Source organism: Lates calcarifer, linkage group LG2, assembly GCF_001640805.2.
Source record: "Lates calcarifer isolate ASB-BC8 linkage group LG2, TLL_Latcal_v3, whole genome shotgun sequence".
In the NCBI taxonomy this organism is placed as follows: Eukaryota; Metazoa; Chordata; class Actinopteri; family Centropomidae; genus Lates; species Lates calcarifer.
Genome location: NC_066834.1, coordinates 11,318,145 through 11,428,709, shown reverse-complemented (window position 1 = coordinate 11,428,709; position 110,565 = coordinate 11,318,145). Strand labels below are relative to the sequence as shown.

The 110,565-nt window shown below is 40.6% G+C and overlaps 3 protein-coding genes across 7 annotated transcripts; all 3 read left to right on the top strand.

The window, feature by feature from the left end:
• The first annotated feature begins 25,691 nt into the window (after nt 1-25,691).
• Nucleotides 25,692-30,456, top strand: htatip2 (HIV-1 Tat interactive protein 2). 2 transcript variants are annotated; one of them, XM_018683317.2, is made up of 7 exons: nt 25,692-26,057; nt 26,636-26,825; nt 26,947-27,054; nt 27,934-28,071; nt 28,193-28,254; nt 29,044-29,283; nt 29,842-30,456. In XM_018683317.2, the coding sequence occupies exons 2-6, from the start codon at nt 26,637-26,639 to the stop codon at nt 29,258-29,260; spliced, it is 714 nt and encodes a 237-aa protein (XP_018538833.1). In that variant the 5' UTR covers nt 25,692-26,057; nt 26,636; the 3' UTR covers nt 29,261-29,283; nt 29,842-30,456. The 2 variants fall into 2 exon arrangements, with proteins under 2 accessions (XP_018538833.1, XP_018538831.1); XM_018683315.2 differs by having other exon boundaries at nt 25,693-26,071.
• Nucleotides 30,457-34,358: 3,902 nt separating this feature from the next.
• Nucleotides 34,359-85,316, top strand: prmt3 (protein arginine methyltransferase 3). 2 transcript variants are annotated; one of them, XM_018683323.1, is made up of 17 exons: nt 34,359-34,425; nt 34,683-34,809; nt 35,384-35,466; nt 35,557-35,606; nt 35,787-35,892; nt 36,895-37,060; nt 37,588-37,729; nt 39,739-39,804; nt 41,192-41,313; nt 44,668-44,767; nt 56,334-56,412; nt 63,087-63,274; nt 66,056-66,142; nt 73,896-73,946; nt 74,526-74,613; nt 83,066-83,176; nt 85,208-85,316. In XM_018683323.1, the coding sequence occupies exons 1-16, from the start codon at nt 34,404-34,406 to the stop codon at nt 83,173-83,175; spliced, it is 1,587 nt and encodes a 528-aa protein (XP_018538839.1). In that variant the 5' UTR covers nt 34,359-34,403; the 3' UTR covers nt 83,176; nt 85,208-85,316. The 2 variants fall into 2 exon arrangements, with proteins under 2 accessions (XP_018538839.1, XP_018538838.1); XM_018683322.1 differs by lacking the exon at nt 85,208-85,316 and having other exon boundaries at nt 83,066-83,335.
• A 146-nt stretch (nt 85,317-85,462) lies between these two features.
• slc6a5 (solute carrier family 6 member 5) lies at nt 85,463-110,106 on the top strand. 3 transcript variants are annotated; one of them, XM_018683319.2, is made up of 16 exons: nt 85,463-87,494; nt 88,445-88,924; nt 90,612-90,759; nt 91,317-91,448; nt 91,584-91,757; nt 93,231-93,381; nt 94,065-94,197; nt 95,128-95,262; nt 95,357-95,460; nt 96,506-96,630; nt 96,806-96,918; nt 100,714-100,845; nt 101,277-101,376; nt 102,354-102,454; nt 103,936-104,103; nt 105,625-110,106. In XM_018683319.2, exons 1-16 carry the CDS (start codon nt 87,492-87,494, stop codon nt 105,778-105,780), a joined length of 2,355 nt encoding a protein of 784 aa, XP_018538835.1. In that variant the 5' UTR covers nt 85,463-87,491; the 3' UTR covers nt 105,781-110,106. The 3 variants fall into 3 exon arrangements, with proteins under 3 accessions (XP_018538835.1, XP_018538834.1, XP_018538837.1); XM_018683318.2 differs by lacking the exon at nt 85,463-87,494 and having other exon boundaries at nt 87,904-88,924; XM_018683321.2 differs by lacking the exons at nt 85,463-87,494; nt 88,445-88,924 and adding an exon at nt 90,278-90,372.
• Nucleotides 110,107-110,565: the final 459 nt, after the last annotated feature.

Below are 110,565 nucleotides of genomic sequence, written 5' to 3'. Positions count from 1 at the left end.
CGGCACTAAAGGTCCCTGCAGCATCTGGCACAGGCGGTGCAAAAGCCCTGCTCAACACTGAGCGAATTAGCAATGCCACAAGATTCAGAAGAGCAGTGACAAGCATTAAATCGATATTAACTTTGTATTAAACATGGGCCCCTCCCTCATCCCCAAATGGACTGGAGCCATATCAGCGCACAAAGCGCTCTATATGAACTCTGGCTGCACCTGTTCCCTCTCACTTGGTCATGGGATTTCAACTTCTTAGTTTCACCCCAGGCTCTTTTTTCATCTGCCTTACCCCACACTGAATTCTTTCAGTTGGGCTTTTGTCATCATTTTGATCTCATCTTCACCCCCCACGTTTACTCATCAACTCACAACATTAAGATTGTGCATTGCACATTTACATTTTCATTAACAGTCTAAACTTAAACATTAAAGTTCCACTTTCAAATGCAGAAAGTTTCAGAGCAGGATTGCTCTTTCTAGTCCAGCCCAGGACACTTGCCTCTCCTTTTAGCTGTTCATTTATTAGCAGTTGTCAGTATGGATGTCGAGTGCTGTCCTAATCCTCTTAAAGCGCATGTTGGTACAGTTTGCATATCATTTTCTCATCTTGGAGAAAGGCCACAACCCTCTCTATTCACAGGGATTCCCTGTCCTCTTTCAGCACAGCTACAGCCAACAGCATTAGCATAATCTGACAACCAATACCATTGTCTGTGACCTTGTATGCAAAGTTAATTGCTCATTAATACCAGACAAAACAGAGGGGTGCAGAGGAAGCACAGTAGTCCTCTAAATCCTTGTTTTAGAGGGGACAGGCAGGCAGGTGGAACATCCTCCACTGGCTCATTAAACTCTACCTGAAATGATTAGAATTTATTCAAATCTCAATATATTAATTCTGCGTTTTGACAAAAAGCATTTGGTGCTCGAAAATACTCAGAATCAGGTGTCATGTGTAAGTAGTTGTTGTTTAACCAACCTCACTGGTAGTGATATTGTAGTCCACACGCACACAAAGACTTGCACACACTCCCTCAAAAGTATATGCAATTTGTCACAGTAGCTCAGCGTTAATCAATTGCAAATGTATCTCTCTGCAAGTTTAATCTCATCTCTACATTAGTTTCACGGATGCAGGGCGATTTGCAAGAGGAGCCTCCACTCCAACCCCCCCTCCCCGAGCACCTGGCAGTCTTATCGGGTAGCGTCATGTAAACACCCATTGCTTTAACGGGTGCCCCGTCTGAGGACCCAAGCGTCACTGCGCAGCACGGAAAAGAAGGCCAGGCTGTGTGGTTGTCAACACCAGTTTAGCTTAGGAGTCCCATTGTGACATTAGCGGCGACTCTCCTGGTCAGGCCGACCTGAAGCACTTGTTTGATATAGATATAGCTGCTAATATCTGATTATTATGGAATGAACAGGCACTAGACAGAGTTCAGAGGGCCACCACATGCAGCTGCCTAATGCTGTCTTTGTGTTCCGCAGAGCAGCACAGCTGGCAATGACAAGCTTGAGATAGATAAAAACTGCAATAAAATGCTTGTTTTCTGGATTTTTTCAGTTATGTACACCATAAGTAATTATGAAATGAACAAATACTGCTTGTTTTAGTCATGCACAGTAAAAGACAATTCCCTTAAAACAAGCAACTTAAAGTTTTACATCATTATTTTTCCATCTTTTCAAGAAAGTTTTGCTTGGGCCATAACTCACTATTTGAGGACTCTCGACTGGAGGTTTGTTGTTTACTAGGACTGGAGGCTTGAAGAAGTGTGTGTGTGTATCTGTGCAAGTGTGTGTGTGGGAGGGGTGGCAGTATGGGGCAGTTGAAGAAGAAGGTATGAATGGGGAAAGAAGGGGCTTGGGTGGAGGAGGGGATGCTTGACGGACTTCACTGCCTGTTGGCCCTGCAGCATTGATGCCGTGTTGGCCATATAATCGGATTGCCAGTGGGTGAAAGTGAGCCCGGGTGCTTATGTCAGTTTGCGTCTCGTCAAGCTGAATAATACGCATGGCCAGGGAGTGAAGCGGACGCTTGCCATTGAGGGCTCTCAGTACTTGTGGCTAAGCATTTCTAAAAGAGAGAAAAAGCCTCATTGGATTCATATATAATTCTCACTCAAGCGTTTTGATGCATTTGCATAACAGGAGGAAACCAGTGATCTTTTCAGTGCTGCTGCTGCTCCTGCTGCACAAGTGTGTGTTTGCATGTGGCACTCTGTGTGTGTGTGTATTTGGAAGGGCCCTAGCGGAGCCCTGCATAAACAAGGCTGGACACGGTTCTTGCACTTGGCCTCTCGTGATTAATCGAAGATCAACAACAAAACGACAGAACATTTAGCTTTTTCCTCTCATCTTCTTTCACATTGGGGAAAAAAAAAACGCCCAGAGTGAGAGTTCAGTGTTTATGTTGTCATGAATGAACAAGACCAAAGAAAACACTGCTGACCTTAATATTCTGTGGATTCCATTTGAAAATTTTCACGGAGAGTCTTTCCTGACGCTGTATTTCAAGCCAGTGTTATTTTGCCACATAAACCAAGGCTCCTGTTGAATTTGATTGATTAAGATGTGTTTAATGTGACAGGATAGACATATAATTCTACCAATATTACCAGTTATGACCAAAAGAAAAGTAATCAACACCAATTTTAATTCATTTTTCAAATGAATTGTGTGGGTAATCTATTGAGCAAAAATACAGTAATAAATCTATTTGTATTTGTGGCTTCTATTTTCATTATCATCATTTCATCGCAAACCAAACATTTGGGTTTTAGATTGCTGGTTGGATAAAACATGGAATTTCAAAATGTTGCGTTACTCTTCAACTGCACTGTATTTCCTTATCTAGATAATTCAGTAATAGTTTTTTAAATATTTGATTTGGAGCTGGTAAATCAAACATGGTAAAGCCATGAAAGCAGTCACATGGTTTGAAAAATCTATGGGCCTCAGTATGAGGAGGCAGTTTGCTGGTGACATGCAGCAGAAACCGACAAGGCCACCGCAGATCTCTTCAACCCGGATGTGGACCATCAGCTGGTCCATTTACCCTGTTGAAACTTTGTGAGGCATGATGACCATCAGGACGGTCAGGGTCTTTAGTCATACAGGCAGCAGTAATGTGGTCTGACTGACTTTCCACACAGCAGACCCCACAGGTCTGATTCCTGGAGCAGTCAAAGTCCTGCATCTCAAAGTCACATTCAACCATTTAGAGCCACTGGCCTGTGCTGATTCTCTGTGCCAGTGTGGCCTGTAACTGATCCCATCAATGCATTATGGGGGATCCAATGAGCTCTAGGTGAGGTGACCTCTGCTCCACCAGGTCTTTAACTCCCCCCTTCTGCTTGTCAGTTCTTGAAACCATCACCAGTCTATCCCTTTCACCATCTCCTGCAGTCCATTTCCCCCTTTCTTCTTCTTCTTCACGCCTCCTCTCTCCTCAGGTTTGGCAGCCATGTTGGACTAGTTTCAGCTTAATGAGCGAGAAATGACACAGTTTATCCAGATCAGAGACACAGTGAGACACAGGAGCACTTTCATGTTTTCTTTCTCCAGCTATCAACTCAGTGAACAAAGTAACTGGTCTCTTATGATGAACTCATGAGCAGGATGTGAGGTTAATCCAGTCCAGCAGAAACTACATGGAAGAGAAACTTTACAGAAGGCTGCTCAAGTCTATAAATCTTGTTCAGAATTCTCTTCAAACCTTTCCGTTCCTCTTCTATTCCCAGTTCTCAAAAGCTCAACTGGGGTTTATCTCAGAGCATTTTGTATATTATCTTTAGCTGGAGAGTCTTCGTAGAGACCTCTCGTACTTGTACAAAAGCAAAATGGAGCGAGCAGGGGGAAGGGTCACCTACTGCAGAGTGACCTCTGCTCTGCAGGGCCAAATGATAAGACACTTAAGGTCAAGGAGAGCACAATGGCTGGAGACAGAGTCCACTCCAAAGACAACAAGCCGCAGAGCAGGAATTTGAAACTTTCACTTGCCTTCAGAAAATCACTTGAGGTAAAGCTTTGAAAAGAGATGTCATCCTTTCATTTGGTAAAATATGAGCCGGGTCAAGGATGGAAGGAGCATGACGACCTCTTACACCTTGCCTTCTGTTTGGGGAATATGGAAGATGTAAAAACTTAAGAGAATGACCTATTGTTTGCCCTGCCACACACAGAGACAGAGTTTTTGGTTCCAGTTGCTTCACTTTCTAGTTTTCATGGGCCAGTGTGTAGTTCCAGCTATTATGGTCATGGTTCTCCTTGAATGTTTTCCCATCGTCTTGCCTTTGTGTCTACAGTCTGATGTATCTTTACAGTCTTTTCTCTGAGGCTGATACAGTGGGACAAGCGGAGACTAATTGATCAAGAGAGAAGCAAATCTCAGTGTCACAGTCTGGGAGTCCAACCCCATTAGCTTTACGACGTGTGTCCAACCACTGCAGCCTGGCCAGATCTCCAACAATCTCAAAGATCCCAGCAGATGGATGGGAAATTATAGCTCCCATTTGTTGTTAGAGTCAGACACATAGCCTTACTCATGCATCTCCTTGAAGTAAATCCACAGCGATCATTCATGCAATCTGAGAAACTGAATTTTCTGCATGTTTGCTGAAAAATACAACATTATTTGCAAATAATTACTGTTATACGGTGGTGATTTCAGCTTGTGAGGGATGGTATGTGAAAGGAGGCTTTGGATAAGATGACAGACGATCATGGTATAATCAAATATTTACAGAATAATGACACATATGTTCCAATTTTACACCATTCATTGAACTGGGACAATATTTCAAGGATTAGAGATGACAGGCCATGATAGGCCGTCTCTTGAGTCCAGGGATCATGGATGCATTCACATGCAAAGAGACTACACACACACACACACACACACACACACACACACACACACACACACACACACACACACACACACACAAACACACACACACACACTTTGAAGTTAATGTTTTTTCTCCTCTTTCATATGAAAATTCATTTTTAATGACTGGCAAGCACAAAAATGTTGATCAAAATCAGCCATTTCCCTCCAAAAACTCACAAGTTAGTGACGATAATGGCATGGACGGCGCGCAAAAATCTAATTAATAAAAGCACTATCAATTCATTCGCTATTGCAACATCTGACAAAGAGATCAGAATGAAGAGTGCATGAGAGCAAGAGACAGTTGGCAAGGGCTGCCAGTTGAGAAAGCTCTATTCAGTCCCCCTGAGGTCCTTCATACTCACAGAGGAGATGACAAAGAGCACCAGTTAATTAGCAAGAAGTAGCATCTCAAGGAGGACTATGAAGAAAACCTCCATTCACTCTCTCTGCTTACCTCTCGCTCATGAGAAAGACTGAAGGGTTGGAAGGAGGGGGGAGCGAGCAGAGAGCAGGCTAAGCTCAGAGAGCCCGGCTGCCTGCATGGGGCTGCCTTGCTTGATTTAATTTGGACAGTCATTCCTTTAATTTGCAAGGTCATTGTATCTAACGGGGAGTTTCCATTGAGGCCAGCGAACAAGTGAAAGCCTAGGAGTGCAAGTCAACGATGCCCCCCTTCTGTCTGCTGGATGAGACGCCGCCATGGAGGAGGAAGGAGGATGAGAAGAGAAGAATAAAGCAGAGAAGGGGGGATTTGGAGAGAGGATGAAGTTTTAATTAAGGCACTTCTCCATTTCTAAGCAGACTAATTTAGCCATAGTTCCTCACAAGTGTATGAAACGATTGAAACAGAGGTGAGGGAGAGGGCTGGAGGGTAGCCTATATTAGATCTATTGTTGAAGAAGAGTTTGAAGTGCCTCAATGTGTCATTAAAAAGAAAATAACAGTTGGAGAAAAAAAAGACAACTAATCAGTTGGCCTACTTTCCCTCACGAAACAAAACTTAACTAAAATCTGTACTGTCTATTTAGAAAAATTCCCAATTAAACTGTGCAAAGTTTGATTTCAAAATTTACAGAAGCAGGTAAACTGGACGATTTTTTTCTGTTGTGAAAGTGTAGATTAGGAAATAATGTAAAGACCGGAGGAATTAGCATTTACAATCGGACCAGGAGCAGAAGGGCAACAGCTTGCAAATAAATCTCTGATGGAGCAAACCTGGTTGGTTTAAATGCTGTTTTTGTTTCACTTGTTTAAATGGGAGTCTGATCAGAGCAAAGAACTCCCCAAGGTCCACAGGCTGAGGTGCAAACAAAGGTAGGCCTGCCTGTGCTGAGGTCCCTGAGGACTGAGGAATATGCAAAGCCCTGCACCTCCACATCGAAGCTGAATTTGAATGGCTTAAACCAGGCTGCACCATAAGGAGGGAACATTCAGCTCCTCTGGCCACTTGGCTTTACATATAAAGGTTGGAAAATGTAAATGTATGACAGTGACTGGGAAGTCAGGGGTTTAAGAATGCAAATGCGAGTTTGTGTAGTGTCACTGTTGAAAAAGGGGAAGACTGATTAACAGTCAAACAAATGAACATTAATGAATAACTGTAAAAATTTAGGTTTAAATTTCCCTCACATGTACCCAGGGAAGGAAAGGAGAGTTTAAAAAAAGAATGAGAGAGTTGAGTTCATTGCCTGTAACAGACAGTGTCAATCAAACCGCTGTGTGGAAAGTCTCACCGCCCAGGTCTTTGAGGGCACATTGACTCTCTGTTCATCTTCGCTGCACAGTTCTGAGAGACTACATGGGAGCTGAGTTGCATTCAAATTAACACTTTGGCTTTTTCCTGTTTTAATCTGCACACACACAGAATAAGAACTTTCTGCTGCTCTTTATTTTCTTATCTCTGGAAGATGTTTTGCTTGGCGGTCAGCAGCAGTAGTGAAAGCTATACAACATCACTATGGAGAGTGACTTCATTACAAATGAGTCCTGCATTTAACATTTTTTCAAAGTAAATTTCAAAAACCAATCACAAATCTTAAAAAATAAACCCCATTCTATCTCCAAATTGGTGTACTGTTCTCTTCTCCAATCAGTTAAAGGATTAAATGCTCATTCAAGTCTGTCCTCCCACAAAAATTGACACCATCAATCATTACAGCGAATCCCAAAAACCAGTAATGTTAATTTTCAAGCAGCAAAGCCCCCTAGCAACCACGGGAATTATGACTCTTTTCCATCGCAGGCAAAGCAGGAAGTAGCGTGATACTGCTACAGAGCTACAAGGTTGGGGTGCATGGATTAGTCAACAGAGCAACAGACTTTAACATGACAGATCACAGATCATTTCCTGTTTCCTACCAACAGTCAACACTGGTTTCTTTTAACCATGACCACAAAGTCCCAAACCATAATCCCATGGTTATTAATGTAATGGCAAAGGTCCCCTAACTTTAAAAAAAATCAATTTTAACCCAAACCATGATCTTTCCCTAAACCTAACCAAATCTTAACCAAAGCATTGTTAGATCATAAAAGATATGTATTTTTCAGACAAACAATGATGATCAAATCTGAATCTGCGAAGTTAGTACCAACTAAAGCTGTTCCATAAAAAGAGAAGAAGCTCAAAACTGTGCTCCTACAGTACTTGGTAACTTAGTAATTGTACTTAGTAACTTCCTACCTCCTATCACTTAGGATGAATTAGTCAGCTCATCCTGTTGTGTCAGTAAGTGTCAAGATGGATTCTTCCTCCAGCCAGGAAACTGCTGACAGGAGCCACAACAGTGCTAACTATGGCCTTTAGAGATGCAGGCTAATGGTTAGCTTGTGAGGATAACATCGCCATTTCAGCATCTGTCTCTTTCATGTGTCAACAGGAAGGAAGACGACTGACAGAAGACAGCACTTCTGTGTCCTGCCACTAACTGTTGTCAAAATATCACTAACCATATATATCCAGTATCTAGTTTGAGAGTACTGATACTGATGTCCTTCATGTAAATTTCTAAAAGGTTTTCAGAGATATATGAACCCTCATGAGGGTCATGATTAGCCAAACAGCAGTGTTGTGCCTACAATCATCAATATGGAAATGTTGACTGTCAATTTAATTTTTGTATGCATGAAAAGTTTGAGAGAAAGGCAAAAGACTTTTTTGGGGAAGTGTGGAGACTTTTGGGAGGGAGGGAAGTTGGATGGGGTTATGCTCAAATCCCCGGAAAATTCAAAGTGAGAGAGTGGAGGGGGTGGATCTGCCAGAGGAGGAGGGTGGATGGGAGGTGGAGGGTGATGTATGGAAGCGTAAGAGTAAGAGTTTATTCACTGGCGTCTGAGGGAGCCTTTCAGAGCCACTGAGTGACTGTCTATAGCGGGGCAATCAACCATAGGACTAGGAGGCTTTATCTCTAAAATACAACCCCACCTCCACCACCCCGCTCCACCCTTCAAACACACACACACACACACACACACACACACTCTCTCTCTCTCTCTCTCTCTTGCGCTCTCTCTCACACACTCTCTCTGGTACCTGTGAGAGCCTCTCATGTGCAACTAAGGGTGCCATTGAGGGAGACAGGAGAGAGAATGGCCCCTGAGGGACAAACAATCCTGAGGAGTCTATCATTCTGTGTGGTGTTGTCTTAGGACCTGAATAGAGCCAGTGTGACCTGCCCACCACCACCACTTCCACCACCTCCTCCTCCTCTCTCCTCCATCTATTCCGACTATCTGCTGCCAACCACTACACCACTAAACACCACCCAACATCCCCAACTGTCCTGGATAAAAGCGTGTTACGAGCGACTATCTCTTTCAGCCAGGTCTCTCATTTTTATGTAATCAAAACAAATAACTATCACATCTATTATTTTCATCATAGCTATATTTTGTTTTTTGATTTTCTGCCAATATAGGTAGATTTGAACCTTTTACTAAAGATATACAGTCTAACAACTGCAGTAGATGGCTTCCTGCAGATACAATCAGTGTTAATTCCTTAAAATAAATTCTACAAAGTGTACAACAGTGCACTAATGGAATAATATACAAATAAATGAACCACAGTTTTGTACAAACAGGAAGTGATGCAAAGGCGTGTCATGAGAGAGGCCAATCAAAGTGCGACTCTAGAATACTGTGGCCAAGTTTTAAAAACTTGGTGGTTAAGGTTAAGGTTAGGAAGGATGATGATTACAGAAAATAAACTATGATTATGATGGCAACTAAAACATTTGGTTTAAGTTATATTCCATATTTACAGAGTGTAAAATCCTGTCTCACACTAGTATAAGTATAAAGGTTTGAAAAGTCATGTAGGTCAGCTTGGTGTTTGTGAAGAACATCCAACTCTCATGGGAGTCCTGTTACAGTTCTGCAAATTATGTTTCTGTTTTTTGTTTTGTACCATAACCAGCATATTTCCTAATCTTAACCAAGCAGCTTTAGTTGCCTTAACTTAACCAGAGCTTAACTGTAGAGGTGGAAGATTTAAAAAAATCTGTTATTTTGGAGGTACTATTGTGTCAAAAATGGAGCATTAGAACTCTAAACATTCTTCAGCCCTCCTTGCCTTAAGTGCATCCATTCAGTTCACAGACTAAATATACCAAATGTACCAAAATTTCAGGCAGACAGACACCCTTCCATCGAGCTCCACTGTGTGGGAAAGGCAGGAGGACCATGACTCATCCAAACATATGGTTCTCTGATTCCTGTCTGCAGCATCTGTTGCCAAGTGCACCACACAGACAGACACTGTGACCAACAGCATTGTGTAGATTGTGTTGGTGTAAATGACACTAGAGGGAAGGCCGGGAGGGGGCACACAGGGTTGGGTGCAGGGGTACAGGGAGGGCATGGAGCTGGTGGCCGCTGAGGTAAGGTGGGGGGTACGGGGGCACCAGAAGGGCGTAAAGAGAAAGGCAGAGAATACAGTCATTACCCACCCAGGGCTATTCCTCTCTGGCCCATTAGCTGCTGGCGGCCGTGACCAATTGGGTTTTGTCGCTCCAAGCAGGGTCATCCAGTGGTGGTCTGGGCCTTTTCTATAATGGACGCTCACTCAGCCGTCCTCACACAAAACTTTTAAGAGGGAAAGAAATTCTCTCCCTGACTCTCTCTCCTCTCCTTCTCAGTTTAAAAAGACCCAGTCAGGCAAGAAAGAGAAAGAGTGAAAAGTGATCATGAAAGGAGATTTGTTGCGATGTGAGGCGCACAGGGAAGTGATCGTTTAGCCACACGTGGGGTGAAGGGACTCCATGGCGGTGGGTCTTGTTAACCCTCTTGACTCGTATGCCAGAAACCAAATCAAATTGTTCCGTGCCTCAAAGTCTGAGGACGTGGTTCCTTGTGGGAAAAGCTCACAACTTCACAACTGGCGGCGTGTGTAATTTTCAAAGTGGAAAGGAGGAATCTGAATAGGCCACAGCAGATTATCCAGTGTGTATGAACACTGATCCTTGAACTCAGATGGTTAAAACGGTGCCGCTGAAACAGGAAAGATGTTTCCCTGCATTTCCAGTTTGATTTCATGTGGTGGCTCAATGGAAACAGGTGTGAGAGAGGCAACAAAGGCTGGAGGTTAATCTTAAAAAGAGGCTGAGAAGTATTCATTTCATTTATCAGATTCCTTGAATGAAATGAAGCTCTCTCTTTCATGTTGATTTTTCGCTACTGAATCATTACCTTGAATAATATGAATCATATTAACTTCTGGTGAAAACAAAATAATTTAATGTTTCCCTAGCAGCTAAAAGATTCTTATCTTAATCTTTTGGGTTTAAAAGATCCACAAAATAAGCTCAAAACACACTACTATTAAAAGGTGTTTGTCTTTGTTCCTGAAAATTTTCAAATTTTGAAGATCTGAAGTTTCAATACAGGGATTTGTACTGTTATGACACAAATGGTTGTGTGTACATAAATGCATATTCCATCCAGTATTAGTTGTGTATGTCTGTGTGTGTGTGTGTGGGTGTGTTTTTCTGTCCAGTCCGAAGCTGAATAAAAGGCCAGTTAGCCACCTAGCGGGCTACTAATTCTCCATGTCAAATACAATGGCTGCAATTATATGGTAATCAGTGTTGGTGGCTCATACCTTTCTGCTGCTTTCTGTGAGTGTGTGTCTGGCCAAGCTGCTCCTCAGGGAGACGGTTAGTCACGGCTTATTATTGACCCATTAGACACCCGTCCCACTGCCAGAAAGAAACCAGTCGGCTCACAGGCCGCGCTGCATTCACTGAACAACAATAACGAGGGGGAGACTGAAAATTAAGTTAATCATTTTGTTATCTACAGACGAAATGAATCAACTCACTAGTGCCAAATTGTGAATCAGATTGTTATCTTTAAAAGGACCATGCCAGTGGTATTGCATATTTCACACTGTAACTAACGACTTTGCAAACCATGTTATTGTATTTGCAAAGTTTGCAATGTTTTTTAAACTGTTCCAGACATCCATTTATTTATCCTACAGACATGAAATCAGTGAGTGAACTCTTAAAACACAATGAGTTGTGCAAACTGTTTGAAATAATCTAAAATGAAAATTAAATTACTTCTTCAAGATAGCAAAGTCCAGACCTTTCCGAACAGTATGCACTTAAAATCCATTACCACCCATTCATAATATAACTTTGACAAAAAATAAATACATAAATAAATAACAGACTTCACTGTAACAAATTATGCAACTGAAAAAAGGCAACTTGGAACTACAGAAAAGTACAATTAAAAATATAAAACTGAATAGTATGTATTAAAAAAAACTGAACAAAATATTAACTAGTGGCACTAGGCTGCAATTGCAAATCAGTAGTTGCTGGATTTTTTTTTTTCCTTCCAATTTTTTATATTGGTGCTTAAAAGTACTTTTTTTGTCACTTTTTACTTAAGGATACAAGTTAAAAAAGATTATCATCCAAAGCACATCCATAAGATGACGCAAGCCTGTGAAGATATTCTTTTTCAAGACATGTCCTGTCTTTGTCGCTTCTTCTCTCCATCATATAATCGACAACTGTGTTGTTTTGATATAATCCCCCAGATCTGTCAACTCTGAAGCTTGCCCTCTGCCCGCCCGTACCCTCCGCCCCCACCCCACCTCACAACACACCCACACAGACCCCTCTGCCACCTCCTCTCCGGTCCCCACCCCTGCAAAGCAAAGCTCTCTTTGTTAACCTAATGTGCTTTTACCAGTTGCTTTCTGCCAGGGAGACATCTGCTGTGTGCAACCAGTCAATATTGTGAGGACAGTTCAAAGCGGCCAGTTCATTATCTGTGTCAGCTTAACAACCCGAAGGTAGCGGTCTAAGGGACACAAGGAGGAGGAGGAGGAGGAGGAGGAGGGGGGGGGGGGGGACAATGTGTGAGGACACAATGGACTCCTCATTAACCAGTGATTTATCATGATGGGATGCCCAGTTCAACCTTTGCTCCCCCCTTTGCGTGCGCACACACACGCACACACACACACACACACCTCTAGAAAAGGATCCTATTGTTGGAAAAAGAAGTGAGGACTGTGAAAGTGGAGTTGAAAGTGAAACGATATAGTTAAAAAGTCAAATGAAAAGTAAAAGTGAAAGAGAATCATCCATAGCTGAAGTGTGTCCTTTCTGAAAGTGTTTGAGAATAAAGGCTGGTGAGGACTCAAACTTCTGTGCTTTTCAGTTTTTTTAATAGTGAAACTTTTAAAAAAGAAACCGGTTGCTTCTCTTAAATGGTTTTTGTCACTGTTATCCCTTTGATTTCACTGAACTTCTGTCTTTTAACATCTTACTGTGAAAGACTTGAATGCAAAATTCACCCTCCTGTGCCAATATCTGAAAAAAGCCAGCGGCTCAAAAAGTCAACTTTATTAAACATTACAGACAATCTGATTCACACCGTAAAAAATCAGCCTTGCAACAGACACACCCTCCCTTTCCCAAGTCAGGCTTTATGAAAGTCAAATCTTTTGGTCATGATGATATCATACGTGTCAGAAAGCTGCTAAAGATGCTCCATGCATGCATATGCAGCAAGATCATAGTCCATCTTTAGCCGCTCTGCCCTCATGGAGATGGAGCCTCCTCTTGCACATAAAGGCTGCATAATGAGCGTTTAATGTATGGCTTCTCAAAATGCAAGAGAAAAGGGAATATTCAACGTGGCCCATGTGGTGGTTTTGTAAAGCTGCTGCACTGAGGGACACACCCCTTTTCACTTTCTCCTTTTCCATCCTTTCCATGCAACCCCCCACCCCCTCCTCTCCATCCCTCCCTCCCTTTCTGAATCCATTTGCTTAAATCAATCTCACAGGAGGCGGTCGTGGATAATGTACCAGCCAGGGTTTGTAAACCGTTTTGTTAACAATGCATTTTGAAAAGAAAAGAAAAGAGGAGGAGAGAGATAAAGCGAGACAGAGAGAGTGAGAGAAGGAGAGAGGGAGAAACGGGCAGAAGGGTGCTGAAAGAGGAACAGTTGGGTGGGTGTGGTGTGCGGCACTGTTTCGGACAGGCCCTGTTGACTGGTGACACCCCTGTCCCATCTCCTCCTCCCTCAGCTAAGGCCTGCATCCGCCCAATTCGGTCCAGTCCTCGCTTTAGTCACACCACCTGCCTTCACCATTCTTCCCCACACACCCACCCATCCCCTGACAGGACGAACAGACGGCATAAACCCCTGTAACTCAGCCCCTCTCACATACACACACATACATGCTACACAAGTATACACACTGACAGGGCTAGTGTTCCCTTTATAGGATTATAGTGATCAATAATGAGCAATGAGAGATCATCATGGTCAATTTCTCCATCATGTCAATATTCAACTCAGTGGTGACAGACACACATGTGACTGAAGACAGACTGCAAGACTATAAAATTATATTTTTAATAATTTGTGATGGTTTAAATTTGTGTATCTTTTGTGCTTTTGTGCTCAGGTGTCTCTTAAAATATCTATCTTCTTCATTCAGTGAATGAATGAATGATGGATGTATTACTTCATGAATAGTTAAATAACTTTAAAAATAATTCACCTTAGTTGCCTTAGTTATCATTTGTTTTGCCTGTGCATGAAAGTACAATGTGAATCCAACTTGGTAGTCACAGATGTTTACTCAATGCCAATTTATGACTAAGGAAAATCTTTAAAAAATCCCAAAATTTTTAAAATGTAAAAACACCAGAATTTTAGATAATAGTAATAATATTTATAGTAATAATAATATAGTATAGTAATACTATAATTATAGTATAGTAATAATTAGGTTAAAGACAATCAATTCATCATATTTAAGCTAAATCCAAACACACAAGTCTTGCAAACAAACAGGCAGATGAGGGAAAATGTGACACATACACATACTCCAAAGTTGTGTCTTTCTCCAAAGGTGTATCAGGTATGAACTGTTACTGCTATTGACTAGCAGTGTTACAGGCTTTAGTGCACTTGTCAAGAGAATTTGGACGACACAATTATAGCTGTTGCGCACGTTTTTGATTCACTTCTGACACAAAAATATTTAAATATGTCTATAAATAAACTGCAGTAAAAGATCATCAATGAGTGCATGGACCAATAACTCAAACATTTAACATTATCACTGAAATATCTGACATACAAGTTTGTCTATTCTGGCCATATAAGAAAGGGGTCAACTGGTTCTGTACAAGTTAGTAGTGACACATCCCATCAGCAGGGACCTGTTCCTCCATGTTCTCTGTGCTGAGCTACTTTGCCTATCAAAGCCCCTTTTAGCCTGAGGAAGCCTGGGCCAGTTTGACACCATATTCCCACGGGGCCCTCTCAGATCTCAACTAAAGCACCCATTACTGGATCATAAGCTCCAGAATCAGGCTACACTGGACAGGAATCCCCAGTAGAGTCCCACGGATCGGGCTGATTTGCAACATAAGTCCCCCTGTGATTGCCCATTAGCCCTTGTCCCCACTGACAGCAGCTAGCAGGGTAGCATGTGTAGCTCTAACCAGTTACTGTGCACTGCCATTGAAGGTTTGCTACCATTACTTTCCCTAATTGGCTATGAGGGGTATTAGAAGAGGTCGTGGCTTCAGGGAATTGATAGTGACATCTGATCTGATGTCCACTTAAAATGAAGACGATGTTGAGTCATAGTGTGCTGACAGAAGAGTATTCTCCCAGGACACGGCTTAGGATTTGATGATTGATGGGTTATTATAATACAAGATCCCTGTGTCAAGACTAATTTTACTTTTGGCTCATTTTCTGTGGTCCACACTAAAGCTGACATTTTCACTATACTGCAGTTTTACATTTGGTTGATTTAGGTTCATTGAAGTTTAAAAAGTGAGCAAGGCTCTGTGACCAAATTCAAAATGAACCTACGTATTTTACCGCATTTCGGGTGACCTGTCATCCTGTCAAAAGAGACACTCACAACAAATATGATTCCAGCTCCTCTAAGATAACACTTGAAAAAACAGCTGAATATGAGAGTTTGTCTGGGCAAAATGAAAAAAAAAAAAAAACCTGAATATTGTGTATCCTCAAAATATTGACAGCAATCATCAATTATACTTTTACATGTATAGAAATACATGACAGACTTTAGAGAGGGTTTGCCATTTGTAAAATCATCATGTCATTCTAAACACTTTGGCAAAAAAGTTAAGTTTAAAGGTAGTCAGGTATAGGGGAGATATCTGATTACTGACATGCTGGGTGCACACAAAGAATTACAACATTCAGCAAAGCCACCCCCTAAAAGTCTATGATTCAATGCATCCACCTGGAAGACCCCAATTCAACTCACAAAACAAAATATATAAAACTGTGATGGAAGTAGAGACGCAATGGGAACAAAGGGCAGAGTTATACATAGGGTCACTTGTTATGGCGAGCCATACCAGCCTGCTGAGAGCTGTGTGCCCATTGTGGGAACATACACAGCTGGAAGCAGAAACCACCGTACTGGTGTTATAGTGAGTTAAAACCCCCTGACAACACTGTCAGCAGCCCAGCAGGAAAGACTCCTTGTGGTGCAATAGGATTTCATAACTGAGCTATGACCAAGACATCAATTTTATGTCTGTATGAAACACATGAATTTGACAACCAAATCTGGCCAAATCAAATATCGAGGTTACTACTGTGCATGTAGACTCATCTGATTTCCTGTGTAACTGGATTACTGTGAGTATCTTGTCTTGTTTCTTGGTCATGCTTTTGATCTGAGACAAGTTGACCACCACTTTCATAAAGTGTTTGGTTTCATCCAAAAAGAGTCATTGAAATTGACATGAAATTGGTCAAGACTCCAGAGACTCCTAGGCAAAGACTCCTGGGCAAAGTTGAATTGATCGAGCACTGTGGAAAACAGTCCAATGTAATTTTCTGCATTCAGGCAAACTATGCTAACTCATCATAACTGTTGCTGGCACTATTGGAACAGCAAGAAACAGCTGATTTATCAGTTAAAAACTTTTTAGATCCACCAGAGACCACAGCAGATCTACTCAAAGCCTTGCCAACCACCCACAATCAGTCAGAACTGAGTGACAAATAAGCCAAGCTGCTCCCAGTTTGTCTGCATGTGGTCTGCAGATCAGAGAGCGCAGACACCGAGTGTGGTCCATCAACAGCTCTTCCTAATCAACCCCGGAGACCCCAGCCTTTTAGCTGCCAGCCCTCAACATGTCTTGCTGTGTTTACACACACTGATTAGTTTGGTAAGTGTACAGAATGTCCCAAGGACGGTGATCTCTGAATCAATGTGCCCCTCAGTCCCATCCTTTATCTTCTCATCCCTCTGACACAAAAGCTAGAGATCCTCTTGGAATCGGTGAGAGAAATTAGAGGATCAGAGTCGGCCTACTCCTGAGCAAACAGACTGAGCTAATAGACCAGCCGCCTTCTCCTCCCCTCAAATTATTAGCAGAGCGAGGGAATGTAGCCAGTCCAGTCATAATGTTAATGCTAAAGCTTGCTAATCCCTTGTACACACACGCTGGCCTCGCACTTGCCTTGATACACACACAGCTACTGGGTAATCTCTCCACCACCCAGGCAGTGGGAGAGGATGGGAGAGAGCAAGAGCAAAGGAATGAGACTGAAAGTGAACACATGCACATGGAAGGGTTCTTAGGAGCTTGGAAAAATGCTGCAGGTTTGTGAGAAAAATGACCAAGATAGAAAGGTTTCAGGACATGGTCGGGAGTTTGAAGTGTGAACATCTCCCCACAGATGTTTCAATGTGACTTATCCGCCCTCAGTTTGTAAAAGAAATTTCTGAAAACTCTGTAAGATGTATGGGATTTTATGGTTCTGTTTTATGGTTGCCTTAAGGTTGTTTTACAGTTCAATTTTGAGATTTTTAAGTGTGTTGTCATGACCTGTTACTTTCAAAGGTATCAACTGACCTCCTGAATTTCACAAAATAAAAGCTTGGAAGTAAGCCAATTAGTCTTTGGACTCTACAAGGGGAACCTGATACATATGGGAACACACAGGTAACCCCAATACAAAAGCATTAAGATCTTCTTCCTCCTCTCCATCTACACATCATTGTAGAAGCCTGTCTCCTCCAGTTTTAGGTTGGCAACAGCTGGCTAAAGCAGAATATGCTAATGCCATTTCTTAGGAGGAGTACTTTGGGCTTATGAGGGATTAGTGCTTGTTGGCCAGCCCTGACTCCCTGCTGAGCGATCACGCTAATACAGGTGTTTGTAAACTGGCATTAGACTCCAGCTAATTAGCTTCCATTCACCGAGTGATTGTCCAGTCAGCTCTGCCATTTGTAGTGGTGTTTGCTCATCGGCAGGGAGGTCTCTGTGCTGTGGTGGGTCTGTCATGATCCGACATGATCTCTCTCCTTCCTTCTTTCACTCTTGCTGTCCCATCCAAGAGACAGACTCAACTGGTTTTAAAAGAGCCAGAAGCCAAAACAGAGGAAAATAAGAGAGCCAGACTCCACTGAGACGGTGTCTATGATAAAGTATACACTAAGCCAACATTTCCAAAATAATCTTATATCTGATCATCATGTGATAAAACTTTCAAATGCCAACTTTCAGTCCCCCAAACTACCTCTGGGATGATCATTTTTGTGTGTCACTACAACCGATCACACAATACAGCTGTTGTCGTCGAAGGATACTGAAATTTCTTTTTGCGGTTTTGGCCATTATTCCTATAAAACACTACAATAACGTCTAACAGTGAGAGCCACAATCAGTTAGACAATCAAACAGGAAGCTGGTCTCTAAACTGTGATGGATGTTTACAGTGGAAAGTTTGGGTAGTCATTTCACCATCTGCCTTTTGTTTTCTTTCCCAAATAAGTTTGGCTAACCTTGATTAAAACACGCATGACTGTCTCACTCCACAAGTTGCCACATCTTATCCCTTTGTTGTTGTCACATTGACAAATATCAAGAGTTAATTTGGCGAGTATGAATGAATGAATATATGAATTCAAGGTGTAATAAACACAATGAACACACTTCTGTTTCTGTTTGATGACTTCAGTGATATAAAGCTGTATGTTGATTGTGAGTCTCAGCATCACAACCAGGAAATACCATTATCTGTGATTAGCTTGCTACATTCATGCCCCTTGATCAAATCTCATTCTGTCATCTAACAACAAACAACAGGAAGATATGTCCATGACAAACACCAAAAGTGACCAAAAAGAGAGCCTTACCCAGATAAAACAAAACCATAAAGCATTTGATAGAGATATGATAAGATATGGCAAATGTATGAAGAATTACATAAAGATAATAAATTGCAATAAATAAATGAAAATAATCAGTTTGCTGTTAAATGCAACCATTTTCCTCTGTTACCAGTGGAGAACAAAAAGATTGGGAGAGATTTGAGTCATATTTCTGTTATCTTGGCACATGATCAAGGACAAATTTGAATTTGAAAATGATCAAAAAAATGCTTGTATTCAATGAGTATTATTTACTATGATAACTGCTCCGCGTTTTCGTACGTGATGGACAAAATGATTAACCGATTATGAATATAGGAGGTGGGCAGGAATTGAAAGATGGGTATTACGTTCCCATTACTGTTGCTGATGTGGGAAAGAGACTGAAGGTTAGTTGGTTGACACTCCCGAAGCCCTTCTGCCAGGGATGTCGGCAGTTCAAAGGAGTAATTAAGCTTCACTCGTCCTACCACAAAAGGGAGATTTAAAACAGCAAATAGATCTGATAGCGAAAACTCAAAGCCAAACACAAATATCTACTAAGAGGCTTTGGTGTATTATGCTATTATTACCCCATACAAGACCATACAGATTTAAGTGTCTCAAGTTTAATCTTCTCCTGGGAAAATCTCATCATAACTGATCATCTCTGTCCTTTTCATGTTCTTCACTGAGAAACTAATAAATCAAAAACAAATACAGATAACAACTAATAAATACTGACATTTCATTAGCCACAAAGGTTTTAAACTCTGAAGTAAGATAAAAGTGAAATCTAAGAACATATCAACTGACTATATTTTTGAAATATGCTTAATACTGAAAAAGACCTAGGAAACCCCATACTAATGCCACCATAACTTCCAACCTTGCACAATAAAGAATATCCTGTCAATTAGTTGATTGACTTTAAGAGAGCCATGCTGATAAAAAGGGCTCTCAGGCCAATACGCATCAATTTCGAGAAAGGTTTGCAGCTTAGCAGTAGAACAAAGACTCACTTGGTGAAGAAGCAACTTTCAGCAAATGTGACACAGAGACACAGAAGAAAAGCTTGATTTTGGTTTCAGAGCTGCTGGTAAAAGTACATGATGGCATGGTTTATAATAAGAGTCAGCAGATGCATACAGACACACTGACAGACATATATAACAATATATTTGTAAATAGATTAAGCCTGAGTTTAGTTTCTGACGTAGTTGCTCAAAGCAGTTGATAATGGTCTACAAATCGTCTAAATTTGAATAGGACTGTCTTGTTGCACTTTGCAGAATTGTCACCTATTTCCCTTTATGGTTCCTTTGTTTTAGTCTCCAAGCTATAACATGTTTGTCACCTCTTAAATGAATAGTTTGGAAGCTCATTTTGTTGAACTTGTTTAATTATTTTTTCTTATTGACAACTAATATTAATCAAACTTCTACAACCTCAGATTTTCTTGGTCATCATCAGTCTTTTCTTCAGCAAAGGTTTTTGTCACTCTTTTGTGAGTGTTTGTATTTCCACTTTCTTATGGAAGTAAGCAAAAATGTGAAGGTGCAGCAGAGTGATCTGACAACAGTTTTTAAAAGTGCTTACAGTTGTTAGATTGAAAAGCTGGCAGTCATAGAAGGGGAGGTACAATATCATTTATAAATCGCTATAACGGCACATTTTTAGATTTTTAGAACACTTAGACATGAAGTGGGTGTGAATCAGTTTCAGAAAGTTACAGATATGGTGGGATATAGATCCCCTTAATTTGTTAATGGAAAGGTGTGGGAGTAGGAGGTTTTAGAGGATGTCCAACCATTCTGCTCTCAACCACAAGTACTCATGCCTCTGGGCTTCTGGACATACTATTGACATACTGGTAGACCTATATTCTTTGGACTGTTTAAATGACATTCACTGCTTTGTTACTGGTTATGGCAAAAATATAACCAGTAAAGTGAGTGTAAAGTAACAATATTTACAAATTACTCTGATCTTTAGGCAGGTTAAACGCCACTACAGGCTGGATATAAAACAGATGCAAGCCTAAACCACAAATGCATGCAGTATGAGTGTTCATTTGTTAACACGGACCCTGGTGGGCACACAGAAGCCACAAATGTAATTTTGGCTTCAGACATCCTTATTGGTTTAAGAAATCAAAAGACTCAAAACATTTTTTCCACTTACCTCAGAATGATGATGTCTGTCAGCATTGGCATCGTACAAACATGTTGTGGCACAGGCAGCACACTCCTTTTCCACCTTCATATATTCTGCACAGCCGGTATAGTTGCAGATTATGTATGTAGACTTCAGTCCCTGTTAAGAAAAAAAATAAACATGTATTCTTGTAGCTCTTGAAAAACAACTTAAACACAGAAAATGTGACGTTTTTATTTCATTTGGGTCAGTGAAGTCACCAGGAGAGAATAACCCTTCAAAAACGTGTCACTTCTGTCACATCCATGCCCACTTATTTATTGCATTTGTTTTATCTTGCAGTCAAGTAGTTGATTTCAAAGTAGATTTTACACTGTTTGTGATTTCTGAATTATGATTTACACTATGTGTTATTTAAATGCACAAATGAGGGAAACATAAACTAAATGCACACTAAATTTAAGACAGAGTAGTTAGCAGCAGGTTGGGCAGATGTGTGAGTGCAGTCTTATCTCTACCTGCTGAGAGCTGCCAGGTCCCCCAGACTCTTTTTAGGACCCTCTATTGAAATACAGTGATAATCTGTTTGCTCCTTTAATGAGCACATTGTTCCTCAGAGGAGGAAAAGCAGGTCTCATTGCTTCTTAGCTGCTGCTCTTTGAGCAGGAAAGCTCCTCTGAGCACAAATGATACTCTGCTTTACCACAAACATATTGTCAAAGTCTGAGCCTCAAGTCTGAGCCTGTAACAAAGCCAAGCCTGGGGAAGAACCTCTGTCCCACTGTGGACTTACTTTATTGAACTGCTTTTTTCCCAGCTGATTGGAGGGTCTGGCAGCTGGTATGGCCTTTTTAACCTATCAAACTTTTCCCTTTCAATTTCTGAGGTTCCTTTAAATTGTGTCCACACCTAATAGCATTGCATTCTATAATATAAACTGCTATTTTTTGGTTTGATATTTAGAAAGGAGCCAGGACTTGTTTTTGTTGTATATAACTGTATAACACACATTAAAAGTATGTTTCCATATACGACATACAACAGGTGAAAGTCAGCTTAAATCAAAATAGTACATACACTGGGTAAAAACCTGATGTCAAAAAAATATTCTACAATTTGCAACATGGCTACTCTAGTTTATCCAGCTCTCTTTTTTTAATGTTTATTTGGGGGGACTATGGTTACTTTCTAACAACTGCAAATTTTTAAAACAGAATTTAACTTAAAAAAAAAAAAAGGGAAAATACTTTTTTTTACTATACAGCAATTACTTGTCTTTTTACAGGAAGAGTGCATGTTAGTGACATGATATCTGGTCTGAATCTGTATTTTTCAGCTAAAATCTGTAAAAATAAACACCTTTCATGTTACACATCACATTATATGCCCTAAAACTCTAACCCTAAAAAATGGTGAAATATATCTTTAACATGGTTCAAACTCAAAACTTGAAGTTAATAATCTTTTTAGGGATAAGATTTGTGTTGTACTTGGCAAAATAAAGAGAATAAAAATGATCAGTAACAAGCTGACTTTATGCATACTGAAAAATTCATGGATCTGTTATTATTTGGACAATAAAACACATTGGAGATTAATTACCATTGAAATGTATGACAACAAATGGATATATGAGCAGAAGGTCACAGAAAAGCAAAAGGCATCATCTTGACTATTGTTCACACCAGCTGCATCAGTAGACACAGCAACAAATAATGGCAACAGTCGGCTCTAATGATGTAGGCTTCTCTCATAACACACACACACACTCACACACACATCATAGGTACCATCAAACCCTGCATGTTGATCAGACAGTGCCTCCTTAATTGAGCTAATCCCCACTTCAGGATCAGTGCTGTCCCCTGAGGTCTGACCCTACACCCTGCCTGTCTCCTGCTCTCACTGTCTCAGCTCTCAGCTTAAACCTCCCGTCCCCTCTGTGGCTCATGTGGACTGTAAAGCTGTTTATTGGGAGACAATGGGCAGCAGATTGTGCTGTCAGGCTCCATTAATTACCATCATTAGCATCACACTCCATAGTCTGTGGGACTGGGGTCCCAAACCTTAAGCTGTGTTTGTGTAGAGCTTGTGTTTGTGTGTGTGTGTGTGTGTGTGTGTGTGTGTGTGTGTGTGTGTGTGTGTGTGTGTGTGTGTGTGTGTGACATGTATACACTTGTGTTTCATTCAGTAATATGCTTAAAATCACACTGACAATGATTGATTGACTGCACCCATCTCAGTAACAGCTAAAAAAAAGTATCAAATCAGTAGACTCCTGAAATATTCTCTTTAAGTGCCAGAGGGCACTGTTAAATGTCATTAATTAATTATTTGAACTGTCAGAGCTCTCAACCGCTGCCAAGAAATACTGACAAGTGTATAGTCTTAAAACAAATGTAGTTTCTGCAGAAAACAAGTTTGATTTGAACACTTGCTCTTTCAGTTTATATAAAAGCTGCTTAATCATCTGCACTCTTCATGAACACTTTTTACAGCAAAAAGTCCTCCTCCTCCAGGCCGGAGTTTATTATTAGCACATTTCAAACTCCACTCCAGGAGTTGCATGTGAGACATTTGACACATGCTGTGAAGAAAAAGTCCTACTGTACATGTGATTTTGGACACCAGTACCAAGATATGCAAGCATCTACTGTCAATTAATACTAGCAAATGCCATAATACATGAGCTTACTAATGGCAATAGCCTGTACCAACTTATAAGAGCATGATCATTTTTGTTCTACCTGTTCTTCACCCGCACCTGTAGTAAAAACACAGTATCAGTTTTTGCACTGCAAATGCGGAAACACTGAATATTGACATCAACTTCTAAGAATTACATCAATGCATTGTTAATTCATATTATATATAGCACCTCTGTGCCCTGTGTGAGTAATTATTTCCCATCCACTGTTCGAAAAGCTAATCCTGTCTGAATAGGACTCCAGGTGAAGTGTGGCAGAACAGCAGTGACGGAGACATCAAACATATTATGCAATTTTGAGGGAATGGTAGGAAGGACTGTGATTGAAGTATAAAGAATGTGAACAAGCCAATGACAACCAACTCTTTATGATCCATATGTCCTTTAGTGCAAGATAATCAATGGTCAAAAGCAATTGACCACTGACCACCATTGGCATTTCCACCTCCAGCAGCGGTGCTCTAAAAGGAAATTGAACCACGTTTCTGCCACGCACCCACTGAGGCATAAGCCTTCTTGCTCCAACTTCCTGTCTGATCAATGTGAGAGACAATGACTCAACAGGTGTGACAGACAGGAGCCCAGCAGCAGCTTTCCTCCCCACCGCTAGGCCCAATTAGCACCCGTGGCTAAGGAACAAAGAGGCGACATTTCATTTCAGCAGAGTGCCAGTTTAAGGCCTCTTCTCTCAACCTCAGCCTCTTTTCTTTCTGTCTCTTACTGCTGACATCTTTAAAGGATCATCCCTGGCTCCATCATATTCTATTAGATTGGATCGATGCCTTGTGTTCAAAGTGGCAGGGGTGTTAAAAACATGGGGTGTTGATGAATTCATTGCATGTGACTGGACTTGCTTTCTTTGTGTGGAGGGTTTGGCTAATGAAAACCCCTGCAGGTCTGACAAAAGGCAAAGACATATTTCGGGCTTGGGCTTGCACTCCAAGTCCAGGCTTGATTTCCTGACCAAATTACAAACAAGTGCTGCCATCCAAGGACAACTTTTCATTTGGAAAGTAAAGCTCTGATTTTAAAATAAGTTAAAGCTTTTAATGATCATCATTATTATACAGTGCCTCATATGTAAATAGCTCTCATAAGTGTAAGAAAACACAATTATCTGAAGAGCCTTTCTCCTCTTCAACATGATAGCCAGACCCTGTTTTTATACAGCTATTACATGTTCCATATTTAACATCAGATGGTATTCTGAGCCATCTTTTCATCCTCTTTATTTGTGATATAAGCAAATTAAAACTATAAAATTTTCTTCAAATCAGGCCATCACACACATATTTTGAAAGTATATTTCTTACATAACAGGAGCTCATATATTTCAGCAAGCATTTTCCAGAGCATGACCTTCTGTTCGGATGGCTAGAAATCACAGAGTTTTGTGACACAAGCAAATTGCAGAGTTAGGCAAGTTTTAAATGTTTCTGGAGGCTAAGAGTTTTCTTTTGAGGTTTAAATGTACTTCATCTGCTTTAAGAGAAATCCATGTAATAAATTCATATTTTAAGCTGGGTTTTATTGGATCAAACACTGTTCTATTAGGGTTGGATCACTCCATTACGGGTAGTACAAATAGTGAAACTTCACAAGATGGCCTTATTGTCAAAAGATGGCCTACTACTACTACTACTACTACTACTACTACTACTACTACAACAACTACAACTACTACTACGTAAGGGTTTGATGTTAGGAAAGACTTGTTAGATTCTCAAATTCCTTTAACTTACAACTTAAGTTGTTGCCCTGTAACTAGAAAAGCTAAGCCCTCTGGAGGGGTAAACCAAGGAGCCGCGATGGTTTAGTGCCACTGCCGTGCCAAGAACTACTGCAATGGAATCAAAACTTTTTTGAATTTTTAGCGACTTGCATCTATGTAAATGAATGAGCAGAAATAAACTTAACTGTGAACAACTTCAATGACTTGGGCAGGATGGAAATGGAGATGGTCTAGAGAGTTAATTTGATCTGTGTGTTGTAAGGTGATTTCAGTGAAGCTGCCACCTCATTAAAATTGCTTAAAAAGCTTACTATTGTAAGTCCTTATATATTATAAACTTTTACATGTACAAGTTTGACTAGCTATTCTTGTACAGATTGACTCTTTTTTAAAACAGCAGTGGGACTATGGTATAGGTATCAGATTGGATGAAAAATGAAAATGAGACATTGTAGATATTCATAGGGACTTCAAAAATCGAAGTGCGCATGCGCCATCCATAAAGCGTTATCTATTTGGGGCAAATGAAGATGGGAACGGGACATGGAGTTTTCAAAGCGTCTCTCCCTTTTCGTGGGGTTTACTATCAAATTATAACAAATAAATAAAATATATCATTAACAGTGTTAACAGTGAACCCGTGCCGTCTATCCAGCCACATACGATAGTGACGATGATTTCAGATTTTTCCTCAGCCTATCAAGGAAGCAGGAAGACAGCACCGTCTGTTTAACCGAAGGAACCAGGAAGTGGTCCTGCAATTTAACCGTTGTTGTTATGGTTGCTTGTGATGAAACTACTGGCCACCACCCTTGGAAAAGCAACCGGGGTCCTAACTCTCGTAGTTGTTGTCATTGCAGCGGTTTTGAATTATTTCGACGACCCCGATCCGGTAAAGTATATCAGGTAAAGGATAGCGGGGGTCTCTGCTAGCTTTCATGAAGGCTGGGCTCGGCACAAACGTTAATTTAGCTGCTATCTAACAACAGTTACCTGTAATGTAAATGCAAATATAAGGGAGCTAATTGTTAATGGTCTCAGACCCGTAGACCACCACTGATAACATCGTAGACAAGCAAAAATCATTTAACCGAGGAACCTTCCTCCCCGAGTCTCCTGGTGTGATTTAATAATGAACGCAGAACCAAACTCCCTTGAGAAATGCGTCAATTTAAATTTCCCTTTCTTTTTGGCAAACGTATTCACCATGTAAAACACAATAAGGACTGCTGTCTGGATTGTTTATATCCTCTAATGAATTCGTCCTATACAGCATCCACTGCGTACTCGTCTAAATATATATTTTTGGCTTTATTATTGCCATCCACTAAGATGGTAAACAATGTTTGCACAGCATGTTTCACATTTGCACATACTACCTGCATAAAGTACATGACAGGTTGTTTGCTGTTGAGCATTACCTGCACTCATGCACAGTGCTAACAGCGAAGTCAATCTGTTGTGACACAGCATGGCGGAGGACGTGAAGACTCTGGAGGAAAACTTCAGGCAGCAGAATAAAAGCTGTTTTATCCTTGGTGCTTCTGGTGAAACGGGCAAAGTGTTGCTTCAAGATCTGCTGGAGCGCAACATCTTCTCCAAAATCACTCTCATTGGAAGGAGACAGCTCACCTTTGAAGGCAAAGCATATGAAAATCTGGTTAGTAGGCTGATCCTCTTTATTGGTTAACAACTTTTTTTCAAACAAAGGACTCAATTATCAATGATTTATCATATTGAGAATTATATTCTGCTTGACACTGTGTTTTCTGTGCCTCTAGGTGCAAGAGGTGGTGGACTTTGAGAAGCTTGATGATTATGCTGCTTCCTTCCAGGGCCACGATGTTGGCTACTGCTGTCTGGGAACAACCAGAGCAAAAGCAGGGGCTGTGAGTTTAACTTAATAAATCCAGTATGGGCACTTCACAAGTTAATTAAGATTTTACCATTGCACTGTATGTCTCTTGGGGTTTAATGGGTTCATTTGTCAATGGCAATGACTCAGCAGTTTTGTCTGTGGCAATGGCTAAGCAATTTCTTTATATGCTGGCCAATAAGTAATATAAAATTGCAGAACATAATTCTACAGATATGTTTGAGGTAATTTAGAAGCAACAGTGCTATTGCCTAGCTAATTCATGAGAGTACTGACAAGTACTGTCAACTGTAAAATGTTCTGCTCTGGACATATCTTAGTCATACCTTTAAAACCCTGATTTAGGGGATCTTAATCAAAAGTGTCTATCTAGCTTATAATACATATTACCCTACAAAATTCAGTATTGATCATGCTATAATCTCCAGTTTACTTGTTTTGTTAAAACTGCTGTATGAATTTTACTCTCAATCCATAAATCAATTCAAAGCAACAGCATTATTCCAGTGTTTGGCATTGCACTTATGGATAAACAGCATGGAGAAGAAAATACTGGAACAATAGTCACACTGTTGCTTCAAGACTGATATTAAATCAAGCTGTTCAAAAATCACAAGGAAAATATGATGAACTAATGTTTATCCTATTAAGTCAAATATGTGATAGACTCCAGCAAATGTTTACTTCTTGTCACTTATTTAGATTTAATGATAAAACAAGATATTGCAATTTGATCAGCTTGTCACAATATTATTATATGGAATGACAATAATTTTGAAATAAACATGATTTAATTGACACGTTCTAATTAGCTGCTTTACTACTAGAGGTAAACTGTCATCACAGTCCTACCAAATAAGATTTTCTATTAAATCTCTCTCTATTATTTCAGGAAGGATTCGTCCGCGTTGATCATGACTATGTTCTAAAATCAGCTGAGCTCGCCAAGGCAGGAGGCTGCACGCAGTTCCACCTGGAGTCCTCCAGAGGTGCTGATAAAACTAGCAACTTTCTCTACCTCAAAGTCAAGGTATTTCATTTCCTTTCTCGAGTGCGCTCCACATACTTAAGTCTTCCTCTTTTTCCTCAGTTAAAGCTTTTCTGTATAAGACAGTTACTGAAAGATAAACATGAATGGATTTTTCTTCCAGGGACAAGTGGAAGCTGATATTGAGGCACTGGGTTTTGACAGATACGCCATTTACAGACCAGGGTGAGTCATCTCATTAACATAATTAAGTACATTTATGAAAAAAATGTATTATTTGCCATATGAGGTAAGCAAAATTGTACTCAAGCCAAAAAGAAGACTTTACGTTAAACAGAAGAATTGGTAAACAGAAAGAATGACATCTTGTCAACTGGTCTGATACAAATATTTGCTCAGGCTTCTTCTTACAGTTTGACTGTAATATGTTTTGTTAGGCAGGTGAATATAATGTCTCCCAGTAGTTTCTGTGCTGGTTGTGCATAATGCACAGTGGAGTTTAACAAAATAAAATCTGGGCTATTGCTCATTCTTCTCAGTTCATACAGAGGGAAGAGCAAAAAGTTTTTCCAACACCTTAGCAACTGTGATGAGGTTTGTTTTGACCCCCTGCTGTGGGGATTTGGCATTTTGACAGGTTACCAAACCATCATCCAATAAACACAGCACTCGTGACACCATGTGACCTTTGTTTAAAATCATGGATTGACCCTAATAATCTGGTATGAAATTTTAATGTACCTCATTCAAAATGGTAACAAAGCAGACTTTTTTCAATGTGGGACTGACCATAAAAAACATGTGATCGCACCCTTTTACATGATACAAAGTGTTAATTGTACCATTCTGCCCAAGATCCTCATTCTAGAGTGATACATTGCATATCAATGTTTTTAATCACCCCAGTGGAGGAAAAAAAAGGTTTTCAAGTCTGATCTGTGGACTGGTTGTTTACAACTAACCAACTCGATATAATCTCAAAATCATCAATACCTTTGTGTTTTTCTCCAACAGGGTTTTGCTGGTGGACAGGCAGGAGAGTCGGCCTGCTGAGTGGATGACCAGGAAATTCTTTGCTGCCTTCTCCTCGGTGTGTCAGTCGTCCATGTCCATCCCGATCGAATTGGTGGCAAAGGCAATGGTGACAAACACTCTACTTCAGCCGGATCAGAAAACTGAGATCCTGGAGAACAAAGCCATCGCCGCTCTGGGAAAGAGTGCAGGGAAATAAGAGAGAGCAGGGAATGCACTGAGGTGAGGAACAGTATTACCCATTTATACTGATAAATTGTGTTCGAGCAATGTTTTCATGGGAAACGCTGACATGACATTGACATAAGACTGACCCATGTTGGACCTCCTTGACAACAAATCTGATAACTATGTGGATGTTGTTTACATTACACATAGGACACTAGCAAGGCAATGCATTATACAAATGGGTGGTTGCTGTCTACATTTCACCTCTGTACACCAGCATGTTACACTTTTTTTTACTGCAAAGGAATATTTTTTTGTCTCCATCAAAGCATTAATGCCTTAGCCATATAAACTTAAAAAAAACAGATGGCAGATTGTTCTCTAAGATTACACACAAACAAAAAAATAAATATCATTAATAAACAGTAAGTAAATGTATTTTGTTTCCATGACAAAGCTTTTTTTTTTTTTTTTTTTTTTTTTTAACAGTGCTGGTTGGTAAATACTGGTGCTCCAATTAAAGGAGTTTAAAAAAAATCAATGCCACAACCAACACTTTAAGCTTTCATCTCACAATAGCAATTCATGTTTTGGCATTTTCTCTTTTCCCAGAGGCAGCAGATATACAGAGAAGACTACCTACTGCAATCACTCATCATTTCATCAGGGTTTTCACAGTAATTTAATTTATCTATTAATTTTGCAACTGTCAGAAAACCAAAGGGTGCTTCTGTGGAAGTAGCTGACTGTTATATGTCTATTAAATTCTTTATGGGGGAAACATGTGAAGCTATCAAAATATTTCATTTTGAAATTGTGTACGGGTTTCTTTTTTTCCTTTTCTTTTTTGTCTCTAATAACATTGTATATTTTCATCAGGGAACTGTTGCCAGGCTTTTTGATGTTCACCATTTGTGCTCTGAGACAAGAGATTGCACCACTGCCTTAACATAAATCCTCATGTTTATTCTACACTAGATTAAAATATCAGGACATGGTTTCCATAAAAGCTACATCAATATTTAAAGTCTGTATCTATGCTATACTATACCTGTATGATTATATATTGCACGAATATGAAACAATATCTGTGCTTTGTTATATTATAGGTAATACATTTGTTCATTTTTGGTTAGACAGTATCTTTAACATGCAGATGCCATCCTTTGACAATATGAGTTTGAATGATACCAGCAACAACTTTGAATAAACCTTGTTGATACTGAATTTTGTCTACATGTTTCTGATGCTAAATGGTGGTCTCAGTACACTTTAAGTTACAAATTTAAGTTCTTAACTGGTATATAGCAAGTTTGCATGTGACTTTGGACAATGATTCCTTATTTCCTTATTTTGTATTTATTTATTTTCAAAACATAAAATCAACTTGGAACCAAACTATACATTTGATAGCAAAGTCAAATATCCAGAATACAATGTAAACACTTAAGTCACTGATGCTGATGCTTAATAAATGCAGACAGACCAGAATCATTACAAAGTAATGTTACGCTACCAACTTGTGTTCCTGCTGAATTCTAAATGACACTGTATGTTCTACAGAAAACACTTTGCATTCCCTTTGTGTTTGAGGGATTCAAATAAACTACTCAAATAAACTTGCCTATTCTCTCCTTGATCTAGTAGCCCCCCCTTGTGACTAAATGTGGTTACACACATTGTGCTGTGAAGGCTTACATGACACTAGGCAATAATTTAACAGGATATTTTGACATTTCATAGTATGAAAAGAACAAGTGTAAATGATATAATTAGTAAATGGTAACACCTGTACTTTTCCAACTACAATTAAGTGTTCTAATAGAACTCAGATTATCATTAATTCCCTTACAAAAGTATACACAAATACACAATTCAGCTAGGGGATAGTCCCACATTTTAAAAGTGTTCTTTTTTCTTTTGATCCAACAAAAAAAAAAAAAAAAGCACATTTTTGCATCACATCTGGAACATGCCTCCCCTACATAGCCAGTGTACAATTGTACAGAAACAACAAAAGTATCCATAAAGTTGAGCAGGATAATTTACCTCTGTGTGACATTATGTTTGGGAAACCTTCAGCATCTGCTTCCTCCCACTGATTTGGGTTCTGCCATCATGGCCATCCAACAATCAGTCCAAAATGTGGAACAGCTGAGTTGACCTGCCACTCACTGCTTAGAGTTTCTAAATGGGGGTCTGGGTGATGATACCTGTTTTAACAGGTTAGTTGTAGCCTGATTTACTATTGGGCATGGTGCTGCTAAGAAAAGTTAAACAATGAGCCCTACAGATTGTTTGAGATAGACTGTCCTGATCAATGCTCCCGTTACTTGAATGCTTACTTACTTTGGAAACTTATGATCTTAATCTATTTTGCTTTTTACTCTGCAGGCTGTTTGTGCTTTGTTTTTGGCTACTGGCTTATGATGTAAATTGGTACTGAATAAAGTTTTAACATTACTGAAGATGAGTTGTCTGTTATAAAGAAAATCTGTACAGTATCTGTGAATATGCTTTCTTTCAATAGGTTATGTCCTATGTACCCAGCCAGGACATTCCCTGATGTTTCTCCACAATGACATCAGAGACTATGAAAGATGGAGTGAACCCCCCATTTTCATAATCCCCAAAACTGGTTGCAAGACAACAAGTGTGGGCAGAGGGCAAAGTAGCAAAATTTACCCTGCTCAAGAGGATCACACCACTGACTCAAAATCAGCACAAATTCAAAGCCACTATCCTTATCCTGAAACACAAAATAGCAATGTTGCAAAAAGCAAAAAATCAACTCTAACTCAGGACCAGTTACACAAGGATGAAGTACTGTGGTGTACAACACCTCTGGAAAGAAAGCAGTCATTTTTCCTGATGGCAAGAGGATTAATCAAGTAAGCTCTGATACTGTATTCTCCACTGGCTCAGTTCAGCTTCCAACCCATATCTATTGTGCCAGAAGTAAGTCAAAAAGAACTTCAACCGAAAGGGCCTCATTTATTCACACAGCAGTGCAGCAAGTCCAAATATTCAGGCCATCAAGTCTAGTCTGAAGTCTCAATCTCAGACCCGAAAGATTCACGTAAAACCCTCTAGGCCTACCATTGTTCCTCTACACCCACAGATGTTGCACTTCTCGATAAGGCCTGAGGTGAGTGGGTATCACCCTACTTATATTTTCCCAAACAGCTTCAGTCACAACAGAATAAACTCTTTAGTTTTAAAACCCGTCAACAACAAGACAGACAAAGAAGGGCATTCTCCTGGAAGAAATTCAGCGGTAAAAGTTCACAAAAAGATGTCTTATCTACTGTGGAGTCCCAGGATCTAGGATAGTGATGTGATGTGATGTCTGAAGCAAGGGGATATACCCATGTCTGGTACCTCAAGCCTGGTTTTGACAAAACACAGCCCCAGGCCATCTGTATATCAGAATCAAGGCAGTTACAGCCACGATTTCACAAAACTGGGATTTGGTATCAATATTACAACATCAAGTGAAAGCAATTATAACTTCAGAGAAGGGCAACCCAGCAGCTGGCATCCTCCACCACCAGGTAGAGCTTTATCAGTTTGGAGGTTAAGAAAGTCTGATCTAGTGCAGAGCATATTTTAGAATGTCACTTATTGTAATGAACTTATCTGAACTGGAAAATATGCAAAACAGTCAGTGTGAATACACATTAATGGGATTTTTCCATATCTTAATGTTGTGGTAAAGCTGCCACCATAGCACCTGATAAAACAGTTATGTGCCTTTTACATTTTGACATTTGAGACATGTACACACATACTACTGGCCCTTATTTAGAACACCTCCACTTTCTAGTTGTTACTGAAATATACATGGTGAATGTCACAGTGTGCTATGAAATAAAGGCATAGAACAAATACATTACATATTTAGTTTGTTGATCTAAATTCTATCTAAATTCTAGCTGTTTAAAAAAAAAAAAACTCATTCAGCACCCAGAAACATCGTCTTTCTACAACAGAAATGAAACATTGTTTGAAAAGTTGCACTAGTGTACTGCTTTGCTTTCACCCTCACCAGCTTCATGGGATTTAAGTCTGAACACTGTGCTGGTCTTCAATCATGTAAAGCCACAACTCCAGGTCTTTTCTTCTTATATGTCTACATCTTCCTGTATAGGATGAAACCCTGACCACTCTATCTTCCTTTGTTACTGGCCTTTTCCTCATGAGCAATATCCAGCACTACTTCAAGTAATTAACAAAAGCCGTGACAAGGCTCATTTTACTTCCACTAGTGTGGATAAAACTGTAAGTTAATCAATTTCTTAATTCCCCGAAAATGTAGTCTATGCAATTTACACTGGAAAAGTGGGGGTATTCCAAAACTTTTCGGTAATGTACTATCGCGGTACTTGATAACATTACATTGGCTAACGTGTTAGCAAACAATTAGCTACCTGTGTAGCCCCAGTAGACACTGAGAATTCACCTAGAGTTATGTCTCGGGTGTCAATGTAACTGTGTTCCCGCACTCTCCCTTTACCTCGGGTTTATTTCCGCCAACTCCCGGAGGAAATGTCTGGTGGTTGAGGTGAAACGTGCTAATATTATCTGCCACGTGTCGGCCCTGGTTTTGGACCAAGGGTAATGTTCGCTTCCGATTTCAATTCGGCAGGTGAGGGGGAAGGTAAGGTGACCGCCTCTTTTTTTTTTTCTTTTTTTTTTTTTTCCTTTTTTTTTCCGACCACTTTTTGTCATGAAATTTAGACATTCTAGTAAAAGCTTTTACACAGTTAAATAAAATCACGTTCGGATTTCTGGCAGTTTTATTTTATTTATGAAACCAAAAAATAATTAGTTAATTGATTAATTTAAAAAAATAAAAAATGTCACTATGCTATCTCTATCCAGACAATAGGCGTCTGTAACTGTTGAAAACAGCTGCAGATTCACCAAATCTTTATTCCCATCGTGAAACCACAGGAAAAAAGCTGTAACACTATGTTTTTTTTTTTGTTTGTTTGTTTGTTTGTTTAATAAGACACAAATACAAATAAATAAATAAAAGGAAATTTAAAAATATATATATACTTTGGCGACATCTTGTGGTGTACATGCGGAACTGCCTGCTCTGACTCTGTCCCGCCTTTCTTTACGTCACCGAACGTCACCAGGAAATCCACTGCAACCGAGGCGACAACATGGCAGAGTACACAGACCCACGTGAGTGTTGTATATAGCAAATTTAAACCCCAAAACTGTAGCTGTTAAACATACAAGCGCTTATTTCTGTTTTGCGATGATTTGTTTTGCGTGTAAAGTCCATTCAACTTTTGTTTTGTAGCGTTACACGATGCGTTAGCAGCCTGTTGCCCGGCTGTAATTCATATGAGGAAAGTAGTTAGCTTAAGGGACGAAGTAATTGTTTAGCTTCGTGGCTCTTACATGCAACTATAATAATGAGGTTTTTACTTTGACAGACGGTGATGCAGCTGTTGAGGACATGCCCGAGCTCTCAGACGGTGATGACGACGCTGATGAAGATGAGGAGCAGTGGCAGTGGATGGAGGAGGACAATCAGCCAGTCACCTGTTTGTTCTGTGACAGGTGAGATGGTGTTGCACAGACGGAGGAAACGTTTTAAAACATACAGTCATATCCAAAACCTTGGCCACCCCTTGGCAAATGACATTCTGTTGATTTTTGAAAAGCAGTTTGTATTTATGCAAACTCTCCAGCTAACAGACACCAAAACTTAATGCACCGTTACTTTGTATTCATGAACTTAGAAGTTTAAGCACTCTACTAAGTCACTTCTCATTAACTTCCCTTTTGGCAGATATCACAGCCTGCAAATGCTTTATTAGAAGTTTCTGCAGATCACTTCAAGTTATCCCATCTTTTTAGGCTGTCTTGCACATGCAGCATGTTTAAGACCCACTGATTTTTCATTGATGTTAAAGTCAGGAGTCTGTGGAGGCTGGTCCAAAAGCCTTAGCAGTACCCTAACTGAGAACCACCACAAGTGTTTTATAGGGTTGGAATTATTCACCAAACACAGGGTTTGATTCTATACGTTGGCTTTTGTGATCCAGGATACTGAACATGTATAGTTACACAAATAAGTATAATGTTTTAGACTTTGTAATTAAACTGATTCTTCTGTGTTTTTGTTTTTTAGGTTGCTGAGCTCTGTACCTGCCACCTTGCAACACTGCACAGCTGAGCATCAGGTCAACCTTGTAGATGTGATAAGAAAACACAGTAAGTAGACAGTGATGTTGTGTGCTTCACTCATGAATCTGAAGGTTATTTGGTTTTGTAGAAATGGCTCTCCCTTTTTGTCCCCCTTAGCTTTAGATGACTACGGATACATAAAGATGATCAATTTCATACGATCAACAGTAAGTGCATCCATCTTTCTGTTTAGCGCCTGGTCTCATGTAATGCTTGAGTCAAGAACTCTGTTTTCCACCCATCACATTAAAATGTGATAGTTTAAGGTTTTAAAAAGCTTGCACAAGGATAGTCAAGTTAGTAGTCAGTGCAACCAATAATTTCTTCCTATCTAAAACTGTTTATAGAAGTGTGATGCATCCTGTCTGACGGGGCTGCCAGATGCTCCCTTACCCTGGGAGAGCGAAGACTTCCTGCGGCCGGTCCTACAGGATGACCCCTTGCTGCAGACAGGTGCAGTTACTTTTTATATGTTTTAAACACCTCAAGGAATTAGCTCATAAGCACAGAGTCACGCACTCACATTTACAGGCTGGTTCTTGCCAGTTCTTCTCTGCAGTTTGTCGCAGGTCTCAGCTCTGACCCAAATGAAAGAGGCCCAAGGGTTCAGTATGCTTCAAAAAACGGTCTGCACAAAGTGTCATTGAACACATCTTAAGGCAAAAGTGCTTATATTTGTTTCAAATAGCCACACTCTGGGGCAGGGAGAAAAGCTTTTCATCAGGGTCTCTAGAGGGGGTATACATGGTGTTGCACTTTTTTTTTCACTCAAAAAGCCACCAGCCTATTGTTTGACTGCATAGTTCTGGCTGTATAAATTTGGTCTCTGGGTTGAATGACTGTGCAAAATGGCAGCTGTAGAGTTAAACCCTTGTTCTCCGATGATGTTTATAATTGATATTCAAGCTTGTGCTCCATTTGGAGCAGCTAAAAAATTGTGGCTGTAACATCAGTTCATGTTTTGTCATATCTTAACAGGACACCAAACAAAAGCAACACACTCGTTTTGGATAGAGTTATGATCAGTTACAAGGTCAATTACTATTACTGTTATTGATTACACTAAAACCCACACTAAAACCCAACTTGTGGGTAAGTACTTTGAAAATTTTATTGTGCAGTTAATTTAGTTTTTTTTATATAAGAGGTCTTTAGAAGGTTTGAAAATCTGACATTAGGCAGATGTTTTTACATGTGCTCTGGATAAATGAAGGCTGATCCACTTCATTTCAGTTCACTACACTTGACTTCATTGTCCCCCTCAAGGAAAACTTTCTGTGCAGCAGCCATTTAAAATACAACAGAAAACATGCACTAGTTAAATGCAAAAAATATATACCCTCAAACACAACCCAGAAAACTAATAATTCGAGGATCAGAGACATGAGATGAAAATTGTGTGTGTGCACAAGTGTGTGCGTTTGTATGTTTAATTTTTGTATGTGTCTCTGGCAGACCCTGAGGAGCTCTGTGGCAATGAGGGGTCAAGTGGGTCAGGTTGCCCATTGCCTGGGGCTGGACCCCACAATGCACTGCTGCAGAGGGCACAGGCTGCTGAGGAGAGAGCCCGTCGGTCAGAGGAGGCGCTGTCCAGAGCTATGGATGACCTACACAAACTCAAGTCAGTGATGCCTCTGCATTTTCATTAATTTTGTAAAGCCATTGTGTGTCATAAGGTTGTCCTTTATGTTTATTTCTTGTCAGTGTTGGGTAGCTTTTTTTCATTTTCTATTCTTGAGAGCTTGCAACATTCTTAGCCATGTTGCTTTTCTTCTGCACTACCTTCCTGGGGCCAGCAGGGGGCCACAGTGAACCCAGTATTGCAGACACAGCAACCAGACTACCTTGTGGAAGAAGTTTGGAGGAAGGGGAAAGATAAAAAAGGGAAGGGAAAATTCCACTGCAGCATGGAGGTGAAAGTGAGGAGGGGAGGTAGGAAGGGGGGCAATGAGGGAAAATTACAGAAAGAGTGAGGCTTGGGGGGTTGGAGGTTTGGAAGACAGTTAGAAAGATGAATGCCTCCCATCTCCTCCATTTACTGCTACGTCCTGCATGAAGGTTGTGTGTGCTTTCTACTTTCTGGTCACTGCTTTTGTCCCATGTCCTAATATGAGAAGTTAAACACAAATCTATCCCCTGTTCTTTCAGGCTGCTGGCTCAGGGTTTGGTACTGAATACAGAAACCAGCAGATCTGGTAACCTGGGTGCTGTGGCTGAGCTCCGAGAAGATGAGGACGAGGCCTACTTCAGCTCTTATGGCCATTATGGCATCCACGAGGAGATGCTGAAGGTCTGAGTTCTGCAAACACACATATACACACACACACATACATGTAACACACACACTGACCAGGCCTGCAGGTCTTCTCACAGTTTTGTGAGTCACTTCTCCCCGGATGCAGCAGCTTCTGCAGAGCAAAAGTGGGCCCATCAGCGTACGTCTTGGCTGAAAGATTTCGATGTAGCACATTAATGAAAGTGATCATCTTTATGCAGACATTGATACTGAGGACAAGACATTTTCTCAAAAGTGAAACATCAGCAAAAAGTGCTGAGCTCTCATGTGAGACACCGGCATTGCCACTGCACGGCAAGTACTCGACATGTGGAAATTAATTTTTACACTCCTTAAGCGCTGAAACCTGAAAGTGTCAGCAAGCTGAGAGGGTTGTGCATGTGTGTATGTGTGTGTATGTGCGGGGGGTGGGTCTGTCTCCTCCCATCCTGTTCTACTTACCGCAGTGCTTAGACATATTCCTGTTGGCTGTCCTGATTGGTGCTAAGCACTGTTAAGTTTTGCGTCGTGTGTGTGCGTCAGGCTGTAAACTCCATCATAACCTCAGGAGGTGCCGAGAACACGTGACAGGGGGGCTTTGCAGTAGAATGTGGTCAACTAAAGTTGGCACGAGGTGCATCACCTATGACGCACTCTGTGTGATTGTGAATGAGAAAGTGTATGAAACAGGGTATCATGTTCTCTGAGGTAAATGTATGTCACTTCCATTTAAAATTAATCAACTTTTAATTTTCCACTGACAATATCAGACTAATTAGATTAATAAATTAATTAAAAATAGATACCAACTAATCAGTGTGACATGAAGGAGGTGATAATCTCCTCAAAATAAAAGTGCCTCACTTTGTTTCATGAAAATAACCCACATGAATTTCATGTGTGTGAAGTGTCACATCGTGATCCAAATTTTTTTATACTGAAATTGGGATTTGATAGAAACCTTTGTTTTACACAACTGGACAGGTTCTAATATATATATATTTTTTCAAATCTGTCTGGAAACAGTACACACCTGCAAGTCTGAGTCAGTCAAATCAAATGGATATCTAGTATTTAGAATAAATTTTACACTTTGATTTATTGTCACAAGGAGTCACTGTCTGGTGAATCACAAAGAGTGAATGGACAGAGAAAGCAATCGTAGCAACCAATAACTTAAATGTACAGTATATGTGGACATGTTAGTATTAAAAACGTCACCTATTGTTTAAATAGTCTTCAGAGAGAAAATACAAGTGAGAACTGTCTGTAGACAAGTCAGAAGGTCCTCATCTGTGGTTTGTATCACATCATAACACTGTCACGTTCAGAAGCTAAACTCATTAAACCCACAGTCTAAATGTTGTTTGACATTTTTCTGCAATAGAAAAATTCAGGCAACTATAGCTTAACGATGTATTGATTTTGATGTTTTTTTTAATGATTATGGACATATCAGCATGGACTTTGGTTATTATAAATTGTGATATAGCATAAAGGTGCTTTAAGTCTAACTAATGTCACTGTATAGTTGATTAATACAAATATTGTAGCTTATTCATTCTGAGTGACATTGCTAATATTTTTCTTATTGAATTACGTTATTTAAAAAAAAAACAAAAAACAAAATTGGTTGAAGCTGTGTATTGAATAGCACTTCCTCTCGTTCACTGTATCTCTGCACGAATGCATGTTACTGATTCAGTAGCTTTCCCCCAAGAGAGGAGGTGCTGGGGTTTGTGGGCAGGTTTGATTGGCAGGTTAATTAGCAAGTCCTGACCTGACCTCCACCAGGAAAATACCTTCCAGTTGAATTTATCTGATAAATTTGCTCTTAAATTTCCAAAAATCCCACACCGTCTGTTATGATCTGCAGTTATCTGAACCTGTGTATAAAAAAACAAGCAGCTGTACAACTGGTGGAAAGCAAATGATCTAAAAAAGGTTAGATTTATAGCCCTTCCTTTTATTCGACCAGAGTTGCTTTTGTGCATTGTTTTTATTTTTGGATGTTCTCTCAACAGGATAAAGTGCGCACAGAGAGTTACCGTGACTTCATGTACCGCAACCCTGAGGTGTTCAGAGACAAGGTGAGCTGGTTAAACAAATGCAAAAAAACAATTGTGTGTGCGTGTGTGTGCGTGCGTGCGTGTGTGTCTGCATCTGCATTAACATAAGTGTACGTGCAAGTTAGCAGGTTGAATATACAGCAAAGCCTATTAACAGGAATAGCTGTGTGCATTTTGCAGGAAAGACATTAATACGGTGATGGCGTCTGATTTAAAACACAGTGTGACTTTATTAGCACCTCGAATGTCAACTGCAGACCACTGATAACAGAAGCACGCAATCCACCACCAAACCCATAACACCCCCCTTCCAGCTCACCCAACACCCCTCTCTTTTCCATTGCCTTTAGTTGCAGGAAGCAGTGGCCTGTATCATGACCATCCATTATATGGGCGGCTGCTGGTTAGTGCTGGGATGAGGCTGTAGAAGAGCGAGGCAGGTTGTGTTGATGGGAACGTACATTTTCCCTGTCAGAGCCAAACAGTCGGCAGAGAGGGAAGTGTCACCTTCTACAGGAAGCGGTAGATGAGGAACAAAGCAGGATATTGTTGTTTCAGTACTGTTAAGATGGGGGGAGTGCATAAGATGGAGAAGGGAGTGAGGAGTTGTGTTGTGTCAGCAGTGTGTTGGTGAACCTCTGTGAAACCATAAAGGCAGCGGGATGTTTACAGAGAAGTTAACGCTGCCTTAAATGGAGACCCAGTGTTACATATAGATGGGCGTATAGTCATTTAACACCAGTCGGGGGCAAGAAAAACAAATTAACTGTAGCCTATGGGAACCTGAAATAGAGATGATTAAAAACTCAGTCAACAATAACAGTGGCTAAAGTGAAAAAGTTACTTGGGGAACATGAGAATTTAGTTGCAGTTTAATTGGTAAAGGTGCTGAGGTCACTTGGTAATTGAAGTACAATCCTTCAGAAAAATCTCCAACATGCCACACCTCTGAGACAGTTTTTTCTTCTTCAATTTTTATTACTTTTCTTCTTTTTTTTGATTTTACAGCAGTAACATCTGAATGTTATGCCATTTATCTGTCATTAGAGTCCTACTTTATACAACAACTTTCCAAACAGTGCATGAAAACAGTCCACTGTTAAAACACTAGAATTTGAAGATGTAATAAGGAAGTTCAATAAAGCACAGTTTAGCTCTTCAGATCTGATGAAGGCCCACCTGGATGGATGGATGCCATGTCATGTTCTTCATAAATTTATAAAAGCATATACAGTATACTGTGTATGTATTTATTTTCTACAGACCAAGAGTTGCGGCTCATCCTAGAAGTATAAACTTCAGGTTGTGTGTCATTTTGGATGGAATTGGTTCTGAACTTTCCATATTTGCAAGCCCTGTGATAATTTCCTACCTCTCCCACCCTCCCATCTCCCCTCCCATGCTGCAGGTGGTGCTCGACGTGGGCTGTGGGACTGGCATACTGTCCATGTTTGCTGCCAGAGCTGGGGCCAAGAAGGTTATAGCTGTCGACCAATCGGAAATCATCTATCAAGCCATGGACATAGTCAGGTGAGACGCACGCTACAGTCAGTTTCTTAGATACATACAGTATATACTGTAAACATGTCTGTTTGCCTGCACTGAAATACATTAGAGTTTAATACAGTTTCGTTTGTGGTGTTATGAAAAATTACCGTTTTATGACAGTTGGCAGTTAAAATGTTTGCAGATTTATTTTTTAGCATTAGTGCTAGTCTGGCTACACCTGTCAGTCATGTGACCCTTGTTGCGATTGTCATAGTGGGGGTGGACAGGTCTTCTGTGTGCAGCAGAGGATTGTGGGAGTAGAGGTCCCCATGACCTCGAGCCACCTTATATTTGCTGCAGCTGGTTGACTTCAATAGAGCTGCTGTCAGTCGCATGGCCGTAATGCACATAATTTACACCTGCAGTCTGACTCATTCACCCCTCGCCTCTTCTCCCCTGCAGTAGCTACAGTCCAAGGCCTGCATTTCACACACACATACACACACTCACTTTCACTCACTCGGTCATTCACTCGTAAACAAATAGATGACCCCCTGTTGGTACATTTTAATACAGTCCTCAGTCCAATTTCAGGTGCTGTGTGTTTCCAGTTTTCCAGCATCTGGTTCTCCACAGTGGCGTCCATTTACCTCCACCAGAGTCTCCACTGTCCCTACGTTTACCTGCAGCCACTTCCTCCATCGCTCCCCTGCCTCTAAAATGCATTTTTGAGTTAGGGGCCATTATGACTGCTATTATTACTGTTATGTAAGAGAGTGTCGTATAAGCAAACCAACAGGGTTTGCTGAAGGAAAAGGACGTTTTAATTTTACAGCCCAGTGGCTCGCTGTTGGAGTGTGTGTGTTGGCATGCAGGCTGCGTCGCAGGTTCGCCAACGGTGAAGATTCAGCTAAAGAAAGATGTTGTAACCCCCACTTTCCTCCTACACACTCACACACACGTGTACATACTCAAAGACAGACATGCACAGAGAAACTCCACTCTTGGGTCCCTTTTAAATCTACTGTTGTCTTCGGTCGTGACTTTAAGTTCTTATTTTTGTGTGTGTGTGTGGGCACGCAGCTTGCCTGTGTGTGTCCGTCACTTCGTCTTGATGTTAATATCAGGATTGTAATTAAAGTGGCTCCTGTTGGTTAGGCAGGAGCATCCATCTCCTGTCTCCACTCTGTCGCCGAAGTTTAAATGAAAAGCTGGATGTGACTTCCTTCCTTCACAGTCACTTCCTTAATGGATAATGTCTAAATACTTTTTTTAAATGACTGGGATTGATGGATTATCCAATAGAATGCTATGAATTGTGACAACAAAGTGGAAAAAAACTAGACAATATTTTATGTAGATGACTGAAATTCAACTTTAGTCGTGATATGAACTAATGATAGACAAATTATCAGTTTGAGGATGTTCATCAACCAATACTGGACTTTGTCAGCGAATGCTGATTAATGTCTTCTAGCCAGTCACACACAATATAAATACATGTAATCTAGGACTGTCTGCTAAAAGTATGTTTTAAATCTTTGTGTTGAACTTTTTATCATTACATTAACAGCAACAGTTCTTTTTCTCTTAACCAAAGAGAGTGTACAAAAATAAACCAAGTCCTGAGAGAAACATTTATGTGTTTATTTATTTATTAATTCTGGCATGTAAATCACAAAATTATTATTCTTTTTGATGTTAGGGAAAGATGTGTATTTGTAAGTTGTACACAAAACACCTATTTTATTGTCTTCCAACTGCATGTGTCAAGTGACTATTTTGGTCCAATAATGATCAAGTGATCATACCTGCAGTAGAAGTTAGGCCCAAATGAACCTTGTATTTGGAAAATTGTTGTTAAAATCTTAGTGATACTGGAAACTTTGTATTAAGTTTAGCTTCATTAACCTTTGTAAGAAGACAAATATCCAAATAATGCCTAATGTGTATGACAAAAAACCTAAATTGAACCAATGTTTTGCAAAGACTTGTTTCCTATGATGAAATGTATAACCTCTCTCCTCCCACATCGTTCTCTCTCTCTCTCTCTCTCTTTCACACACACATACACACACACCCATCCATACAAAGCCACACAGATACTGACTCTCTCCCCAGAGTCCTGACATTGTCCTCTAAATTACCCCAATAATGAGATTACAGTGTTTCCCTCTTGTGAAAGGTGGAGGAGGTGGAGGGTTGTGAGTGAGGGGTGTGGGTGGGTGGGGGGGTTGGATTCTGGGAGGAGGTGATAGCAGCAGTAGCAGTGCAGCAGAGAGAGGGGAGAGACAGTTCAAGATAAGGATCGCTGCTACAGAAATGCACTCTGGGCCACTGTGAGTAATTGTTCTGTCCCCAGTAACATTAGCTGTCATGATAATGGAATATTCACAGAGATTGATACTCAGACTGGCCGGTGTGAAAGGAAGGATCATTTAAACCAGCAGCACTGATCTTACAGTTCCTACCTGCAGGCCATACAGTTACAGTTTCCATCCTTTCACACTCCCTACACGGCCCAGCAAAGACTGGAAATATACAGAGCATACAGTATGCTGATTTACAAATCTTGACAAGTTCGGAAATTGCTCAACAAACAGAGAGAAATTGATTGTTGCACAGTTCGGATACATATCTACATATATACTGTACACCACCCATTATGTAAAGTTGTTTGTAGTTGATGTGACTCTCATGTTCTTGTCAGTTGACCTGTCATCCTGTCTTGAGTGACTTGACAATGAACTCCGTGAGACTTAAAGCTGCGCTTCTCACTATTTTTTGTATTAAAAGGGGCTGTGTGTAATGTGAATATGGTTGCTTGTTGTGATGAACCCACAGAGAATTATCATACAACTCTAAAGTTCCTCTCACCTGTATGGAGTATTTTCAGCCTAATGTTTCTGTTTTTACTGCTTCTTTATTGTTTTGGTTCACTGCCATTGCTCCTGCCAACCCCATTTGAATCAGTAAGCAACTGGGAAGCTGTTGTCAGTGAAAAAGCTCTGATAAACCCAGTGTATTGCAACACCAAATGGCAGACTGATAAAGCTGACAGCCAGTCAGTAAACACTGTGGAGTGTTTAGCAGCTAAACAATCATATATTTTCCTTAAGAGTCGGTAGCACCCAGACCTGAGCTAAAATTAGAGTAAGTATTGGACTTAAAATCAGCTGGTGACTTGAAGCATGACTCCAAACGTGATAATGTTGCTCTGTGTGTGCTGTATGGGTATAGGCTATATCAACCTTATAAGATGATAATATGTCAGTGTTGTGTTTACACATTGTTCCTGTGCCACCAAGTCTTCAAAGTCAGTTAATTATATAACAGAATCTAATTGTGATTGGTTTGATATGTTTTTAAATCCTCTGACTTGCCCTTTTCCAACAGGTCCAACCAGTTAGAGGACAAGATCACTCTGATCAAAGGCCGCATAGAAGACATCAATCTTCCTGTGGAGAAGGTGGACATCATCATCTCAGAATGGATGGTCAGTACATTTACAGATGTTCACACTTATACATAATGTATTAGTTTGTGGGAATGCAAGAGTGCCAATCAGGTCAAAGCCTACTCTTAAAGCGTCATTTAAAAAAATGATGCAACTTCAGTTCCAGCTCAAACGTGTTAATTTATATTGATAGCTGAGAATGTGAATCAGTACATGCAAGTTTAAATTTCAGCAATCCGTCTCTTTTACCAAAATGCCCCTGCATGATTTCCACGAATTAATACAAAAGAAGTTAATATATACTCACTCTGTAGAATTCAATTTAGGAAAAGGAAAACAAAATCAGTTCAGTCAGAATCACTTGTTTAAATGCATTTCTGGCGTGACTGGGGTGGACAGCTCAGGTCAAACTCAAACCACCTCCACACTGTTTATCACCTTATGGCTTTTTATGACATTTTTTGATCATTAAGTAGGCACTGAAAACAGCACAGGTAGATAAGTGGATATGACTGCTTTGAAAGAAGGGGTTTGCATAAAAGGTGTCTGAATCAAGTTTTACGTAATGGTGAGTCAGTAATACTACTCTTCAAAAGTCAAGGGTCCTCACTTGAAATGGCTTCTGAATAGAGTTCAAGTATACTTTATACTGTGTCATTGTCAGCTTTGAACAACTCAGTCTTCAAATCCAGTTTCATTAGGTGTCTCTTTCTCTCTACAAATATGTGGCAGTTTAGTATGCTTAACCAAAGCTCAAAGCCCTTTTGACTTCGAGCCCTTTTCATATGCATTTACTACATTGAGGATCCTCAATGTAGACATTGATGAGCAGGCACTTTGGTTAAGTTTGGTTAGTTTATTTGCACTATTATTGGCAAATACCCTTTTTTCCTGGATCTTAAAATATATTTATATGTGCATCTACTTTTTGGCCTGTTCTGAGGCCAATGCCACAGTGTACAGTAGTGTGAAAATATCTTGGAAGCTTATTTTCCATCCAGCAATACAACTCTTCAAACACATATGCGTATATACTCAAAATGTAGAAGCTCAATTTAACCTCAGATTGGTCCCAGTGAACGAGCAGGATCCAAGGTGCCAGCCGCAGCAGTGATGCATGTTTTAAACATGGCTTAAACAGGGCTAAACTCGACCATGAGCTCCTCTGAATACCAAACCAGGAAGAGCAGTCTTCCTTCCCCTTGATGCCCATTTATCAGGGAGATTCTCTGTGGCGATACAGGCGGGACGGCCAAAGTTGAACGCACCGCTGAAGTCATCCTTAATTCATGAGCATCCCATATCTGTCCCCCCTCCACCTCCCCCATCTATCGTGAAACCCCAGGGTCATGAGCAGGGGTCGCCAGCCAGAGACTTCCCATCCTCTCACCAGGGAAATTGAAATTCGGTCGGTGACGTGCCAGTGGAACGGTGAAGGATAGGGGGCGTAATCTCTGATGACACCAGCTCACAGAGTGCTAATAAATCTAAGAATCCTCCAGTCACTTCTCATCACAGCAGAGATGGCAGACATTTCTCAGAGTGGCCAGGGCTTCAAAAGCTGCCCTCCAATCTGCCTGTATAAAATGGAAAAATGACAGTTGTCACAGGAGTAGACTTTCTAGCCGGTGTAAATGACTTTAGACCGTATGAAACTTTAATGGCTTTGTCTTATAGCCAGGTAGGATCTTATTATCCCAGAGAGATTCTGGAGATGTCATCACTCCAGTATGTGATTCTTTAAGTTTTTATTTTTTGCTTCAGATGCCTTTTCTGAAGAGTATGAGAAAATATATATCAGCAGTGACGAATAATTTACCATCTTTGTGAATTTTCCACATTATGAATTTATTCATGTTAAAAATAAATACTCAAAATATTTCATAGAATGTTAATTTGCTAATTACAGTTAATGCAGGATGTGCATGCCAACAGAGCCCTCATTAACCACTGAGTATTTAAGATAACAATTTAATTACAAGTTAAAAACCCTCTAATGTGATTGCAAATGAGTTTTATAAAAATGTCTCATGTTGGTGCTTAGAAAACTCCCTCTTGTCCAAACATTCACAAAACCCATTTGAATTTTCAGATTTGACAATTATACCTTTAAAAACATCCATGAAATTTTTTAAATGAAGTGAAAAACATATTTCTTACTTACTTTTCTGTATGCTAGTTTTCCCATTTCTCATGCTGGAGTCAGGAAACGATGCTTGCATATAATCCAGTTACTGCTGACTTTCTTACAGCCTCATCAGACTTGTTGTATGGATCATAACTTTAAAGTCACTTTGATTATTCTTGGCCTAGTTGGTGTAGTTCCTCTCTGCATATGCCCACACAATCTGGCAATGTGGCAAATGATGGAAGCAAAACAACATCAAAATGCTGCGTCTTTGTGAGTCTGATCAAGGTTTAATACCTTGGTCTGACATGGCTTTAATGCGTGCCTCTGGTCTTGTCTGACCCTTCTTAAAATACACTCACACATACTTGCACAGGTTGGAGGCTTGCTAAGGCCACCAGAGAATGGCCTAATTGGGTCAAAGCAATGGCAGGGATGCACAGGGGGAATTCTGTAACTAAGAATAGATTAACATCCAGCATTTCTTCTGTGCATCAAAGCTGCATGCTTTTTAGTCTCTAGGAATAAAGGATTGAGGAGATAAAAAGGAAAGGCATAAAAGGGGAAAAATCTTTCACATAGCTACACTCATGTTAGTTAGTACGTAGAAAGTGTAGTAAAACAGTCTAGTGAGTCTGTCGTCACTGAACAGGGTAATTAATATGAAATTTGTAGAATTAATAGGCCTACAAATCTATGCTCTGTGGATCAAGAGAGAGAGAGCCTTGGGCTTACTGGCAAGGAAAAGCATCACTCCTTAAAAAAGCAAAACAAGAACTACATTGATCTATCATCACATGTGTAGTGATTGAAAATGTTGTTCTGTGGCCCGGAAAGTAGTCTGTATTGAGTGGAAGGCACTCAGTGAAAAATGTTAAGGACTTTGAAAAGGTATTAATTCCAGAGAGACCAAACTAATGCTGTATATAATTTCAAAAGCAGAAAGTAACAGAGGAACAGAATGGCCGCTTGTCACTGCAAATTTGAAATGTTTACATTAGGGATGTACGCAATTAATGTACCAACATTGCTCCACAGTGCTACTAATGGTGAAAAGGGGAACTGCTAGCTTTAAGACCCATTATAGGACGACTCCAACGATCTCCAAAGCTGTCTAATTTACACTTGTATGTGTGTATTTAACATGTATTAAACTGGAAAACCTGATACTGTGTGTTTTACCAAGCAGCTGGTTTACACATTGGAGCCATTTTGCAACAGTGAGAACCAGGCTCAGTGACAGCACACAGCAAGTCTTGCAGGCATGTCTGTAACCCCAAAGAAAACCAAAAAAGACACTCTTAAAGTTCGAGGTTTTATTTCTTTACTTTTAAACAAGGATGATACCAGAGCTGTAACTATCCATACACCAGCATATTGTAGCTTTACAGAGATAACTTTGAATGTATTTTGATTAATTAATAAGTTACTTACCTGACAATTAAAGGCTTTTATTGAAGAGAAACAAAGGATTATATCACTGATGTTCAGCTGTCAAAGTTGTTGGATCAAGCAGACGAACAGTGGTTACAGGGCTAATAGACAGAGATGGGTGATGAATGTGGTGTATCTGTGGTGGTGGTGGAGGAGGAGGAGAAGGGGGTGGGGGCAAATGAGTGTCTGCTGTGGCAGTGTTTGAGAGACTGCCTTTAGCAGAACCACTGTCATTTCATAACTCACAACATTGATCGGTCCTCTCTCTCAGCACGCCGAAAAACAAACAGTCCAGAGCAGATAAGAGACGGCGAGGGCAAGGAGGGGGAGAGCTGAGTCCCCCAAAGGCTAAATAAAGATTGTCACTCCAAGATCAATCACAGGTGATGGGCCTGCTAGCCTGATAGTGGTCAATGGCACTGTCATACAAATGTGGACATAAGAGTTGACTGTCACGGGAGAGTCGACTTTAACAAACTTTTGTTACATAATACTAGAATCAGCATTAAGAACTGAAGCCTTAAAATGAGCTCTGAGAATCTCATGTTTACTTGTTATCTCGTTCAGTGGAAAAATCCACCCTGAAAACATTAACATGGATACGATCAGCTAACACTGACATAATCTGTATTCTGACTCTGTTTATAGAATTTATTTCCAAATGTAGATGACTATGATAATATAGTTGACATGACATCAAATAGATATATCCAGCAGCTATAACAATGTTTAGATAGAAAATAATGTTTCAGCTGTTTTTCCTATGTAAGTCTGCACATTGGTCTTGACAGGTGCCATAGTGAGCTGATTACTGGTAATTCATTGCCATATATCACCATACTGTATCCAAACTTTGCCTTTCAACTTTTCAGCAAAACAGAAATGTTATTGCATTCACTCCCTGGCATGTTCCAGGTGTTGTACCTTGACTGCCACTTCTGTCTGTAGAGTGAATCTGGTGTGTGTTATGAGCCTAAATTGACATGCATCAAATAACAGTCGAACAAGACACAGGTCAATTTTAGTTGCACTTAAATGTCTGATGTTGACACCAGTCCCTCACACTTCCAGTTCCTTAGTTTTCACAAGTTCAGAAATCATCTGGGGAGAGGAGGGAAAATCCAATTTCTACATCAGTAGGAGCCAAACAAAACCCTGTAAATGCAGCCACCTATAAAAAGTTCACCCAACCTTTCTCTTTGTCCATTTTGTTATGAAATGTCTTGTTATATTGGGCTGAGGCAGCTCTGGCTGTTTGTAGGAGCTTGTTGTCTCATTGTAGTTGCCATTTTAAAAGTCCTGTCATTTCCTGCTTCAAAAATATTGAAATACTGAGGTGGATCTTATTAGACTGCTCTGTAGACTTCTCACATTAGTCAATATGTACCAACACAGGGTACCCATTAGGTTCTTGAATCTTTCTGATGAGTTCAGAATATAATGGTTTGATTCTACTCTAATTCTAAAGGGTTATATAGTCAAAGTATAATGAAATAACTCATGAGTCATTCACTGTGAATTCTGAACTTGCATTACATATTGTGTTTTTGTTAGCAGTTTAGGTGGAGAGGCAAAGGCCAGTGTCCTTGAATAGTGTACATTCAAGTATGTGGTAACTCACCTTGAAGAAACTCTCTCTGCATGTCAAATTGGTCTTCAGCAACAGCAGGTGTTCAGTCTGTGTCATTAAAATGTGAAAGGAACCCTGAACAAGAAAAGTGTCAAAGAGCTGTGTTCAACTTCTCTGCTGCAGAGGATTTTCTTTGTGCCCACATCCTGGATATTTTACCTTGAGGTGAACATAGTTTGACTACAAAACAAGTGTCACTGGCACACACAGCAACACACACACACACAGTCTGAATCGCTGTGTGTGGTAGCATTGTGAAGTCAAATTAATGGCAGCCCTTCCTCTTTAGCCTCATTATCAGTGCTGGGAGTTTCACCTGCCCAAGAAGAAGGTGGTAGTCATCAGTCATCCTGTCCTTCAGTCTGACTGACTGTCAGTCACACAAACACTTTAAGATCGACACACGCACACACACAGATAGACACACAGAGAGATACACAGATAGAGACCCAAGTGAAGCAAAATAGATGCACACATACACACACACACAGACAGTGATAGTGCCACAGGTGTGTCCATGTTCTAATGAGGATTTATTGGTTGTACTTACTTCCCTAAGACCTTCAAACACTCCAGGAAATGGTTTTCAGCCAGCTGCCTGTGTAACTAAACTTCTGATGCATGTAACTCATCCCATTCGTTGGTATTTGGTAGGTTTCTGGTGTTGTGATTTGTATTCCAGGTAATTTGATACTGCATGTTTTTTAACCTTTATTTAACCCTTGAGATTAAATCTCTTTTTTGAGGGAAATCTGGCTAAAATAGCAGATAATCCAAAAATACCATACACCCCTAAAAATGATCACTTCCCACGCTGAAAACATTATAATTACTGTTGTTGAGCACAGCTTAGAACATCCTCTGGTTAGGTTTAACAAGGCAGGCACACTGTAAAAATTGCAAATAAGCTGTTGATAATGCATGTTTAGTAAATGAAATATACAAGAAATAGTTAAAGTACAGACTTCTTAATTTGCGGAGTGAGTCCCAAAGTATTTCTGTTCATTCATCAGTCATCCATAACTCATATCACATAGGCTTATATTTTCATAAATGTGTCAATCCACTATTCGTCTATGTCTCTCCCACCCCAATGCCTAGTGAAGTATAAATGTGACCATATACGCAGCCATTTACTATGAGCATGGCGGTGTATAAAGACCAACAGTGTATATATCCAAAATGCAGTGTTGCATTTCTCTCATCTGGTCTAAACTACAGTCATCTGGTTTGAACAATGCTGCTACATGCAGAACGTGAACCTGATGATCTGATGTATCCCTCAAACAGACATCCTCATAAACCCAAACCCATAATCCTGCATCACTCAGTTGACATTGCTTTTGTGGAGAGAAATGGCCTCCTTGTTCCCTCAAAATGATGAATTTAATAACAGCCTGTGAATGCTTGGACAAGTACACCACTGAATACAAGTTTATTAGGATTTTTATAGTGTATGTGTGAATTCACAGCTATAACTTTTTATTTCACAAAGGCAAAGGCACACAAAGGCAAACATTGTTCCATTTTTATGCTGCTGACTTAGACTTTGACCTTAAAGGTGCCTTTCCCAAAATCCAAACAGTAAATTCAAACATTGGGAAATGTTGTGTGCCTGTATTAAATATCAGATTATCTGGTCATGACATCTGCTGCTGACATGATGAAGGTTCCTTCCTCATTACAGCTACCAACAGCATGCTGTCAAACCTAAAGGGTAACTTTACAGTGATTCATTGTCATCCCTTATTGAAGGTTTCCAGTCTGTTTCACCTCAGACCAGATACCCAGTTTGTTGGGTGTGGTCAGAAGCGTACATTGATGCACGTGCAAACACTCAATGTGTTTGTTAACAGGGTGCTCACACAAACCAGCTAATGGGGAAGAAGCTCAAGCACAGTTTCAGGTTCACAGGCGAGTGTTGAGTCTTACAATGTCAGAGTCTACAATGAGTTTTGGTGTCCCATGATGATCTATCTATCTACTGAAGATGCATTCAGACTGAGCCATTTTTAGATGGAACGTGTTTGTGCATAAAGCCATTGCAATGATAGGAGTGTATGGGAATATACACAAATTCCTAGCTGTTGCAAATTGAAGTACAATTGCATGTGCTGAATTTTTTCCTAATCAAAAACTCAGTAACTCCAGTTCAAGAATATATAAACACATAACTAATAAGGAGAGCGACTGGAAGAAAATAACTTAATAGTCAAATTCTGAGAACAGTAAGAGGCTGAGCCATTACAGAAACACAGACATACACGTCACACACATTGCTACATATGTTGCAGCTGTAGCTTACAGCTAATGTCTGAACATCTGTGATGTCTGTGCAGCCTGTTTTGTGATAGTAAAGAAGTAATTTACCATTTTCGGTAAAATGCTTCATGTCCTAAAATCATTTTCATTCAATCTTTAAATGTATTGTATTTTGCAAAACATGGAAATCATCGTAACATCTACTGATAAAAGCACATGATGTTCTTACCATTGATTTCAGAGGAGCCACTGCTTCTAATAACCTTGTAGCTATACTGCAAATTACTTATCTTTCCCTTTCATCTCTCATTTGCATGGCTTTAAATGGAAATGAGGCTGATATTGAAACCTGCACAATATACACTCACCAAGCATTAACACAGTAAAAATCTATTGCAGGGACGTGTGTGATATGTTTATGCTAATTTGGTGTAATCTGACCATAGACTAGTATAGACTAGGCTTGTTGACGTAGAGGTGCTGCCTTCAGGGTTCAGTGAAGCATGGAGGCACTCCCACACACACACACACACACACCCAGTAACGAACACATTCATTCATGCACACCATCTCCTTTATTTTGCCTTGGCCCTCCCGGGACTGGAAGTGATGATGATCTGCAGTAATTGAGGAAGACGTGTGTTGAATGCAGAAGCAGAGAAGAGGTATTGGAGGATGGAGGAAAGTGTAAACTGCTGATGCAGATTTTGTACCAAAATGCCTCTTGGTACCTGTAATTGACAGCCACTCAGTCTCCCGAGGCTTGATGGACATGGAATCTGTAAAATATAGAACACCAATCTTTTTCTCCTATTTGCCTCTGGCAACCAGGAGATAAGAAAACATTGTGACACTAATTATAAGAATTCTCAATGTAGATTTTATGCAGTAATACACATACTTAACAGCTTTTTGTGTAAAGTTAAAGGCACTGATAACTCAATCAAACAGGCAGTTTTTGACAAAAGTAACATAGTTGTAAAAGTGTGTTTGCTATTTTTCTGTGAGTGTGTGTGGTAGCCCACTCAGGGAAATGTGTTTTATATGCTAATTTTGTTAATGTGTATAAGCTGCTCCAGCCCATTCTCATTAGGTTTTCATTAGTCTCTTTTATGGAAATGCACAGTGACTATACCGCAGAGCAGCCCCTGCTCCAGCCTGGCTGCCTGACACTAAACAGAGCTGTTCCCTCTCACTAACTCCTCCACCTGTCTGTGTCGCTAAGCCCGCAGACGGACGGATCGATTGGTGGAAATGGTATCAAAAAAATTAGTAAATAAGTCTGGTGTTGAGATCTAATCTAGTTTCTTTTAACACAAGTCAATAAAGATAAGGTGGAATGAGATAAAAGAGAAAGTGAGGCAGATAAAGTCTTTCTTTTTCTATGTGCTATTTTCACCTGATTATCTTCAACAACTAACTAATTTCTTAAACTAGGTGGATCACTAGTCTTTAATTCACTGGTATCGATCAGCTAACATGTCAGCGATAGCAGATACATCAAGATCGTTATACGATACAGGACAGTAAAACGGCCTTGCCCTTAACCTTTAGAGGAATACTTCAGTATTTTGACAATGCCACTTACTGTGTTTTTTCACTGAAACATTTGATTTCACTTTAATCTCTGTGCATTCAGTACAGAGGTAATGACCTGTTTAGCTTCGTCTAGAAAATTAACTAGGAAAACTGGTGAGAAAATAGCTAGCATAGCTTGCTTTCAAACAAATCCAAAGGTGTGTATGTATGCATTTGAAATCTGTACAAATCTGAATTATTGTGGTTTAATGGGTAGTTAGCTTACACATTGGATTCTTCTGTTCTCATGATGATGTTGCTGCCTTTTCACAGTTGAACAAATCCTAAAGGACTGTTTTTTTAATATAAGTAGTTAGCTTGTTAGGTAACACATCATAAATAAGACAGTTTTGAAGTTAATTGCTTGAAGGTGTGAAGGTTTTTTTTCTGTTTCCACCTGCTCCTACTGTTTGTGCTAAGCTAGGCAAAGGATGTAGTTTATGGTGTAACAGGCTCAGTTTACACTCAGTTAATACTTCTCCTAAATGATCGACCCCACTTGTAAACCTGCAAACTCACCCAACTTCCACCAAACTGATCCTTGCTTGAGAGATTGTACTGGCCACCATTACATACAGCATGTTATGCTTTACTATCTTGCTGTTCGTCACGCAGGTTATAGGCATGGTGATGGATCTTCTTATATTGGCTTTTTAATTAAAAGTTTAAGCTCATTCCTGACTCACTGTTGGTCAGCGTTTGATGAAACTGTCAGGGATACATTTGAATACTTTATTCTCATAATTAAAATATCAACACTGATGCCCTGAGGGATTCCTGTGTATCATTAAAAGTCCAGCCTTGTAACACCTTTATTGTTATAAAAGACAGTTGATGTGACTGAAACAACACGTAGACATTTAGCTGTCTGTGTACTCGTTGTTTAAAGTTAAACTAATCATTATATCATCCTCGGTCAAACTTTAGCAGTTTTGCTCCAGGCCTGGTCCTCCTCACATACCAGTCTAATGGCACAGAAATGGATCTGTGTTTTTGGTAATTAATATTGCAGATGCATCAATTAGGGAGGTGTGTTACATGCTGCAGGCAGGACATGGGGGTGGCAGGAATCCTGGAGCATTGTTGATGATGAAAGTAAAGTGTGACTCTGCTTTCAGGCATCTCTCTTTCTCATATCCTCTTTCCTTCAAGTGAATCAGTGTCCTGTGAAATTGGGCTCTAAATTACGAGGCCAGTGTACTCTGTGTGAGGGTTTTTTAAAAATGACCTGCTCTGCCGCTAAGGACATCGACTGGACCTCAACAGTCAGCAGCAGACGATCTGCCAGTCTGACTTTGGTTTGAGACCAGTCCACCGTCGATAAACGGAGAATGTTTCCCCTTATCGCTCCACGGAGAATGACTCGGTTATATCGGCTTCATCGCTGTCATCATTATCAGCTCAGGCGTATGACAGAGATGGTGACGATTCTGGAGTTAGAGTTATAAATCAGGGCTGTTTCCCCCATCTGTCTGCCGCTCGCTGTCCTCTCTTCTCTCCAATAAAATGTTGTCTTTATTTGAATAATAAGGCCCTTATCTCACTGAATTACTATTCAGCTGGCCACTGCATTCTCTCTATATCACACTGTCCTCTCTCTCTCCACTTTCTCTTCATCATACAAACACACACACACACTCTCCTCATTCACTCTTTATCTTCTTTCCTGGCCCTAACCTCTCCTTGTCCCTCTTTCTCTCTACTGAAGAGAAATCAGGCATATTAGATTCTTAAACAAATGTATTTTTTCTATTGTATTGATGAGTTCACACTACAGATTATAAAATATGTGAGTAAAGCTCTTTGTCACCACATTGATTTCTCATTGTTCTCATCATACTTTTATGAGTCATGCTGTGATAAAAGCATTCATTGTGATGGAAAACAATATTCAAATTGAAAACTGAATGATCCAGAAGAATTGATGAGTGCTTTTGCTCCTGACAGAGCCACTCACTGAAAGGAATTTGGGTCAGAAGTTACAATAAAATGTTCATGTACTGATTTTGCTCCACCTCTTTGTCCCTGATAGAGGTGCACCCTCCCATATGTTTAAACTGGCCCCAAATGCTGTGCTTACAAATAACACACTGAAAGGGCCAGTGTCATAGCTTGAGCTTGTTTGATTGGCTGATCTACTGGTTGGAGGGGTAGCAGGTAGAAAAAGCCATTTGTCAGCAGTATCTGCCACTCAGGTCAAAGCCAACAAGATGTGGACAAAACTCAATTTCAGCATTAATGAAATAATACCACGGTTAATGTGCAGACTACTGGAGCAGAACATGAGGTCAGCCCAGGGTCAAACCTTCAGGATGCTGGGTGGCAGACCACATGGGCACGTCACTCGATTCACAGTCACTGCTAATTCAGATTTTCACCGTAGTGATGTAGGATTAAAAAAATAATTGAATTGTCCAGCAGTTCTGTAGCCTTCTCCTGACCATGGGTTTATTACATGCCTTTGAACTGTCAAAGATACCAGATGATACTGAATGAAAAGCTGCTTTTGTTTTTTGTTCAGTAAACTTTTTGCAGAAGATCCTGGATAGTAATGTGTATTTCCTCTCTTCCAGGGTTATTTCTTGCTGTTTGAGTCAATGTTAGACTCTGTCCTGCATGCCAGAGACCTCTACTTGGCTGATGGTGGCTCAGGTAGGTCACATATTCTTTCTCCTGTTAAGTCCTTACCACAGAATTGAGGAAGCACAAAGGATGGTTATAATCAATGTGTTGGTGATCGTCAAAATTTGTTCCAAAGTGATACTTTAGTTATTTTAATTTAATTTTTAAATATCAGCTCTCAGGTATATGTCATATGCCCTGTGAAAACTCAACTCTTCAGGGATTAAGTTTTTGGTAATGTTTTGTGAATACATTTTTCATTTTAAGAGTGAGGAAACACTGGTTGTCGACCAAAGTGGCATGGGTGGAGTTGGGGGAGCGTCAATAGGCGTGGCTCTGCTATAGTGTCATATCGGGCATGGTTTCCACTCCATTTCATGCAGCAGTGACACAAAATGTCACATGTAACAGCAGCATCATAAACAATACAGACAAATAAATACGTATTAGATATGGCATATAATTAAATGTTTCAAATGGAAAAAGGTACTTTACTGTCTCTTCCAGGGTTAAACAGCAGTGATAGACTAAACTAAGGTTTACCACAGCATCTCCACTACCTGCTGCTGTTTAATTATCAGCTGATAGCTATTCAACCTCAGACCTGCAGCGCTTGCTTCAATTTATACAGTACAATCCAAGAAAAAAATGAAATGTGTGCGGGAATTTCTGTATTTCTGACTTAAAGGTGGGAAGGAGGATTCCGCCTTCTAATCAGAGCAATAGGGGTGGTGTAGCAAACAGCTGAGTGGGAATGGTTCAGTCAGTGGGGAGGCTCAGCAGTTCACCTCAAACTGACACACAGCTGTTTTAAAGACAACTTGTCTCCTGTATGGCTGGCATGAAGGATGGGCGGAGAGGAGAGATGTGTGTACAGTGGTTGAGTTTGGCTTCTGTACTTTCTCATTTTGCCTCAGTGGCAACTTGGCAATGTTGGTTTGACCTCATATTTTGCTAGACATGCTATTGTACTTTTGGCTTACTTTATTTCATTTGATATGTCACATATACATAAAAGAAAAAGATAAAAGAGATGGAAAGTAAGAGATAAAAAGATAGATATTTTAAATGGGGTATTTGAGTCAATATAATGAAACCCTGTATTTCCCTGACATGTATGAAAAGACTTTTTCCTTGGGGATTTGCCTCTGTGTGTGTGTGTGTGTGTGTGTGTGTGTCTGTGTGTGTCTGTGTGTGTGTCTGTGTGTCTGTGTGTCTGTGTGCGACTATGACCTCCCTCTCATGTCCCAAGGAGCCACTAAAGGCAGTGTGGTGGAACCGTTCCTTAGTTGGGTCACATTTGGCACAAGCCATTAAATCTGGTCAGTGGCAGGGATTGGAATGACCCCAGACACACACACATGCACGCACGCACACACACGCGCGTGTGTACACACACACACACACACACATACATACATACATACATACATACATAGAGAGGGACAGCCAGAATGACAGCACCTACAGAGACAGATCTGTTAGCAAGGGAGTTTGGACAGGAGAAGGTGTGACCCGAGTGAGGCAGAAAGTGACAGGTCAGATGACACCGTATGGTTCGTCATGAGCCTTTAACCCCAACACCCCCAACACAGGCTGCTCTCACCGGACCTACTGCCAGCAACCATTGTAGGAAGTGATGTGAAAACACAAACAAGCACTGTGTGCCTTCTCTGATGCCACTGTAATATGGAAACTGTTTTTTCTAAGCTTTACAGCTCTCAGTACATATTCCCAGAACAAATAATATATCCCTCCATGGCTGTTTGTTGTTTATATTATGTTATATCACATCCAAAGGGAATCTTAAACTTTAAGTGAGTGGTTGTCATATGCGTTATTTTCAGTTAACCAAACACCTCCAAGGGAGTAGTCTTGTTGCATCAACCATTATCAGTTGTTTCCTGACTATGTCTTCCTCTATTTATTGTAGTAGTAAAGGAACGTTTTTCACTTTGATGACCATAGTCTCCACACAATTTCTATTTGAATAGAGTGCGTAGTCTTAACTGATATGTGGATGATGGTTATATTTTGATGACTTGCATGTAACAGTGGTGTAAACAAATGACTATGGTTAGGGTTATTACTTGGAGCCGGGACAGTCAAGTTGTTTCATGTTGTTTCTGATGCAGTAATAGCAACAGGTTACTCCTCTCTGATTGGTTGATTGGACTTCTGGTTTTCATGTTATTGGCTGTTACAGCTATTCTCTGTGAAATTACACAAAACTGAATTAAATTAGTAATTCATTGAAAATTGCCAATTGTCAGGAATTGTATGCTTTTTTGATGAATACAGTTTATTTATTATTCCTGCTTCAGCATATATGGTGCCAGGCATTAAAAAGAGATTAGTTACCTGTGTCAGTGCTGTGAGTGGAGGCTCCTCCATATTGTTATTTTTGTTCAGCGATAAACATGCCCCAGGCAGTATTTATGTGCAAATCTGTGAAGCAAATATCCCTGAATTTCAGCACAGCGAGACTGTGCCTTAATGTAATAACCAAAACAAAGGTACATACCATAACTTTTTAATTTATTAGCTGTTGATCCTAATACAGTAATCATGTCACATTACACTTATTAACTTCTATTCTTAAGTATATTTCAGAATTTGAGTGTGTGTGTCCATGGCTGTGCTGAGTTATTAGTTCAGTCCTGCAGCACTGCTGCTGTATGTGTGTTTAAGCTACATTAGAAGAGAGTTACAGCGGCTCCCTCATTCTCCCCACTACATTAACCTCCCCTTCATCCTTAAATGTGTCCCTGCATGCCTGGCACAGCACAGCGTCCAGGGAAAAGGGATCTGTTTTGTCCCATGCCCCCTCCCACACCGTCTTTCCCTCTTTCACAGTCAGCCAATGGGGGAGATGGAGAGAGCAAGAGAAGATGGTGGAGAAGGGGGGGCATGACAAACGGGCTGTGAGCAGCGAGTCGAGAAGGACGCAGATGTCAAAGCCATGAATCTGGGGACGCCCATGTACTCCCCCCCCGTCTTTCTCCCTCTCCATCCACACCACAGCACCCCCTCCCTCACCTATTCGTCTCTCTGTCTCTATTTCTTTTTCAGTGTGTCTCACAGACGGGCTTGTCCCGATTCTGCCCAATCAGCAGCTCTCCCCCCTCCTCTCACCTGGCCCTCATAATTACTCACTTGGTTCAGTAATCAGAGTAAAATGAAGTGACAAATCTGCTGTTTGCGTGCATATGCGTGTGTAAATATGTGTGTGCACAGTCATTAGGTATTGTGACACTCACAGGGTCATAGGCAGGCTTCAGCTAATAATGAGAGGCCATGAGTTGCCCATCACTGAGCCTGTCACCATCCATTCACACATTTTATGGTCTGACATGTCGAAGGTTATGTGAGACTGCGCATTAACACACGTGCCAGGCAAAATAAATAAAACATGCTCATCGGAGGATTGTATTTTTTAAAGAATATAAAATAGCTGTACAAATGTTTGTGGTTTGCTCCTTTATGGAGCTTGTTGTCTGGGGCCGGGTTAGTTTCACAGCAGTTAGAGCAGATTCCATTTCTCTGGATGATTTTTTGCTTCCTCTATCCACCTCTCTACCTTTTCTTCTTCCTTTGAAATTTTATTTTGAAAAGTGCTACTTACAGTGATGTTTGTTTTAATGGCTGAAAAAATATCAAAAAGTTTATAGAAACTTCTCAAACCATTCCTGTTTTATAATCAGTTTCTCTGCTATCCATAGGATATTTAAACAATTTCTCGAAAATATGGATAACTATAACTAAAATATGGATAAACTGGCCCTATTTCAAAGCTCATGTTAATGTCAGTGCTGTGTTTGGGAGGACATTGATCAGTTTGTCACCTATAGCTAAACTTAGTATGTGGTAAGCTAAGGAGTCTCAGGGGCTTGTGTTCCCCAGCTGTGCATAGCACATAATAGGAAACTGAAAAAAGATGTTTGCAGCCCTATATTTCCATAATATGACATGGGCTATTGTGGGAACCCATCAAAGGAGTTTTCTGTTCCCCGTACGGTTCTCAATATATTTGGCCTACAATGGAAGGAAGTTAGAAGCTATTAGGGTTATGGGGTTGTCAAATTTAACACAAACACAATAGGAGAGTATATGTGTGTAAACGCTATATTGAACTGGGGGGACATAAGACCTTGGGACCATAGGAACTTGACAACATAGATACGCTCCCATAAGCTAACAAACAGAGCTCAGAGAGGAATCTGGGGTCTTTGCATCCCAGCTAAGTGCATATTTAAATGACTGAACTGCTAACTGATGTTGCTTGACACCTACTGGCTCTAGATTATTTTAGTAGAGCAAATTCTTTGTCTGTCTGTATTATTTGTCTCTATTGCTGCCGCTGACTGCTTACTGTTAGTATGTCTGATTGGTGCTGCGAACAGTTTGTTATTGCTGTCTATGATTGCTTCTGCTTAATCTTTTCTATTTTTCTCTGCTGTTGCTTGTGCTCTGTACTTCCTGTCACTCAATGCCCACATTTTGGGTGCTATTCCTTAGTTGTTGCTCCCTTTTTTGTTCTATAAATTATTTTTGTATTTTATGTTATTTGATAAACCTTCTCTAGCTCTCTGCTGTTACTGCTGCTTATGTTAATTGTTTTTGGCTTGTGCTTGGTGTTACTATCAACTATTGCTCCTGCTAATGGCTGCTACCCAGATTAAATAGATTAAAAAGTTAATGTTATATACCAATATTTCAACTATCTGACATATTGTCATGTATGTGAATAACACCGAAAAGTGTTGTGGCCTGCAGTACTTTATAAGATTTCTTACTGGAACATCTACAATTGGGATAGCTATATTATTACTAGCAGCAGTAAGTTGTATGTCAAAATAATAAGTTTGATGTGTCTGTATGAGTTTATTCTAAACTCTGGTTTAGGCCCTAGGCCTCTGTGTTTGCTAATGTTACTTCTCAGTAGGGATACCAATGGCTTCAAGCATCTCATCTCTGACTTAATCACCAAGCATATTAGCCATACAAAGGAATCTATTCAGATGTGAAAACACAATGAAAAGACATTAAGGCTCATGTTTAATGCTCATTTTAAGACATGGATAATGTTCATTCAATAGTGTTATGTAATATGAGGAGCAACAATAATCGCTGCTTTTGCTTGGTATTCAGAGCTTTGAAAAATGAAACTAGAAACACAGATCCCCAGTGTCTGAGTGACAGCTTCCATCTTCTAAGAAAAAAAGGTTTCTGAGGCCAAAAGTTCAGGTCAGGTCAAAGTGAAAAAAAAGTGTGACCAAAATATAGCCAGGGTGATCCCCAGCAGCAGTCATTTCTCTGAGGTGATAGAGACACTTTCAACTGTAAAACCAATTGTTCTGGTCACTGGTTCAAGATTCATAACATTTGAACCAACTCCAAATCACATGAATCTCCAACAGTTCAAAAATGATTCCACCTAAAGTAAAGACTCTGTGGTGGGCTAGGATCACCTCATCTTTTTGCTGTTTTTCCTCATTCTTTACCATAAAGCATAGTTACCAGTGTTACTATTAAATGACTGAGAGATCTCAACCAAGTACAAGCAGGATAACAGTTTGATGCTGTGCAACGCGGCCTACCACAAGTGTTAAAGGATGCTGTGGTTGCTTTTGTCTTTGTGTCTGTTCGAAGAGGAAAATAAGGCATTTTTTCACCTCCTCTGTTGTAATGTAATTTTTGCACCACAGAAAACTGACTCATTCAATTTAAGGTTCATAATATGCCCACTATAACCGTGATCACAGCCTCGGGAGGAAAGGGAAAATTGTTGTGCATATCTGTTTGTCAAATGTTATAGTATTTGTGGACATGTGAATGAAACCAGTCCATTTCTGTACACGTTATTATACAGCATGTGGCCAAAAGTATGTGGACAGATAATGCGGAGCTGTTTTTCATACGGTAATATTTTAGACATTAGTGTGCCTCTAAATTTGTGGCAACCGTTTTGTTTCAAACCTGGAAAAGCTTCTCTGAGGAGTGGAGACTGCTCTCATAGCACGTTAGCGCCCTTGGTTTTGGAAGAAAATGTTAAATAATCCAGTGTAGTTCTGATAGGATGTCCAAATGCTTTGTCCAGGTGTCGACATTTCAGCCGTACAGTGTAACAGAGTGGAAAGTAAGAAGTATGAAAGTAGGACGAAATGGTCATCAGGCCATGTTTTGTTCACATGTGATGGATACAGTCATTACAGCAACCTCATGAAATTGATGCAGAGCTCCACTCCCACAAGATGTTAAGGCCTTTTGATTAAATTTGTTGAATGATTTGTAAGCCATTAAATTTGTTGATATTAAGCACGTCTCAGCACAGAGAATGGAAGTTTGCCCACCCTTTCCTTTAGTTATGATTAATGGTCCTCTGTTTTGAGCAAACACATTCACTCATAGGTGACTGGGCAGCCTTGCAATAGTTTAGCACACTGTAACTGCATTTTGAGATGCAGTGACCTCCAAAAATATGGACAGTGACACATTTGTTTGGTTTTATTTCTTTCAGCTGCATAGTGAATTGTTAGGAGCTTTTTAGTAATGTTCAGGTTCAATCTAAGTACATTATCAACAGACCAGTGGTCATACAACAGACTGAGATGCTTTTGTCTTTCTATATTTTGCCAGTTAGGAATTTGGAAGAAGATTAAGTTGAAAAGTTGACTCCCCTTTCTCCTTTCATTTCTCCACAGTCTATCCAGACCTTTGTAACATCAGCCTGGCGGCAGTGGGTGACACACAGAAGCATCAAGACCGCATTGCATTCTGGGATGACGTATATGGCTTCAATATGGCATGCATGAAGAAGGCTGTGGTGCCTGAGGCTGTGGTAGAAGTGGTGAAAGGAGACACACTCATCTCTGAACCTACAGTCATACAGGTAAACATGATTGTAGGTAACATTCAACCCAAAGTGTAAAGTCCTTTAACAATGCAGATATTTGAAACAGCAAGTAGCCAATATGGTTGATTAACACTAAGTGTTTCTGAAGTAACAATAAAATGCATGAGGGTGACTTTTTTATTAGTTCTAATGTGTTTTCTGCATTTGTATGAAACAGAAGAAAAGAAAAAATAAATTTAGTTTGCATAACCTCATACTGTATGTCAGTCTTAAGTTGTACGAACTGTGTCTAGCCCTGCGATAAACTCTTCTGCTGAGAAAATGAGAAAATTTTCTTCTATTTTTTGGGAGGAAAATATGTGTTGATAGAGCTCTGGTTCCCTACCTGAGGTCTCGAGATGGATTTAAAGGGTCATGACATAATTACTGGATTAGATATAAAACAGAACAAAATTTTGCTATACAAAACTGTTGGTAATATTTGGTTATAGGTCAGTGGCATGGAAAAGGTTAGGAAAAACTGATCCAAAAGTAGGAGGAAAATATAACAGTTTAAAGGGTGATTTTGCAGTGCAACCACAGTGTAGTCCAGATTCTTCAGTTTTGTGTTTGTTGCTACTTCCATGGCAGAGATCACAGTGGGTCCTCAATTTTGTCATCTGTGGATGACACTAATTACCCAGTACTTGATAATTAACACCTGTATCAGACAGATATATTGGTAAACCAGTATGGAAGTTAGTCCTGTGTGTGTGCAACACACAGACCCACCACACATAGGAAAAATTGAGTTTGTGGGTCCAGGCTGTTAGGGCACAGACAGAGAAAGAGAGCAGAAGTAGCTGTGGAGGGAGAGATAGCGCCTTGAAGGTGTGTGTATGTGTGTGTGTTTGTGTGTTTTATAGTGATGCTGTTGTACTGGGTGATTGATCTATCTAATCCTTGTTTAAGTTCCTCTTAAGGAAACTTCATTACTCTCAGACCCCTGTGGATAGAGCAGTTTTCACTGGGCTGATGGGAGAGCACACACATTACGCAGAGATAAAACAAATACACACACACATACACACACACACACACACACAGTGCCACATGTAAGAACATAGATACCTCTCCTGAATCTTTCTGTATAGGAACATTCTCATACCACCGTGTGTTTCTTTGCCGGTTGGCACGTTTGCTAAGTAGCATGTCCTCCACCCATCTGTGGATGTGATGAATGAGGGGAGAACTTGATATAATGGAATTTGAATCCTCTAATCGATAGTTTCTCCCCTCCAGTGACAAATAGACAGCCCCTCTGCCCAAATTACACAGACTCTCATCTATTGCCTCCCGTTGATACGATCCAATAACATTCCATTAAGGCTGGCTGCTATTCCGTAAAATTGAGAGCCCTTTCATGGAATTATAAATTCCTCCAAAACAGATGAGTTTTTTTGTCAGCGAGAACTGATAGGAATGTTTAACTTGCAGCCAAATGAAGTGGTTTTAAACCTGTCTTATATAATATGTTTCATGTTCAGAGTGATAATTTTAACACTTTAGAAAGTAATTTTACTAGCGTGTGTGTTGCTCAAAGCGTCTCTTAAAGGTACAGTGTGGTTCACATGTAAACCTACACATGTTAATTGTGTCAAAGCGGTTGTTGTGTTGATCTCAGTGGGTCTTATCATTTGTGTGTTCACTGCCACCAGCAGAATTGCTGTGTTTACCATACTGCGCACTATGTTTACTGTCTGCCATTTTATGTGAGTGTCATGAACCACTCCCTCATTCACCCATTCAATAATCCCTATTTGAAAAATAAATATAATTATTGGATTTTATTTTCATGTAACTTCCAACAGTGGTGCATGTTCAGCTGAACATTCTGGTGCTATTAACAACCATTCATGGCACAGTTCTACACTTAACTGGCATTGTAACATCCACCATTTTGTGAGATTTGTGACCAAACGAATATTGACATACATATTTTATGTACTCCCTCAAATGTTTTGTGATTTGTGTTTTGGTAGACTTTAGTTTTCCTATGACCAGCTTGCTGCTAACCAAGCTAGCTACATAGCTGTCTGGTGCAACATGTGTTGCTAAGTCAACAATTAAAGTAAATGTTGAACAGCTGTTGTGTATTTTTTATGTCTATATCTGCAAGATTAACTAACCGAGCTGTACCTCTTATGACAACTTCATGTTGATCTTTTAATTTATTTGATAGCAGCCATGAATCGATTCTTTCAACACCTTTTAGTTTGACTGTTTATCCAGTCTCATTGTTTTCAGATTTGTAATCACTGTCATTGACTTTGTTGTCCAGTACTGTTTTTACAGCTTCACAGTTTCACTAAAGGCAGTCCAGCGTCTTCAACCTTTATTAGAAATGTGTGTAGCTTGCAGAAAATCTGTCCACCTACATATACAGTGAGGGCAGAAGGAGATGTGAATTTGCAGTTTATCATTTTTATTGCAAACAGAACCTACAGGGGCCTTTAAGTAACCTGAATTTTTTCTTGTCGACTGTTAGCTGAGCAGATGTATTTACCATGAACTTCAACCTGTATGATCCTCTGACCACTTTACTTGTTTCCTATTTTTAATGCCCAGAATATGGAAAATATAAAACTCAAGTCAAGTCATTAACTAGCAAAGCAAGCTGCAGTGTTAGATTGATAATCATATTCCTTCTATACCATCTGCATGTTTGTGCTTATTGTTTGGTGTTATTTATATTGCTTGATCATTGTGTCATCAGTATTTTTTATTTATTTATTTATATATTGGTGCATCATAGTATGTGTTTTTGACTTTCAACAGACGATTGACTGTAACAGAGTGTGCCTGTCTGAGCTGGAGTTTGCATCAGATTTCTGCTTGAAGATAACAAACACTACAGAGTGCACGGTAAGTAACAAACACATATATGTATGATAACCGCTTGCACACTGAGTAATGTGCACAAAAAATCTATAAAATATTATGGGCAAATTCACCTGGGAAAGGTGCAAAATGTCTTATAGATAGGTGAATTTGTTTCAACTCTAGTTTAGTCCAACTAATAAGTATTATGGGCAACGCCAAAAAAAAAAAAAAGACCTGAAAAAAAAGTTTGAACATCCACTGTTACCATCTGTCATTTATCAGAGATATTGTGCAAAGGGAACAGGGCAGTACAGACAGCAAAGACATCAGTCAGGTCATGTTGATGGATTATGTTTCTGTGTTTAAGAGAATGTCTGTCAGGTGGATATTTAATAGAGTTTCAAATCGAATCAGAGTAGTGAAGCTAATGCGTCTTTGAATTACATGTCATAGAACATGGTGAATGTTCGCAGCCTGCTGGCCCCGTCATTCTCTCAAATGCCAAAACACACTTACATGCTCACAGGGTAACAACCAACCTCTCACGTGGATCTGTAAACAGTTGCAGTGTGTTTAAATAAAACCTGAAGATACATGTTCTGATTAGATATCCTCAGCCAAATTTTAGCCTTGTCCGCTTGTACATGCCATGATGGTTGATTCAACAATAAAATTGAATTACCTGATGTGTGCTCTCAAGATAATAATTTATGCTGATAGTTGACCACTTTTTTAATGAAACAAAACAGACAGACAAAACTAATTTCCTATATCCTATGAAATGTCACATGACTCATCTGAACCTTTGGGTTGTGGTGTGTAGATCAGCCTGACCAATGACTACACAACACAAAATTTTGCAGAATAAAATTGAAGTGTTTCTCTTCAGTAAGGGTCAGCTACAAGCACCAAAGCATGGAGAATGGTTTATGAGTCTATTTGGGGAGGTGCTGGCAGTCGCCTTCAACGCAGTCGCCGTCATACACACACACACACACACACACACACCCCCCAGCACCCACTCACCATCATCCTCACCCACTTCGCCCGAACTTCCCCCAGTATCTCAGCCACATTTCTCTCTACCAGCAGCAGCAGAACAGCCACGCTACTGCAAGCACTGACACTGCTCTGTGAGAAGTGATCTGTGTGGGGCATTGTGTTGGAACAGCTTTGTGTTGTGCTGCAGTGTTACTGCACTGTCTGGTGTATTGGTTTAATGGATAATCAATAGGTGGTTATTATCTGGCCTGTGCTCCCTGGGTAAGGCCGGTGGATTTAATGGGATTTGTAAACATCCTCTCATTTTTCCTGTCTTCTCTGCTCTGTAATTGAAAGCAACCAGTTTCTATTTCTAGGCAGTAAGTTCAGCAATGTTAGAGGTACGCATAAGTGAAACAGATGATGGGGTCGTATGATACAGAGGTGTCATTCTCCTGGTTTTTATTTTTTAAGGTTTTTAGATGCACAATTGCTTTTAGTGTTTCTAAATATCTTGTGTACATGATTTATTGTCCAGTCATGTTATCAGACTTGTCTTATTCAGGTGTTTCTGGTTTTTATAATGCAGGTGTTGTGTGTATAAGGTATCACACAGCCTGCTTGTCCAAGGATTTACTGATGGACTATTGACCTGCAGGAGAAGGGTGAGGTTACCAAAAAGATACTGATCTGTAGTCAGTATTGGCTGTAGCTCCTCAGTAGTAGTTAAGCTCAGGATGTGTGAAGGGTAAACTGTTCCTGGACCAGTGCTCAGGATCAGTGAGGAAGAGCTGCTGCTTTTCCCATCCTGTGATGGAGCGCCTGCTTTTGTTCTCTTGTCGACAGTCCATTCATCAGCTCAGCCTGCCTAACCTTGCATTAAATGAACAGCACAACCCCTTCGTCTGCGCCGTTCACGCACAAGACAAATCCCCCTGCTCTTGCTTTATTTTATCCCTCCTCTCCTTGCCTCCCTTTTACATCTCACATGCTCTGTGCCTTGTATACATCACATCTGCCTTTCCAAACAGAGAAGCCACATATAGAATATATATATGTGCTCAAACTTTCATTAAAACTTGGATCAGAAATTCTCTCAGGGCATCTATATCTTTCCCTTTTTTTTATAATCCCCCACAGCTCCACAATCTATTTGCCTGAGGTGTAGAACAGGTAGCAAAAATGCCTCAACCCCTCCTAAAGGCTGAAAATGATGTATGCTGATGGCATGGCAGGAGAGAATAAGTTTCTGTCTGTAATTAATTTTAACACTTCTGTCTCTCTGCTGCTGACGTACCTGCTGTAGCGCTACAGAGAAAAATGTCTCTGCAATCCATCTCTTACCTGCTTTCCATCAAATTTAAATTGTGTGTGTGTGGTTGGAGGGGAGTGGGTGGGGGGCTGGGAGGGGTGTTGGGGGGGTGGCCTTCTGAACTGACAGGGTAGGCACTCGTCAACTTCAAGGACAATATTCAGCACATTAGGAAAGAAATTGTTAATGGAAAAATCCACTCTTTAACTCTCAACAATGTATCACTGCATAGCATTCAGAGTTGGGGTATCAGCTTATCAGCAACTCAGCAAATGTTCAACACTGATTTATGTCAACTACTCTAGAAGTTAAAGTGCGCTGATTTTACACATCAGGGTCTGTCTACAGGTCTTGGGGAGAACCACTGCATAATTGGTGAATTATATTCAGTGGTGGTGGATTTATTTTAAATTAGCTTTTTCGTTGTAAAGTACTTTGTAACACTGAAAGGTGCTAGGTAAATAATGTTTTTATTGGTATTATATGAAGAAAAACAGCCTGTTGTGGCTTCCTAACGATCGGATGTGGAGTTGGCCACTCCTCATCTCCGATTGAGGCTCAAGGTTATGTTAGCTGCTACTATCATAACACACCCCAGTCTTCAACTAAAGTGTGTTGTGTGTTGAGTGCATGTGTGTGCATGCAGGAAAAAAAGGAGGGTGGGTGATGGCTTAACACACTGAGACTTATCTGTGTTGTGGACCAACTCAACTAAACAGAGAGAGTGCCTAGCTGATGACCCTATAAACTTGCCAGCACACTCACACTCACACACGCACAAATTCATTTTGACACCACATTGCTCTGTTTGGTAAGACAGATCAAGGGCCATAATTAATTCAGATGGGTTGCTCAGTAGAGGCTATTGATGTAAGCAGCCACTGCTATCATCAATAGCCTTCATGGTGAAGCTGTCTAACTTAAGTTTCCTAACCTGAGTAAGAACAATGCAGATATAAGGCCGGGTCATTCCACCAAATGTCTGCTCTTTGTTTGGGTGAAACACTTTAAAGGTGCACTAGGTCAGAGAGTGGTGAGAGTGGACTAGTTGAGCTATAGCAATTGACTGGGCAATAAGCTATTGCATTACAATGAAATTGCCTATCAAACCAGTGGTGCCAGCCACAGCATCTTAGCCTCAGTAGCTGTAGATGGGTCAAGTTACCAGGTTAGCTGTCTTTGGTTAGGTGAGGGTAGGAGTTAAAAGCAGCTTTAAGGTGCATTAGGTCAGTTCAAGGTACTTTAGGTCAGGATAGAGAATGATGTCACCTGTCATGGGGCCTAGTAGATTTATGACAGTTCAGCCAAATGCCCACTGTGGGGTCCAGTGATAGGTGAAAACATCATTTAATGTGAGCGCTGCAGAGTGTGAAGACTGCACAGTGTACTCCTGCTCCTTTTAGTGTTGCAATTTGCAAACCGTGTTCTTGCGTTTGCTACTGTGTTTAGCTTAATCTAAGCAAACTAAATCAAAAACGAGCCACAGCCTGAGTGCGCTCATCAATATGACAGCCAGTCAGCTGGCAAGTTGATCAGGAGGTGGATCTGCTGCAGGAAATCTGCTTTCTTGTTTTTACTTTGGGTAACACTCAGAGCTTCTCTTAGCATTTGCCAAATCTCTGCAACAAAGGTGGCGAGTAAAAAGTTATCATGACCAATATTCAATAAATAGAATAACACCCAAGCTGTCAAAACTGGAATTTCCCCATAAGTTGTGTTTATGTGTTGCAAATGGTGCTGTCCTTTCCACCATATCCCAACATGAACATTGTGGTTTATTGACTTATTTTTTAATGCCGGGATGATCACCTGAACAAAGCTCAGTGATCGGCTAATCGCAGTTTGCACAGCTTGACTCTGAACCTTCCTCCGACTGCTACAGTACAGTTGTTTGTCTGAGAGGCGTCATGCACGTGATGGGCACCAGTGGGATGTAAGCTGCAGCCGAGGTTGACTCGTGCTCCACCTCACTAGAGAGGCAGCAGTCGGGCAAAGAGGCAGGGAGGGCAGATGCAGGAGTTGGACTGTGGGGTGGGGGTTTAGGGGGATTCACACCAACCAGCCCGTGATGTGGTCGTGCTTGAAGCCTCCACGCCTGGATAAACCCCATCAAAAGCGCATTAGCCCTCTTCTCTCCCGCTCCCACCCCTCCCCCCCTTCTGTGCCCCTCCCATTCCTTCCCCTCAACCCCCCTCTCCCTACGTCCCCCCACTGTCGTATAATAGTATCTGGCCAGGCCACGCGGCTTGCTGACACACAGCCAGGCGAAAGGGGAGCGATGATGAATTGCTCCCTGTTGGTGTTATCCATGATGATAATTATTAATTTTCCCACCGCTCTTCCTGGAGAATGGGGGCCGGAGAGCTGCAGTGTAGCGGAGCCTCCTCCGTGGGCCGTCAAGGAGCCCACTGTCATCACTTATCACAGACAGAGCCGGGGCCCAAGGCTAAACGCTGATGAAAATGAAAAGCGCTCATTCTGATTTGTCCTGTTTCTGGTGTGTCGGAGTGTGTGTATGTGTCTCTGTGCTTTAAGTTTCCTTCTCTTTTCCTTGCCCTTGTCTCGGTGTCTGTCTCTCTTGCTGACTTAACCTTCTCTCCCTTTTCCCCATGTGCTGGGATACAGAGGCATTAATAATGCTGGGCATTACAGAGGTTCGCAGGGACAACATAATAGCAGCAAATAATGGAACACAAATTTTGAACATAAAAAGTTTCTGATTATTGTAAGTTAAGGATTACAATCAAGATATCAATACTTTTGATGTTAACATTAAACGTGAAATATGTAATTTTCTGCTGCTAGAGGTCTCTCAATCAAACAATAACAATAGACAGAGTTTGTTGTAATGTAGCATGGGATCATGGAGTTGTTGTCCTCACCACCATCGCCATTGACAGGCAACCAAATTGAATGGACCCTTAAGTTGATTAAAATTACAGATTTTTTCTAGGTTTAAAAAATAGTAAAGAAGGTGAGCCAGACATTTTTCTCAGGAGTGATGGAGACCAAAACAGAGCTAAAAGGAGATTAAATATCAGACTTAAATTCATTGAGTGGACAGAAACACACCTCTTAATAAATGATAATGTTGCTCTATGCTTGCTGTGTGTGTAAATACACAACATACTCTTTTAAAGGTATTATAATTCTCATCAAGTGAAGGTGAACATGAACAGAAAATCCTTTTAGAGTTGAATAACAGTTTTCAGTTCCCATCTGGAGTTTTAACTTTGGATCTTGCTGTTCCGTTTTATTGGGTGTCATTAAAGTTATCATTAAATCCTTTCAAAGGGCTCCAAGAAATTTGATAAACTCTCTTCCCCCAGCCCAGGTTAAATCAAAAAGTATTAAAAGCTTCTGCTACAGTACCTATCTGGTGTAAGTCATCAAGGTCTTTATTGTTTATCTGAACACTTTCACATCTTTTGTGTTTTATCTATGAGGCCATTATATTCCCTTTTTTTTTCTTTCAAATGTGATTTTAATGGGGCAGCAAGGCACTGAGCTTCTCCACTGGTTTTTGTATTTGCAAGTTTCACTCTGTGGCCTAAATTTTAATTGCCCATCTCACTGCAGTGTGAAAGTTGCACGACGCAGAAGTGACAATCAATCTCGCTTACGAGGCGTTGTCATCAGTGAGGCACGATGAGTATGATCTCTGCCTCTCCGGCTGAGAGAGGTGAATCCGCTCTGCCTGACGAGTAATTACGGCTAATTTCCTAATTACCTCAGCACCGAGCGTCTCTGTAGCGTTCATTAAAAGCCATAATTGCATTGGGTTGACATGCTCTTTTATCCTCTTTGGGTTCTTTTCTGGCGGTTTAGCTGTGAGCTAGCGGTGCCGCCCCTGCCTGTCTGAGTCGATAAAGGTTGATTGAAGCCTCTGTGCGGGGAGTGTGTTGAACACAGCTTCTGACGGCATCATGATTACCAAATCTGCATGTTTGCATCTTTGTGTGTGTACTGTATATACATGTATTATGTTTTTTATGAGCAAAAATTATTTTAATTCAGTTTGGGAGATTTTTACAGAAGCTGTGAACAGATGGTTCTGTATTATGCTTCTCCAAGTGATCCAATAAAAAAAAAATCCCTCCTCCCCAGCTTTTACATAATGTTACAGCCACTCTCCCCCTCCTACTCCTTCCTTCCCTTTCAACTTTCTCCCTGTCTGTTTTCCTGTTTTTTACCTCTTTCTTTCCTCCTTTCCTCTCCTCTGTCCCTCTGTGTTCCTCTTTCCCTCTCTTGCATTGATTCGGCTCTTCTTTGTCTCGGAGAGCTGGCCTCCAAGTTGTCAGCTGCGTCAGGATTAAAAGCTATTAGTTCTGCATCATTGCCACTACAAGTGCGCTCCTGAGATTGATAGAGTGCCTCTCTTCCTCCAATGGGGGGAGAAATGGAAGGGAAAACAAGCCCAGGGGGGTGGTTTTTACCTCACATATCTGACAACGGTCACCTACAGGCGCTCTGGCCCTGGACTTTCCCTCCGTTTGTCTTAGATGTGTGAATTGGTTTTCTCTCAAATGTGTTCACAGCTCTGCAAATCCTTACCAACTGACAGCATATTGTTAAAGAAAGACTGTGTTTCCATGGAGGTTTTTAGTCAATTGAATACCATATCGGAGGGAAGACAAGTCATTCATTTCATGTTCACATCTAAAACCTAAAAAAGCCTCGATGAAGCTAGTTTATTCTTCTTCGGTCTGTGCAAAGTCTTGTCAACATAACAGTGGATTCCCTGAGAACAGAGGTTTGTCAGTCGTCTAATTTCCTTTCCCCTCGTGGGCATTATTCAGATGAACACAAATTCAAATTCAGTCGGACCAAAACCACATTAGTGTTTGTTTTCCTCAGCCGATTCTTCCTCCCTGCTGAGTGTTTTCACATTGCTTCAACACTGTCACCAAAATAGCCACCGTTGCTAATTTCATGTACCAAGCTGTATTTTTTTTATTTTTTTTTGTCAGCAAAATTGCCTCAATGTTGGTGCAGACTGCCTCATAATTTATTTCTTTTGTCCAGTGACAAGTCTCCCAGATGAGGTGAGAGGGAGCGCATGGGACGTGTTGTTGACTCAGCCTAAATGAGAAACCAAGTTGGTTTTGAGAGGAAGGAGGTTTGAAGAAAATAGAGTACAGTTCTCATATAAGTCAAATCGATACCCACTGTATCTGTAACAGGGTGGTTAATACAGTATACAAGTATGGCAAGCAAAAGATTCTGAATTCTTACGTCTCCTTTAAGATAACGCTATAAACACGTAGTACTGTAAAGATAAATATAAATATTGAACAGTAAGTTTTGTTCCCAGTTTGGTTTTACTGCCTTTTTCCTAAGCACAGTAACTCATTTAGCTTATTTTGCTTGTTAAAACCTTGAGACTTGTTCTGCCTCCTGCTTCTCTTTCAGCTCTCTGTGTCAGAGTTGCAGTGTAGTCAAACAAATCCAGGGGTTTATTGTACTGTCACATTCTAACACGCCCCTCATATTTCATTGCAGGCAGTTGTCGGCTACTTTGACATTTTCTTTGACAAAGGCTGCAGCAACAAGGTAAGCAGCGGCGGCAACAGCCAAGCCATTTAACGGAAACTCAATTATGTTCACGCTTTAGCATGTTCCTCCTCCCTGAGGCGTTCGCTGGCAATCGACAGGCGTCCGGGTCGACTGCTGATATAAGCACTTACCCAGCAGAGCCAGCCAGTCGGAACAGCCGATGCCAAGCTCTGTGAGCAATACAGACATGCTTTTTGATTGCACTTCCCATTGTACCTGAGATTCAAAGTGCATGGTATGGATGGACCAGTAAATTGGCATCTCCATTGAGAGCTAAGGCTCGAACACTAACATAAACACAGTGAAACTAAGTGTCATTTATGATACAGACCAAGCTAATAATGATTCTGTAAGAGTGGATTGACTGTAACAGAAACCATGAAATATGAGATTGCTTCCAAACTGCAGCTTTATTCTAATCCAAACAAGACTACTTAAAGTTTTCCTCTTTTTTGAGAATGTGCATATGCTGAACTCCTTCCATGTTTATTGACTAGCTTATCATATAGAATTAACGGCTCTGGTTTGTAATATTTTTGCTCTCTTTTTTTTTCTTTTCACTTATTATCGCACCAGGTGATGTTCTCCACAGGTCCTCAGGTCACAAAGACGCACTGGAAGCAGACTGTCTTCCTACTGGAGCGGCCTATCTCTGTCCAAGCAGGTCAGTAACCACACACAGCACCACACAGACAGGAAACGCTCAGCAGGTCTGTAAATTGAACAACTGTCACCTCTCATGTACATATTCCCAGGACAAAAGCATATGTGGTCAAGTACAGTTTTGCATGTCCTTTAGATTTTTGTGTCGTATTCATTTCTCTCATGATCTTATTTTCCTCTGTGGTGCGTTATAGTGAGCTGCAGCAGGTAATCTGTCTGAGGTGGAGATGTAGTCAGGCTGGTTGACACCCGTTATCTGTCACCCACAGAGACAGCAAGGGATCAAAACAAATCACATTCAGCCATCAGAGACAACATGTAAAACTTCATCTGATAGGCAGCTGCAGGCTTCTGAATCATGACATGTTACAAGAGGAGCGCTTTGTAACTGACCAGTGAAATATTTATAGAATCACTGTATCAGCAGATTAAAGTATTATTAAGCGGTGCGGCTTGCTGTGAGGCGTAGCTGGATGGATGTTCTCGAAAATAACTTTCTGCACGTTCAGACTTCAGGAAACATGACAGAGCATCTTGTGTCGCTTTTTGTGAAGTTCATCTTACCGTTGTTGGTCTATAGTGAAAATGTCATCAACCGACTATGAATACGGTAACTTGAGCAGAAATACATTTATTAGTAGTGATCAAACAGCAGAATCACTTGTTGACTACTTTTATATTAAAGATGATCAGGAGATGTCCAACACCCAACCCCCAACCCCCTACCCCCACCCACAAACAAGTGTGCTCCAAAGCTGTGAAGCTGGGAAATAAATAACAATAACTTTGTTCTGATATTGACATATTTCACTGTATCTGTTAAAGTACAACACGCTGGACTTGCTGGTGAGATCATGTAACTTTTAAAGAAGAAACTGAGGAGAAATCCTCTCACACATGATAAATAAATTCAATTAATTATTAGTAATAAAAAGCACCCATGTTCAGTTTAATACACCCTGGGCTTTTGCTGCTCAGCACCGTCAAGCCATTATACTACCTTGCAGACATGCACAAGGAGAGTTGCAAACTCCACCACATAGTTGTCCTCATTCTATTCTTTCTACTTTGCTTGAAGGATGCATGTGTAAGTTGTGTGCAGACCCTATGTGGACAACAAATTGGTGGATATATCCACACAAAGCCTTGCGTACACCCTCCGATGACGAAATTGCCGCGTTGATCCGCTTGTACTCAAGAATGTAGAATGTATAACACTGGCCTTACTTGGTCTGGTGTGACCAGTAACTTATGGCAGCTAATGTTAGCAAACTTTAGGTAGATATGATCGTGTAACTGATATTATTCAGCCAAATCTAATTGTGCTACTTTTACATAATGTTTCACATTTATCATTGTCCCACTGTTTACCAAAAGTTATAGTCTTTTCATCTTAAAGAGTACTAAATACAGAACAAATCTCTTCTGTTACTGGTACCAGTGTTAGGAATCTTTGATCATAGCAACAATGTGCTATCACTCATTTTTGGTTTTCCGCATACACAGTCATATGTTGTGTGAATGACTCTGTGTTTATTACTCCTGTAAGCTTTGGCTTCCCTGTTTGCGTTATCATAATGGGAATCGTGGATGTGTCTGTTGACGTGGGGATGGATGAGCCGTGGTTGCCGGCTGTCCACTCACTGACCAGATATCAGATGAAGACTACCGTTATAAATGACCTGCACAGGGACAGAAGCGCTTGATGTCCGGCGGGCCTTAGCCAGACTCAGCCCTCGCCAGGGGCAGCCAGGACGATAAGAGCGTCAAAATCTCTGATGCTGCTCAAACGTTATCGCATGCTTCACACTCAGCTGACTCAGATAAACGCAGCAGAATCTGAGAGCCAGGAACAACATTATGCTAACAGTGTGCAGAAGGTAGAAAACTGCAGAGCGAAACAAAGACAGATTTCATTTGATGATCTGGTGTAGAATTTAACTTTGCTTACACCTGTGTGGTTGTGTGTGTGTCTCTGTATGCACATGGACACAGAAGCATACAAATTAAATGAAAAAGCAGAATAAATGAGCAGAGAAAGATAATGAATGCAGTTGTTTCCACACAGGGCAGGAGGGAGCACTGAATGGTTTGACAAAAATGAATCATTTCTGATCTCAAAGCAGTGGAACCCATTTGAATAGCTATGGGCAAGTGCTATAGACAGCAGTCAACACCATAATAACAAAAGAGAGAATATCTTTTAGAGGAATGCTCTCTAATCTCTTACGTAGAATCCGTCTAGGAGCATTGAAGCAATAGTTTAGTAAGAAAATAAGAAGCTCTCATTCACCCCCCTTTATCAGTTTTAAGTGTCTCTTTTTGGGGACAAACTTGTATATATATATATATATATATATATATATATATATAAAACAATACTTTTTTATTGGGTTTTCAAGATTTTAGTCTAACTTAAAATCTCCTTTTGGCTAATGAGAAGATATTCAGGAAACTATTGGCTGGATGTAATTTGCTGCAAGTATTCATTGTTCCCTCAGAATGAATTGTCATGATCCCTCTGAAGTTTTCCTTCTTCCAAAAGCAGGCCAAAATTTACATTACAAGACAAGAAATATTTAACTCTAATGTGCAGATTGCCATGACATTGACATTAACTATGATTCATGCTCCCATGAAGATGAACCCTTTGCATTCTGGACACTCAATTAGTGCCACCTTAATGCCAAAAATCCACCAGCTCACACAGTTTGCCTTTTCTCTTTGCGTTTGTATGGATTTCCTCCAGGTCCTCAGATTTCCTCACACACTCAGGTTAGGTGAATTTGAAACACTGATGATTTGTCAAGATGTACTCCAGTGAGTGTTGCGGTAGGCTTCCACCCCCAGCAACCCCTGCATGGATACAGATAATGGATAGATGAGTCAATTAATATTTCTCAAAATTGTTTTTTTTGAGAAATTTAGATTTTAGCAGCCCCATGACCCCTCTGAAATTATTAGTTTGCTGTTTGTACTGTGTAATAACCATGGCTGCCTCTAGAGGGCACTAAACTGTAGCCTTTAGACTTAACACTTTCTTTCTTTCTTTCTTTTTCTCTCTTCCTGTCTTTTTTTTAACCTCGTGTCTGATTCCACCGTTAGCAGAGCATCTGGGCTCTAGGGCTAACTCGGGGGCATAGCGACATGTGACAGCATTAGCTAAGACACACACACATGTTCACAGCCTGAGCTCAGAACCTGACAGCTGTGATCTAGCTGAGTTTAGCTCAAACTTACATCAAGCCTATAAAGATCCATCAGTCTGGCTATGTGCTGTGTATGTGAACCAAGCAGTCTGAGCAGAAAAAGTTAAAAGGAAGAAGGAAATAAAGGCAGGAGTGAGAGAGTGAGTAGCAGGTTATTGATGTGCTCACTCTACCCAGGCACCCTGACGGTCCTCAGCCTCCTCCAGGGGCCGTAAACCAGAAATGGAGTTTTTAACAGCATTCACCGGCTGCCTGCTATGTTCCTATGGTGTACTTTACAACACACACCACTCCTTTACACTCTCAAATTCACAAGAGTTCTTACACACTTCTATACTAAACTTCCCCCTGGCTATAAGAGAAAACTTCCCAAAGTCACCTTGAAGATGACAAAACTCTCTTACACACACACACAGACAGACACACATGGCCTCTCCTCCTGGGTGTTGACTGAGAAGCACCTTTAGCTCTGATTGGCTGAAGTAAGGGCCAGGCATAAACATCCAGTGGTTTGTTTTAATACCGACTCTGTCTGTGGTGATTTATTGTGGCAGAGACCGAATCCTATTTGATGTGTTTGTACGAGTGCAGCAGTAATTAACTCTGTGGCTGCGCTTCTGTGGGAGGTGCCGGCGGAAGAGAGAGAACGCATGCAGCAGGCTGGAACAAAACATCCCTGCAAATCCTCCTGCCTGGCAGCGTAATAAATTAAACAGCGAATCATTTGTCATGCTCTGGTGTGTTTGTGTAGCTCGAGTATTGAAGAGGAGGGTCCTTTTTTCACAGTTTTACCTACTTAATGTTCATCAGAGAAAGGAGGTCATACTTTTTTGTCCCGTGGTCCTCGAAGTGAGGCGGTGCCCTGGTTACCTGCACAGAGGGCCGCTCAGGGCAGCTGAAACATGGGTGTGCGTCCTTGTCAGGACTTTGAGTCGGACGGTCATGTGGTCTTTGTTCCTGCCCACTTTCATGACTCACCTCCTGTGTTCCGAGTGGTGCTGAACCTCTTCTAAATCTCCTCTTTCACCTGCCCCCATCTGTCCAGGCTCAGTTTAAACACCTTACCCCACCCCCCGCGCTCATTTGAACCCCCGAAGGTCCTTGAGCTGTCGAACAGAAGTGGCTGAGCCAAGTTTCAAGTTCTTCAGGGCTGTAATTCAGCCAGTGGGTTGGTTCTGTGTTTGCAGGCTGGTGCTTGGAATACGCAGCCCATCAGCTCTGTTTCTGAGCTCTGCACTGAGCAGGAAAGGCATGAGAGGGAAAAAACACATTAGATGAAGGCAGATTAGAACAATAGGGAGGACGTCAAAGAGAAACCGAAATGTGGCTGCAAGCATCACTGCAGCCTCAGGGAGGTGGGCAAATGTGGACGTCACCTGTTACTGTTATGCTATTTAAGTAAAGTCCACTCCTGTGGGGTCCCTATTATATCCATTTGTTTCTTTAACATTTGGGAACACACCTGTATTTGTGTTGAATATTAAAAATATTAAAGTGTTAGAGTATCACAACTTGCCACTCAGGAGAAATGCTTTTGAACTCCATAACCTCTGTATAATCCCCTTTCATAGGGATATAAAGTCCTGGTAAAAAACAGTTCAAATCAGTTTTTTCTCTTGAAGAAAATGTGGGCATTTTTCTCTGAAAATCTATTAAAAACTGAAAAACAGCAATGTTTTGTATTGAAGTACTGTAGCTTAGTCTATTCTGTCACTGTATAGAGCTGCAGATACTGTAGGGGTGTGAGCAAAATGGTTAAAATGTAAATGACAACAGTTTAAATGAATCACTAATGCGAGCCATGTACTTCCAGTGTAATTTCATGGAGAAAGACTGCATGGGGCTGAGATAGGCTCTTTCTGTGGGCCTGGTTGTGCTTAATGACACTGGCATGTTGATGTACGACATTGTGGTGAAAGCCCAGCTCCATTCCCCGACTCATTTCCACACATGGTTAACTCTTTCTCCCAGCATCTGAGTGGCCAGTTTACTGAAGGCACCGAGGCCCTCTTCCATGGGGAGTTTGGTCTGACTGATTACAGCAGAGCTGCTATAGTCGCACTGCAACTGAACAGACACTCAGTGGTCGGTGGTCTATGTATGTTACTTTTATCAGAAACGTGAGGGATTAGTTGGACAGTTTGCCGCGAAGTAATTTTCGTCTTTTTGTCCCAAACCTCTTTTTTTGTGTCAGTTTTGTTTTAACAGAAGGTTACCATAGGTCAAGCAATTATTCCTTTGACCTTTATCAGCCTTTTGCCAACTTGAGTTTTGACTGCAGCCATCCGCTACCTCCCATGAGCACCAGGCTTTGTTGCTGTTACCAGGCTACATCTAGTGCAAAACTGAGACCCTGTGTGTCATTTCCTTTTAAAATAAGTCAAAGCAAATCAAAAGAAAGACAGTTTCGTCTTTTGTCTTCATAGTCATTGAAGGGAATATATCCAGAAATTGTGCAGGGCTGGAATATCGTTTATCTAATATTTGAGTGCCTGCTGTCAAACTGATGTCCTTACAACTTAACAGTGGCATCAAAGAGTTTTCACACCCCTTCACATTGTGTTGTGTTGTAGATTTAATTTTAAATGGATAAAGTTGCTACAACTGAAGCAGGAATTGGCTAAAGCGGAGCTGAAACCACTGACTGAATCCAGTTGATTTTTTTTTCAGGGTTATACTGAACCTGTCAGATTCCTATATGTCAGATTAACACAGACCATCAGACTTTATGCTGAGATCACCAGTGCTTGCACAGACAACACAAACCAAACGTATGTGTTATAGTTGGGTTGTCTTGCATCTATGGTGTTGACCACTGACACAGTTCATTAAGTTGGTGATGGAGTAAGAGACAAAACAGTGTCGTTTAGTTTCTTACAACAGACTACATCTTCTTCCAGATTCTCAAATGATTTCTGTCACTTGAAAGCATCAGTATGTATGGAACACAGCCAAAACAAACAAACAAAAAAAACAGCTATTACTTTCTTGTACTGATTTTAGAAAAAGTAATTCACAGTCATTAAATCTGTTAAAGCTACTGCAGCTTTGTCTTTGACGGCATAAATCAGTTTCCTCCTTATTTCCTGCTTAACTTATTTAATGCTGCAGCAATATATATAGAATCAGGAAGTGAGGTCACATTACCCCTAGTTGAGCATCTTTACACTGAATTAAGATCAGTTTTGATATTTTTCTAATTACCCTAAAGGCATGCCGTGGCGTGGCTCCTACTTGTGTCTTAGAGCTGATGATTCCTTGAGGTGGATCACAGCCTGAGATCTCAGACCATGGATCATGCCAGCCTGTCGTTCGCATCAAACATAGTAATGTGTAAAGTAGTGCAGAGGAAGAGCATTATATAAATCATTACCCAACATAGTAACTAGGACTACTAGGTTTCAGACTACTTTGAAATCAGATTATGGAAGCAACCTGGCAGCCCCATCCTCCTTGATATTTTCTGCCGTTCTTGAGATTTTTTAGCAAAGTCCTGGTAGGATCTGGAGAGTGGGGCTTCACGGTTTGCTTGTTGTTTGCTTGTTTGTAAGGTGTCCTCCTATGCTTTTTTCCAGCAGAGGAGGGAGTCTAGCACCTCATCAGCAAAAGGGCTTTATATTCAGCACCCAAATCTGAAATGTACTGATGATCCTTTGGCATTTAGCTCTTGTTCATTTGTTTTGCTCTGCCGTTGGAGAAGCACCCACAGTGTAAACGCTGCGGCCGTGTCTGCCCTCTCTGCAGTGGAGTGACAGACCCAGAGCGCGGCGCCAGCAGCAGACTCCATGGCAGCGGCGTTGGCATGGTAACGAGTGAGACGTGACAGCAGCAGTGATGGCGGACGCGTCGCTAGAGAAAGCGCCACAGTCAGCATTCTCCCACCCCCCTACCCCCACCCCCGTCCTCCTCTAACCTCCAGCAACTAGGAGCGCGTGGCGCACAGAGAAGAGGAGGTGGAGGAGGGTGAGAGGATGCTTGTTTGCTGTTTGGATAAACATTCATTTACCTCCAGCAGTCAAACGTGAAGTTAATCAGAGTGATTATGCGTCATAATCATCAGCGTCTTCTCCCGGCCTCCCAATCGCTCGTGCGTCCCACTGTAAACGCGCTTCCTCCTCGCCACCATCTGGAGATTTCAGCGGGTCTGTTCATACACATACACACTCGTGCACAATCTTGCTTATTAACATACATTAAACCACATTCCCTTTATACACATCATCATTTCTATAAGCGCCAGTGCGTCTCGGCTCGTGCTGCAGAGGCCTGAGCTCAGCAGCACTGTAGTACTGCTGCAGGGCGTCAGGAAGATTTCGTTTTCTGAGCAGTTCTTCATTTCCCTTTCTTTATGAACACACTGATCGATGCCTGACTCAGTGAAATCGTTTTCTGCATTTTGATGTTTTTGAAGTGTAATATTAAGGCTTGGATATTATGGTCATGATGTGTCCTGAATGGTTATCAGGGACAAATCAAGCAGGGAACAGCTTTATTTTTTCATATATTTTTCAAGGAGAACAAAAACAAAATCAAGCCACATCCGTTGCATCAGTTACCTTGCATACATGTGTATATAATGTATCATTCTATTGTTGTTTTGGGAGCCCATTCCAGATGACTTTGGGCGAGACGCGGGGTACACCCTGGACAGATCGCAAGTCCATCACAGGGCCAACATGTATAGACAAACAACCATTCACCCGCACATTCACACCTACAGGCAATTTAGAGTCACCAGTTAACCTAATGTATGTCTTTGGACTGTGAGAGGAAACCAGAATACCTGGAGAGAACCCATGCAGGCACAGGGAGAACATGCAAACACATGAACAACACAGAACACAGAACTCCACGAGCAAACCGAGGTTTGAACCCGGAACCTTCTTGCTGTGAGGCAACAGTGCCGCCCACAGCACTCTTAGTAATCTCTAATTTCATCATATTTTAATTCCTCTTATTCCAAAACCTTGGTGTGGGACTGCACTTGAAATGATCTTTAATCAAAGTTTGTTTGGCTGAACAAAATCCTACTTCTTGTTCAAACTGAACTTTTAGTGAACAGAAGTGGGGCCAAAACTCCCAGATGTTCATTGGACCCTACAGCAGCTGATTTCACCGATTAGCACACCTTCAAACACAGAGGAAGAGGAATGTTCCAGTGAAGTGATTGCCTGTCTCCAATGTAAAACAAGCTGTGCACTGACATTGACATCAGCATATCTCTCTCCTTGCTGTTTTCATTAGGGGAGGACCTCAAGGGGAAGATCACCGTGCGTAAAAACAAGAAAGATCCTCGCTCACTGCTGGTCACCTTTGACCTTCGAGACAAGAAGCTGACTTACAGCCTGCAATAAGGTCAGCCGTCACGTGATGAAACATTCATGAAATGTAGGCCACTTTTTATCGACCCTACATTCACAGAATGTCTGAACAGGATAGAATTAAAAAGTTGATTTTGCTGTTTCAAGTGTTAGAATTGTTTCTGCGCCTTGTAATAAAAAACAATGTATGAAATTTCCTCCTTATGAGTGTATTTTATCAAGCATATTGTGACACAAACAGCAATAAGCTGTTATTTGGTTTGGTTATTTGGGTTTAAATGACTTATGTTTTTAGATGTCTTGGTCACATGTAATCCTTGTTTCAAGGGTATTTTAATTCCTCTATTTCAATCTGAAGCAGGTCCTAACTACAGATTGAAATACAGTCAAATAAATACTGTTGAAACAACAGTTATTATTATCTATGTCTGAAAGTGTTTCATTTTAAATCTGGTTTAGCCCAAATTTAACCTTAAATGTCTTTAGACCAGCAAAGCCACACTTACTGGGAGAGGTTTAGACCACTCTCACCATGCACCATTACTCACACACGTCACTGCCTGATCAAAATGTCCAGAAAAAGAAAAAACACCAAGAGGAACTGGCTGCCAGCTCTTTGTTAAAGAGATTTTGTGCTTTTGCTAGGTATTTCTCTTAATTTCCCTCCACACTCTCCTCCTTATTGTCCTACTTTGGGCTGTGTGAGCCTGCTGTACCAGGGGCATCATCCATCTTCCATGAGTTTACTGGGACAATGCTAAATGAATTTAAGCTTTTAAAAGGCTGACTGAAGCCTCTTTACATACTTCATTGAGCCGCTCTGCTTACAATTAAAGATTTTTTCTGCTTGAGATGATGAATCCTGTAGTCCTCTGTGAGGAGGAGGAGGAGCAGCAGACTTTTGTCTGTCTGTCTTACAGGTGTTTTGACAGTCACCTCTTCTGATGTATTTCTACTGTTCCTTCTCCCTCTCTGCCATTTTATCAATACAGTCTGATCTGCGTCCTGAGCTCATGCTCAGAGGAGCAGGCTTTTCTGTGCATGTTTTGAAAAGTTAGATTGAAAGGAAACTATCCACTGGACTGTGGTTATGTCTTAAATGTCTTGTCAGCTCTTCAACCACAGTCCACTGATTTTTTTTCTAAGTTTCATTTTCTACCTGAGATGAATCTACACATTCGTTTTGAAAGCCTAACATGCTGAATTCCTGCAGCACCAGGCTTGTTGGACTAAATGAAGAAACGTGATAAGTCCAAAATATTTGCTTCATGTAGTTTAACTTCCCAAATAGATTCAGGTTGTCACGTGAGCGTAGAAAAATCCCACGAGTTTGGATTAATGATTAATATTTTTGTTTAAAACGAAAATGCTGCATGAGTAGAACTGACACCGACACATTTTAACGACATTTTAACTGCTTTTTACTCCACAAATTAACGCCAGAAAGTGAATTGTAAAGTGCAGAGGTTCTGTCAGCCAGGACTACTGATGATGATGATGATGATGATGGGAGCCGTGGGCCTCTGGATGACCTCCTCCGCTGAATCACCGCTTTCCAGGCGCATCAAATGGATGCTGCTTCTTATCACTCAGGCGACAGTGGGAGTGATTAATCAATTACAAGAGCTCACGTAATTAACGAGCACGAGGAGACACCCAGAAACCCCCACCCGTCCGCGAGGCGGTTGGCTCTACAGCACCTCGACCAGGACCTTGTTTGGTCCAAATAAACCCCCCCCCCCCCAAAAAAAAAAAAAAAAAAAAAACTGAGGTACAAGTTTGGTACAGACCAGGCAAAGTGTATTTTTAAGTTTGGGAGGGTGGCTCTCTAAACCCGCGAGGAACCTTCTCTTTTGAAAAATAAAAGACTAAAAGGCTGCAAGAAACCAGTAGAAGCTCTTTCTTGCGATAGACTGCACATGGCCTTTCTTTTGCTGCATTTGTGTAAAGCACTGCTGCTCTCTTTGAATGATACGTTTAAAAGTCTGATGTGAATCAAAACTAGAAGTGTTGGCATGATGTAACCTGTGTATGTGTGTGTGTGTCTGTGTGTGTGTTTGTGCAGGTGCACGCGCAGCACTCAGCCCGCATGTTCAGCGGACTCTGGAAGAGGAGCAGAAATCAATTACAATTATTCTCTGTTGACAATGTAATTAAAGTCAAGGCGGCGACCACTCCTCCCGCTGCAGCCTCTTATCTGGAGCGGACGGAGATTTACAAGCGGAGAGAGCGCAGCGTGCATAGTAAATGACCGGCCCCGCGTGGGACTCAGTGCGTCCCGGTGTAACCACACTGATCCCAGCAGGGAGACTGCCTCAAACCCGAACAGCTGTCGTGAAATCAGCACAGGTTAAAAACAGGGCATCCAGGAGAAAACTGCATTGGCCCCGTTATTATTTTTATTGTATAGAATATATATAGTATAGAATTTTTTTTGTCAGACTGTTAAAAAAAACAGGCCTGTTGGGTTTTCTTCTTTTAGGGTTTGATAAGTGCGTTTAAAAATATGCTTAATGCCAGTTTTGAAATGATAGTGTAGCTCTTTAATGTTAGTTAAATAGATAAGTAGTTATAAAAAAAATTCTGCCAGACAATTGGTTATCCTATTATTCTTATTCTTATTCATGTTCTTATTCTTATTCTTATGCTGTAGGCCTATGGGATCTATGTTACGCTGTCTTCAAACTATAGGTAGCTAAACAACGTTGCTAAGCAACCACGCAAACGCCTAACTGCTTATTTTTCGTTAACACATTTATAATTGGCCTGTCAGGCCTGAGATTAGTGTCCAATGTTAAAACCGGCTACAGTCAATCAATCAGAGCAGAAGGCCGGAGACACTGCGCTATGTTTCAATGCTGCTGCAAAGTGTCCAAATTAGTCTATTTTATACGAAATCAATTTCCCTCCCTCGTGATAGCCCAGTGTGTGTCATTTATGTAGCAAACATGCGGTTGTGTGTGTGTGTGTGTGTGTGTGTGTGTGTGTTTTGTCTTCAGCTCCTGCACCGCTCACTGTGCGGTGGTCTGCTGTGCAGAGGCCTTAAGATACAACAACTGTTCATAATCATCAAGTTGTCTTTAACTGATGAGACGAGGGAGGTCGCTCGTGTCTTTTTAGTTTTTGGATGAATCACCACGCACAGGAGTTGCATATACACTATCGGTTTATAGGGAGACTTGGACAATGGTATGCGCAATGCAGTGGTTCAGAATCTCCTATAGTGGCCACAGTTTTTTTTTTTTTTTTAAACCCCCTCCGCTGTCACTGATCCCAGTCCAGTATCCAGTGGTTGGCTCCGGTTCCTCCTGACACACGTGATTTCAGGGGAAAAAAAGGCCTCCTTCTTGCGTAAGACTTGAACAAATGAGTAGCTATATAAAGACCTCGCCCACTTAAAAAAAAAAAAAAAAAAAAAACTTGATCATTGCTACTATCGGTGACGCACGAAGGAACGTATAGAGCCTAGAGCGTGCCGTGCGTAAAACCTGTCAAGTGGAAAAACTATTTATAGTTCAGACCATTTTTAGCCCAAACTCTTTAGCCATCAATTTTACTTTTACAACTTACTACAATTATTTTTTGTACGGTATGTCATTGTATGCCTATGTATGATATTATTAATAGCCTCATATTCGACACATACCAACTTAAATAACTATAACTAACGGGTCATTTGCGGTTTATGTAGTTTCTGCATTTTGCAGGCCCTCGTGTTGATGCTGGAAAAGAACCAAGTTTTTCTATAAGACCGGGGATCTTGTGGACAGCTGATGCCTCTTCCCCAGGAGTGGCTGCTGTAACTGTAAATGTACCAGAGAAACGCAGCTCAGCACAGTGCAAATGTTATTTAGACCCACATGCACGCTAATGTAGCCTCTTAGCTCCTCTCCAGTAACAGCCTAAACGTGAAAATCTTTAACCCAAACGAGCTGTGTGGCTTGGGCGTGTTGCATCCGCGTGTATGTGTGTGTAAGCATCATCCTACACATCTCTAGAGACAAGTGTATTAATCAGCTTTGAAAGAGTCCGTCCAGCGCTCACGCATGCACCGTGCGTAACCAGAACGTACATGATCCACGCACGCACACACGCGCCCCCGTCGTCTTGGCTTCGGTTGTCCCTTTAAAAATCCGAATCCAAGGCCAACGATTTATCAAACTCCTATTATCAAGAAAATGTCACGCGAAGGGCACCTTGCTCTGCACTGACGCAAACTCCGGTCTTTCCCACGGAGCTATAGAAAAGCTTTGCACTTGGTGCTTTGCGCAGCAACAGCCAGTCCGCTTCCAGTCCTCTCCTCGTCTTTTTACAGCTGTTTCAAGCCTGCCAGCAGAGCTCTGCAAAAAATGGTAAGTGTCCGAGAACTATTTCTTCACTTTTCTACCTTCAGTTTAATCTGTTTTATGAACTTGTTCGCAGTTGGTTTCTTGTTAATTTTACACTTTTTTAAAAATAATCAGCCTGGCTTGTTGGATATTTGCTCTGTCCATGGTGCTGAAATGCAGCTGCGTCTCCTCATTTAAAGAAACTTTCTTCACTTCATTCTGTCACCAGCCTGTTTTCCTTCAGTTAAAGCTGTAATCTGTTTTTTAAAAAAGTTTGAATGGGAAAAAAGTTTCATTTTAGTTAATCTCACCTGGTTTACACATTTCTTATTTATTCGTTTTCTGCTTAAACAGAAGCATTTATATCCAGGTGCAGTTATTTCCCCCCCTGATTAACAAAAAAATAAGCATTGATCAATCAACAGAGTTTTTTTTTTTTTTTTTTTAACCCTCCCTTCTTTTTTTTAGAATCTGGTGGCTTTTCTGGTCGCTTTCCCGCCGACTCAAAGCTAAATTTCAGGGAATCATTTGTAATTCCGCCGCCCCGGGTCCGCTCGCTGCTGTAACGCTGGTGATCTTGCATGCCTGCCGGGGAGAGCGGAGCTACCGAGAGACCCGCAGCAGCTTGTCTATTGCCCATAAAAATCAGTGGATGTGTGTGGCTGAATGACATGAGGGGGAAATGGGGCGTAAAATTAAAGAATCTTGCAGAAAGCGAGAACTGGAGAAGCAAAGCAACCCCCCTCCCTCCAACACACACACACACACAAACACACACACCAGCACACCCGGTGGACTGTGAGCTGAAACTATAGAGCAGCCAGAGCCAGAACATGCTGCAGAAAAACGTTGCAGGAAGAGAATTGAGTATTTTTAGTCCCAGAGCAGAGATGGGCTGCAGCAGCCTCTTAGCTTCATGGTTTTTGCCGCTCTGCTGCGTTTTGTCTTGCTGATCTGTCACTCCCATGTTCCAGGATTTCTCTGACCAGAGAGACATGGCCAAACAACCGGCCAGCGCCAGCGCACCTACCGGCTACATCCCGGGGCAGCAGCCCGACGGAGCTGCGGGACTTACAGCAAACAAACCGGACAACACTGCTGCGTGCCCGCCGCCCGCCCCTCACCATCACCCGGCGCCTCAGCCGCCGCCTCCATGCAACGAGAGCAAAACTTTTTGTCCCACGGAAAATAAACCCGGAGAACCGGACACCAATAAAGCGTATGGGACGTTTAAAAGCACCCCGCCGCCGGTCCCTGGATCCGTGGCCGTCAACTCGGCCTTCAGGAAGGATTCCGCCGGTTCGGCCCGCGGGGGGTCCGCCCAGTACGGCGACCCGCTGCGGGCCACCGCAGAGCAGAACAACACCGCGGGCAACTGGACGGCTATGAGCCAGACCACCATCATACTGGGAACAGATGGGAACACGTCTGTTCAGCCTGGCACCTTGGCGGGGGTAAGTCAGCTAAATGAACCGTTTCCTTAACGGAGAGCGCTTGGTCTGAGAGCGTAGCGGCTGGAAGCGGGTGCGGTGTGGATGTTTCCGCGTGTCGCTGATCAGAAAGCTGACTGGATTAACCTGCTGTCTCCAGACGGGGAAGGCGCATACCCCTGGGAGCTCTTAACGCCGTGCAGAGCTTTAGTAGATCAGCGCTGTTGGTGTGTGATGGTGTGAAAGAGGAAAATTCAGTCTGTGTTGCTGAGTTGTGATATGTGGCCCTTAAAACTGTGGTTTTCCAGGTACTGGCTTGTGGTTTTATCACTGCACAGATGTGCTTAAAAATCCTCATTTGTAGTGTATAACTTCCGAGCTGAGTCAGTGGATGCTTGTGGTTTGAGATTCGGATCACAGTCTGTAAAGGAGCAGTCATTATGAGGCCATGGGCCGATCCTTTGTATCGGGATATTTTAGAAATAACTGTTATTCAGCCATCTGAATAGACTGTGGCCTATGATCCAATTATCCCTGTTGTGATTCAGGCAGTATTTAAGTTTCCACACAGCCACATGGCAGTGGTTCAAGACTATTGAATTAATACGGCGATTAATTGCGCAAAGTAAAAATTAAAGAAATCTGGAGTCTTGACCCTGAGCTATTTGGCGTCCCTGCTCTGCGCAGCCTCTTGTTCTGATTCCTCTGCACCAATCTGATGTACCATTAAAACTTTCAAACCCGCTTATGTCAGCTAAATATCCAGGAAATAAGACGGAGGTAGCCTGTAATTCATTCATCAGTGTGAGGAGTGATCAGATCAGCGGAGTGAACATTCAATTCGTATTTTCAGAGGTAAAGCAGTTTCCGGTCATTTATTTAGCTCGGTTTTTGCTCAAAGTTACAACAAGCTTAATGATTAAGAGGATTAAATCATACTCTCGCGGTATTATTCGGTGTTTTCCTGCTCCAAGCAGACTCACTTGGTATGGCCCAGAAGCCCAGGTGTTATCCGACTGATAGACAGCACTGTATTACATGAGACTGCGGATTGTTTCCAATTCCCGCGAGGACACCCCCACTCCCCCACCCCCAATCTCTCTCACACACGCATAGGCCACACACACACACACACACACACATTCCCATGCACGGCGTTGTTTATTTATCTGAATATTCATGCAGTCACTTTTATGAATTTACTCAGTCAGATCCTGCCGTGCAGATGTAATTATGCATCTTTGTTAGTATTTGCCTCCATTTATTGTTTTACGGTTGTTTATTTTTATCTTTGTATCTGAAGTTCATGATGTAATTGAAGTCATTTGGTGCCAATAACTGGTCTGTAAGTGCAGTTGAAGATGAGTTTCATTCACAGGCTTGCCATTTGAGAGCTGGTTCTGAACTCTGATGGTAAAAGCATCTGTAACCATAAAGCAAATTAACACGAAGGAGAAATCCAGTAATACGTGGTGAGCATCCCTTCCTGTTTATTTGTGCTTTTTCTAAACGGAGCATTTTGTTGAAGGTTGTCGACTTGTTCATATTTTCCCCTTTATTGAATTCCGCTGTTCAGGCCCAGGCTCAGTGCTTTTATTACCCTATTATTTTTCTACCGATTGAACTTGGAGTCTATTGTGACTATGGGCTGTTTTTATTATTATTGTTGTTGTTATTTTAGAGGATGAATGAATGCTTTTTCCCCTCTCAGGCTGACGATGATGACGAGGGGGGAGATGAGAATAAGGCCAGAGGAAACTGGTCCAATAAACTGGATTTTATTCTGTCCATGGTTGGCTATGCGGTGGGACTGGGGAACGTGTGGAGGTTCCCTTATCTTGCCTTCCAAAATGGTGGAGGTAAGAGTTCGGGGTCAATGTGTTTTTGTTTTTTAATTTGTGACACAGAGACAAACGAAAAATCAGTTCAGGAAATAGATTTTTTTAAGTCATTGTTTGAATTATTTCTTGTTGTTTCTTACTGTGTGCCTTCCAAGTTGTCCTTATAGGCCTTTAACCAGGAAAAATACTTTATTAAAACTATGAAAAAATAATAATAAAAAAAGGAGAGATTATTACAGAGGCGAGATTATTTTTAATTGAAAAAAAAGAAGAAAGAAAGGAAAAACGAGGAAGAAAAATGTACAAAATAATTTACTTAAATGATTAAGAAATCTGTGAAAACTGCCATTATTATTATTATTATTATTATTATTATTATTATTATCATGCCCGTTTACATATAATTGATTTTTACTCATTAATCAGGGTAATGATCCATACAGTCTGTTAAATATCAGCGGCATCATGAGACGTGTGCAGGATACATGTATATTCATTTTCATTGTATTTTTATGTTCATATTAGCTTCAGGCTTTTTTCTCAAATCGCGCACTGGTGTTTAATTTCCTTTGCAGGAGCTTTTCTGATCCCCTACCTGACAATGTTGGGCATTGCCGGGATCCCAATCTTTTTGCTGGAGGTTTCCCTGGGCCAGTTTGCCAGCCAGGGCCCCGTGTCAGTGTGGAAATGCATCCCAGCTCTACAAGGTAAACTGCCACAAACTAATCAACTGAAGAAGAAAAAACAAAATTGCAAAAATAAAACTCAATTTCTTATCATCACGAGTTCTCTACTTTTTCTTAAGAGTAATTTATATATTTCGTCTCATTTATTTATTTTAGGTTGCGGGATTGCCATGTTGATAATATCTGTCTTGATAGCCATATACTATAATATTATTATGTGCTGGACACTGTACTACCTGTTCGCTTCGTTGAAGGGCTCACTGCCATGGGCTAACTGTAGGAATGAGTGGAACACGGTGGAATGTAAGGACAAAGACATGCTGCTCTTAGGTAAGACACACACACCTTCACACACATACACACACACACGCAGACACACACATATACCAAAAGCACCTCTCTCTTCACAATGCGCAATGCGTCATGACTCCCTCAGCTGAGGTGTCCTGCAGTATAATGAATCCTGACCTGTGATCTCTGCGGTGTTTTCACTCTCACGCACACACTTCAGATCCATCTTAACGATAGAGGCCGGTAATATGTCATATACAGGCCTCGGTGTGACAGACTACACTCAGAAACAAGCGTTTTGTATGTTTTCGAATCTTTTTTGATGTGATAATGACAAATTATAGCAGATTTTATGCTTTAAAGCAGCATACAGCTACAATTGGTCTGATTTTGATGATGTAGATAAAATCAGGTTTTGACTGTGAGAAAATATGCTGGCAGGGACACGGAGACGGTGTAATGTCGATCTGCGTCGAATAAATATCGAAATTCCGTTAATTTTGTATAAAAATTTGCCTTAAGCGATTCTGTGAATTCAGCACAAAAACTGCTTGCTTGACAAATTTACTGTACAGACTGAGCTGCTGCAGTGCTGCAGTGAGCCCGAGACTGACCCCTGCTGGCTGCAATATGACTTACAGGCCCATTCAACGCTGTGGTCTCTCTCTCTCTCTCTCTCTCTCTCTCTCTCTCTCTCTCTCTCTCTCTCTCTCTCTCTGTCTCACGGATGAGGAAAATAACATATATATATATTTTAAGTAACATAAGATTTATATCAAATTATTGATAAAACAGTAAAAATCAGTTGAGTTATGCCTCCTGTAAAATGGTCATATGTTTTGCACATGTAGTGGGGTGGACAAAATTATTTGAACACCTTTGCAATGTGATGCACAGGCTACAGGGGCATCCCATAATTTTTCAGGTTCAAAAATACATTTATCTATGTGGTAATTTTCATGTTTTTGGGGCAGTGTCATACAAGATTCAACTGTTTGTGTTATTTTGTCCAGCCCTTTCAGTTGCAGAAAAATCTGCTGTTCTCTGTCACAGAGTGGCTGGGTTATTTTTGCGTTTAATTAAAATACCCAGAATGTCATGCATCTTATAGGTATGCAAAGCAGAGTGAGCACAATGTGAGTCTTACATTTAAAATAAATAAGAAGCTACTTTGTCTGCACATTTTATCCGATTTCTCTGCATGAAAAACTGTGCAGTCAAAAGCAAAACAGTTTTTCTTATCTTTCCTTTAGTATCAGAAATGAGGCACAGAATCATATTTGTTATGTGTATCTGACAGTGTATCTAAAAGAACATCTAATATGGCTAGAGGCAGTTCCCTCTGAGGCCCCACACTGTTGCAGCAGCCTCCTGTCAGTCCTCCATCAGATCCACCTGTTCACTGTGTTACTTTCAGTGTGAAAACCTGAGTGGACAGTAAGCTCTGTCCCACAGCAGCACTCTGCCAGTCTCTCCCCCACGCTGACGTGTGTTGGTTTCTGATTGGAACAGACTCGTGCATCCTGCGGGACAGAAACATCACCTCCATCAAGAACTCCACTTTCTGTCTGTCCGCAAACGCTGTGGGAAACCTGAGCAAACTGTTAAACATGACTGTGGATGGCAACAAGACCTACGTCAGCCCCAGTGAGGAGTACTTCAAGTGAGTGAACCTTTTGGCTGATGAAAAACAGCAGGTTAAAGTAGAATTTATATTTGATAGATGTAAAAATTACACCCACACAGTTTTGTTTACAGGTCTAATATTTTAATTTTAATGACATTTTCTCATCTCATGCACATGTTTGGCTTTCTTGGCCCTTAAAAACAGCATCATCTATAGCAATAGCAAAAGGATTACAGACACTTAGACCAGGCTTTGTTATAATAATGATCTGATTTGTTAAACCTCCCTATTTTAAATTTGCCCAAATGCTTTGTGTATTTACATTTCTAGTCTAGAAGAGAACACCAAATCTTTGAATTTCACCAAAAAAATCGCCATCACCACAACCGAGTTTCACAACTGTTTCAACTTGTTTCAGTTGCAGTCTAGAAATGATCTTTAACCAGGACAGAATAAGGCAGAATACCTCTGCAATCAAATTAAGAAGAATGAAACCCAACTCTAGAAAAACTGAATCTAGCTGAATTGTGTCTGAAACAGATGCAGCTGCACTGGCAGATTTTGTCACATGTTTTAGGAAAACTTGTACAATACGATAATATACATACTTGTAGTAAAAAAAAAAATTGCAGTGTGTGGGTTTATATTTAATGTTTTTAGATGAGGTATAGTGTTAGTAGTTTTCAGGCTGAGTTTTGCTGTTTGAATCACTCCTACAGGTACAATGTGCTGCACATCTCTAAAGGGATTGAGTATCCAGGAGACATCCGCTGGCCTCTGGCAGGTTGTCTCTTCTTGGCCTGGCTTATCGTCTACGCTTCTTTAGCTAAAGGAATCAAGTCATCAGGGAAGGTAACGAAACACAAAAACTCCATGAACTGATCCTCTGATCTCTGCTGTTTGCACCTTTGGCTGGCTGCAGCAGGGAAACTGGAGATGTGTTCAGTTTTCTGTCAGCACATTGTTTTCCCCTCCATGATGAAAGTGCCACCTAGTGATGAAATGTGTGACACAGAAGAAGAAAGTGCTGCTGGTCCTCAGCAAGGGAAGAACTGATGATTAAATCTAACAGCCCTCACAAACAGTAGCCAGTTCTATTTGAGATCCATGTCCAAGTTACAGTAATACCCTGAATCTTTTATGTGTGACCTATCTGGAAAAATCTTGAATAAATGTACACATTTGAATATGAAGATATACGTTTTTATTTAAAATAGTTGAAATTTAAAAAATTACCTAATAAGATTGAAATGATTTAGATGTGATCAATATTTTCACAAGATAAAACACTATCTGCCCAAAAAGGAGCATTTTATTCTCTTGGCAGGGAAAAAACTGAGACAAAGAGAGAAGATTACTTCCATTGCATCATTGAAAATTGGACCTGAATTCACTTCATGTGGCAGCCATCTCTCATCTGGCACTCTGTGGGGTTCTCCTATTTGGAGGGAAGACAATGTGCAGAAGTGAATGCATCCAACAGTTAGATACAATTCAGGTGATCTTCTTGTATCATGTTGCCCTCTACTGGACATAGAGGTGACATGCAACACGCCTGAGACTACAACTGATATTTCAGGTAAAGTCTCAGGTGTCATTAGCTATGTTGCATAGAAACATCAAACCTGGAAGAAATGATTATTGTGAGAATGATGATGTAAATTTTGGCATCTCTTGTAGTAAAAAAAATCTGTCCTTTTTTAGCACCACCTGATTTCTAGTATTTTGTGTCATGTTGCCACTCTCTCTAATTTTGCCTTATCTCGTCACCTCTCTGCACAGGTGGTTTATTTCACAGCCACATTTCCCTATGTGGTGCTGATCATCCTCCTGATCAGAGGAGTGACCCTCCCCGGTGCCGGCGACGGCATCCTCTATTTCATCACACCAAAATGGGAGAAACTCAATGACGCCAAGGTACCAGACGTTTGCTTATTTGAGTCCATAAACAGCAAAAAGCTTCCCAGTGTCCTCCTCTTCACCTGCCGCTCTTTCCCTCTTCCTCTGTCAGGTGTGGAAAGATGCAGCCACTCAGATCTTCTTCTCTCTGTCGGCTGCTTGGGGAGGCCTCATCACTCTCTCTTCTTACAATAAGTTCCACAATAACTGCTACAGGTAAACACACAAAAGGTAAACTATGCTTCTAGCAGACAAATTCAAACTGTCATCGTGATGCTACACATGGTGCTACATCTGTATGTCAATAATAAATGACACTCTTTATTATACACTCCCCAGCCAGCAGTTCATTGTTTTCTTTATTTTCTCTCATCAGTGTTTATGTGCAGATATTAAGCTCAGTTAGGACTCAATATCAACTTCAGTTTTTTTAATCAAAGTACACGCCACTGTGGCAGTCAATATAAGAATATACCGTTTTATAGTAATTAAAGAAAAATTGGACAGCCATTTATTCATAATAATAGTTTATGCTCATACTTTATGTCTCAGTACTTCCATGGTTTAAGTCCTGAAATCTTGTTGTAAAATCAGATCAGACGATAATACTGATTTTCTCATCTAAGAACACATAGCCGAAGTTTATGTCCAAAACACATGTACTTTTACAGTCTGTATTTAGAGAAAAACATCTGCATCTCTTTTATAGTGTAAAATTTTATCTAAAACATTCATGGTACACACATACAGCTACAAAAATACCCTCAGAAAAGCACCCAAGAAATTAATACATGCACAGTCCATATACAACAGCCATGTGTGAAAATAAAGTAAAACAAGTAATATTTTTAAATCCTACCTTCCTTTTTTTGTTTACTGTGTCGGAAACATGTTAATTCATCTGTATTTCTGAGGCAGCAGTTATGGTTTTTTAAGTCTGTTATTTTTTTCACTGGGTGAACAAAATAACTGAGACACTTTACAGTATATAGCAGTGCACCCCCTTGTGTACAACTTCTGTCAATGCTTAACATGCCTTTTTAGAGCCCTCTATCTGCAGACAGTTTTTATTCCCAACACCAGAGGGCACTGTTGGATCTCATATCTGTGTGTACGCACGGCAGTGATGTCCTGTATTAATGAACATAATATAATTTAACACTTGTTTCATGTTTTAAATTTTACAACAGTCTTACATAAACTAAAGCAGCAGTGTGCTTATTCAGCTTCTCTCTTCTCTCTTTCTTCTTTTTCCCTGCAGGGACACTATTATTGTGACATGTACAAACAGTGCCACCAGTATATTTGCTGGGTTTGTCATCTTCTCAGTCATTGGTTTTATGGCGCATGAGCTGAAGGTGCCCATAGAGCAGGTTGCAGATGAAGGTAAGACATCAAACCAGCAGGAGGCAGCAGCAGGCTGGAGCTGCTCACCAACACACACCTGAACAAGTTTAATCTTTTTCTCTGCTGTGGAGATGTGTGTGTGCATTTTCGTTTATATATAAATGTGTGTGTGTGTGTGTGTGTGTGTGTGTGTGTGTCTGTGTCTGTGTTTCAGGTCCAGGCATAGCGTTCGTGGTGTATCCAGAGGCTCTGACCAGACTTCCCCTGTCTCCATTCTGGGCGATCATCTTCTTCCTCATGCTCCTGACCCTTGGCCTGGATACCATGGTAACTACTGCTCCTTCAATGTGTGTGTGTGTGTGTGTGTGTGTGTGTGTGTGTGTGTGTGTGCGAGAGAGAGAGAGAGAGAGAGTGTATGTATTGTTGTATTTCTACTTTTATGTAGCTCATGTGTCCTCAAAATATGATGAGGGTAAATCTTTAAGAGTAAATATTATTTTACACTGCTCCACCACCATGAGTGCCATGTTTAAAACAACAACTATCTGACATTCAGTGAATCCTCAGTATTTTTGTTAAAAGAGCAAGAAACAACATGTAAAACAGTACTGTGGTTGGTGGAAGGTGTATTTTGTTTTTTACTTTTGATGGAGTAAGGCTCACTGGTATCTCCAACTTTCAGTTTTTGTTCTCAGCTAGGCTAAAGACCTACCAGACCTGCCTCTGTATTGGATGCACAGAGATGAAAGTAATAACAAAACTTTATCTGAATCTGGGCATGAGAGGACAGTAAATTACTTTCATAAAGTAGTGATTTTTTTGGCCACTTGGGGGCAGAACATCTTGTGAAATGGTTACTGTCAGTTCTGAGGTTCCATGACTTGAGAATAGATGTGATGGGGGTGAAGTTCATTTTCCCATCTGTGTGTTTCCCCTTATTTCAACCTGAGCCTGGCCTTATCCCTAACCCTGACAAGGTGTGTCTTATAATGCTTAACCTGACCCCAACCTTACCTTGACTCTAACTAGTTATCTATTCCAACTCCCAAGTCTTAAAATCTAGTGTTTATTCTCCCACCCACAGCTACACAATATTATCATCCCCCTCAAGTTGAGTTTCTGTATGCCTGATGAATGCAAGATTTACTCTCATTTTAGGTGAAGTTTGGTCTGTACTAACTGAGAAAAATATCTTGCTCTTTCAGTGCTCCACAGTCCTCTCTTTTCATTAACTAGTTTCTCAGTAGTTGTGCATCTGTTGTTTGTCTGTTGTGCAGTGCAGCTAGTGTGCAGTGGGTTTATAGGGGCATTTTTGCTAAAAACAGCTACAGGAAGTGAGGAGGATGAGATCTCTAAGACTGAACCAAACTCAAATGTGCTATAAGACCACAACAATGTGCTAACAGAGGCTAAAAAAGAGTCAGCTTTCTGTCAGAAACAAGAGTCTCTTGATATTAGTGTTGCTCCAGAGTAAACACTCAACTTGGTAGTGCCATCCAGCTATGTATAAACACAGCACGCATTGACCCAATTAACATAATAACCCATACACACCACCAACTGCGGCTGATTTCAGCTGAAGTACTCAAGCGCTCCAGGTATTTGAACAGAGGGGGGTCTGTGTGATTGAAGTGAGGGAAGTTTAGTTGACCTTAAAGCTTTAGAACAACAATGCTGAAGTAACTCTAAGTTTAAGTGCAACTAAAGTACATTTAAATAAGGTGGTTAAAGCCTTTGAGGTCCAAACAGGGGTATTTGAAGACATCAACCTGGACTATGGAAGACTGGTATTTTTCTTTTTTTTTCTGACTTTTTATAAACTAAACAATCCCAAAATTAATGTAGAGACTGATAAACAGTGAAAATAATAAACAATGCCATAGCATATTATTATCTTTCGACAGGTTTATGAGGCTTGTGGCAGGTATGGAGACTTGAGTGTTATATTTACAGGCTTTTACAGTGTTTAACTGTGAGCAATTTATGAATTAATCAATCTAAAAAGCTGTTAGAAATATTTCCTAATTCTGTCCTCAGATTAGAATTGCAATTACATTTTAAAATGAAATCACCAAATATATATATTTTTCAAGATTTGTCCACAGCAAGGAGGTTCTGGGTTCAAGCCTCGGTTCACACAGGGCTTTTCTGTGTGGAGTTTGTATGTTCTCCCTGTGCCTGCATGGGTTCTCTCTGTGTACTCCAGCTTCCTCCCACAGGCCAAAGACAGACATGTTAGGTTAACTGGTGACTCTAAATTGCCTGCTGGTGTGAATGTGAGTGTGAATGGTTGTTTGTCTATACATGTTGGCCCTGCGATGGACTGGCGATCCATATAGGGTGTATTCTGCCTCTCGGCCAGTGTCAGCTGGGATAGGCTCCAGCATCAATATTTTTATACTGACAACTGATCAAAGGAGTTGTGTAATGTGAAAGATTTCACTCATAGTAACAAACCAACAGAGAATGATCACCCAACTCCACAGTTCTCACCAGCTCTTCTAAGGCTTTTTTGTGTTGTTCAGTTGATTTTACAACAAGCACCGCTCTCATCAACTTTGTTTTTCACAAGCATGTGGTTGTATATGGAGCTTCCTGCCTGGGACCAAACAGCAAACAGACTAAGTTTGCAATTAGAGAATGAATAACATGGAGCATTTAGCAGCTAAAGAGTCAGATATTTCCCTCAGGAGCCGGTAGAGACCAAATTGGAGATAATAAGAGAGTGAATCATTTGTGGATGCCACAAACATGACTCCAAATGAGCTCACTCCAATTGCTCTGTCTGATGGATGAGTAAATGAGAAATATCTGCCACAATAACTTTAGCGTATGTCAATATTGTATTTTCAGCTTGTTTTCCTGCCCTCAAGCAGCCAAAAAATCAGCTTATGCAGCTTTTAAGTGATTCCTTTTCAGTACAACTCATACACCATTGCAGTTATAAAACTTTAATTGCGACAGTTACTGCTCTGACTCATTCCCAATGTAACTTCAGTGAACAAACCTTTTCAGTCTCAGAGATATTTTCAAAGTCCTCCAGATGCAATCTTGGACAAACAATTCCATATAAAACACCAACTCCTTTGAGTGCACGAGGTGCTCCTGAGCCGAGCAGAGGGCACAGCAGCGCATTAAGACACAAGTCAACAGTAACAGTAAATGATGATGTTACTTTGCCTTGGCAGTGGCAGCTCCGAGGAGCGAGCTGGTGGCTTTGTTGTAGGAAGCAGCTCGGGCGGTAATAGGCTTGGGATGTTGACGGGAAATTAGTTTTGGGAGCTCAGGAGGAAAGAGAGGAGCGGAGAAGTGGCAGATAACTCGGTGCCAGTGGGTTTCTATAGTATGCACACACATGCACAAACTATACCAACCTCCCTCAATTTGCCTGTTTGTATATTCATCCATTGATGTCCTCTGGGTTCTCAGTCCCTTTTACTATCATGTTACATTTGTTTATCTCCAGACAGACAGACTCCACCTGTCAGGTCTCTCCATTGTAATCTAAATTCTTTATACTGATTTTTTTTTTCTCCGAATCTTCTCTTGCTCAGCACCAGAATAATGTTCTTTATTTGTTTTGGAAATAAACAAAATTAAGTTAGAATGTGTTTACTGGATGAATTGAAGACGAATGCCACACTACACTGATGAAGTGCTGACAGCAGCAGCTGCACTGATTCAAATGAGTTAAATCTGCTGATTGGAGACTATTGAGTTGAAATGCTGCTGCAAACTGACCTATTTGGACAATTTTCTGTAATTCTGTAGTGGAGACAGCCAATCAGGATCTGCTTTGATGTTTTCTTTTCTTTCTTTTTTTTTAAATGTTAACCTGATGCTGCATTTAAAACTGAATTTTTCTTAAATGTGGAGTTTTTCCAGTAATTCTAAATTTAGAAGAATTTAATTTAAATCATGATATTTTTCAGACAAAAATCAAATATGCAATGTCTTGATTGTTTTTTTGATAAAACATTTTTCATCATACATGTGATTAAACAGCAAAAAATAGACTTTTTCCTCCCTTATTTCCTCTACTCTCCCTTCTTTTCACACTTTCCACCTTTTCTTCACCTTATTTTTCTTTCTCCCTCATTCCTCCCCTTACCTCTATTGCAGTTTGCCACCATTGAGACCATCGTAACCTCTGTGTCAGACGAGTTCCCCAAATACTTGAGGAAACACAAACCGCTCTTCACCCTGGTCTGCTGTGTCTCCTTCTTCATCTTGGGATTTCCCATGATCACAGAGGTACAATACCAACATAAAAACACACATCTGTATACACACGCTGTTGTCACACCGCAGGGGTGGGGACTGGGGGGGGAGGCGCACTGGAGCATTCTACCTGTGCCCTGCGACTCTTTCTTTGAATAAGCCGACAGATTTCTGCATGCAAAGTGAAGTCGCAGCCTTCAGAGGACAGGCTCAGTGAGTGGAACAAGAGTGGCTGAGTCTTATTAAAATCCCCTCAGACAGCTTCAGAGGGCAAAATCCAGCCTAAAGCAGGATTCATTCATGTCATTTCTTATGATCCGGTACTAGTCAGCGTGAAAGTTATGACCATGGACAAGTCAGAGGTGGCAAAAAAGTGAGGGAGAACGAGGGAGTATTATTGTAAGAAGATGGATTAAATAATTTTTGTAATATTTTGTTTGTTTGTGTGTGTGTGCTCGTGACAGAGTGGGATGTACATGCTGCAGCTGGTGGACACATTCGCAGCCTCTTACTCTTTGGTCATCATTGCCATCTTCGAGCTGGTGGGGATCTCCTACCTCTATGGTGAGTACCTTTGGCCAACAAGACTCAGAGTCTGAAGCCCTGCTAGTGACCCATCAGAGGCTGCAATGATAGATACATCCCACAGTTTGAAACAACTTACTGACAGTTTTGTTCTTGTAGGAGTCCTGAGGGTGATATTAGAGGGATGGTTAAGAGGTCATTAAAATCAAAAAGCTTATAGAGAAACTTAACACCAGGATAAAAAGCAGTGTTTTGCTGTTTTCTCTAGTTGAAACTTGACATGTTCAAACTGGTGGTAATATGGTCAGCTTTTTTGAACATATCTTGTTACGGTCCAAAATATCTATCTTATCTTAAATGCTGGAGGGACTGGCTGGCCTACATCTCCATCATTAGTCTTTATTGTTTTCAGGATAAAAATTCAACTTAAAATAATTACAATATGTCCGATATCATTACCTCTATCACCTTGTTTGAATGGAATGACCAGCCACAATGACTTAACTTTTTCTATGTGTAAGAGGGGCTGATCGCTTCTCCTGTCCCTTTCTCAACTGTGTACAACATGCTATTCTAGCCATGACCACTAGGTGTCTCTGTTGTAATGTCTAAGTCTCACACACAGGCAGGGAGCTCAGGTGTGTGTTGTGGAGGCTGTTACCAAGGAGCAAAGCAAACAGCTCTCCTTCAGTTTGACAGAGCATCAGCACAGGTGACATATTGAAATATTTTTGTGACTCTGCCTCTTCATGTCACTCACTGTTATCCGTCAATAAAGGAGGAAGAATGAAGCCATCTGCTCCCTCGCCTTTTCTCAGGGACAACAGAAACTGATACCCCCCCCTCCCTCTCTCTCTCTCTCACACACACACACACTCATATGGATGGATTGAATTTGCTGATCCTTTTTTAAGGGACCTTATTAACCACAGGTCACTCTCTGTGCCTCCTCTTTCTCCCATTTCTGTCCTTTAATTTTATTTCTTTTCTCTTTTCTCTTTTTTTTTTCTTTGCAGGCCTGCAGAGGTTTTGCGAGGACATTGAAATGATGATTGGTTTCCAGCCAAACCGATTCTGGAGACTCTGCTGGGCCTTTGTGACTCCAACTATTTTGACGGTATGTTTGTCTTTGCTCATCTCATTTTCTCACAAGCATAAGCACACACACACACACACACACACACACACACACACACACATGCAGCTTAAAATGTTTCCATTTTCGCTGTTGCCTTTCAAGTTCATTGATTTGCAGCTGGAAAGGAACAGGGAGAGAAATTGCTCCTGTTACGCTGAAACAGAAAATTATTTCTTTCTTCCAATTCATGTCATGTCACCGAGTCTCAAGTTGTTTGTGTTTTTCACAATACTAACTATATTTAGTGACGTCAGTTCAGCTGCACACACATACATTTATTTCTGGAGCACACATTTTGTGCAACATGGCCACTTATTTGTCACATTCTGTGTAGCAGAAGCTGTAAATTCCACTGCACAGTGTTTACCAGCGTGCCAGTGTTGGACACTGGCAAACATTAATGTTAGTAATTGTAATGGAAACCACTGTAGCTCCAAAGCAAAGGTGACGATGACAAATGGAGCAGCGCTCGGGCTGGCTGATCATCCTGCTGCTCCCGAGTGAGATCAGGTTTCCTTTGGGGCCTCATTGGTGCACAACCCTTGGCTAATCTGTTTCTGTCTCCCTTATTTTTTTCATGTTTGTTTTCCTTTTCTTATTCTTACGCTCGTCTTTCTCAGCTAAATTTACTGAAGAAAGGAAGGAGAATTTGTTTTTAGCTGCCTCTTTTTGTACCTACTGCTCACATAGTAAAAAGGAGGGTGTCATTTTCATCATCCATGCCCCATCTTTATATGGTGGACCCGACTTCAGCTATGTGTCCCGAAATCAGCACAGTTAATTGGGAATAAATCTGGTGTACACTCTTTGTTCAGTGCAAAAAATCATTACACAATTCAGCAACATTGAGCTACAACGGTCTAACAAAGAAAATTTGCATTCATAGCAATGAGGATGTTCATCTGAGGAATGGCAAATCATTCACTCAAATTTGTTTTCATAATTTAGCATCACTTTAGCTTTGAATGAACTGTAGAGTGATTTGTTTCCCTGAAGGATGGTGGATTTTTCTGTCATTATTTGTATCAACCTCAATTAAAATTAAAAAAAAGCACAAAACTAAAATTGTGACCATCTGTAGATACTCACAACTGATACCTGAGTTGTTTTTTTTTTCTTTTTAAATATATACAACTTTGAGACTTACTAGTATGTAAATACTGATGGCAGAACTGGAGGTCATCTAGGTCATTGTCTGTAGCTTGACATTGACCTTATGACACAAAACTTACAAGATATTTTTGTGGGAAAAAAATTCCTAGCTACAGCTATCAAATCAATTTTAGATTTTCAAGTAGTGTTGCAAACATACAACACAACATGCACACATTTGGCTCTTTAGCTGTACAGGTTGTTTTATACAGTAGAGCTTATTACTTAAAATTGTTCTAAGTAAGTTGTTCTTGCCACAAGACTCTACTACTGTATACGCTTTTTCTTGTATTCCCTGGTCTGTGCAGGGCATCCTGGGACTGAGTCTGTACCAGTGGAAGGTGATGACCTACGAGGACTACACCTACCCCACCTGGTCCATGGTTCTGGGCTGGCTCATGGTAATCTGCTCTGTCATCTGGATCCCCATCATGTTCGTCATTAAGATGCACCTCGCCCCCGGCACTATAATTGAGGTAATAATTGAGATGAAGCCGTGACGAGACATTGTCACGTATGTTTTGTTTTTGTCTCCTACGTGCGCACACACACGCACACACACACTGTTCCACACATACACACAGTGTCGGAGAAATCAATAGTCTCATCCTTCGCTCATTAGCAGGGAGAGGCGGGCTGCTGGGTGAGTATTAATTTGGACATTTTTCTGCAAGTCTAGCGGGTCCCCTTTAAATACTCAGATTAATGGATGATGATGATCATGGCTTTCTGTCCTAATGTCTCTGTTCCCTCTGCAGCTCTGACAACAGCCTCAATCACATACTTTCCTCCAACTTTACATTTTAATTTCCTCTTCTTTGGTCAACTGTAATAAATGCAAAATTGTCATGGTGTTTACTTTTACATAGGAAGATATTTTATGGCACTAGTGCAAAACAACTTCACACCCCACCCACCTTGATGTATTACATTACAATAAGACAGGGTAGTGCAATAACTTTCGCTGCTTTTTTTGAAATTGAGGTCTTCATTGATTTTTCAAAAAGGTATGGTGCACGGCATTGAATCTTAACATCATCTTGGGTCACAAAAGGAGATATTACCCTTTACAAGCTTAAAGGATACCTCTGGTGACCTGAGTGTCAATTTCCTGTGTTTTTGGGTGTAAATGATTGATAGAGACACAAATCTTTGGAATCAGTGCAGTATTGAGCAAGAGCAGTGTACTCAGCAGTGTACTGCAAACAGCTGCTGCAATGTAAACCAAAGGACAATTGTTCATGTCAAAGTACGTCCACTAAAGTGCTTGTTTTTGCTGCTGACAGGCTCAGATAAGTGTCTGAAAACATTATAGATGGGATTCCTACAGAGATCAACCTTTTTATTAAAGAGTAAGATTCTTTTTTTTTTTTTTAAACAGAAACGTTGCTATATATCACTACCAGTCTCCATTGAAGAAAACAGTGATTTTACTGAGCAGAACACAGGAGCTGCTGGAATACCGCTGCCTTGATTTGTTAGTTTGTTTTATTTTGCTGATGTAAAGGATCTGACTATTTCTTCCACCAGTGAATGTCACACAATAACACTAACAAAATAACCATTAGAGGCAGCAGTATTCTAGCAGCTCCTGTGTTCTGCTCAGCAAATTACTGTTTTTGTCAATGGAGTCTGGTAATGATACACAGCAATATTTCTGGTTAAACAGGATCTTACAATGGTGTTGTCACAATGGGGTTCAGAGTTTGGACAGAAGAGGCCAATGATCAAACCTTCAACCCTACAATCAATGGATCCCTCACCAGCCTCAGATATACAAATTGAACCCAGATAGTTAAAATTTGAGGCAACAAGTCAAAGGAACACCTGAATCAAAAACGATATTGGGGCAGACAGCACATAAATTCTATACATCTACGGATACTACACGCACAAGTTTAACAACCAAGTTACTTCTTTTCTTATCCTTCACTACAGATACAACTTGAGCTGCTCTGCCTGTATAAACTCGCTGTGTGTTGCTTCTCCTCTTGCAGCGTCTGAAGCTGGTCTGCTCCCCTCAGCCCGACTGGGGTCCTTTCCTGATGAAGCACCGCGGAGAACGCTACAAGAATATGATTGACCCTCTGGGAACCAACTCCCTGGGCCTCAAACTGCCCCCAAAGGACTTCCAGCTTGGCTCCTACCAGTAGCAGCTGCCCCACCAGCGCTGCACCCACCACTTCCAACCCCTGCAGGGGACACCAGGAGGGGGGCTCTGTTTCCTCCTCTCTCTCTTCCTCTCTCACTTTCTCTTGTCTGTACTTCACCCTCTTTGCTTCCTGTTTTCCTCCCAGTATTGTGGCTGCAGGAACAGGCTCCCTTTCCTCTTCTTTCTCTTCTTCCTCACCACTCCCTCTCTTCTCTTAGGGAGGAGTGGCTGCCCAGGTGGAGTCAACTCCTCTGCTGCTGCTTCGTACTCGATTAATGGGCTATCATTGCCTCCCACACATGACCACTGATTACTTCAGAGCCCTTCCCAGGGATCTTTATTCCAAGAGAAAAATTGTGTCATAAAATGACACAGCTCAGACTGCACTTGCAATATTAGACTCACCATAGCTGCTCCCTATGGAGTTTTGTGTGTATGTGTGTTTGTGTGTGTGTGTGTGTTCCATCATATTTGTGTGTAGAGATAATGAATCATCTTGCTGAAAGCAGACACAGGAAAACAAAAAGAAAATTGAGCGAAAGAGAAATAACGGTTGAACGAGCTCGGCGGGGATCTGTATTTTGTTCCATCTGTGCACAAAATTCCATAGGCAATACAAATAATATAATAATTAAAAAAAAAAAACACAGTATGCACTGTTATCACATTTTGTTCCTATCCAGCAGTATATATATGTATATTCACACTAGCTATTGCTCAGTTGTTCTTGCTTTGTCAAAAATAGATTACAAGATCTGCAATTTGTGCCTCCTACGTCCCAGTAGAGTAGCGAATGCATCCTGATTTCCACTTTCAGTAGATACACTTTGGCCTTGGATGACTCTGCAGTATGATAGAAGCTTGGGTCTATTTTTCTTTCTCTGAACCTGAGGGACCATTTGTGATACCCTCTCTCTTTCTCTATTTAGTAGGTCGTATTCCCACTCTATTATCCTAGGATATAAAGTAGCACATTCCTAACATAGGAAATCACTAGAGTAGCCTATCCTTCCTTTAGTAGATGACAATGTGGCCATTTAACCTTTTAAGTCTTGGAATCCTGACCTGATAGTCACCCTGTGAATATATTTTAGATGGTATATTTATTGCTGTATGTGTTGTGAACTTGTCAAGCCATCTGTGTAAACCATTTTTATGATGTACATCACATCAGTAGAGTAGCACTATAAAATATACAATACATGTGTGTATACACATATATAAATGTATATGTATTTATGTATACACACAATAATATATGTATTTCCTTTGCCTCCAGCAGAGGGGAGAGCTAGCAAGACAGGTACTGAGAGAGTGTATGTATGTGTGTTCAATGTCTCTCTAAATCCTATGTTTCTCCTGTTAGCTGTGTAATATCTTGTACAAAGTGTACACCTCTCAAAAAAGCTATCTTCAAGTAGTAAGTGTGTGTGTTGTTGCGTTCTCACAATATTAGGAGAGCAGCTGCTAGGTATGAGTAGATGAAGATTAGACTAGAAAATGGCCGCCTCCTTTCCTGGAAGTGTACTTTGTCTCTTGTTGTTTGTGGTAGAGCTCCGGAGACCTCTTTGCCATTTCAGACTTATGCCTCTTGCTTCCTCTGTGCGTCCTCATGAAAACAGGGTCTCAGGTATACTTGATTCCATCAGACTACTCTGGTAGTTGTAGGAATAGTAGCATTCAGTGCATAGCAAACAGAGAGTAGAGCCATCCTAATGCTAAATTATAATGAAAGCAGTATGGAAGTGTGTTGCAAAAGATCAGAATCAAAATACTACTTCCTGATGACCTCAATGCACCATCACTTTGCTTTGTGCTCACTGTTGCTTAAACACTCCTTGTGACTATTAACCTGGACGTAAGAGTGACTTAATCTCTTTTGACCAACTGTGCACAATGCCAAATCAAGTATTTTGCTTTTCATTGTTCTTATAACATAGTTAGATGGAAAACAATAATTTGTTAGGATTAACTGAAAAAAATAAATACATAAATGGAATGCCTTGTAATCAGCTAGAAATTTAATTGGCTTTTTAGACAGTTTCTTGACCGTCAATACACTGATGAGTTATATTTGCATATGCAGAAAATTGAAGGCCATTTACTGTTCTCCTTGCTCGCACTGTGATCCTTGAGAATCAGTCAAATTACTATAATTTAAAACATATTTCCCTTTAAGTCATGCTGTTAAGACATCATCAGCAAATGAGCTGCTGTAAGTGTGCTTCTTGGGCAGGCATAAAAAAGTAATGTCCCGATGTAACACCACAGTAGCCTGAAGGGACTGTCCGGTGCAGCTCTGCAGGCGGTCTGACTGGCTTTGCAGCCTTTTTAAATGTGACATGACAGGCAGCCGGCCTTTACTTTGCAGGCTGCCAACCAATCACCGTCAAAAGTAACACCATGTTTCCATTCAGAGGCTATTAGTCCTCTCCAAGCTTTGGCCTGTTGGATATGAATGTTCAAGATGACATAAAGTTCTGATTGGCTTATATGCTTTTAGCACTGCAGGCGTTTACTTGTGGAGTGGCTTAAGTGTTTTTAATGGAGGCTGCAGGTATGGGTGCAATAACATTTGCTCAGTGTTTAAGGGTCTCCTTAACTATTTCTCTAAGCCATGTCTTTTCATAATCTTGACACGAAAGTAGCACAGATAAAATTTTAGAGGCTGTATGGTTTGAAAACAAAACATAATCAATTAATGAGCACAAATGCCCTGTTATTAAATAGCTTGCTTGCTCCACAGTGTTGCTTTTGTTAAGACTTAGTGCATTTAGCTCTATTTGTTCAAATGTGATAATAATGTATGTCTGTGTGTGCTTGTGTGTGTGCTGTCTCTGTATTAGTTTTACTGAACTCCACATAACTGTCAATCAGATGTTTGCATGGCTGGTCACAGAGTAGATTGCTGAAAGAAGCAGAGGAGATTTTACAGGACTTTTTTTTTTCCAGGATGCCTTGGCCTGATCCTCCTCTTTATCCTTTCTGATGGACATGGGGATCTTAGACCAACATTTGTGAACTTGAGCTGTGTAAAACAAACTTTTATCACTATTAAGCTCCAAAAAATTCAATCCCATGGCGACCCACTCAATGGGGAGCAGTGTTGGCCAAAGGAGCAGGCTGGCCTTTTAAATCATATGTTGGATGTTGTGGACTGTTTACTCTTTGTAGTAAGATTTGAATGATAAAATCCTTTTGTGCCCTGAGATTAATTTTAATGAGTTGCTTTAGGGCTACAACTAAATAACTATAAATTTTGTGTTTTGTGTCTCCATCTCTACTGGGCTTCTCTGCTTTTGTTTTGAGAAAAAAATATCTAATTAGGGTTCAGTTAAAATCACATTGCTTCATAAAAGATAACACTGAAGAGCTTGCATGTGCAGTTTGTGTTGCTGTAAATCAATGTCCATGTATAGTAATTCTTGTCCTTTCTCTCTCAATATTATAAAGTCCATGCATGTTTACTTTAGGGAGCTTTTTTGTTTTACATAATGTTAAGCATATAAACAGAGGGTTGCTGTTGTCCTTCTTACATAGGAGGAAGAAGAAAAAAAGTGACTGTCAATTCGCTTTGCCTGCAAGTCAACTTTGGGCAGTAAAGGTAACCAAAGAAAGAGTACTTTATCTAGGGTTTTAGTGAAAACAGAAAACAAACTTTAGAAGAAAAAAGGAACGTGTCATCTGCGTATAAGAGGTTGAGATACTGCCATTCATACCCCATGTAGTGTTCCTTGATGTTTGCCAATACGTTACAAAACATCTTCAGGTAACCATTGGCCTTATAGATGTCCTTTAATGGTAGAATATTGTATGTATTTCAAAAATAACACCACAGAATAGCTTATTGTCTGTCTCATATGGTACCAGTATTCTTATTGTTATGTCTGTTGTGTCTTAATGGCACTTTATTGTGTGACCTATGAATGCATAGGTTAAATTTCTAATTACTTGAGTAATGTCATATATTTCTGTGTGTTCTATGTGAGGTACTGCTGCCTATGGATATAGATATGTGCCTCCAACAGCCCATGACATCCTTTGATTTGAAAATAGAGAGTAGATATATAACAAATATGTTTTAAAATATGTGTGAGATGTAAAAAAAAAAAAAAAAAAAAGAAGAAGAAGAAGAAGAAGATATATATCATATATGTGAAATGCATTTATTTATTTTCATTGTCATCAATCTTTGAGGCCCTACCTCAGATTTTGTATTTATGTATAGAGATGCAATTGGATTATAGTATCTTTGCCAATAATAATATATCGCTATTATATCATGAAATGTATAACCTATGAATCAATAAATAAATGTTATTGTTTTCTTTGTTGTCACTGGCTCCTTTCAGACAGGCTCCCTGCTGTGATAGTGGAGCTACAAACAATAATGATGAGGAAATTAGGTTAAGACAATAAGTCCCCTCTGTGATTCAACCTGTCAATCAACTTTTATATTCAGCAGCTAAATAAGTGAAGGCATTACGGCTGTGTGAAAATGGTACACACTATTTGTTGTTAACTGGAAATCATTATCAAAGAGGAGGAGATTAGAGAGAGAAAAACAATTTGAACGCTCCTGCAGGCATGTTGTTTGTTGGTACACATGTGCAGCAGAACACCACTCACTGTGGCAGACAAGCTTGCATATTTCATGTCAAACTAATTTGCAATTTAAATTCACTTGCATGCAGCACACCGGCTGGTACAGTATATCATACACACTAGAAACAAGTCCCTGAACAACACTGTGGAAGTTTATTGAATTAAATGCCTCAGTGGAATC

What these genes read in the sequence shown, in the direction of transcription:
- htatip2 (XM_018683315.2), top strand. Translation starts at nt 25,956, where the DNA reads ATGAAACTACTGGCCACCACCCTTGGAAAAGCAACCGGGGTCCTAACT. An exon ending in GATCCGGTAAAGTATATCAG is followed by an intron (nt 26,072 to 26,635) that starts GTAAAGGATAGC and finishes GTTGTGACACAG; the next exon opens with CATGGCGGAGGACGTGAAGA. An exon ending in GCAAAGCATATGAAAATCTG is followed by an intron (nt 26,826 to 26,946) that starts GTTAGTAGGCTG and finishes CTGTGCCTCTAG; the next exon opens with GTGCAAGAGGTGGTGGACTT.
- prmt3 (XM_018683323.1), top strand. Translation starts at nt 34,404, where the DNA reads ATGGCAGAGTACACAGACCCAC. An exon ending in ACAAAGGCTGCAGCAACAAG is followed by an intron (nt 73,947 to 74,525) that starts GTAAGCAGCGGC and finishes TTATCGCACCAG; the next exon opens with GTGATGTTCTCCACAGGTCC. An exon ending in GCCTATCTCTGTCCAAGCAG is followed by an intron (nt 74,614 to 83,065) that starts GTCAGTAACCAC and finishes TGTTTTCATTAG; the next exon opens with GGGAGGACCTCAAGGGGAAG.
- slc6a5 (XM_018683318.2), top strand. Translation starts at nt 88,436, where the DNA reads ATGTTCCAGGATTTCTCTGACCAGAGAGACATGGCCAAACAACCGGCC. An exon ending in AGAGCAGGTTGCAGATGAAG is followed by an intron (nt 96,631 to 96,805) that starts GTAAGACATCAA and finishes TCTGTGTTTCAG; the next exon opens with GTCCAGGCATAGCGTTCGTG. An exon ending in GGGGATCTCCTACCTCTATG is followed by an intron (nt 101,377 to 102,353) that starts GTGAGTACCTTT and finishes TTTTCTTTGCAG; the next exon opens with GCCTGCAGAGGTTTTGCGAG.